The following is a 144179-nucleotide window of genomic DNA, read 5'->3' on the forward strand; positions in this document are numbered from 1 at the left end:
AAATCTGTGGTTTCTGTATCTTCATTTTTCCTTGCAAAGTCTGTAGTGAGGTGGTGCACTGGTAGCATTGTTGCCTGACAGCTACAGGTTCTCTGCTTTGATTCTTGGCTGGGGTGCCTTCTGTGTGGAGTCTGCATGTCCTCCCATCGTACAAAGATGTGTGTGGAGTGTTTCCCCCTGCACAAAACCTTTTATTCTAGCAATTGTCTAAGTTTATAACATGGATATTTGAAATTTGTCCCTATTTTTGGGACTGTATTCCCTCATTATTGGCTACATCCAGGTATTTTGTGATAAGGTTGAGAGCTATGGTGAATATTGAATTCACTGAATGTTTGGGGGCTGTATTACCCCCATTATTGGCTTTGTCCTCATGTTTTTTGCTAAAAGGTTGAGAGCTACTGTGAGAACTGAATTCACTGAATATGTTTGGGGGCTGTATTCCCCATTATTGGTTTTGTTCAGGTATTTTGTGCTAAGAGGTTGACAGCTATGGTGAGAACCAAATTCACTAAATGGTAGCCATTTAAGTTTCAGTCTTCCTCTCTTTCACAAAACAGCTGATCTGGCATAGTGGTATGTTTCTCTGACAGTTTTGCACAGGGTCCCCTGGGTTCAAGATGTGACAGTGAAATGTATGGTGGTAACACAGCATTTTATTCCAGCAACTTTCCAACATTATACAAGCAATGTTTAAAATGTGTCCCTGGTTTTTGGGCTTTTGCCCCCCCCCCCAATAAATTTTGGCTTTTTCCAGATTTCTTGAGCTGCAAAGTTCAGAGATACAGCTGAGTGTCGAGTAGATTTTACAAGGAGCCGAGAGCTGCAGGGGAACAAAAGTTTAGTGCTGCTTATGCTTAGTCTGCTTGCATTGTTAATAGCACAACAGGAAGTGTACATGATTTTTATGCAGAAGGCTGTGTGTTCTACTCCCACAGTAGGTAGATGCATTGCTGATACTGTGTACTGTGTTGCAAAGGAGGTGGATGTTACAGTCCTTTTTGATGAAGATACCTAGTAACTATGAACCTATTATCAATTCGCCATACATCCCCTATAGTTATATTACTAGCTTATCTTTTTTTTGTTAATGCATTCTACATAGGCAATTTATTCTTCAAGGGCAACAAGCACTTTATTTGTAGATGAAACAATGACATAAAGTTGTTTGCTAGCAGCAACCTCTTCATTAGTTACAGATTTATTTCATGTAGAATTATTTAGATGACTTTTACTACTTCAGAGATTGAGCATATTTACTGATATTGGTGGACTGTAGAAGTTTGAGTAGACTTTTATGATGGAAATGTAAGTTTGAGTAGACTTTTATGATGGAAATGTTCTGAATTGGGCAGGTTTATCATTGGTGCATGCATTTTGTTTCATTGTTTACTGGAAAAACATTCAAAACAATAAATTTTAAAATGCCCTCTAACAACTGTACTGCATTGGACAAGGAATATAATTGAATACAATCAGGAAGGTGTATCAAAGAGCATGTGTATGTTTCATGTTCAAGGGGCCTATGATTTGAAAACAGCCCACAGTTAATCTTTATCTGCTACTGGCAAAATGTATTTTCTTTGAATGTGGGTTTCAATGCTGTTTCAATGCATATGAGTTTCAAGGGCAGAGAAGTTTTAATGCTAAGTCTATTTTCATTGTGAGACTGCATTGCTTTGTTTAGCAGATATCTATTAGGGTTTGTGCTGTAAAATGCAAAATAAAACTTTCAAATGAAATCCAAATCTTCACAGAAGTAAAGCAGTATGCACATTACAGTGTTTATGGTAAATGGGGTGAAATAACCAAGGAATGGGACATTGTAATTGCTGCAGGGGGAGGCTACATTCTACCATGATTTTGAGGGGGGAAGGGCAGCAAACTCAGACAGCCCCGGTTGAACTATACCTCTCAGATGCCCATATTTTTGCAGAATGAATAGATATTTGCTTCTTATTTTTGGTTTGTTCCTCATACAATGTGTGGTTTTCTGGCAAATCATTTAGGAATTAAGTCACTAAATGACAGACATTGAGTTTCAGATGTCATAACCTCCAGAATAATGCATGCTAAATCAAGACCTGTTATTCTATCAACTGTCTTAAGTTTATACAAGAGCAATTTTTAGTAGTGTTTGTATGTTCCCCCAATAAAGTTGTCTTTGTCCAGATTTCCTGCATTAAGAGGTTGAGAGGTACGTGCAAATCACTTTATAGAATAAGGAATATTCAAATCTCTCAACTGTCCCCAATTTTGGCTCAAAATGTTGCTCTCCCCTAATAATCCCTCCTTAAAATGATAATTTTGGAAGAAAACGTAGTGGGTTTACAATTATATACAACTGTAATGATCAGGGTTATAGATTACTTTTATTTCAGAAATGCATGTAGATGCTCTTATTTTGTTAACTGTTCAAGTTAACAGTGTTAATATTAAAAAGGTGTCCCTTCTTTGACAGGTTCCAAGCTGTATTGTGTGGCAATTTTATATTTTTGCATCACATTTTTGATTTGCTTTTCATAAAATTGTGGGTTTCTGGCAAATTAGTGGCAAGTCATTAAAGATTGAAGTTAGAAAATAATGGCAGACATTTGAGTTTCAGAGTTCCTACCCTTCAGAAAATTCATACTAATGCAAGACCTACTACTGTTCTATTATCTTTCTAAGTTTATAAGAGCAATATTTAAAAATTGTCCTTATTTTTGGGCCTGTGTCCCACTTCTATGTATGGCTTTGTCCAGATTTCTTGCTCTGAGGTTGAGAGGTATGAGTGTCAGAGCCATCACCATCAGCCAGAGACATTTCAAATTGTGACATACTTGTTGCACCCCACTCCCCAGTGTAGTGGCTCTGGATGTGTCCAAGGAAGGTAAGGAGCAGTTATGCAGTGTAATTGTGCAGAGTATTCCCCCATCCAAGGTAGACCACAAGTACGACCATGGCTTTTCTTCTGTCCTTGATTTTGCAGAATGTTCTGGTTTTCTGTCATATTTTTTATACTGTTGATTTATGCTTCTTATTATTCAGAAAATGCATGCTGTTGCAGTGCCCTGTTGCTCTATGTTTAAGTTGCAATGATTTAATGACCATCAGGTAAGCTTGTCGGAGATTGTAAGGTGCAAGTAAGCTTTAATAAGCATACTGTTAAAGAATTACCAGCATTGAAAGCCTTTTTGTTGTTGCCATGCAGAGAATATTTGCATAACTAGATAATGTATAAGCCTTGGATATTAAAATGCATATGACAGTATTTGTAATAAAGGACAGGATTACAGTATTTTCAGAAGCTCATTACATTTCTTGGAGACTTGCAGTCATCTTTGCAGGCTTTACCCATAAACTAAACAGAATGCCAATTTGTCCCGGTCCCCTTCAATAACACACATCACACCAAATGACATTTGATGACCTTTATTAAATTTCCATAACATAGCTTTAATCACCAACTTTATTAATTACAACTATTCATTATATAATTGATTCTAAATACAGCATAACATCCTTGTAATGTTAATCAGGGCAGTGTACCTACTCACCCTGCCCCAGTAAGCAGTGTCAATACCTCTACTAACTTACTTTACTTATGAAGCAGCATCCCATCTCACTTCATACACCATTCAATGTAATGTTAATCAGGGCAGAGTACCTACTCACCCTGCCCAACAAGCAGGGTACCTCTGCTCGCTTACTTTAATTATGAAGCAGCATCCCAACTCACTTCATACACCATCCATTGAATTACCTTCCACCAAATAAGCACCATCCTTACCTCAGCTTGCTTATCTATTCAGCAAGCTTCCTCCAACTACTCATTTCCTTTCCCCAGATCCTTGAAATGAACATCCAGACATCGGAGGGGGAACAGAAGAGGGCAAGCCTATCCCTCATCTCCACCAACCAGCCTGACCAGGCTGTTCCCCCTCCCTTCTACCCAAAATCATTCAATCCACTTCACCTAAAGGGAAGGGTCAAGCCAAACATTATTTGGTGTACCCATCTTCAGTAAAGCACCTTAGAATCCCGTCATAAACCCCTTTTCCATGCCATCACTGAAACACACCCTAATGAAACTAAATAAAGTAGGATTACCATGACCCCGTTGTAACACCGGAACATCCACACCAAGAGAACACATACCCTTTTAGCCCGCTGCCTTCAAAGCTGAGATCATGGCTCAACCTGAATGTATTAACAGCCTATAACAACAACAAAACCACAAACTATAACCTGTTGAACTCAAGACGGCACCCAGTCAAACAACTAGTAGCAAGTCTCACACCCAAGACCCTGCTAACCATAGCATATCACCTTAGCCCCCCCCCCCCATACCCAGTTCTATATGTGCAACAACTCCATTACCGTAGGGAACAGCCTAACTCCAAAACTTTAATGTCCTAACCTTAGATGGCAAAATCCAGCATCCCTTGACCTAGTTCCTGAAAACTCAGCTATGCTCAGCAATGAAATACTCTACATGCCAAGCCATAAACACTCCCCAATTCACTCATTACCAAATCATTCTTAACCCCTGTTTGTCCCTAGTCTTTCCCCTAAAAAGCTCATTCCTTATGTTACCTATACCACTATTATCCTAACGCTGCCTTATCCTGCAACCAGGCTTCCTTATACATTCTAACTCACCTGTAACAACTCACCTAGTTTCTAAAACTACCCCAAGACAGCCACCTACCTACCATGCTTCCTAAAACCTTATCTACAAAATTCACCCAAACCCCAGGTGAAATGATCCTTGTGCTACTCTGTAAAACCTTAACCTGGTATGTAATATTAACACTACCTACTCAAGAGACAAATTTGTCACCACAAAATGCCACCCGTTAGAAACAAACTCCAGCATCATGTCAAAAACCTCCTTGGCCCTTCCCCCACATATGGTTCAAACAACTGGATGAATGAATACGACCACCCAAGGTTCCAAGAAAGCAAGGCTTGAACTTCACTGGCTTGCAGTAGCCTTAGAGCTGTAGCCTAATAAGTTCCTGTGCTCCTATGAACATCGTGACCCTAGGCATCCTGTGAGATCCCCGCACTCCCCATAAACCATCCCTGACAGTTTTCCTCTTTTGCCCCCTTTTCCCAACTCTTCCTTACTTGCCCCCTATTACCAATGCAATAATCAGCTCCCACTAATTAAACACAGAGCTCAAACATGCCTTACTAAGATGATTACACAGAGCCTCCTTGTGCCCCATTCAAGTGGCAAGAATGTCCATCCTATCAAAAACATCACCTTTCAAATCCCCTTTTCAAGCCACCGCATAATGCCTTCTGCACTCCAGCAATATGCAAAGAAAGAAACAATGATAAATTCTATGTGCACACATATCATGATTACTTCCTATGGAGGCACTGACCAGGACCCCTGCCACCCCATGAAACCCTTACCTATGGCCAATGGCCATGCTCCCTTTTACTATTGAATGCAAATGCCCAAAAGCAGGAACAACTTTCAAGGTTAATCTAACATACTATCAATTAATAGAACAAATTGTACAACTCATTTACCCTGATATATAACCTCAGAATGCCCGTCCTTCTCTAGCAGTGTAAAATCCTCTACCAAAACTCAACAACTTTGAAATTCACTTACTTCCATCAGTAACTGTTGCCCACTTTTGTTCCCCTTGTGTAACCTCCTCACTCACCACTGCTTCCATCATCTGCAAATTCACTGTATCGCCACAACTGGTACTCGGCACACCACCATTTCCATCAGTAATTGTTGCCCACTTGTGTGTAACCTCCTTGCTCACCACTGCTTCCATCATGTCAAATTCCCTGTGTATCAGCACAACTGGTCCTCACATCTACAAAGAAAAGGACAAAAGTAAACCCTCTAATATTTAAAATAAGGCTCCACCTTATACCCACCTATTCCAAATTACAGCCGCAACGTTCCAAGACCCTATCTGCAAGAAAGAAAAGACATGTAAATCATACCAAAATACATAACACACATTCTAAGACATCTTCATGGACAACCTATCCTGTCAACCTGGAAGGAATGTACCACCGCCACTCATCTATGACAAAGGTGCCATAACTGAAACTATGCTTCCCATGACCCTAGCAAATACCCAAGATAAATTTCACTACCAGTTGAGCATGTTAAAACTAAACCCCACCCATGAAAGGACCCCTAATATCCATTAAAGTTATAAGTGTTAGCTCATCTTGACTAATCTCCAAGGTAGTTCATCCTTCAGAGAAAACTGTATAAATACATAACCACTTCCACCTCCCAGTCCTCTCCCTACATTTCTGCAGGTGGAAAGTAATGCAGGCTGCCCCAGTAGTAATTTATGTGTCATCTCCCATGTTATTAATCCTTAACTCCTGCCTCCCCCAATTATCCATGTAGTAATTCCAGAAAGGCATACATGAGTTCATTGTTGGATCACTATTTACTTCTGAAATAGTCTTACATTAGCCTACAACAATGTATCGGTGGTGTGGTCATTAACTTCTGCTATGCTTACTGGGTATAAAATTTCCCCATGCTATCAGGAGATAAAATATGCTAAATAAAATATTTAAATTGATAACCATCTAATATTTAAATCATACTATTCCTAACAAGTGAAAGGATTTGTTGATTTGTGGGGAATCATGTTGATATACCTGCTCATACTAAAACACAAGAGTAGCTACAGACTTCATGAACAATGGCCCTCTGAGAACGAATATTGCTCAGCAGCCAGTAGCAGAAATATGCTAGGTGCAGCAAATCCAAACATTGTAAGCAACTGATTTCATTTGAAAAGGAAACGATTGTTTTCTTGACAGTCATATGTAATTGCTTGCCAGAAATATACACATTAGTAATTTGCCAGTGCCTACATATACAAAGCAAGAAGAGGAAAGAGAAGCTAGAACAAATGTCCTACATCTTTTTTGTTTTATGTCCTGAAATTAACCTGGATCAGTTCTTTGCCTTCTAAAAGTTATTTTCAGCATCTTTAACGATATATCATATTTCACATTGTCATATTAGGATGATTGCAAAGACATGTGTCTGGAGCATGTCTTCCCAGGCCTCCTCTGAAAATTGGCTTGTTCTGAGTTAGACTTTCCCAGTAAACAAATAAATATGGCCAATGACCCTGTTTGCTATAATTAGGAAAATGTCATTGGATGAAACATCAATCAATAAGGAGCAGAATTAAGTTGATTTACTCTGATTCTAATTGTGAATATTGTATAACTAAATCCATGCTGCAGCGAAACACTACGGCTTGATTACTATTAAATATATTCATTTTATTTCTTCACATATGGCATATTGAATTAACCATAAGGAAAACAAATGTACTCTCCATCACAAGAAACAACTCTACAAACATAGCGAACAGACCTCATTAATTTAGTCACGCTTCCCAATAAACCACTAGTTGAAAGACACTTGATTAACTAAGCAGTCAAGTGGAACATGCAAACACCATCAATTACTGGCAGCCTAAGCATTTGCATTTTGTTAAGAACCATGGCCTCGAACAATCTTCTGATTAAATACTTGTACCACATCAATAAAACTCCGCTATACCAATCAAAAGCAATCACCGTAACTGTTATTGCTCCAACTCATCTATCTCATACCCACAAAAATGGACATCTGCTCCATTCCGCAGTATGCACAACTGACTGCACAGCAGCTGACAATCCATAAAATGCCCAAGGCATGGGGCTCCTAAATACTCGCGCTTTGCTAAAACCAAGATTTTCTGCATTTGCAGTGTCTGGCAACAAACTTAGTTTTCCTGGGACATCTTCATGGTGGGGGGCAGTTAAGTTAATATTAAGGGGATTTAAGTGGGTTGGGGAGGAGAAAGGGTTAAGTGGAGGCAGGGATCGTTGGGAGGAAATGAGATAATGATGGGGAGGGGCTTACGAGGTTAAGTCTAGTGTAGGTGCAAGTTCACGCCAAAATGTGATTGCTTAACCCCAACTACACTAGACTAAACCTCTTAAGCCCCTCCCCATCATTATCTCATTTCCTCCCAACAATCCCTTCCTCCACTTAAGCCTTTCACCTCCCCAACCCACTTAAATCCCCTTAATATTAACTTAACCCCCCCCCACCATGAAGATATCCCGGGACAACTTAGTTTGTTGCCAAACTTCATTTATCATGTGTGGTCCATAACTTGTGCAGGAATCCTTTAAGCAATTTATCTTGAGCTTGTTTCTTGTTTATTGTTCATTTTTTACTTTGATCATGTTTTCCCCATGAAACAAGTAGATAGTTGTCAGGTGATTTTTGGATAAGAAACATTTTTACAAGTGGGGGTATCACAGAGATTGCTTCTTTCAGCATGTTACTTTGTAATTTTACAAAGCTGAATATAAATTATAATTAGAACGGCAGTACAAGGAGTAGTGGTTTGAGTTGAGTGCTGCTTGTTTTTTTTTATACTTGATTTTGACTGACATTCCAGTAATGTATTTAAAAAGTAGTTTATTTTTTCATGCCTCACAACCTGTGTTTCCATCTAGATATAAAGTAAGTTGTCATGCAGCCAATGCATTGAAATATTTTTTTCTTCTACACTTCATTTTGTCTTGATTGGACTCTTGTAATGACTGACAACCAAGGCAGGGTGTTTAATTAAAGTTCCAGTTGTTGTGGTTTTGAACATAGCTCCACCCCTTTCTGGTTGGCCACACCCCTTCCCATTGGCTCCACCCGTTCAGCTGTCTCCTGCAGCCCCACCCTTTAGTTTGAAGTCACCAGCTGCCACTGGTTTCAAGGCCAGAGAAGTCTGTGTTAATGTTAAGTCTGTTTTCATTGTGAGACTGTATTGCTTTGTTTAGCAAATATCTATCTGTGCTTGTGCTATAAAATTTAAAATAAAAGTTTTAAATTAAATCCAAATATCGGTAATCATTGTAGAAGTAAAGAAGAAATTAGCATGCATACTGATAGGTCAGAACAGTGTTTATAGTAACTGGGGAGAAATAGCCAAGTAATGGAACACTGCAATGGCTGCAGGGGTAGGGGGTAGGAGCTGCTGTGTGTGCAGGAGGGTCCCGATCAATTACCCTTCCTAGGTTCCCATTTCACCTTGATCCAGCTCTGGATACTACAATAAAACTAGTAGATGGCATTATACTACACTTCTTCACTTTTAATTAACAGTTATATATCCAAGCAGCATTACCAACACATATACATTCTACTAAGAAACCTGCCAATTACAGCTATAATATTTTTTTCTTATCTTATGCTCCTAGCAGTGAAAATTTATTTTCTTTGGGATTCATTAACAATCATGTAGACTTCACGCTAAGCCTACATGATTTAAGCATGTTAGTGCAACGAGCAGCAACGCTTTTCAAATATGCATGCTGCTCATTTCACCTACACATTTACAAGCACCTTTTCTTGTAGCCAGCAATAGTGTTCATTGCCTTGGAAAGGTGCTTGCAAGCATGAGCACAGAATATAAACAAAACAGCTTGCCCATAGGCAAATCTAAGATATGAGTATGTGTTGTACCTCTGAAATATTAAGGGCATGTACAGTGAAAGAATTCTGAATGAGGGGAAGTAGAATGGGGGAAATGTACAAAAATAATAATGATCTGTACTGTATAATTATTTAATAGGGAAGGGGAAATGGGTAAAGTGTACTCATATACTCCTGGCAAATGTGCTGAAGTGTCAAAAAAGCATTTCTAACATAAATCCGCTATATTGATATAATGATAAATGTCAATGACAATACCTGAGTTATGCACATAAATAAGACAGATATGCTAACAAAGGATGTAATATGGATATAAAGATAGACTGTAACAAAAGGGAGTTTTAATGTGATATATATATATTAATAAAAGACTGAGATGAGATTACAACAAGGGCAGAAAATACATTACATGATTAATGCATAGAGTGCAGTGACAGTATTTGAATTGTATATATAGGGAATTTATATATACAAGCTGCCATCACTGCTTTATCCACATCATCAACATGTATTCACAAGAACAAATTTACCTTGCAGTTGTAATACCATGCATATCAAAAATGGACATGTTTAATGTCAGTGGCACAAATAGAAAAGGGGTGTATTCCCTATAAACATGTAATAGAGAAGAAAGTGCTGTACAGTCATGAAAATGCTAATGAGTAAGGTAAGAACACTCAACTTAAATAATTTTCAAGTGACAAAACAGATTGGATGACATTTCATAGGATCATAGGATCACAGAAAGTTACTAGGCTATTGGCCCTGAGGCCCTTACAAGCCTAGCCAAGAATGTAGCCCATGTTCCAACAAGTCAGCACTCTAAGCCATTGTCCAGCAGGGACATAGGTCGAATCCCAGGGGTGTATTTTCTGTTCCCCATCCAGTTATCCAGGTTGCACTTAAAAAGGGTTAATGAGGGACTCTGCTTTATGTAGAGAAGGAGTCTATTCCACAAAAGAGGGGGCCTCTGGGACACAAGTCTGTCTTGCCAACAAGTCCTGTTGATGTCACAGACCAGACTGAGGTCACGCATGCTGGTTGTTCGAGTGGACCTTAACTTGCGGATATGCAGCATCCCATCAGGGTGGGTTCTGAGATTGCTTTGTATGCCTGGCAGAGGCACCTCTGAGGAGTCTGTAGGAGACTGAGCAGACTGACAGGGCTTTTATTTCTTCATGATTTCAAGTTTTCCTTTGCTTATTAGCAAACATCTCAGACATTGTTATACTGGATATGCTCACATTGAATTACATGGAACAGTAAGATAACAGCAATTTAACACCACTAACACATACAAGGAAGTGTCGTAAAAGATGACCAATCACAGTTTCTGTTGGTATTACAGCAGGCAATGAATTAGGAAATGTTTATAGAATCATAGATTCATAGAAGCTCTGATCTGTCATTAAGCATTGCAGTCTGCCAAAAATATCTGCAGTAATAAACAAATTTCTGGATGATGGCATGCAATACAGAGTATAATTATGTAGGAACTATGTAATGAGTGACATAATGAACATTTGCATCATGTTATTTTTGAACAAGTGCCAGGACAGACATCAGATTGATGCATACCAATCATGGATGCCACAGAAATACGTATATCAGTTATGTCATGAAGAACACCCTTGTAAGACAAGCATATGAATCATATTAATATTCACAAATGACATATGCTTATTTACAAAATTCCAGATATCTGGGCTGGCCATGTCACATTTCTCCCCTCCCCGAAAACTCAAGTTAGTTTTTCAAGTGACCATTGAGAAACATTGCTTGAGAGGGTTGAGTCTATTTGGGAATACATCACCCCATTCCCTGTCTTGAGAGCCCATCTGCATTTGCATTGCTAACCCCACTGCTGTGCTGCACTGTCATATCATATGCTTGCAACCCTAGGCTCCAACTTAGCAACTTGGCATTTTGATGGCTGGCTCAATGTAGCCAAGTTAAGGGACTGTGGTCTGTAACTACAGTAAATTTCCTTCTTAAGGCTGAAGTTTCTGCAGTGCCCACATTATGGCTAGGAATTCCTTTTCTACAGCTGCATAGCATTCCTCCCTGGGCTGGAGCCTAGACTGAAATATACCACTGGGTGCTCATCTCTCTCTGAGGAAACCTGGCTAAGTACAGCCCCCACCCCATGGTTTGAAGCATCCACCTGCACAACAGATTCTTTGGTGTAATCTGGACTGGCTAATATGGGGAGTCCTCCCAAAGCTCCTTAAAGCTTCTAAAATGCATGCTCACGTGCTGGGGTCCACACTACCTTATCTGGCCTGTTTTTCCTTGTCAGGTCTGTGAGCAATGCAGCTATGGTACTACAACTGGGGATGAACTTTCTGTAGTACCTTGCTGTCCCTAAGAATGCCCTCACCTGCTTTTTGGTAACAAGGGCAGGCCATACCTGAATGGCTTCCACTTTGGCAGGTTCTGGCCTGATCTTACCAATCCCCACTCCATTTCCCAGGTAGGAGACCTCTGCCATTCCCACCTGATATTTGCTGGGCTTAATGGTCAGCCCTGCCCTTTGCAGTCTGCCTAGCACCTCCCTGACATGATGAAGGTGTTCTTGCCAGGAGTAGCTGTAGACGGCAATTTTGTCTAGGTAAGCAAGGGCAAACTCTCCTGCTCCTGCTATGACACAATCTACCAGCTTGTAGAAAGTCAATGGAGCATTTTTCATCCCAAAGGGCATCTTTGTGAACTCATGCAAGCCAAAAGCAGTCACAAAAGCTGACTTCTCTCTAGCACTGGGAATCAAGGGCAACTGCCAGTAACCCTTGGTAAGATCAATGGTGGTAAGATACTTACCCCCACCCAGCTGCTCTAGGGCTTCATCTGTCCTAGGCATGGGACAATCATCTGACTCTGTGTGACTATTTAATTTCCTGTAGTCCACACAGAACCTGGTGCTGCCATCCTTTTTTGGTATCAGCACCACTGGGGAGGCCCGGGGACTGCTGGACTCTTGAATTACCTCTACTTCCAACATTTCCTGTATATCCTCCCTCAGAGTCTGTTTGACTCTCTCTCAGGCACCCTATAAGGGGCCTGCTTAATAGGCCTCTGGGGTCCTGTATCCACATGGTGCTGCACCAGGTGGATGTACCCTGGATTTCCAGAGAACATGCCCCACAACTCCTGTAACACTGCTTGGATTTCTCAAACTTGGATAGGGAACAGCTGCTGGGACATTGCTACCCCTTCCACTGAGGTGTCAGTCCGAGCATCACTGAGGAGATCAGTCTCCAGATTCCCCAAAGACTCCTCTTGCCATCCTCTGCAAATACTCAGCGCAAGGGCCTCCCTATCATGGTAAGGTTTCATCATGTTAACATAGTACAATTTGTGCCCCTGCCTCCTGCCTAGCAGCTCTACCATGTAGTTAACATCACTGGCCTTCCTTACAACATTGTAGGGTCACTCCCTGCCTGCAGCTTGTTGTGTCTGACAGAAATGAGAACCATTACCTACTCCCCTACAGCATACTCTACAGTTCAAGCATTTCTGTCATCCAGACCTTTTTCTGCTGTGGGCTTCTGCCATGTTCTCTTAGGCTAAGCCCATGAGTTCCCTGAGCCTTGTCCTGAGGTTTAGGACTTATGCCACAAGAGACTCCTTGCAGGATTCACAGTCACCCTCCCACTCATCTCAAATCAAATCTAGAGGCCCCCTCACCTTATAGCCATACAGCAACTCAAAAGGTGGAAAACCTGTGGATTCCTGGGGTACCTCTCTGTAAGCAAACAACAGATGGGGAAAATATTTGTCCCACTACCTCTTAAACTAGTCTGCAAATGCCTGTAGCATCATCTTGAGTGTAGAGTTTAACCTCTCAGCAAGACTATTAGTCTGGGGATGGTAGGGGTGGTCTTTAGGTGCTTCACCCTACAGTACTTCCAGAGACAAGCCAGCAGGTCTGACATGAAATTGCACCTCTGTCAGTCAGTATTTCTTTTGGGAAACCTAGCCTGCTGAAAATCTCTAACAAAGCATTTGCCACCTTTTCTGCCTCAATGGAGGATACAGCCACTGACTCAGGCTATCATGCAGCATAATCTACTACTGCTAGGATATACTTTTTCTCTGTGGAACTTGGAGTACTCAGAGGCCCCACAATATCCATAGCTACCCTCTGAAATGGCTCCTCAATCACAGACATAGGCATCAAAGGAGATTTCACCTTGTGTCCTGTCTCGCATACCTTTTGCCACTGCTCACAGGTCCTGCAGTACCCTGTTACATCTCTGGAAATCCAAGGACAAGAAAAGTTCTGCATAACATGTCTCTTTGTACATTTTATGCCCATATGACCTGCACAGGGAATATCATGGGCTATGGCTAGAGGTCCCAGATGGTAGGCGTTGGGCACTACCAACTGCTGTATTCTCTCACCCTCTAGCCCTACCTTAGGGGTCCACTGTCTATACAGTAACCCTTTATACAAGTATACAGATTCCCTTTTCCCTTGAGAATCAGGTGCCTCACTAGCCACCTCCCTCAGACCTTGTAATGTAGTGTCTGATAGCTTAGCCTGTCTCAACTTTCTCTTTGTAACCCTTCCCAGCTCACCTTCCACAGAAAGTTTGGCATCCTCTGACAGTGGTGCCTTACTGTCAGCTTGGGTACTACTACTACTCACCACTGTCCTTGCAGTACCTCTGTCTATGGGAACATCAGTACCCAAAAGGAGCTGTTGCACCTTCAGTCTCATGGCTACAGAGTAGCTCCCTCCCTGAAGTAACCACCTCACCAGTCCTGGATGCAAGTGTATGGTCTGCCTGTGTCTCCCCCAGGCTACCAGACCCACATGCTTGTCTTCAAGCCTGACTGCATGTAACTGCATGCACACAAGCCTGACTGCATGTAACTGCATGCACACAGGGTACTGCATTATCAAAATCATTCCCCATCAGTACATCTGCAGGGATATCCTCAAACACACCTACCTGCTTGCTTCCTTTTCCCCCTCCCAGTCAAGGTGACCCCTAGCCAAAGGTATTTGGAATGGGGTTCCTCCTAAAGCTCTGACTGGAGTAGACTGCCCAAGCAAGTAGTGCTGCTCTGAAACCATTGCAGGCTTCACAATGGTTAGGTCAGAGGCCATGTCTCTCTTAATCATGGCTACTTTCCCATTCACTAAGTTAGGATATTACCTGTTGTGGTAGTTTGGTACCCTTTTTGTCTTGAGACACCTTACTGCTGGCAGTTTTTCATTCCCACTTACTGGCTCCCCCATCTTTTGTTCCCCACCTTGCCTCTGTGGACATCTATATGCTACATGGCCCCATTGGGTGCATTTATAACATTTAACCTTTGGTCCTGGATGTGTACCTGGACTAATGACATCCCCTGCTACTGGTTGACTCTGTCAGGGCAGTCTGGGCTGCCCAGCAAGGGTTCCCATAGACACATGAGCAGCACTCAGTGTCCCTTTCCTGTGCAGTGATGTCCTGCTTGTTAGGTACAGGTCTCCCTTCTTCCCCAACTCATCTGCAGTAGTGCATTGTCCATCAGCTAACCAGATTCTCATGTCCTCAGTTAAAGTGCTAAATGCTTGTTCCCTCAGCAAAAGGTCTGCCTGCCCTTCCAAAGTGGTGACCTGACATCTACTCATGCACCTATGAAAATAAGTGCTTAGTTCAGCAACATATTCACACACATGGTTTACTATCATATGTCTAAATCGAACTCCATCGACTATACTTTTTTCGAACATGGAAATTCGAAAACAGTAATGTTGAACACCAAAAGCCAACCTAGGAATGGTTTTAACATGGGTCGAGATAGGGGAAAGGTTTGTAGTTCAGCAATAACAGTGAACCCCTATCTCAACCCATGTTAAAACCATTCCTAGGTTGGCTTTTGGTGTTCGATATTACCGTTTTCGAATTTCCTTGTTCGACAAAAGTGTAGTCGACGGAGTTCGATTCAGACATATGATAGCAAACCACACACACTTTCATCTGCCTTGTATCTATGCTCATAAAACTTTTTCATATAAGCTTCAGGTGTTAACTTAAAACATTCTAGCAAATTGTTTTTTTTACAATATTATAATTTAAGCAATCAGTATCAGACAGTTTAGAAATTACAGTTACAGCTTTACCATGGAGTAAGATGGTCAGGAACCGTACCCAGAGCCCTTGGTCAACATTATAAACATATGAATGAAACTATCAAAATTATCCCCCCCTCTGTAAATTGTGGAAGAAATTTACTGACTTTTGTTGCTTCTGGGGTTCAGTTACTCCTTGCCCCATTACCTCCATGATTCTGGTGAAGAGTCAGCATCTCCTTTTCATGTTGCCTCTGCCTCTCCTTCTCCTCAGTCTCTAGCCATTGCAGTTTCTTATTTTCCTCAGCCTTCAGACAATTCAGTTTCTCATTTTCCTCAGTCTCTAGACCTCTCATTCTCTCTGCTACCTCTATTTCCAAACACTTGGCCTTCGGCTCAAGTCTCTTTAACACCAGATGGATTTTTAAGTCCTCTGTGGAAAAGTTGAGCTGTCCATTTTTTGAGAGTTGTACATTTCCACAGCCAGTCTGCTCATCCTCCTGGTTGCTATTCTGTGATGCAGCTGTGACTAAAGCTGCAATCATGCCTGCTTTAGTCAGGATAGCATGCACCAGTCCTTTAGCCTGGCGCATCTCAGCCAACTGGCTCCTTGTCATCTTGCCATACTCCTCTGCTGACATGCTTGATTGCTCTTCCTGACTAACTAAGCTTACAAAAAACAATAAACAATTGTGATATGAACTCTGAATGTTCACTATGTGACTGACTGAGAGTGTAAACACCTTCAGTGACCACTGTACACAGGCTACAGGAATTCAATATCCTCACCACTACAAGCCAGTTAATATGTGATGTGGCTATCATGCCACTATCAGCCAATTAATATGTGATGTGGATATCCCACTACTGCCAACCAATTAATATATGACACCCCACCACTGGCCCAGTAATCAAGGAGTATCAATCCTCACCACTGACAACAGTGAGGCCATACACAATGGGAGGATGACAAGTACACACACAGTAAAGTACAATTTCCCTTAAGAACACACAGAGATCAAAGTCAGTCTGGGTCTGGTTTCTCCCTCGTTCTCCAGATCCCCAGTAAGATTCCCCACTGGTACAGATATAAGGTTAAGATCTCAGCTGAGGGGTCAAGCCAATACCTCCAGTGCCCTCTCTGTCCAACCAGTGCTTTGTGTCCCTGCCCAAGTAGCTGACACTCACACACTTCTGCAGCAGTAGTTTAATATACACATAACATATAGTTCTCTTACATTTGTAAGACAAGCATATGAATCATATTAATATTCACAAATGACATATAATTATTTACAAAATGCCAGATAGCTGGGCTGGTTGAGTCACAATACGAAATGTTGTCTCATCTTGTAGTGTGAGAGGATTACTCTTACTACATGTTATGTCATGTAAGCAACATGTAATCACATATCATCATTACTCTGAATAAAAGCATAGCTGTGTGAGAAATTATCATAGCTTTTTGTAAGAAGAATCAACATCTATACATGTACACAGCAGATGTGATTGACAGCAGTGTTATTGACATGTACAGTAACAATACAATGACACAACATAGTCTAAAGAGTACTGACTGGATTTGAAATAACTACCTAAGATCACAATCTATAGATTAGTACCTGAATTGCAAGGATCACGTGGCATGCTGCAGTGCAACTGGGAAAGTGCACAGTTGAGTGGATGACATCACTATTTTTTACCTGGATGTTTATGCTTAAAAGTGGTTGTTGAAGTGCACAGTAACACTGTACAGCTACACATCATATAGGTAAAAGACACAGTCACAGCTGGCCTAAAACATCATACATATGTAGTTACACAATGTACAAAGCACAGTGTCAAAGTCATGTACAACAGAATTTACACTACAGCCAGTAATAGCAGCATTAAGTAATCATTGTGTGGTCAAAAAGTTATTTTCCATGGGGATGCTAAGATTTGCTAGTGTAACACCATGCCACTGAAAATCCATCTCATAAGTGGAAATGTATATGAAGGTCATTATTAGGTGGCCAACTGTATATAGCAGCAATCACAGTCACACTAATTAAGCAAGGGTGGGCTTGAACCACCTGCTTATCTAATTACACAACTTATACAGCAGGTTATCAGTAGCCAGCACCACAACAGGATACTGAGTACAGGTGAGGCATATGGTACCTAAGAAGGGATAACATCAGCAGTGTATTGCCAAGGAGATGCGTGTGGTAAAATGACTTGTACAACCTTCTGGGCTGTAAAATTTGTCACTGCAAGTGTGTATAAACAAATCCTGAATACATTTACAGTCACAGAAACAGTTGTAGAGATTAATCACTGTTGCATTAGAACCTCCTACCAATCTTTTTACAAAGTTTAGAGAGTGGCGTAAGAAAGAGAGGCACCAGAGGAGAAGTCTGACTTCTAAAGTGTGACAGTGGACTTTAGAAAAAAAATACCTCATAAGTGTGCTGTACAGAAGATGTGGTTAGGAAAGGTGGGATAAGCGGATGGTGAAGTCATCTAGCAGTTTAAAACATTTTTACAGAGTAAAAGTTGACTGAGCACAGCTGTATTGGAGGACATGCACACCTGACTCTATATCCACACCTCACACACAGGTTCCCCAGATAGAACATCAAAACTCTTACGTATCTACTTACACAATCTAGAGAGTGCAGTATTAGTTGCAAGTGCCACAGGAAAAGTCTGAGTGCTAAGGGGAGAGAATGTACTTTTGATTGGGTGATCTTATCCATGTGTTGCAGAGAAGATGTTTTGTAAAAAAAGTGGGATGATGGATCTGTTTGCAAAGTTAAGTGAATTCTCCTCAGGGGAAATGGATACAACAAGTGTCATACGCACACACACACACACACACACACACACACACACACACACACACACACACACACACACACACACACACACACACACACACACAAGTTTCCCATGATGATCATTGAACCTCCTGCTGATCTAGTTACACAATCTAAAGAGCACAGCATTAGTCTCAAGAACCACAGGAGAAGTCTGACTCTTAAGGGGAGAAAGTGCATTTCTGACAGAATGACTGTTTTATGGGGCCCAACTTACTGACCTCCTTAAGAAAAAAAAATAGAAAGCTGCTATAACAAAATTGTCAAATGTGCCATAAGTTCATCACCTCTAACTCATCACTGTAAAACCCTACATTCCCAAAGATGGATTGAACTCCCCCACCATCTCCAATACATACAACTTACTATGTTATACAAAATCATCCACAACCCACTAGCTTGTCCTGCTCTTAGCCCATTAATCGGCTTTTATATCACAAATAGACATCTCAGATCTGATGACAAACATCTCACAGCTTATAAACCTAACAAATCTTCAGGCCTAAGCCTTTACTCCTGCTCTGTGGCAAAACTATAGAACTCCCTTCCTTTAACTAATTGACTTTAACTGCTACTAATCTGCACTCCTTCAGAACCTCTATAAATGAATACTTCAACAAAGCTTGGATTTGATGCAGTATGAGACCAGGCTGAGGTACTCTTATACCTTTTTTTACCTCTACTCTCTCTATCCCCACTACTAACTTTCCACACCCTCCCTTCCTTCGCACATACTCCCCTGAGGTTACACTCATACCTTTTCCACATCGATTCCTACTGTCACCTCTATCGTACCCATGGCTGGCCTTAGGCCAACGCTGGCAGGGGCGCTTTTCCAGCATTTATTTGGTGTAGGTAGACCAGGATGGGGGCACCAGCTGGTGTGAGGGAGGCACCATGGAGCCCTTTTGCCTAGGGCACCAGTTGACCTAAGGCTGCTCCTGATCATACCCCATCCTTCTCTACTTGTACTGTCCTATGTTTTCACCAATATAATTGGTTACCATATTTCATGACTTCTAGAATATTAACAATTGTTATGATAATCATGCGCATCTGTTATGTAAATAATGCTGCATCTTCCTTTTATAAGGCTTTCCATATAGTTTATGCATGAACACTATGACTTTATTATGTCTGTTGAGTTTTTATTCTGACAAACTAATGTGTAGTTTTTCAAATTTTGTGCTTGAATGTTATGACTTTATTAAGTCTGTCTAGTTTTTCATTCTCTTAATCATATCTATATGGAGCTTTTCTCCCAGGCCTCTGCTGAAAATTGGTATCTCATGACCCAGTCAGACTTTCTCAGTAAACAAATGCCAAATAAATAAACAACCTTATCAGCTTGTTGTAGAGATGTTTCTGTAAAAAGTAGGATAAGGGAGCTGTGTGCAAGTTTAGATGTATTCTCCTCACAGGAAGTGGATATTGCCAGGCATTACACATACATACACACACACACACACACACACACACACACACACACACCCAAGTAGACATATGCACAATGCACACACGTACACACATACACACACACACACACACACACACACCCAAGTAGACATATGCACAATGCACACACGTACACACATACACACACACACACACACACACACACACACACACACACACACACACACACACGCACACACGCACACACACACACACACACACACACACACACACACACACACACACACACACACACGTTTCATATGTTAAGCATCAAAACTCCGACCTGTCTAGATACACAATCTAGACAACACAGTATTAGTTGCAAGTGCCACTAGAGAAGTCTGAATTTGAGGATGTAAAAAGTATATTTGTGCTTGTTCAAAATTCACTGTTTGTAACAGATGGTGCTGTGTATCACAGGTTTGAAACAAATACATACATATGCACAGGACAATATAACAGCACTATGATTGTCCCATGTAAATACATACTTGTTTACTAAGATTTAGATATTGCCCTTCATGTGCATTGCATTACTATGAAGGACATCAGGCAGTTTCACAGTGTGGAATACAAAAGAAAATCACTGTTGTATACCAAAGGATTATCATTCAAACGTTCCTGCTACTTAATGCTGGGGTGATTCTACACTTGTCTCATACTTGCACAATGTGTATTGATAGGATGAACAGACAACTCTTACACAGAACAGTGTACTGCAGCATAACATTGATGGATTACATATGACTAGGTTAATGAAAACTCTAACAGTTGCAAGCATAACAATTTGAGAGCAGACATGCATTAACTGAAATAATTAATTGATTCAACATCTCTCTGAAATCAACATATTTAGTTGATAAAATTAATACAGACATACAAATGTTGTGCAACCTAACCCAATCATTAATAGTTTTTCTTTTCTTTTACTTTAGTCTGTGCCTGAATAGCAACACTGCCACGCTAAATTGCGCTGCTGATAGCAAATGGATGTGTAATCATATCTTGAAATGCTGAACAGAGAATATGAATTAGCAATACTATGTGCTGCTCTGTGCCAACATTCATGTGAAGACCTGTAAAAAACAGGCTTCACAATATGGAGCAGACACATTAATATAGCACCATAATTATGCGTTAAGGAAATCTGTAACCAACATTTAAAGTCACAGGAATCAGACAGAATATTCTGAAACTTTTCATCCTCCTGGACTCAAAGCTATAGAGAATTCTAAGAAAAGCATTAACAACTGAGTGTTATCTAAGCACACAACATAGAAAGTCATACTTCTGATATATTAACACTTGACAGTAGATTTCAGCAAAAACATGAATGCATGCATTCATTACATTACCCCATTGAAAACTGTGATTGACCACTTCTTGTTGAAAACTAGATTAAACTGACTAAACATAGCTAAGCACAGTGGTGTGGTAAGATACAGAATAATGTGACCAAAGATTATAAAATCTCAAGGTATTGTCATAAGCTGGTACTTCCATTTAGCCTTAATTGCATTTGTCATCCAGCACCAGACATTGTGCAAATGCAGAGGTGGAAGAAAAATGATACTGAAGGAAGAAGATAGATCAACAAGGTGAGATGAAGGCATGGACAAAGTAGCTTATGGCAAAAGAGGGATAATGGTTGCTTATAACAATATGTAGCCAAAAGTTACACAAAAAATAGTGCACCAAAAGAGTCAGTAACACTTAGCTAATGGCTAGATTAGGACCTTGCAAGTATTTACTTATTATTTATTTATTTATTTTACGTTTGTTGACCGGGTTAGTCTGACTGAGCTAAGTAGCCCTTTTTCAGCGGAGGCCCGGGGAGAAAAGCTCCGTAATTTTACAATTTTAGTGTTAACACTGTCAGCGGGTTACAATGTATACATACAATGAAATACATTTTATCAGAAAAATAATAGTGGAAAAAACATAATAAGCATACATAAGAGAAATTATTCGATACAAACATTTTCAATAAAGAGTGAAAGGAGTTCACAATGTACGAGTCATTCCATGAGACATGTGACATTAGAAATGGAGATAAGAGATGGGGAAGAAGAGTGATACGAGCTAAAAAGGTTTGAAGTTTTAGTGATTTACATATGAATTAATGGGCTAGATCAGGGAGGATGAGTGCAGGGCAGGACCAGTGAGTTTGGAGGTACTCTCTAGTGGCAGTTTTGAATTGATTTGGATGTTTGAGTGACCTGATTTCTAGTGACAATTTATTCCATGATATAGTAGGATTGTAGCTGTAGAGGTTGCAGCAGAGTTCAGTCCTAGGTTTGTATATTTGTAGTAGGTTAAGGTCAGAGCTGCATAGGGACCTAATGGGGGAATATTGAGAGATTAGGGTAAATAGGCTAGGGCAGAAGGATTTCAGGTATAGTATATATTGAATTATTTGTAGCTGAGAGAGTAGAAGCTGGTGAAGTAATTACAAACAGTATAGATATCTTAGTGAAAGACAATGATGCGATTTATGTTTGGTGAGCAGCGAATCTGTCAACCTTGTTGTAGGTAGACTCTAGTTCAGTTAATAGTGTGGAGTTAGGACAAGCAACAGTTTGACAGCTGTATAGAAGCCTAGGTAGGAGGTATGCATCAGAGAGGATTATTTTTACTTTGTTAGAAACTTTTTGTTTCGATAAAGAAGGCCAAGTGTTTGGTGTGTCTTTTTGATGCAGTTGTTTACATGTAGATCAAACTTGAGTTGATCATCTATCATTACTCCTACAAGTTTTGTACTAGGTTCAACATTAATGGGGATGTTATTGAGGGACATTAAAGAAAGTGTACACTTAACGTGGGTGAAGTTCTTTGGGAGAAATAGTAAGAGTTTTGTCTTTTTAGGGTTAAGAATTAGCTGGTTGTCACAGATCCAGGATTCCATTGAGTTAAAAGATGCTTGAGTTGCAGAGATAAGGTAAGAGGGAGTATCCACAATGGTGATGACAGTGGAATCATCTGTGTATTGTGCAAGGGATGACTGTGGACAGGAAGTGAACAGTACATTAGTGAATATATTGAATAGTAATGGGCCAAGGATAGATCCTTGGGCAACTTCCATTTTGATAGGAAGAGGACAGGAAAGAGCTGAGAGCCATCTCACTGATTGTAGATGGTCAGTGAGATAGCTGGAAACCCAGGTAGTAGTAGAAGCAAAGAAGTTTAGGTTAGCCAGTTTGTTCAGCAGAAGAGGGTGAGAGACCACATCAAAGGCTTTTAAAAGGTTGAGGAATAGGCAACAGACAAACTTATTATCGTCTCTGGCTAGAGAAATACTATTAATGAAGGATATAAGGGCAGTTGCATTGCTATGTTTTGGGGAAAAGCCATGCTGTGTAGAAGTGAGCAAGTTTTCCTGTTGAAGGTATTTTGTGATTTGCTTGTGTATGCATTTTTCCAGTATTTTTGACAGTGGTGAGAGGACCGCAATGGGTTTGAAGTTTATAATGTCAGCAGAGTTACCTCTTTTGTGAAAGGGTATGTGTAGAATTATTTCCAGATAGAAGGTACCTTAGATTCTGAGATGGAGCAATTTATTAGACTGATACAGGGAGGACAAGGGGGATTCAGAAGCAATTTGTAGGAAATAGGGAGGCAGGTTGTCAGCAGAAGCAGAGCAAGGTTTAAGTTTAGAGAGCAAGGATTTTCTATAGTTAGTGGGTACAGTTGTAAGAGAGAAAGTAGTAGAGGAGTTGAGAGTAAGAGTAGATTTGGAAACGTTAGGTGAGCTGGTAGTAGAGGGGAAGGAATTTATCAACTTAGATATGGATTCAATGAAATAGGAATTGGATGAGGTAGCTGTTTCTTCTGGTGAGTTGTTTGGGCAGGGGTTGGGAGAGGAAGAGTTACCAGGGTTTACAGAGTTCCAAAATTTCTTGGGATCTGTTTTTGGGCAATTGGGAGGTTAAAGTAGAAATTCTTTTTTTGTCTTTGTGGATGTATTTTTTGCTTGATTTCTTAGTTCTTTATAAGTTTTTACCCACCTTTTCCATGCCCTGTCTCTAGTTTTTATTAGGATGCAGGTAGCATTGGTAAGCCAAGGGAATGTATTAGATTTGATACAAACAGTGTGAGGTGGAGCAAGAGAGTTAAGAATGTTAAGGAAAGTAGAGTTGAAAGAGTGGACAGCTTCATCAAGGGGGAGATAGGTTAGATGTGTTCAGTTTATCCTGGAGAGGAGGGCATTAAAAGTCTCAGGACAGAAAGTGGATAGTTTGTGACATGTTATGAATCTGTGAGGCCAAGTGAAATGAGGAGCTATCTAAGAACATTCACAGGGGAGTGATCACTTAGGCAGTCGGGTAGGGTCTCAGGGTTATGGTATTTGTGGAGATCTGTGACTAAAATCCAATCAGTGAGGTAGCTGGGGGGATGTGATCTGCTTGTATAGTTGAGGATTGAGATAAGTTGTACAAAGCCATGTAATTTGATGGATGAAGTAGTGTTTGGGGACTGAAGAGTTAGCCAGTTAATATTTATATCCCCAAGAAGAATAGTTTCATTGTAGATGTTTTGAGAAATTTAAGAGAGAATGTTTTCTAGAAAGGTAATGTTATCTCCAGGGGGAATGTAGATAGCTACAACTGTGATAGTGGTGTAATTCATTTATTTGTTTAACATTTGTTTACCAGGAAAGTCCAACTTGGAACAAAGCCGATTTTCAGCAGAGGCCCGGGGAGTAACTCTCCAGATGCATGTCTTTGTAATGTGGGAGGAAACTGGAGTATCTGGAGAAAATCCACACGAATACAGGGAGGACATGCAGACTCTGCACTGAAGGCACTCCAGCCGAGAATCAAACTGGAGAACCTCATGCTGTGAGGTGGCAATGCTACTGCTCCACCACTGCACTGTCCAATTGTTAAGTTTAATGCTAGCTGTTAGGAGTTCAGCAGGTGAGAAGAAGGATGAGGGTTGGATTAAACTTGAAGGAGTAAGATGGTTTGAATATACAATAGCCACTCCACACCCTTTTTTCTTTTGTCTATCTAGTCTAAGAATATTATATCCATTCAAATATCTCTCTACATTTGAGCATTATTGTATCATGCCACAAAAGAATTACTTCACAGCATTTAAATTACACAATTGAAGCACACTGACAACTTACTGAAGCAGAAGGGGTGGACAGTCAGAGACAGAGACAAATGCAGAGAGGAATGCCAATGTGAGGGATGCAGGAATATCTTTATGATGTGTCACTCTTAATCTGTCATGCTCTGTACAGTAACATACTTGCTATAGAGAGACATAAAGGGTAAGAGAGTGCAACAAACATAAACACCTAAGCAGGATAAGATTAGCTTAATAACTGTCCCTGATGGTGCTGCAGTGTTTTGAAAATGATGTTTTGCTGCACTATTCAAGTGGTATGTTAATGAAATGTTGTATATGGAGAGAAATACAGACATTTGTAGGTAAGTATATGATAACAATATGAAATGTATGGCATGCATTAAAAAATTGGCCACAAACTGTAATTGAACCTATGACGCAATGCAAAAACATACATCTACTAACTAGGTAATTATCTCAACATACCACATAGGAACTCCTACTTTATTACACCCAGCATCATAAGAACTGTTACATTAACTGTTTCACTGCACTGCCTTTAGTCTGGCTTTACTCCATATTCATAGAGTGCATCAGATTTAAGCACATTTGCACAGAAGTAATCAGATCACTGCAGATTAAATCAACATTATCAACTTTTGTGATAAGAAGTTAACCAGCATTCACCATCAGTCGCCATTGCTGCACTATGCCAACCTCCATGCAAATGCTGAGGACATAAAGTGGCACCTTTTCTATGGGCCATTTCTGGCCATGTGCACTGTATGTGAATCAGTTTTTGACCATCTTAAACATGTGAAAAAGGTATGGATAGAACAGTGGTGAAAATGAGCTGGCTTGTAAATGGTAGGACACAGAGGAAATAATACAGAAATTTGCAAAAAGGTGGTGAGAGAGCACCATAGCTATCCACTTCTTCACAGCATAGATCTACAATTGTACACGCTATTTCATTACTTTGGAGTGTCACTACTGCAGTGATGGGTGACAACAAGAGAATAATGTCGCAAGGCTAATTGGACCAAATCAAACATGTCAAGATGACACACAGGCGGAGTGGAGAGCGCTATATTGGGTGCAATTTTTGGGGAGAGAACAGGTGCCCATTATTTGGGGGGACAGAGAAGAATGTTGTGGAAAGTGCTTAGGAATGAGAGGAGTATGTAGTTAGGGTAGGTTAGTAAGCATAGGCAGATCTACAGAACATACAGGACATGCAGGGATGGTGATGGAGACGTGTGTTATCTGACCATCTCAAGGATTACTTGCATAAAATTAGACCCTCTTAGTAAAAGTCTGCATATCATTGCTGGAGCCTTCCTGTGTCCTGACAGAGTGCTGATATACAGAGCTGAGTATATTTTTCTGGCACTTCAGAGTTGTGTACTGGTAATAGTTGTTTGACTAATTTTATATCATTGCTGGCTGACTTCAGAGTTGTGCACTGTTATTTTTGCTTCACTGTATAGTTTTTCAGATCTCTGCTGAAGGTGTTGGTTTTCCTGTGTTGTTGTTTAAATTTGGAGGCTTTTGCAGTTGCCCACCCCCACTGTAGATTTGATCTGAGACACTCCCCTCAGTCCCATCTCTTTACCTCATTCTACCTAATAGACTCCTTCTGCACTTATTTTTAGTCATTTTTAATTTAATTGCATTTTTTAAACTGTTTGGTCTAACATTGCTACATATTCAAGTGTGCTAGCTTGCACTGCATTTGAATTGTTTTGACTGCTGTTTTAGCTACTTTTCTGTATATATATATATATATATATATATATATATATATATATATATATAAACTTTCCTGTAACTAGTGTAGTCCAGATTCAGTTTTGCTGTATCCAAGACTGTATGTAAGCTTCTGAGCCACCCAAGCTTTCTGAGTTGGAGGGAAGCCTTCTAACTTATCAGTGGGAGTGGTAAGCACTAGGCAACCTATCTACCACACAAGGAGTGGCTCTGGCCCAGAAATTGTAGTTATTGGCCATTTGGGCAGTTTTTCCATCTCTCTCAACTTTCGGATTTAAAAGCCCGCATTTGCACTTGTTTCCCCCCTTTTCTGTAACTAGTTTAGTCCAGATACAGATTCTTAGTTTTAGCACTTGAATTTGCTTATTCGTGATCAGCACTTGTTCAGAACTTGTAAGCACTAAATAACCTACTAATTACTACAGCACTCAACCTTCCTCATTACCTAGAGGGAAACAGTTTTGGTACTTACTTTCCATACTTGCTTAGAGATAAACAGTTCTTGTACTCACTTTCCTCACTTATCTAGAGGAAAATAGTTTTTTATTCAGGCATGTCCAACGGTCAGCTCCCAGTGTTCACTCCTGTCTATCTGATGAATCTGGGCATCTTGGGGCAATGTAGAAATTGCCTCATGTACACAGACAACCCTCTCCCCCTACCACTCAACACTACAACTTGTGAGAGATGAACTTATCTAGCCAAACTGGAGGTAAAGCTTTCTCCAATCAAGACTGAACTTGACAGTCAGGAGGAGAAGGTAAACACTTGCACCACACCACACTCATCACATAGTCTCACTAAATCTACACCACCAAAATCCACACATAGAAACACAAAAACATTAGCAGAGGCTCTCAATAATAATCTGCTCAAGCAACAGAGACCTCCAAAGCAGAAATGCAAGCAACCTCCACTCCCCAACACAACCAAAATGACACATATGCCGCAGACTCAGTGTGCCACTCAGCCACATCCAATAAGGCAAAACAACGTACCCAACACACTAGTCATAGGTGATGCTATAGTCAGGCACAGTGATGTCCCACTCACTAGGCTAAACAAGGAGAAGGTTACTGTCAGCTGCCTGTCGGGTGCCAGGATCTGCCACATAACCCACGTACTCAGGTCACCCTACCTGAGACGTACCTCCCTGGACTACATGTAAAGAGACATGCAAGAGCTCTCCGATCTTGTAGCCCAGGCAGGTTTGACCCTAGCTCTTAGTAGCATTCTGCCATCACCCAGAATGATGCCGCAGTACAAGGACAAAATGATTGACTTCAACAATTGGCTAAGCTTCTGGTGCCATTTTAAAGGGATCCAGTATCTGTCTGCCTGGGATGATATGGTTGACAGACCACAATGCTTTGCCAGAGATGGCCTGCACCTGTCACCCCTGGGATTCCGGATACTGGCTATGATTCTTGCCACCCATATAGTGCCTTTTTTAGGCAAGGTTCAAATGACAAATTCACCACCATAACAGGAACAGGCAAGCAAAAACTGAGGGTGATGCTACTCAATGCTAGAAGTCTAAATCTCAAAATGCATTCACTCGAGACACTCCTTAAAATGGAGAACATAGATATCTGTGCGGTGACTAAGACCTGGTTCAAAGCTCCAGAGAGCACCCCTGCACTACCAGGTTATAACTCATACCACACTTTTCGGCCGTGTAACCTGGACCGGAACACCAAAGGCAGAAGTGTGTCCATATTCATTAAGGATATCCACACCTCCAGGCTAGTTGCTCAGCATAATGCAGCCGAGGTTATTCAAGTGCAACTGACTCTGAGCAAAACTGTAATCCAAATTGTAGCTTGCTACAGATCTCCCACCATGCCCCAGGATTCCCTCTCCTCTTTTCTTGATGTACTGGAAAATATTAGGGTTCAACCAAACACCCTAATAATGGGCAATTTCAACTACCCCACCATTAACTGGGAAAACTACTCATGTACCAACTCCTTTGCTCAAAGCTTTCTGGAATTCATAAACTCCAATGCCCTGGATCAACTTATCCACACCCCCACCAGGGGCAACAATATCCTAGATCTAGTCATTACCAACATGAGTGACCGGTATTCCACACCTGAAGTCAACGCCTCATTGGTCCGATCCGACCATAAGCTAATTACCCTAGATATTCACATCCTGTCCCCATCCCCCATTAAGGAAACCATGGTAAAAAATTTCTCCAAAGCCAACTTCATGCTTCGTAAGACAGAAGTGGTGAACTTCATGACACCCATGCAGATGGACAGTGCAGTTATGACTACTGAATCCTACACAATTGCACTTTATAAGCACTTACATGAGTGCATGGATCGTGCTATCCCAAACAGAACCAAGACGCTATCCTCCAAAAAAAAAGGAAGCCAATCTAGTGGTCCCCTGCCATAAACAAACTGTACAACAGGAGGAAGAAACTGTTGCAAAAGAGAGTAAATTCCCATGAGTGGAGGAACTCCCTGGTCAGCCTCAGTAAGAAGCTGCAATCCCTGATAAAATCCTCTAAAGCTAGTTATGAAAACAAAATTGCCACTGATTCTAAAGGCAACTGCAAAGCATTCTATAGCTATGTCAAGAATCTCAATGGCAACCCTCAGATCTGCTCTGAGTTACAGCACAATGACAGTAAATATACAGACCCAACTGATATTGCCAACATCCTGGCAGATAGGTTAATTGTTAACTTTACCCCCTTCTCACGCCCTAAAGAGCCCATCTCTATACCGGAAGAATGCAAAGTTCCTGTAATCACGGCTGCACAGGTAAAAACCACACTCTCCAAAGCAAAGAACACAGCATCCATGGGACCAGACAACATCCCAGGCTGCGGTCTACATGAACTACAGAACGAACTGGCACCCTACCTAAGTACCATGTTCAATCATAGCTTCACCTCAGGCTTTGTGCCTGCTGAATGGCATATGGTGATGGTTATCCCACTCCACAAGGGGGGAGCCACCGCGGACCCTGGGAACTACCGCTCCATTAGCCTGACGAGCCTGGTCTGCAAGGCCATGGAACATATCATTATGGAACTTATAAACAAAGACATTGGTAATCTCCAAACTCTGGACCCCACCCAGTTCGGGTTTGTAAAAGGCAGATCATGTCTCCTAAACCTGATAGACCTTTTTGAAGCAGTCACCAAAGCCGTAGACAAGAGTAAGGTGGTTCACACAGCCTATCTAGATCTGGCCAAGGCTTTCGACACCATCCCCCACTCTGGAATTATAGATAAACTCACTAAGCTAGGTATAAATCCCTATGTCACAAGATGACTCACTGACCGAACCCACACTGTGAAAGTAGCAGACTCCAAATCCGACTTCAGACCACTGACAAGTGGAGTACCACAGGGTTCAGTCCTGGGTCCTCTCCTGTTTGGTATATACTTCTCTGAAGTACAGGCTAACACAGAAGGTCTTTGGCTAATGAAGTTCGCAGATGACTGCAAACTAGGAGCCATAATCGAAACTCCTAACGATGTGGACATCCTACAAAAGGGCCTCACTGAGACAGATGCCTGGTGTCAAAGCCATGGCCTCAAGCTCAATGCTAAAAAGTGCATTGTCATCCCCTTTGGTAAAAGCTCTGTACCCATGAACTACAACATAGGCAGTAGTATAGTAAACACCGAAAGTGTGATAAGAGACCTTGGGACACAGGTGGACAGTAGTCTCTCCTTTGATAATCACATTGCAACAGTAGTCAGGAAATCCTTCTACGTGGCACACCTCATCACAAAAGGTTTCTCATCCAGAAAAAAAAGGTCATTGTTCCCTTCTACTCATCACTCATTAGACCCATTATAGAGTACAATGCCCCTTTTGGTATGTACCTCACAAGACATCTACAACAACTGGAAAGGCTGCAGAAATACCTCACAAAGAGGATTACCGGCCTCAAACAGATGCCCTATGCAAACCACCTCAAAAAACTCCAGCTTTACTCTGTCGCATATCGACTACTCAGAAGTGGTCTCTGCCTAACATAGAAAGCTAAGCCAAACCTAGAGCTGTTGGACATGCTCCACTTAAAGAAATCCCAATTCCTCTGAGCTACACATTCTAGGGACCTAACCCTTGTCACCACAATAAACAGAACATGCCTGAGGGATATATTCCTGTCCCAGAGACTTCCCATACTCTGGAATAAACTACCTATCTGTATCAAACAAAGCTCCTCATTAGCACTCTTCAAGAAAAATCTTGATGGCTGGATGGGAAATAGGAAATTCACCCCAGGGATCACCTCTGTGGCTCTGCTCAACAGTGGCACAGGAAAATAATTTTCTTGGGTGGCAAAAGCCAGGGTACCTTTTTGGCTGGGCTTGTATAGGCCCCTGGGCCAATAGCCTAGTACCTACCTATGAACCTATGAACCTATGAAATGATTGGGGGACACCATAACTCAGTATAGATAGTAGATATTGGGGGGAACACCTATGTTCAGCTTGAGAACAATGAGAATCTAGTCCTCATTCTTACAACTGTCATTGCTGTCTCTTTGCCAGTGCAGTATGGTGCATTGTTTTAGCAATCCGATGTAGAACAATTTAAACCCTCCTGATACAGGCACTGAGGCCCTCTCCAAGACATCCTCCACCAGCTCCATCAGCTCCTGCCAGGTAACAAAATCAACACCTCAAATAGTACTGTTCCAGGAGGGTAACACTGCACCAGTAAAGCTACCTAAAGCAGGGCAGGGAGGACAGGGGTTTGTGGTGGCAATGCTGGCAAGTTGTGAACTTGAAGTACTGGGTGCCTGTGCTGCCATCTGTGGAGGTATGACAAGCGGATCCATAGTGATCAGTCTACCTCTCTGCTCTGTTGGTCATTTTGTTTACAGAAGCAAGCTATGCCGACAGGACTATCTTAAAATTATAAAACCCAAAAAATAAATTTAAAAAAGAAAGAGTTAGGGTTAGGGGAGATAGAAAGAAAAAAAAGATAATTAGATCCATAGTTTGTCACATTAATCTATTTATTCAATACAATTTTGGGGGTAATATGTATAAACAATTATAATTTAGTATTGCAGACTTTTTACACATCCATATATGATGTTAAGGTTTGAATATGTCATAAAGTAGAGAAATCACACTGCTAGGATATAAGTAAGAGCAGCCTTTATTTACTTATGATGGATAGAATAGATGCATTCAGATGTAATATTTGCAATTACCAAATCTGAGTTCTTTGTCACATATTATTGCTGCTAATATTTTAGAAATACTATCCTGTACTAAAAACTAATTGCTGCTTCTGAGTATTGAACCTACACACATTTAAGCTGGTGTTCTCATTACCTAATGGAAGCATCAAGAGTTATTGGTAAAGGGATGTATGCTTTTTGATATCAATGCTGAAGTATGCCTGCTCAAGATTCTATTGATGGAGTGAATGAAAATAATTTTCTAGTTTGATTTTGGACCTGAGTCATACCTACCCTATGCCTCTCTGAGACAAGTTAATCTCTCCTGGTGTTCCTCATGGTTTGCAGCTATTTCCTCTGCAGCTGTACTGTACAAAAAAAAAGAGAAATTTGTATGAAAACATAATGAGTAACTGCATTGGCTGGTTAGATGATTAATGCTATATCGTAAGCAGGGTATAGGTCAGTATACTTCTACAACTGAGGGGTGTTTTCAGTCCTGAATTCAGCCTTCCATCAACTTATGAGGTCCTGCTTATGCTTTTTAAGGTAACTTTAGTGGGGACAACATTTTCCCCAGTGTTTGTAATTCCAGTTGCACTAGAGACAGCCTTGGCTAAGCTATTCCAAGCCTCAACCTTATACTGAGATCCGGTATAATCCTCCTGCAGCAGTCTGTTGTTGTAAATCTTCACAAATGCCACAAATATCCTGGACTCCTTAACATTATGTCTTTGTGGTCTAAATTTAGCACCATTCTCTCCCATCACCAGACATGTCTGTCAATAAGATGTGTCTGAATTGATGCCCAAATCAGATCTCGTATGTAACTGCTTAAGCACAAAGACACACATCCTTTCCAACTGCATTTGTGTAATTGAAAGTAGATGGATTTCTTGGCAGACAAATTAACATTGCTTACTTCATATAGCAATAAATATGTGAAACTCGACATTCAGCTTTCCCATGTGTGATGCTTAACCTATTGACACAGGTTGCGGTGTTCAACAATGGAATGCTTAAATGCATGACAGCTAATTCTTGCAGTCTGGAAGAAGAAAGAGTATGGATTGTGACATATTGTGTTGTTGGGGCTTATACAATGTCAAAATATTATTCTACCAGCTGGGAATCAAACAATGGGATAAAGCATGCAAAACATTGAAAGCTAGTTTATTAATTGACATTGCCAAAGGAAAACTAACTTTTAAGTATGGCAATTCAGAATGAATAGAAATACACTTCAAACAGGACTGTATGTGTGTGCTTTTAATTAGTCCTATTAATGCATTCCTATGTAAAAGGCAGTATATTTGTTTGTAAATATATTTCAGATGGATGCAATTGAATGAACTAAGTATTACAAACCGGGGTGTGTTACACACATACATACATACATACATACATACATACATCATAAGACATAACTGTTCAAAAAACATAGGAAATGTGATGAGTCATGATGATTATAACAAATGTTTTGTGCCCATCATACATGTGCAAGGGAATTTTAAATAAAAAAACATCTCATTGCCATGTTTAAGACATTGTACACACATTAGCTTGATGTTATATGTCAAGCATTAATGATACATGCTAAAGAGAAAACTTTAGTCATGTAAGCATTGCTGATACACTGACAGGAAGGACACTAGGTCAAGAGAAGGTATAGCAGCAGGTTATGGATGACATCAATGCTGCTGTAGGGCGTGCAAGCATACCTCTCAACCTCTTAGAGAAAGAAATCTGGACAAAGCCATAAATAAAAGTGGGACAAAGGCCCAAAATAGGGACAATTTTTAAATATTGCTCTTGCAAACTTAGAAAGTTGTTAGAATAACAGGTTTTGCATTAGCATAAATTTTCTTAAGGCTATGAAGTCTGAAACTCAAATATCTGCCATTATGTTCTAACTTCAGTTGTTAATGATGTACAACTATTTGCCAGAAAAACACAATTTAAAGAAAAATGAACCAAAAATATGAGGCCAAAATCTGGACATTCTGTGAAAATCTTTACAGTTGAGAACTATTCATGGAAGAAGTTACTCCCAGATACGACACAGGACAAGTGATATGATACTTCTACCCGTCATATGGTGGCTGTAGAACAGGTGGCTGTGGGTGGAGGTCCTGCTACTGAGCCACCACTGACTGAAACACAGGGGTATCTCTCCATTGTCAGAGAATCAGATAGCTCAACAAAGGGTTAATACAGAATTCTTTATATTAGCGCTGATGTGGATGACAGACCCAGAATGTCTCAAGCAAAACTTCAAAGAATTCAAAATACAAGTGTCATTGGTGGCACTGTTACATCTTTATATGCATATATCGTATATATATGATACATTCAGAGTCAGCGATAATTGTTACAGTTAGATGATATAGCAATGCAGAGATAGTGGAGGATGTTATTCAACAATTTAGTAGATTTTTGTATGAGAATATTTTAAATCTGCACATGGAAAGGGGATTGTTCTCTGTTTCTTGTTTCATTTGCATTATGATACTCATTAGCCTTCTTTCCTTTCTGTTCCCTTCTTTAGATACAGGGACATCTGGTTTGCAGGCTGCAAGATGACCTGCATATGGTAAGTACACATTTGGTTATTTTCATTACTGTATATAAGGTAGGTTAAAGATTAAATGAAAGTAAAATTGGTGTACCTTTAGCATCTATCATAGTTTAACATCTTTCACATAAAAAATGACTGATCAATTTTGTTCTTTTTTTCTCTGTTTGTTGTGTTTATTGCTTTTTCTCATAGGTTATCCTGACAGAGCCACTGTGGAGCTCCTACCACCTGATGTCAGAGTCTCTGTAACCTCTGATGATGATGATGGTGGTGATGAATAGGCACAGTTTGGAGTTGCAGAAGGTCCGTCTAACATTGTGGTTGTGGATCCTCTCAACCCCAGTAATTTGGATACAGTCAGTATGCCAATACATACCCATGACATGGAGATGTCAGTATGCCAATGCATACCCATGATATGGAGACATCAGTATGCCAATGCATACCAATGACATGGAGACATCAGTATGCCAATGCATACCCATGACATGGAGACCTCTGATATAGGACAGGATGAGGGTGACAGATTTGATTAGGGTAGTGGGGTTACACCGACTGCAAAGCTGGTTACTTCTCCTTGTAGCCATCAAGAGGGTAAGGTGCCACACAGGAAGGCAGGTAAAGGTGCTTGGAGGAGGCCTGATTTCTACCCTGCCCCTGATGCTGGTGTGTCATTAGGTGACACCAGATGTATGTACAGGGCCATATTGGAACCACAGGAATGTTCCACCAGGGCCTCAGAAGAGATAATGCAAGTCCTAAACATTGTGCATTCTGATCTTCATGACTCCATGAAATGTGTGGATGACTCCTTGGAGTCCAGTAGCACCCCAACTTCTAGCCATGGCTGTGGAAGTAGCAGTGCAACTCCTGACAGTGGTAGTTCTCATAGTCAAGGGATACAACCCTGAAGCTCTCACCTGTACGAGATACTAGGATGTAGTGCTTAATTGTGTTCATGCAAACACACACGCACACACACACACACACACACACACACACACACACACACACGCACACACGCACACACGCACACACATGCACACACACGCACACACGTTGAAAAATAAATCTTGCCCGTACCACCTCCCACTCATGCAAAGTATCTAAATGGTACTTTTGAGTGCTATACAAATGTTATTACTGCCCATGATCAGTGTATACTCTGACAAATACATGTGTTTTTTACTCACACACACACACTCACTTCTTTGGTGTCAGCCTTGCCCATCTATCTCTCCCCACTGGGTGCAAACAATGATGCCTGTGCCCTGCTCTTTGCACATGCCTTTGAGACTAAGGGGTTTGTGTATAAGTCTGATGCACACAGTGAATAGCTAATGCTTGCTTACTTACAACTTTGTATTTATCAATATGTATTGCAGTAGCACTGATTTCTTGTTAGTACTCATTTGTGAATGATTCCTTATATAATTATTGAACCTCATTGTATTTCAGTTAGCATTATAAGTAAAGCAGTGGAAGCAGTAGGTACTTTTGTTTTGCTTCCTTATATAGCTGCACAAATCAGGGTATAAGTGACCTCTTCCATGTTTTATAGACAGTGGTCAGTTGAAATGATTGATGCCCAGTATTGGTTAAAATATGTAAATGTATATTGCAAAAATCAGACACAGGAGATGTTGCTGGCATAAAAGTACAACTAAGACAGATGCTGTACTTAGGGTTCTACACATATTTTAGTGACAGAATACTTTCATATTTCCAAATGACAATTCTCTTTTAAGTAACCTTCTTATTTTTTGTAACAGGTTCCATGCTTGCCTTTTTATTGCTGCAGGTAATAATTGTGTCCTCACGGTTGGCCCTGTCTGATGCTATCAGAATACAGCCATTATATGATTAAAGTAAAGGTTGTGAAGTTTGGCAGGCAACAGCTTCCCTGCATGTATGTGTGTAGGATGCTAGGCTTTGACCTAGGTAGTGATTGTGTGCGCTATCCTTTGCATCTTACGCCTTCATCTGCCAGCACCACCTACAGCTGTTCTCCCTCAGACTCTGCATCTGTGTCTGCTGCTACTGCTGGCCCTGCCTGTGGTCCTTGAAACTGTGTTCCTGCCCCTTGTTGTTCTTGCTAAAGCTGTTTCCTGAGAATTATATTGTGTACATGGCATAGACTGCAATTATTTCAGCAGAGGTGATTGGGTCATACTGCATTGCACCTCCTGATGTGTCTAGAAACCGGAACGTTAATTTGTGCAATCCAAACAAATGTTCTACGATATTACTAGTTTGAGTTTGGGACTCATTGTATCCTTCTTTGGTGGGATTGGGTGGGTGTCATAATCCAGGACTTCACTAGATAACCTTGAGAAATGTCACCCTTAACAAACCTGGTGCACAGCTTACAGGTGTCCCATAGGTATAAGTCATGGAAAATGTCTGGGTACCTGCACAGACATTGTAGTTGATCACTTGGGAATTACAGACAACATGATGAGTTTAATAGAGTATGAACCTTTTCTGTTGATGTACCTTCTTCGCTGTTCACTAGGTGGGGCTTTTATTTTTATGTTTGTGTAACCTATGGCCTGCAGCACTTCAAGAAGGTATGCTACTGCACAGAATTCTTGAATGTTTCTGGTTCTCTGCTGTGAGGTGCATAGGAGACAGATGTGATCCCTTGCATGTGGTAGCATTGCATTTAAAAAGTGATGTTATATTCTACAGGTTGATCCCCTGTGGGTCTCTGGAAATTACCAATAGCTCGTATACATAACGCTACTCATACCTTTGATTCCACTATGATGGGTTCTCTACAATTTCCCTGGGGCCTAACGTGGGGACAGCAAAGGTTGCATATTTCATCCAGTGCCATCCGCCCTGTATCTCTCCGGAATTTCTGTGCCATGCCATCTATGATAAGTTAAATAGTGTCTAAACACCCTTCTTGTCAAAGTTCTGGCAGCAGCAGCACCCTGATTTAAAGCCTGTTGCAGATACAGTATAATAATAATAGCAGCAGCAGTAGCCCCTATCATATTGTTTTTCTAAGTGTAATTGTTCCAGTATCCCAAAGAGTTTTGGTGTTCAGGGCAAATGGCTACAGTGAGTGTATACAACTGCTTTATAGCTTCATGAATAGCTCCACTATGTTGATCTGGTTAATTAGCATGTACATCAAATCTTTATGCTGTCATTAGCATATTCTGCTATTTGCTTTTATTTCACAGTGCTACACATCATGTAGAGCTGTTTAATGAATACTAAACAGTGTGCTGCCAAGCTGCCAATATTTATTGCAGCACTTCAGGTAGCTCTTAATAAATTTGGCCCTTTGTCTTAATTAAGTCATTTTATAACACTATTCAACCCATATATTGCTGTTGAGTGTACTTTGTAACTGATGAGCAGGAGACAGATGCACACTAGATAATTACAGCACCATACATGTTACATTTTCTAATGTGCAGGTGACAAATGTACACTGGAAAACTAAACCTGCTCCAGTAGGCTTCATTGTACTGCTAATCAATTACTATATATTTAAACAGCTCTACTAACACATATATTTTTTCAAACACCTTACTGCTACATCCTTAAGAGTTCTAATCTTAACTTGTACTCCATGTGCTGACAATACCCTTTGTCTTCATTAAATAAGCCCACAACACTCTGCAACCCATATACTACTGAGGGACATACTTTACATGTATTGAAGAGAAGACAGATGTCTGCTACTTAATTGCAGCAACTTCTTCTACCAAACTTTCTACTGAATATGTAGCAGATGTAGACTGGGATAACTTTCACTGATTGGTATAAAGACAGCGGCCAGGATTCACTAATCCTCCATGTAAGACTAACTAAGTCTTACTCGGAAACTGCAGTCTAAGAGTATGACATCAGCGCGTCATGCATATTCATGAGGGCACTCTGACTCATCACTAAGGCTAACACGAAGCGTACACGAGTGCAGGGGGCATGTCAGACTGCCGAGCAGCCCAAATATCCACGCATCTGCAAGTGCCTAAACTGCAAATGTCAACTGAAATGAGCGAGTCCGCTCAAATGTCTACATACCCAACCCAACACTCCCCCACATTCTAAATCCCTGTACAAGTTTAAAATGTAAAGCTATCCTTTTTTTTTTATTATTCCCGATATAGCTGCCCGTATTTGCGTGTGTATGCATGAGTTTGCCCATTGCTTAGCTACGGTTAGCAGTGTAGACATCGAAGAGGATAATAAACTACTTATATGCAAATTAAGCCAAATAGCAATAGCGTAGTGGTGAGCCCTCTCACAAAGAGGAGGCATTCCCGGTTCGAGACCCACCACTCCCCTTCCTATTTTCTGTAGGAAATGTGTCATAAAAAGAATTCCTGACATTTACCTTTTAAATTTTAGTAAAATGTATTGAAATGGCCTATGTGGTAGTGAACGATATTTTATATATATATAAGAAGGTGGACTGTTCATGCATACTGATAAATGCATAAGTAACGTATCTTAAGCAATGTGAAGCACTGCTAAGCAAAGTTTACTAGTATTAAGCACAGTTAAGTATAATTGCTCATAGCTTAGCACTGCTTTAACTAGCGCAATAGCTTTGCGCGGAGCTGCGCATCGTGCCAACTAGCACAAACAAAACATGTTCACATGGAGCTGCGCACCGCGCTAACTAGCGCAACATTGGGCAAAGTCGGGCAACATTGGGCAACGTAGAGCAACGTCGAGCAACGTCGGGCAAAGTTGATCAAAGTCGGCTAAACACAGCCACACCTCCTAGCCAGACTAACCAGTAGTAAAATAAAAAGCAATGACAGGCCTCGAACCCGGGATACTGTGTACCATAATCACAGTACTAAACCACTAAGCCATGACAGCTTTACATATGGATGCATTTCCAACACACTCATATATATCAATGGAAGTTTACCCATTGCTAAGCAGGTTTGCTTTTAACTGAGATTTTTCAAAACCGGCCGATCACAAATAAGTGCGGGGAATGAGACATATTTAAGCTCCATAGGCAGGAATAATTGCCATAACTGGTTGTAGCTCCCATCTGCAGACAGTATGGCTGGTGTTGGAGAGGGCTCTCATTTTTGAATGCAATGGTGGGGCATTGAGGAGTCAAAAGTAATGGTTTGGCTCCTCATCCATCATCATGATGCAAGACTCCTGCAGGGCCAGTTTCAGGGCACTGAGTACAAAGCTTTAGCCTGGAACCATCTAGCACATGATCTCACCAGTGCTACAGGCATCCCTCGAACTGGTGAGCAGGTCAGACACCACTAATCAGACCTGAAGATATGCAAGGAGGACCAACTGAACCAGTGGATACAGGAGGCCCGTGAAATGGAAAATGCCCCACTACTGAGTATGTAGCCATGGAATGAAGTATGTAAGAATTGCTATTGTAGTCTATATTATGGAAAGGTATGTCTCAATATCCATTCATTTACTTCACAGCTGCAGGTGTCTGTGCTGCGAATCAGCAGGCCTATGCAGATAGGCTGCTAAGGCTGCGCCACCAGGCAGGTTAGTAATTATTCTGCATGTGTTGTCATATAAAAGAAGTGAGAGAGCCTGAAAAAGAGTGTTGTAACCCATTAATAAAGGTATAATAAGTGTTAAATAACTTCTTTGCACATACTGTTATATAAAGTAAGTGAGACAGCATGAAAAGGTGTTGTAACCCATTAAGAAAGGTATAATATGTCTTGAATAAAAGACCTCTGCATGCACTGATATATCAAATAAATGAGAGAGCCACTAGAAAAGTGTGTAATGTAATTAATAAAGGTATAATTCCTGGAGTGTGTCCGTGTCACTTTCTTCGATATGTTGTTGTACCCTTCCATTATAGAAATAGTACTGTTGTATTAAGCACAGTCAACCCACACATGGGTAGGCCCATATAAAGTGGATAAAGGGAGTGCCAGTAGCTGTTAAGCATATATACAGTCCTCAACTGTCGGTTCATGGCCGGCATGTACAGGTTAATCTGGCACATGAGTAGCTTGTTATTGTGTTCCCCAGAAATGTCAGTGTGCTGCTAGAAATGTAGGGGGCTGTTAACATATACCTGATAATGTCACCTGAAAACATCCAGATATGTAGATATATAAATATGAATGAAATATATAAATATGTAGCAGTAACATCTGCATCCAGGGCAGTTTGTATGTCAGATACATGTCAGGTATATCAAGAACTAGCAAAACCCATTTCACAATTTAACGGACATTGCCTAGTGTAATAATACATGTAGGGGATATATAACTGCAGTCAATAGGAATGTAGTGTAAACTATAAGTATATATAAGTTGTTAATGGAGGTATCTTTTTACACCCTACTGTATGTGCATAAACAATGCAATTCCACACCTCAATGGGTAAGTCTAATCTCATAACATTTGTTGGGACACATGTCCTTTTGGTTTATAAATATCTGCATTTACTTTGATGCCTGTGCCCTGTTCACATACCACAATCTTGGTGGCCTGTTGCCACCAATCAATCCTGCATGCTGTTGGAATGTCCACTGTTGTTCTATATATGCATGTGTTATGCTTGCTGTTCAACTGTTGGAACTCTGGTGTGTTGGGTTAATGGGAATACTACTGTATGCTGTTACAACTAAATTGGAATGCTGTTGGCTATTACTAACCCATATTGTAATTAAATCCTCCTAAACATAGAACGTATGGGAAGGCCAGTCCCAGCGGACCCACCTGTCCCATTTCAGCTGGCGATGACACCTGGCACCAGCAGGTCCGGTGCCCAGCCTGGGACATCCTCATCCATTGGTCCTGTGCCACCTTCAGGTGGAAGCACTGCAGGGGATGGGGGTCATCACCCCCATGCAAGCGTGGCCGGAGGAGGGCCACCTATCACCCTCCAAATGGTCCGGGCTGTGGTGCATAGGGAGATCGAGAGTTCAGTCACTGATCCTCTATGCCAGCTCGAGGCAAGAGTGGCGTGACTCACGGGTGAGCCTGCCCCTCCTACGCAGCCCCCAGCACAGCCACCCTCTGGGCTGTGAAGGTGCAGTGGTGACTGACCATGGGTGGGGATCTTAGTTCCACTGTTGCCATCTGTGGGCTTGTGGGCTTGTGATTTCCAAACATCCTTCCCCGTCAATGGTGTTCACCCACCCCATGTGTCATATTCTGCCGCTGTATGCATCTTGTTTGTCTTGTCTGTTTACCTCCCCAACCTACCTCCCAAAATATACCTACTTCCCCTACCCCACATTCCACTCTCACCTGAAAAAAAAAAGGGGGCAATCTGCTCCCACAAAAAAAATACGCCCCATACATAGCTGCCCATTTTGCACACATGTCTGCTGGACCCATAAACGGAAATTTAATTGGCAGTACAACATACTTCATTGTCCTCACCCCTCTCTCAGGGGTGGAAGGTTTCAAATTTTCATCCAAGTTACTAGTATATGCACAGCTGTTGCTGTTAAAGAAATGGGCAGCTATGGACCTTCCCTATACTCATCCTGCACATCCCGAGCTGTTTTCCTTACTGTCTTTCCCTCTTTGTGCCTCTTTTTCGCCACTTTCCTATCTCCCCATTTTCTTTTCTTTCAAAGAAATGAGCGTGAGGGTTAGCGGGAGTAAGCACTTTTAAGCAGTAGTTAGCAGGTTTGTGTGAGTGTGCGCTTCTGTGCGCTTAGCGTAGTATTGCTAAGCGTCACGCAAACCCGCACAAACCTGCTTACAACTGCTTAAAAGTGCCTTAGTCACCCTGCATGTGAGGGGCCTTGTTCTGCTCAGCAGCAAAATAAAACACCAATGTCAGTCTCGAACCTTGGACACACTAGACTGCATGAAGTACCACTAAGCCACAGTAGATATACAGCAGGTTGTTGCTGAAATATATATATATATATATATATATATATATATATATATATATATATATATATATATATATATATATATATATATATATATATATATATATATATATATATATATATATCATGCATCAGAATGAGTGAATGTAAAGGTACGATAGGAATGCCATAACACAAAACCTGTTCTGTAGAACTTTACCAGCAGTTGTTGTGGAATTTAGTTACATGACTGTGATAACAGAACCAGCCATTTTAGCAGTAAATAATGTTACAGCAGCACTTTACAACCCCCACACAGTATCATAGCAGGACAATCCCCACCCAAGCGTACAAAATACCTGTGTGTTCAAGGTCCAGCAAGGATGTAGGTAGGCATACTCAGTACTGGAATTGTCCAGTTTTCATGAGCATCCTGTGCTAATGTCAACAAAAAAAAAAAACACAAACTGTGCAGAAGTGAGTACATTAATATCCACAGTATAGCAGTTCACAAATAGTTCATGTGCCAAATGGAAACATCTCAATAACTACGTATGTATGGCAGCTAATTGCAAAAGTAGAAAAGAAACTACATACTCCCATGTATCTTGTGTTAGCATTTGTAGGGGTGAGTACAATTCTACACTGACAACTGTGTACTGGAAGTGGCAACATTCAGGTCTGAGTACAAAATTCAAATCACTGGCTACACCCCTAGCATCAAATACAAGAAGTACACCAACCTTCTGACTTACACAACGGTGTCCACAGCAAACAAGCATGGTCCCCACTTTGGAAAGCTGAAAGGGCTATGCCTACCTGACCTAGCAATTTATAGCATTTGGTTGCTATGACAGTGAGTACTGCAAGTACCACACAGCAGGCCGCATGCAATTGCCAAATGGTGGCCAACAATTGGTACAGAGGCCATGACATGCACATGTGCAGATACCTATAAAAGCAGGCTGTACTAGCTGTCCACGCATGCAATCATTTTATTGCAGGTACGGAGAGAGAGGGAGAGAGAGAGAGCATTACAGAGCGACACAGAGAGACACAGAGAGACACAGACCACAGCAACAGGAAACAAAAAAGATATAAAAGAAAATATATTGGAAAAAAATATATATTGAAAAAAAATATCTTGAAAACAAAAATATATTGAAAAAATATATATTGAAAAAAAGAAAATATATTGAAAAAAATATATTGAAAAAAAGAAAATATATTGAAAAAATATATTGAAAAAAACAATATATTGAAAAAATATATATATTGAAAAAAATATATAGAAAAAATAATATATTGAAAAATATAATATATTGAAAAAAATATTTTGAAAAAAATAAGATATAAACAAAACAAAGTGTACAAAACACGCGGAACTGACTACTACAAACACATACAAAGGAAAGGTATGTAACAGATATGTATTTACTGGCATGTAGTAGATGTTTTTGAAGAGTACTCTGCATAGTTTGAATCATCCATATGTGGCAGCAGTACACATCTTTGCACAGATGCCCTGTATAACTACTGCCATGGAGAAATCAGTGTGTAGCTGTGTGCAGTGGGATATGACTGTGGCATATGTAGTTCAGCATTAAATGTCAAACATCTGATCCATGTTATCTGTGTTCTGTACAGTAGTGTGTACAATGTCTGTTTGGGGGAGTAGTGCATACAGTTATGTAAACATGGATGTGACAGAGTAACAAATGCATGATAGTCATATTAACGTGTAGCTTAGCACTGGCAACAGCTGTACCAGGCTAGTATGCTAATTTAGCATTTGCAGCTATATATACACCCTCTAATATTTCTGTGTGCTCACATGTGACACCTGTTCATGTTGCAGCAAGCCCAACAGGTCAGCCGTGAGGTACATGGACTTACAACAGTGTGGTCCTTGTGTGTGTATGGCACACACATATGGAGAGATCTGTCTGTGTCAGATATATTAGCATCTGTACAGGTGCATAGAGCAAGGGACATACTGCAACTGGTTGTGAATGGTGGATATATATATGTTGTTTAAGGTTGTTATGTGCATAGTTCTATGTAGGTTGTAGTGTGTGGCAAACCAGACAGCATACAGTGCTGGTATATGACATGTGGTGGTTAAACGCTGTGGGTATGATTCATTAGGTTTGCAGTGTTGCAGCCAGTGAGGCCTGCTAAAGCTACATGGGCTGAGAACACCTTCAATGCATTCCGCACAACACTGTGCAATATTATGACATAATTGTATACCTCACAAACTTCCCATACTTGATATTCCCACCATGAAAGGTGGACTGTAAATGTGCCTATATGTATATCTATATGTACACCAATGGATGTTTATATGTATGTGTGTGTGTATATATATATATATATATATATATATATATATATATATATATATATATATTTAGAGAGAGAGAGCCAGGGTCATATTTACTGCAACAGATGCCTGGTGACAAAGCCATGGACTCAAGCTCAATGTTGACACTACATTGGCATCCCTCCTTGCAAAAACTCAGTACCCATTAACTACCACATAGGTGGTAGTGTACTTAACACCGAAGGTGTGATAAGATACCATGGGACACAGGTGGACAGTAGTCTCCCCTTTGATAGTCACAGTGCCACACTAGTCATGTAATCTGTCTATGTGGCACACGTCATCACAGAAGGTGTGTCATCCAGGGAAATATAGGACAGTGTTCCCCTCTACTCCACACACATAAAACCCATTATAGAGTACAATGCCCCATGTGGTATGTACCTCACAAGACATCTACAGCAACTGGAAAGGACACAGACATACCTCACAAAGAGTAATACCAGCCTCAAACAGATGCCCTATGCAGACCGTCTCACAAAACCACAGCTAGACTGTGTTGCATGCCATCTACCCAGAGGTGACCTCTGCCTAACATGCAAAGCTATGTGAAACCCAGAGCTGTTGGACATGCTCCACGTAAACAGATCACAATCCCTACCAGCTACACACTCTAGCTACCTAAACCTTGTCACCTCAATAAACAGCACATGCTGGAGGGATAGATACCTATCTCAGTGACATCCCATACTCTGGAACAAGCCACCTATCAATAGCAAACACAGCTCCTAATTAGCAGTCGTCATATATAATCCTGATGATTGTATGGGAGATAGGAAATACACCCTGGGAATCACCTCTGTGGCTCTGCTTGACAGGGCCACATGAAATGAAATTACCTGTGTGTCAAAGTCCAGGGTAGCGTATGGCTAGACATCTATAGGTCCTAGGGCCAATAGCCTATAACCTACCTATGAACCAATACACACCCACATGTACTTGTTGCAATAATTGCTATGTGAGGTTGACTGAGTGTGATGGTGAATGTGTTGGTGAATGTGTCAGAGTTCTGTATATGTGTGATAGCTAAGTGGGAAACTGTTTCTGTCATGGTATTACGTGTCCTAGCTGTGATGCCAGAAAAAGATGTGTATGCTATTGCTAGGCAGAAAAAGCAGTATGCCAGACAGTCTGACGTAGTCTGTTGGTGTCGACTGGGGTGCCCCATTGTAGGCTACAGCAGTACATGCATGCTTATTGAGTGTTACTGCTGGTGAATCCAACCCCTAAATGAACTGTAGTACTACCTGAAGCTGTATGCCTAAGCAGCACAGTATGGTGTATGTCCACATGTCTTGGAACCACTGTTTGGTTTGTTCCCCATAGTTCTCACAGATGACATACCTCAGGCATAAGGTCTTGTAACTACTGACACACAGTACTGTATGGTACACAGGTAAAGGTCATGTGGGATGCCATACCTTTGTGTCTGGTATGTATGTCTGATGTGTGTGTGTGCATGCCTGTACCATGGCCTCGGTCATATGTGTGCTACAGGATATAGGTGCGTATCTAGCAACATGTATAGTCTAGTACAGCAGTATGCCACCTATATTAACAAATGAGCACATATATTATGCAGGGGGTTGCCATCAATGACTAGTGTGGTATACTAGTAATACTGTAACTGGACTTTACAATCATTGCAATGGATTACATGTTACGTTATGCATTAGGTTAATATATACACCCTGTGGCTAGGTGGTGCATTGTGTTGCATACAGTGTGCCATGTACTGTTGTATAGTCTTACATACTGGTTTATCTTTGTTGCTGTGCAAAACATGGTTTGATATATAGAGTGTGCCAGGCACTGTCAGGCAGTTGTAGGTTGAGCACTGATATGTGGTATTGAAAGTGTATATCCTTTGCCAGCCAATAGGATTGCTATATATGGCAGTTAATTAATATCTGTACTTTAGAATATTAAGTGTGCCACTTGACTTGCTCATACATATTGTTTCATTGTCTTCCAGGGTCATGGCCCACCATCATAATCCCTCATATAGCCCAGCAGAGGAGGAAGTGATTACAGCCACCATGGTTCAGCACTATGCCCTGCTGTTCTCAAGAACCAGCCAGGACCAGCATGAGCGGACTGCACTGTGGCAAGATCTTGTCTGCAGGGTAAATGGCATAGGCATGCATAACTGGACATATGAGCAGGTACACCATCACTGCAGTGATTTAATTAGACATGTCCGGCAGCATGTGTCTGATATCCGTAGACAACCTACAACTGCCTGACAGTGCCTGGCACACTCTATATATCAAACCATGTTTTTCACAGCAACAAAGATAAACCAGTATGTAAGACTATACAACAGTACATGGCACACTGTATGCAACACTATGCACCACCTAGCTTGCCACAGGTGGTGGGGTAGCCATCCACCCCCCCCCCTTACCAGAGTGGAGGAGCTGCTCCTGAGCCAGGTGGCTCCTGGCCAACAACAACAACAACAACAAACATGCATCATCATGGAGACTGGAGCCACCCAGCAAGTTGACATGGAGCATGCAGGTAACATGGCATAGCTGTACACTACTGTTACCTCTATTGGTAGATCATGCTTATGTGAGATGTGTACTGTGTAGATGCAAGATGTGGTGCCTAGTGTTGTGCAATAATAATAATTAGGAATATAATCTGCAGGCCTGTGACTGTCAACAGTCGTACTACTGTGAGATTGCAAACACAGTAGCAATGCCACAGTTGTTGCCACTGACAAACTGTCTCATATCCTTGTAGGTCCCTCTGGTGTGACAGCAAGGCAGCAGACCCATGCTGGTGAGTGTGTTCTACATTTAATATTGCTAATTAAATGTGCATGTCATAGGTGAGGTGTAGGCCATGTACACATCACACACCAGCGCATAATGCATGCTGTGCATGTTTGCTGTGAGACTATGCACATCTCAGTAACATGAGTAGCTGCCTCAAATACATGCAATACACAGAGCATCCCACACAATAGTGGCAACACTGTAGTGGATGTTGGATAGGCAGAGTCCATACACATGCACACAACATACACAACTGTGTCATACGCAGTACACGTTAACATGCTACACATGGTGTATTCAGACACCCGCTGTAAGGTCACACTCCAGTATCCCAAATGATATCCACACAGCACACATAATATACTTGAGGGGTAGAGGTCTCTCATGTGGCTGTGCGACACTGTTCAACACATAAAACATTCATGTTAGGCAATGCCCCCTATTGGGCACCTTACAAACCCATGTAACAACGGGCCATGAAATGGTGAATGTAGCCATGGTACTGCAGTTCAGGTACAGCATGCTATGTGCCGGTCTGGCACACATTAGTAGCCTTGAGTGACCACATGATGCTGCATGATGATGCCTCATGGTACTACACCCCATCCAGTTACAGTGGCCACAGTACTACACATATCATTAATTGCTATGCACCTCAATGTTGTGTGTGAGCAAACTTATGCACCTATACACAATATGCATAGCAATCACCATTTGTACAAAGTGACACACATATGTCTTGTAATGCTATTGAGTGTATAGGTTACATGACACACATTGAGTATGCGTGATGTTTAATGTTGCAGTTGTGTGATAGCATGCCATGTCATGGCTGGCACTGGCATGTCCACAATATGTTCTACACTCACCATAACCACTGTACAGTGGCTATGTTGAGCAATGGTATTCCATCAGGTATACATGCACCACTCATCCTGTGTGTATACATAGCATGCATGTGCTAAACCTGTGTCCACAATTATCTGCTAAAGACACAAATGCTCTAATCAGAAATGGATATCTTTGTGATACACTGATACACATCCAGCCATGGTATGTATACCTGTGAGTGATGATGCACAGGACATTGCCGATCTTTTAATACTTGTACAGCAATGTTGTGTCCATGTATACATTGCGTTCCAGGGTGAGGCCAATCACTGAACAAAACACACATGCATCAAAGACATGTATACTGTTATTAGCAAGGGCTGTCTACACTCACACTGCATGCTGTTGAGCAACACACATCCTGCATGCTGTCATGTTTGATATAAATGTTTGGCTTGTGATACTGTACCCCACCATCACACTCCATTGAGTATGTTCTGGATTGCTGGTGGTGTGTGTGTGTGTGTGTGTGTGTGTGTGTGTGTGTGTGTGTGTGTGTGTGTGTGTGTGTGTGTGTCTGTTTTAGTGAGGAGTGTATTTGTGTGCATGTGTTCATGTGTTCATGTGTTCATGTGTGCATGTGTGCATGTGAACATGTGTGCATGTGTTCATGTGTGCATGTGTTCATGTGTGCATGTGTTCATGTGCACATGTCTGCATGCGTGCATGTGTGCAGACATCATGTACAGGTCGTAAAGTGTGTTTCTTGTCTTCCTCTCACAGGTGCTGATTTTGGGCTGGTTCACTGCAGCAGGGAAACTGATGTCACTAAGCATAATAGTGATAATGATGATAGGTGTGTTGAGGCACAGGCATGTTTGCCAGGGTCTGTCATTGGGCCAACAATCGACAGTACACAAGTGTCCACCCCATCCATGCACACAGTCATACTGCCAATACATCCATCACCAATGCCCTTAGCTGAGGGACAGCATACAGCCAGCATTGGCCAGGACAGTGTGGTATTTATGGCACATGCTTTCTGACACAGCAGCCATACCCAGATGTCTGGAAGGGTACCACATAGGCAGATGTCCAGGGGTTCTCATCGGAGCACTGCTGCTCTTCATACCACTGGCAGATGTGCCACAGGTCTTGCAACCTCACGCATGTTCCAGGCTGTCATGGAGGCACATGCATGTATGGAACGGTACACCAGACAGGGACTAAGGGCACAGAGGGCACATAACACTGCCGTAATTGACAGTATCCATGTCCTAGCAGGTGCCATCCTTCATTACACTGAGGTCACTGATAGACGTTGGTGTGAGACATTAGATGTCCTCCGCAATGTCATGTCCATGTGTCAGGACAGTGCGGGATGGTTGAGTTGTCAACTTGGACATATGCCAGCAACATCAGCAGCTGGCAGTCGCCGTGGACATCCCTCAAGTCACAGCCGCTCCCGTAGTGCCAGTATCAGCCCAAGCAATGTTGGGGGTGGTCTGTCCATAGACGGTCCAAGAAGACCATGTGCATGTGGCTCTGGACAGTCCCAGCAGGGACCTGGGTCCAGTGTACATCCATCTACCTCTGGGGATAGTACCCAGTCAGGCTTAGTACCTGATAGTGTTAGTAGCACCCTTGCCAGGCACAGGTACCGTATCCATGGCCAGAGATGGTGATCTGTAAAGCCTGGCAGGTACAGTCTGTGGCTGTCCCACAAATACCCGTATATGGCAGCCACATGGAGGAACTGTGTGCATGCAGACACACACACACACACACACATAAACAAGACACCTAGGGCTACCACATACCTGCACACATTACATCAACATTGGCCCATAGCAGTACTCTTAGCCCTCACACACACACACACACACACACACACACACACACACACACACACACACACACACACACACACACACACACACACACACATGTCAATTGTATGGCTCACTGTAGGCTTCTGGCAAACCAACAACACACCCTGTGCATATGATGAAACCTGTGCCACCTCCTGTCATCTGTAACATCGATGCAGGAACAGGCTACCATGGTGCTGATGCACAGGGTAACTTTATAGCAGTATAGCAATGTTAGCATGTTGTCAGCAGTAGAGTGTAATGATATGCTTGAAGGTGTAGCTGAGCAGGCATGATGCATTTAAGCTATGATTGTCAATGTAGTAATGTTTACACCAGGGTTAGTTCCAATAGTGTATTGTCCACCCACGTGCCACTTGGCTGATGTGTGTAGCATTGGCAGCATGTGTTAGAGAGTGGACAGTATGTGTGGGATGTGTGTGGCACAGATTTGCAGGTGTATATTTGTGAACATGGTGGAGGTGAGGTGCACTGTCTGCATGTACGTGCATAGTGGATACATGGGCAGGATGACATGCCCTGTATTACACGGTAACACTCCATAGTCTCGATTGGTGGCCAGTATGCATTGTACTACAAACATTTCGGAACTTGACTACACGTGTGTATGACATGGTTTGACACTGTGCTGTGGGTGATACTGTTACTATCTGTCATTGTTTTGCATTCTGGTAGTATACATAACTTCAACAGCCTGACCATAACCAATTGTTAGATGATGTCTTGACAACTGACACACAGATGTAGGACACAGAGTAACATTTGGATCCTTCAGGTACTATACTATGCCAGCAACCAATGGTATTCACCTGCACCCATTACTGAGACCACTCCTGTTTGGCATATAGCTCTCTTAGGTACAAGCAATCACAGTAGGGATATGTCCGTCCATGTCTGGTAATGTATACTGTGGCCTATAATGCATTCTCCAGATGACACACACATCCTCCATAAGGATATCACACAGACAGATCCCTGTTGTCAAACCCATGCTGTAAAGCTATAAGCCAACCAAAGCATAGTCATCCACCTTTACGGAACATAGTATCCCCATAGTACCACATAGGTAGTAGCCACCAACATGAAGAACAGGTACCGATGTGTACATGCAACCAAGTGGTACGTCATCTCTCCTTTGATAATCACATTTCCAAAGGTACGTTTAAATCCCTCGGTGGATCACATAAGCAATAAGGGGTCTGCATGCATATCCACAAAGGTTGTTGTACACCTATAATGAATAGCTATCATTGATAGACCTTGCTGCGTTTGAACAGGTCTGATATATACCTCGGCCATAAACCCTCACTCACACAATTCTATAGAAACCGTAATGAGTGTGTGTGACACAGCTGACCTAGGCCAGGAATCACTGCAGTGGCTGGCCTTGTCACAAGCATACAAATGTGACCTAAGGTCTGGAAAGCAGCAGCACACTCTTGAAAAGATGACAGATGTGTTCTTGGAGAAAGCAGGGTTCCCACACATGCAATTATTGAGGTCACATGTATGTATATGTATTTGCCACACAGCTACCTCACATGTGCAATGCACATGCTGGTGTCATACTGAGATGTCATACAGTAGTAAAAGCAAAACCCACAACCCATTGACCAACAGTGTCATACACATAGAGGACACACACACACACACACTCATCAAGTGCAGGATTCAAACCCCTACCTAACTACTTCATGATACTAGAGGAGTATGTATTAACACTACACGCTATACACATTACTGTGCGTTCTCTTTTCCACAGGTATATTTGTAGGATGGTGACATCATCAGACCTGACAAAGATTAGTATACCCCTTTTAAGGTGTTTGAGTATTCTCCAAAAAGGTTGCTCCTCTCCAAGGAGATTACACGCAAACAGACACACACACACACACACACACACACACACACACACACACACACACACACACACACACATGACAAGTGCAGGATTCAAACCCCTACCTAACTGGTTTATGATATTATAGGAGTACGCATTTACACGACACGCTATACACATTACTGTGAGTTTTCTTTTCCACAGGTATATTTGTAGGATGGTGACATCATCAGACCTGACAAGGATTAGTATACCACTTTTAAGGTGTTTGAGTACTCTCCAAAAAGGTTACTCCTCTCCAAAGAAATCACACACAAACAGACACACACTTGTCAAATGCAGGATTCAAACCCCTACCTAACTGGTTTATGATACTACAGGAGTATGCATTTACATGATGCGCTATACACATTACTGTGAGTTCTTTTTTCCACAGGTATATTTGTAGGATGGTGACATCATCAGACCTGACAAGGATTAGTATACCACTTTTAAGTTGTATGAGTACTCTCCAAAGAGATCACACACAAACAGACACACACACTACTCAAATGCAGGATTCAATCCCCTACCTAACTAGTTTATGATACTACAGGAGTACGCATTTACACGACGCACTATACCCATTAATGTGAGTTCTCTTTTCCACAGGTATATTTGTAGGATGGTGACATCATCAGACTAGACAAAGTGGGTTACATTAGGTGACATTGGGTGGGCTACATAGAAGGAATGTCTAAACACCTTGGCCATGTGATCATCAAAGGAGAGTTTACTATCTAACTGTGTCCCCAGGGCCTTCATGACTTTCTCCATACATACTGGAGTACCACCTATGTGGTAATTTGTTTGCACTTTATTTTAGCCAAAGGGGATGACTATGCTTTCTTTGGCATTCTTCTTGGGGGATTGTTTTGACACCAGGTATCTGTCTCTGTAAGCCCCTTCTGGAGGATGTGTGTGTCAGCCATAGAGTCAATTATGGACAAAAGTTAGCAGTCATCTGCAAACCTGTTCAGCCATACTCCTCCTGTGCTTGCCTCTACCTCTGAGCAGTGTCTACTGGACAGGTGGGGTCCCAGGACCAAGACCTGTGGGATGCCATTTGTGACTGTCTTAGAGTCAGACATGGCACCCGCAACTCTGAACATGTGTGTTTGATCTGTGAGACACTTGGCCACACATCCTGTGACATAGCTGTTAATGTTCAGGCTGGTAAGCGTGTCCATGATGACAGAGTGGGGAATAGTGTAAAAAGTCCTTAGTGAGTTCCAGGTGGGCTGTGTGGACTACTTTCACCTCCATCCATGTCCTTGGTAACTGTTTGAAGTAAGTCAACTATGTTTAGGAGGCAGGATCTGCCTTTAACAAGGCGAGGTTGTGTAGAGTCCAGTGTCTGGAGGTCCCCAATGTCTTTGTTTATGGGTTCCATGACAATTTGCTCAATAGGTTTGTAGACCAGGCTGTGGAGACATATAGGACAATGGTTTCCAGGTTCTGTTGTGGCACCCCCTTTGTGGAGCTGGATGACTGTTAGTGTATGCTATTCTTTGGGTAAATACCCTGTGGTACGATTGAGTCTGGGCAGTGAATGTAGGTGAGGTTGTAGTTCCTTTTGGGCCTAGTGTAAGACGCAGCCTGGGACACCATCCAGTCCCATTGATGCCGTGTTCTTGGCTTTGGAGAGGGCTGTCTTTACCTGCATGTCCATGATGTCTGGGGCTCTGCATCCTTCTGTGATGGACACAGGCCCTTTTGGGGGTGATGGGGGGAAGTTTACACTGAACTTGTCCCCCAGCATGTGGGCAATGAAAGTTGGTTCAGAGTGTATTCCTTGCCATTTGTCAGTAGCTGACAGCATATTTGGAAGTTGACACCTACATGTCTGGTATAGGTACCACAGGCTTTGTGGTTGTTATTCTTACAGTCCTTGGCAATTTGTCTTTTGAAAGTGTCCTTGAATTATTTTATGAGCAATCATTGCTTCTACCTAATAATGATCAGTGATGCCTTTCCTTTAGTGAAGTTGGCTCTATCAGGTGTTAGTTTCCTCCTTCTGTTGTCTAGCTTATTTATGGACAGCGACCACCAGATTGTTTTCTTATTTTTGGAGGAGTGCATCTTGGTTTTATTTGTGATTTCTCGATCCATGCATCCCTGTAGACGCTCATAGGATGCACTTGTAACTGATTCGGCAGATTGTATACCATTATCCTATAGCAAGAGGGCTTTGGAACTTTCCACTTTTGTCTTGGGACGTGTGAAGTTTGCTTTTGAAAATGTCTTCATGGTGGTTTCATTGACTGGGTGGGGGGGTGGCAGGATGTGGATGTCCAGTGTGATTACTTTATGATCTGATATTACCAGCGAGGGTTTTATCTCTGTTGTGGAACATTGGTACCCCATGTTGGTGATGATCATGTCCAGTATGGTGTCACCTCTAGTGGGCATGTTGACCAGCTGTTCCAGGGTGTTAGAGCTTTTAAACTCTAGGAAACATTCGGCAAAGGACGTTGTACACAAGTAATTCTCCCACTCAATGTTTGGGTAGTTGTAATCACGTCATATAATGGTGTTTGATAGGACCTTTATATTTTCCACTGTTCTCAGGAATACTGAGTGAGGTTCCTGTGACAAGGTAGGTGATCTGTAGCAGGCTACATTCTGATGAGCAGCTCTGCGTAATGTTAGTTGCACTTGCATGGTCTCCAAGGCCCCATGCTGTGTCACTAACCTGAAGGTGTGGGTATCCATAAGATAAATGGGTACACCCCTTCCTTTTGTATTTCACTCATGGTTTTGGGTCCGAAGGTCAGAGGGATTGTGAGTGTTTTAAGTGGAGCATGTCCAACAGCTCTGCATTTGACATAGCTTTGTATGTTAGGCAGTGAACACATTTGAGTAGGTGATATGCAAGGGAGTACAGATGGAGCATTTTGAGATGATCTGTGTATGGCATGTATTTCAGGCCGCTAATGCTCTTTGTGAGGTATTGCTGCAGACTTTCCAGTTGTAGTTGTCTTGTGAGGTACATAGCAAAAATGGCGTTGTACTCTATTATAGTTCTAGTGAGTGATGAGTAGTGGGGAACAATGTCCTCTTCTATTCTGCATGAGACACATTTTGTGATGAGGTGTGCCACATAGCAGGGTTTCTTGACTACTGTGGGGATGTGATTATCACAGTTGTGTCCAGTGTCCACCTGTGACCCAAGGTCTCTTGTCACACTTTCAGTGTTAAGTATACTACCGCCTATGTTGTAGTTCTTGGCTACAGAGTTTTTAACAAAGGGGATGACAATGCACCTTTTGGCATTGAGCTAGAGCCCATGGCTTTGACAACAGCCATCTGTCTCAGTGAGGCCCTTTTGTAGGATGTCCATATCTTTAGTGTTTGCAATTATGGCTCCTAGTTTGCAGTCCTCTGGAAAATTCAGTAGCCACAGACCTTCCATGTTAAAGTTTACTTCAGGGAAGTAGATACTAAACAGGACAAGACACAGGACTGGACCTTGTGGTACTGCACACATCACTGGTCCAAAGTCATACTTGGAGTCTGCTACTTTCACAGTGTGTGTTCTGTCAGTAAGCCTGTTGGCAACCCATCTTGTGTCATAGCAATTTATACCTAGTTTAGTGGGTTTATCTATATTTCCAGAGTGTGGGGTGGTGTTGTAAGCCATGGCAGGATGAACATAGGCTGTGTGAACCACCTTACCCTTGTTGATGGTTCTGTTGACTGCTTCAATGTCATCTATCAGGTTTAGGTGACATGATCTGCATTTTACAAACCCAACATTGTTGTGGTCCAGGGTTTGAGGATTACAAATGTAATTTTTTATATGTTGTATGATGATACATTCCATGGCCTTGAAGAGTGGGCTCATCAGGCTAATGGGGCGCTAGTTCCTGGGGTCCGTGGTGTCTCCACCCTTGTGTAGTGGGATAACCATCACTGTGCACCATTCAACAGGCACAAAGCATGAGGTGAGGCTATGACTGCACATGGTACGTCAGTGTGGTGCCTGTTCATTCTGTGGTTTGTGTGGAACACAGCCTGTGAAGTTCCCATGGCTGCTGTGATACTGGCTTTGGAGAGTGTGTTTTACCTGTGCAGCCGTGATGACAGCAACTTTGCAGTCTTCCATTATAGAGATGTGCTCTTTCATGGGTGAGAGGGGGGTACAGTTAACACTGATCCTATCTGCCAGGATGTTGGCAATATCAGTTGGGTCTGTATATTTAGTGCCATTGAGCTGTAACTCATTACAGATCTGAGTGTAGCCATGACATTGACCTGTCTGTTGGGCAGAGATCTCCTGTGTAGTCAGTATGCAACAGAGTACAGATTGGGTTACATTAAGTCTTGTTGCATGGGCAACTGTTTGAGGCCAGTAATCCTCTTGTTAGCGTGCATCAGTGGTCTTTCTGGCTGCTGAACGTGCCTAGTAGATTCATCGCAAGTGTGTTGTGGTACTCTCTGACGAGTCTGATGACTGATGAGTACTGGGAACCTCTTTTGACCTACATGCACAGACCTTCGCAGTTTGTGTGAACACATAGCATGATTTTCTGACAACTTTGTGAATGTGTTTCTGGAAGTAGAGATGTCTATCCACATTTGTCCATAGATCCCTTATTATCACCGCCGTATTTGGCATGTGTGTGAGCATGCCCAGTATGACCTTTCAGTATGTTGTTGCCTGACATTTGCTTCATTTTTTAAGTGTGTGAGCATGCCCAGTATGACCTTTCAGTGGGATGCTGAATGAAATCCACTACATTTGTTGGGAGTGTGTGAGTACGCCCAGTATAGACATTTATACTATATGTATATGGAAAATCAAGTTGTATTTTTACAGCAGGCCTCACCTTTGTGTCATAGATCAACAGGGATCATGCTGTGCCTGCAGGGCTTCCATGAGACACTTTGCATAGACTTATCAACATTTCTACATACACGGGGGACAGCTATTCTTTGTACATTTCTACCCAGGGGCACACTTGATTGTTACTGTGGGTGTACATACAATGAGGGGTTCACCTGACACTTGTACACATTTGCTATGCCTGCACTGCTATGTACGGTACACCATTTTAGTCTGTACTGTTGCCTATCGTACTGGCTTGAGGCATACTACTGTACTACACTTCTTAGCATCCAATGCCACATATATTAGATTGTAACTTCATAGCTTACACAACCCATATCACACCACCTGGCCTGATGTTCTCTGTCTGCATAGGCCTGTGGGGGAGGTTACCCATATGCATCTTTAGGGGCATGTTACAGCATTTCTTTGTGTTTGCATTACTGTACTATTGTCCTGCTGTGTCTGTGCTACTGAAATGCTATCATGGCTTAGTAGTTCAGTACTGTGACTATAGTGCACAGTATCCTGGGTTCAAGCCCTGTCACTGCTTTTTATTTTTATGCTGGGCAGACCAGACTGCTTAAGGGACAGTAAAGCTAATATGAGCATGTTTACCTGTCTTTGCTCAACTTTGCCCGACCTTGCCCAACATTGCTCAACATTGCCTGACAATGCGCTAGTTAGCACGGGCAATTTTGTTTACATATACTAAATATTGGTAAAAGCTGCTTAGCACTGCTTTATATTGCTTAAAACATGGCAATCATGCCTGAGGTGGTGCTGCAGGGCTGATTATGTTGGATGCACATGCTACACTCCCCATACATGTTTGGAAACAGATAGTGTCAAGTTAGGCAACCCTTTTATTTTATATGCGAGTCAGAGAGAGGTATCATTTCCAGGGTTCCTACTGAGCCAGTGTATGTGCTATGCTTTGCCTCTTTGCCAAGGCTAAGGCATACTGGGCATGCCTCCTTCTGCCTAATGGGGCAGGCTCAGTTTGTTCCTCCTCCGAGTCACGCTGTGCCTGTGCAGGCTTTGGCAATGGTGGGGGGCTGTTTGGCCCTGCCCCATGCTGTTCCTGCTGCAGCTCTTTTCGCAGGATCATATTGTGTAGCATGTCACATACCATGACAATTTGGGTACATGTAGTTGGTGAGTACTGCAAGGCTCCACCAGATGTGTCCAGGCACTGGAACCGTGACTTGAGCATCCCAAACACATGCTCGATTGCATTTCATGTTTGTGCGTGTGCCTCATTATGGAGTTCTTGTTCAGGTGTGTGTGCATTTCTGATGGGTGTCATCAGCCACGGCTCCAGTGCGTATCCAGCATCCCCCACTAGGTGACCGTCAGGGATGTCCCCATTGGCAAATGTCTGGTACAGCTGCATCAGATGCCAGATATGAGAATTGTGGTAGCTTCCAGGGCAGCCAGCACACACATTCAGTATTATGCCCTGGGCATCGCACATGACCTGGCAGTTGATGGAGTGGAAGCCCTTGTGGTTGATGTAGGGCCTACTCCACTCACCGACTGGTGCTTTGATGTGTATGTGTGTGCAGTCAATTGCACCCACTACCTCAGGGTATTATGCTATTTGCTGGAAGAGATGCATATTGCTGGCCAATACCTCACAGGAATTGGGGAAATATACATGATCACTGACATGTGCTGACATGGCATTCAGGAACTGGTGCAGTACCCTGGATGCTGATGCCTGTGAAATCCCCATCATATCACCAGTTGGTCTCTGGAAGGTACCTGTTGCTAGTATTCTTAGGCCAACACATACCTTGGTTTCCACTGGGATGGGTTCCCCTGTGTTGGTTCTGTGTGTGAGGCGTGGCCTGCACAGCTCAACAATTTTCTGCAGGAGCTCTCTGTCCACTCTATAATGCTCCACTATCTCCAGCTCATGTAGCCCCTGGTAGGTTACCCTGGGTCTGTACACTCTTCTCCATCTCCTCACTGTGGGTTGCTCATCAACATTCGCAATGGCACCACCCTCAGCATCTTGCACATGTTGCCTTATAATAGCAATGGCAGCCCCTAACATTTTTTGTCTCAGTTAAGCTTTTTAAGTTTTCACTTCTCTTTGTATACTGCAGTGTTGCAGTGTTTCTGAGTAAAACATGGGGGAATGTTGTTTGCAGAGTTTTAAGTGCTGTGCTGGGCTGGGCTAGTGTACTGCCTGTGTAATTGGCTGATTCTGATTGATTTCACCTGGCAGCTCTGCTAGTTCTTCATGGTTAACTTCCTACTACTACTTTTCCTTCCTGTTCCCTTTTTGTTTCCACAGGGGGCAGCGCCGCACAATCAAGTGCAAACACGTGCACACAAGCGCACACAGCCTTACACAGGCTTACACAGACTTAGGCATGTTCACATCCGTGCACACAGGCTTACATGGGTGCACACACATGCACACAGGCTTAGACGGGTTTACAGGCACACACAAGAGCGCGCACACAGTGTAAGCATCTTTGCAAGAAACTTTGGTGGTAGCCACAGCGTGCACTTTCGGTTTCTGGGTTTCAGTTCAGACAACTGTAGATACGCCTCTTCCAGTCCTGAGTAACTCACAGCAAACACATGCCACTCTGCTCCAATAAGCTTACAGTCTTTGATACATACCCCCTCATGATGTCACCTATCTTCTACTCTGTTACTCCCCTAATCCTACTCTTACACTCTAGGGACATGGTTCACATTGCAGGAAAAATTGGGATTCACTGTCCTTATACTCATATGCATAGGATTGCCTTCTAATGCTTGGTTACATCTCTCAGACTGAGCTTCCCCCTTAGCAACCACTACTCAATAGCCATGTTGTCTTCAGCCTGCCATTCACCTGCATAGCAGATGGATATTTTTAATAAAATGCCTATTTTTGGCTTTTATTTAATTTTTTCTGGTTTTTAGAGCGCCGCACGTTTGCACGGCACTGCGCTACACTTAAACATCAGAGATCGGAGGAAAAAAAAATATTTTTTATTGTTTTGCAACACATATAAATGCCAATAGCCTTATATTTGGCCATTGGCATGCTTCCTCAACTGGATGCATCCTTTATATGGAGCTGTCATTGCTCCGTTTTGCTATTTGCAGAACGATACTCAGTTACCAACGGAGTACATTTCTGCAAATAACACTACTCTTACTCAGACAGGTTAGTGTTTCCTGGATAGCAAATTTACCTCATTTGCATAGCTTTCAGCAGCAAATGAGGTAATTTGCATAACCTAACACTGTCCGTGTAAGAGTCGTTTTAGGAGCTCTCATGCACGCCCCTGCCAGCTGTTCCTGGATCGCTCGGCAGACATATTGGCTGTCTGGAGTCTTACTCTACTCTTAGACTCCATGCAAGCCTTCGTGAATCTGGCCCAGCATTCATGCAATGGAATTCTCTACTACCCCACAGTTCTTCACTGCTAATTAACATCTGTACATCTAAACAGTTTAAGCAAGACATATGCAGTCTTAAGCTACTTACAATTACCACCATAATTGTACTTATCTTACCTTAATCACCTAGCATTGTCAACACAATCTCCTTTCATTACATCATCATTCACACCACAGGTGCCTTTTCCTGCATTTTGTCTGTCATATTTAGCCTGTATGCTTGCTTTACTGTTTTTATCGATTTAAAGATGCGTCACTATATAAGATACTGCAAGTAGTGTTACTTAAGTATTATATTACTCTACCTAAATGGTCATTAACTGTCTGTCAGTCATTTATTTTTGGGTTGCATAATTGGCTACAATCCTAAAGCACTTACCATTACCTCTCTGCATGTACCTGTCTTATCTTATATACTCAGCGTTATCACTACCATCTACTGTCATTAAAGCTTCCTATTTTTAATCACTTAGATATCAGTGCACACCAAATTAACTACTAAGTTATGTAAAGGGACTTGTTCTCGTATCTATCCTCTTATTTACTTTTTCTATTTACTCTTCTTCAAAGGATCACCCTCAACAAAAATAATTCAAATAATATTAGTATAATAGCTATAGTAACTACATACACTGATTGCTTCCTAATAACTACAAATTCTTATTTAACTATTTAACTGGCTGCCCTACCTACTGGGTGGCATTTGCACATTTAAATCAGCATGTATGCTCATGGCATGCATGCATGTGACCTGCATCACAATGAAAAATAAAGGTTTATTATGACTGGATCCTTTGTCATTCAGTAATTCTAGCATTTGTAATAACTGGCTTTCTAGAGCATTAATAGAGGGAATGTTCTTCAGACAAAAGAAAGTGTGCAACTTTTATAAAATAAAACAAATTCAGTGTTATTAACCCTTGATGTCAAATTGAATTCACTTTTGAACACTTTTGCTAAACACTGAAAGTCTTTGAAAGTCTGTTAATCAAGATCTTTAATGATTCAGGTAAAGTTAAATTCTTTACTTAAAAGTAATTTGTATGAACGATCTTTGTGTAATGTCTTATATGTATTTTTATACATGTATATGTATTTTTATACATGTTGTATATGTATTTTTATGCATGTTGTATATGTATTTTTATACATGTTGTATATGTATTTTTATGCATGTTGTATATGTATTTTTATACATGTTGTATATGTATTTTTATACATGTTGTATATGTATTTTTATGCATGTTGTATATGTATTTTATACATGTTGTATATGTATTTTTATACATGTTGTATATGTATTTTTATACATGTATATGTATTTTTATACATGTTGTATATGCATTTTTATACATGTATATGTATTTTTATGCATGTTGTATATGTATTTTTATACATGTATATGTATTTTTATTCATGTTGTATATGTATTTTTATACATGTTGTATATGTACATTTATGCAAGTAGCTGTAGGTCTAGCTGTATTATTTTTACCATTTTCTTTTAGGGAACTTTAATTGCTCAGTTAAAGCTGAGGTTTTAATTTATTTAATTTAATAGTTCCTACCTCTGTGTAGTATATTGAGCAGTTTTACATAAATAGCTGTAAGCACAGTTATATAATTTTGTAGTGTATGGTGATTGCTATCAGATATTGATTCTTTGAGCTTAACACTTGCTTAGAACTCATTGTAAGCACTTGATAGTCTATAAATTGCTACAATCCTCAACCTTTCCTTGCTAAGTAAAGAGGGAAAACACTTTTAGTACTTAAATAAGCACCTATTCAGGCATGTTCAAGTGTCAGCTCCCGGTGTTTTCTCCTCTCCACCTGATGAATCTGGGTGTCTTGGGGCAATGTAGCAATTTCCTCATGTACACAGTAACACACACCATATAGTCCTTCAAAATCTACACCACCAATACCCACACATAGTAACACAAAACACACATCTACATACTTGAAGGCTCTTAATATAAATCTGCCCAAGTAACAGAGACCTCCAAAGCTGAAACGCAAACAACCACCACCCCCCAACACAACCCAAGTGACACATAGCTCACAATACCAGTGTGCCACTCAACCTCAGCCCCTAAGGCAAAACAACCTACCCAAGTCACTAGTCATAGGTGACTCTATAGTCAGGCACACTGATGTCCCACTCACCAGGCTAAACAAGGAGAAAATTACAGTCAGCTGCCTGTCAGGAGCCAGGATCTGCCACATAATGCACGCACTCAGGTCACTCCACAACAAGTACAAATATGACTCTGTCATTGTCCATGTTGGAGTGAATGACCTGAGATGTACCTCCTTGGACTACATGAAAAGAAACATGGAGGAGCTCTTGGATCTTGTAGTATGTCCTTAGCCCTGAGTAGCATCCTGCCATCACCCAGAATAATACCACAGTACAAGGACAAAATGATTGACTTCAACAATTGGCTAAGCTTCTGGTGTCATTGTAAGGGGATCCAGTATCTGTTGGCCTGGGATGACATGATTAACAGACCATGATGCTTTGCCACAAATGGCCTGCACCTGTTGTCCCTGGGATTTTGAATACTGGCTAAGGCTCTTGCCACCCCTATAGTGCCTTTTTTAGGCAAGGTTCAAATGACAAAATTACCATTATAACATGTACAAGCAAGCAAAATCTGAGGGTAATGCTACTCAATGCTAGAAGTCTAAACCTCAGATTGCGCTCACTAGGGGCACTCCTTAAATTGGAGAACATTGACATCTATGCAGTAACAGAGACCTGGTTCAAAGCTCCAGAGAGCACCCCTGCAATACCAGGCTACAATTCACACCACACCTTTCGGCACCTAACCTGGACTGAAACACTAAAGGCAGAGGCACGTCCATATTCACCAAGGATATCCACACCTCCAGGCTAGTTGCCCAACATAATGCATCTGAAATTCTCCAGATGGAACTAACATTAGGCAAGACTGCAATCCAAACTGTAGCTTGCTACAGATCCCCCACCATACCCCAATATTCGCACTACACTTTTCTTAACATACTGGAAAATATTAAAGTATAAACAAGTGCCCAAATACTGGGTGACTTCAACTACCCCGCCATTAACTGGGAAAACTACTCATGTAACAACATATTTGCTCAACATTTTTTGGAATTCATAAATTCCAAAGCCTTGGATTAACTTATCCATGTCCCCAGCAGGGGCACCAATATCCTAGACCTGGTCATTACCAACATGGGCAACCGATGCTCCAAACAAGAGGTCAGCTACTCATTAGTCAGATCTGACCATAAGCTAATCATCCTAGACATCCACATCCCCCCCACCCCACCCCCATTAAGGTAACCACCATAAAAATTTCTCCAAAGCCAACTTCATGCTTCTCTAGACAGAAGTGGCAAACTTCACAACACCCATACAGGCGGAAAGTAGAAGTACGACTGCTGCGTCTTACACCAACACACTGTATGAGCACATACCTGTGTGCATGGACCATGCCATCCCAAATAGAACCAAGACACTCTCCTCCAAAATAAGGAAGCCAATCTGGTGGTCTCCTGCCATAAACAAACTCTATAACAGAAGAAACTGTTACAAAAAATAGAGTAAAATCCCATGATTGGAAAAACTCCCTTGTCAGCCTCAGTAAGAAGCTGAGATCCCTCATAAAATCCTCCAAAGCTAATTACAAAAACAAAATCGCCAAAGATTCCAAAGACAACCTCAAGGCATTCTATAGTTTTGTCAATAATCTCAATGGCAACAATCAGATCTGCTCTGAGTTACAGCACAATGGCATTAAATATACAGAACCAACTGATGTTGCCAACATTCTGGCAGATAGGTTCAGTGCTAATTTTACCCCCTCTCATGCCCTAAAGGGCCCATCTCAATACCAGAAGAATGCCAAGTCCCAGTAATCACGGCCACATAGGTAAAAACTGCACTCTCCAAAGCCAAGAATACAGCATCCATAGGACCAGACAACATCCTGGGCTGTGTTCTACACAAACTACAAAATGAACTGGCACCCCACCTAAGTACCATATTCAGTCATAGCCTCACTTCAGGCTTTGTGCCTACTGAATGGCGTACAGCTATGGTTATTCCACTCCACAAGGAGGGATCCACCACAGACCCAGGGAACTACCACCCCATTAGCTTGACGAGCCTGATCTGCAAGACCATGGAATATATCATCATGGAACTTACAAACAAAGACATAGGGAACCTTCAAACTCTGGACCCTACCAGTTTGGGTTCGTGAAATGTAGATCATGTCTCCTAAACCTGCTTGACTTCTTTGAAGCAGTCACCAGAGCCGTGGATGAGGGCAAGGTGGTTCACACAGCCTATTAAGATGTCACCAAGGCCTTTGACACCATCCCCCATTCTGGAATTATAGATAAACTCACTAAACTGAGCATAAATCCCTATATCAGGTGATGGGTTGCCAACTGGCTCACTGACAGAACCCACAATGACTCCAAATCTGACTCCAGACCAATGACAAGTGGAGTACCAGAGGTTTCAGTCCTGGGTCCCCTCTTGTTTGGCATCTACTTCTCTGAAGTTCAGTCCAACACTGAGGGTCTATGGCTAACAAAATTTGCAGATGACTGCAAACTAGGAGCCATTAGTGAAGCCCCAAATGATTTGGACATTTTACAAAATGGCCTCACTGAGACAGATGCCTGGTGTCAAAGCCATGGCCTCAAGCTCAATGCCAAAAAATGCATAGTCATCCCCTTTGGGAAAAACCCTGTGCCCATAAACTACCACATAGGCGGTAGTCCACTTAACATGAAAGTGTGATAAGAGACCTAAGGACACAGGTGGACAGTAGTCTCTCCTTTGATAACCACAATCGGCACAGTAGTCAGGAAATCCTTCTATGTGGCACACCTCATCATAAAAGGTTTCTCATCCAGAAAAAAGGAGGTCATTGTTCCTCTCTACTCATCCCTCATTAGACCTATTATAGAGTACAACGCCCCATTTGGTATGTACCTCACAAGACATTTACAACAACAAGAAAGGCCGCAGAAATACCTCACAAAGAGGATCACTGGCTTCAAACAGTTGCCCTACGCAGACCGCCTCAAAAAACTCCAGCTCTACTCCTTCACATATCGACTACTCAGAGATGATCTCTGCCCAACATACAAGGCCATGTCAAACCCAGAGCTGTTGGACATGCTACACCTAAAGAAATCCAAATCTTTCTGAGCCACATACTCCAGGGACCTAAACCTTGTCACCACAATAAATAAAACATGGTTTAGGGATAGGTTCATGTCCCAGAGACTTCCCATACTCTGGAACAGACTACCCATTCATGTCAAGCAGAGCACCTCATTAGCCCTCTTTAAGAAAAATCTTGACGATTGAATGGGCAATAGGAAATTCACCCCAGGGATCACTTCTGTGGCTCTGCTCAACAGGGGCACAGGAAAATATTTTTTTGTAGGTGGCAAAAGCCAGAGAATCTTTATGGCTAGGCATATATAGGCCCCAGGGCCAATAGCCTAGTACCTACCTATGAACCTATATCTAGAAAAATTAGTTAAGCACTATTATAGTGTGATGCCCGATTTCAACAAATGTTAAGAACCCCATGCTTAACTTGTTAAGATTAGGTTTCACTCTAGGCAGTCAAATCTGCCAGTACTAACCAGCAGACAACAGCAATAATTTCCTTCTCTCCGCTGTCTGTGTTGCTAATGGGTCACTGGCTTCCTCTTATAAACTATGAATATTGTTAGAACAACAGGATGTGTGCTGTCTTGCATGTTCTAAAGAATGCAATATCTAAAACTCAAATGTATGTCATTATTTAATGGGATCAGTCCTCAATGATTTGTCAGAAAACCACAAATTTTATGAGAAAAAGACTAAATACATAAAGCAAAAATCTGGACATTCTGCAAAAAGCAGGACAGTTTAGAGGCATAGAAGGTGAGTGTAAACATAAAAGGCTGCATTTCACTGCAGCCCTTTTGATTCTGTCTTTAACCTCCTCATTCAGACTTCTCCTTTCCTCATCCATTCCTCCCAGATACTTGAAGTTGATAACATGTTCCACTATTTTCCCTACTACCTAAATTATCAACTTCTTCAGATTTCCCCATTTGCTGCCATTCCAGATTTCTTATCTGTACTCAGTTTCATTCCATGTGCCTTCAGTTTTGCATTCCGTTCTCCATATCCTTTGCTGAAGTTCTTGCTCAGTGTATGTCTGTAATGTCACATTGTCTTCATAAAGCAGATGTGTTGATCTATCCCTTATGACCTTTATGCTAATGTAGTCCTAGCATGCCTGCCATTGCCACAGCCTACCACACTCCCCTTTCACCCCATCACTATTTTCTCCATCTCTATACTCCTAGTCAACAAATGCCCACCTATCATCTTTAATTACAGCTATATCAAAGAGAATGACCAGACCCATATATCAGTATCAGACCTAAGAGATAAATACAAAAAATTGTACAACTTCTCTCACCACACTTCCACTCTCCCACTCTGTGGAAAGATTCCTGCAAACCCTAAATGATCCCTTCAAACAAACCAAACCCCATCTAGCCCATCAGATCCCTCAATTACCAGCACACAATCCACTAATTCTATCCACACCCTACTATTGTTCTTCTTCCAGCTTTTCCCGGTTAGGGGTTGCCACAGTGGATCACCTGTCCACTAATGATTGGCAGTGGAGTTTTTATAGTGTCGAGTTGCCAGCCCAGCACCCAACCTTCCACAGAAGGCACACACATGCAAACACTCACACCTAGGGCCAATTTAGAGTGCCCAATCCACCTACAGCATGTCTTTGGGATGTGGGAGGAAACCGGAGCACCCGGAGGAAACCCACATGACCACAGGGAGGACATGCAGACTCCGCATAGAAGGCACCCCAGCCAAGGATCGAACTGGAGAACCTCTGACTGTGAGGCGGAAACACTAATCGCTGCACCACTGTGGCCGTCCACATCCACACCCTACTATTACTAAACATAAATCTCACAAGCATCTCCATCAAAATTCCAGATCTCCACAGATGCCTTGTAGCACACAACCCAGACATTCTAGTCATCACAGAATTTTGACTAAAACCAAATGTTAAAGATAAAGAAATCCTTCCTCCAAGATAGGATGTAATGAGAAATGATAGCATACACAAAAAATCTGGAGGGGTTGCAATACTTTTTAAAAACACACTGAAGATCACCAGATACCACTGAGTCACCCCACATATCCCAACACTGAAATATTTATTACTCTCCTCCACCTGAACAAGTGCAAAACTATTTTCACTGTTGCCTTATATACTCCCACAGGCAAAAGCATTTCCTAATCTCAAAGACCTCCTAGAGTAGTTTTCCACTAATGTAAATAATTAAATTATTATACTTGGGGATGTAAATATAGATTACGTACTTGTAAACACTGACTCCCCTCCTCTCTCTATTAACCTGTTCAGTTTCACTCAAGTAATCACTTCACCCACTAGAATCAACAAACTTAGCAACAGGCACTCACTACTGGACTGGATCCGTATAACCTCACCCTCAAATATTAACACCTTTGACTGTTTTCCAGACAACATCCGTGACCATCTCTCCTCATTTATTATGAGACAAACTAATCATACCTCCAGAATACAGTATTAAAACAAGTACATAGACCTCCTCTTTTAACAAAGATGACTTTTTAAGCTTCCTCTCCCAATACAACTGGAATACTCTAAAAAGCCTACTGCTAAAAGCTGCTGTTACCTATTTCAATAAAACATTTCGTAACATATTAAATAAGATAGCTAAAGTCATGGTATAAAGAAAGGACAAAACAAAATTGTCATATTTTTAGACAACTTAGAAAACAATGAAAACAACAGGTCAACCTAGACAAACTCCCATCTTTCAATCACTTCAAGACAAGCATCACCTCAGTCCCAAGCAATTCTGGGTAATCATAAAAACCCTAAAATATCCCAATCAACCTACCATCTAATCTCCCACCACAAACAATGACACAGACATATAGCCACTCATTTCAGCACACACATCATTCAATCAGTTCTCACTCTATTAGAATCAAATTTACCCTCTCATCTCTCTATCCCACCCAACAGTGCTCAAAATATCCCTCCCGCTCTTTTCTTTCCATCAAATACCTACCTCAACTATCACAAATTGCCTTCAAAACTGAAAACCACTGCACCAGCTGCTGACAAACACCCACCCAATTACCTTAAGTTAGTTGGCGATGCCCTGGCATACCCCATCTCAATACACATAAATAGCTCTATCACAGAAAACTATGTACCCACGATCTGGAAAAATCACATAGTATACCATTTCACAAAAGTTGATCAGTCCCAGACCTCTCTAACTACTGCCCAGTTGTAATTCTCTCCCCTCTGTCCAAAGTCTTAGGAAGATGCATACAATCCCAACTCCTAATCCATCTCATCAACGACAAACTACACTCCCCCACACAACATTGCTTTTGATTACACCACAGCACAACAGGTCTGTTTAGTTTTTCAGAAACTATAAATATGAACAGAAACATTGGTAACCTAATATCCTCCCTCTTCTTGGATCTGTTAAAAGCATTTTACACAGTATCCCACTAATTACTAATCAGTGAACTGTCTTCTCTATTAGTCTCATTCAACTTTTTTTGGTTCTGTAGCTATCTTTCTAACAGACTACAAGTCATAAAATGAAATCAGGACATACCCCCCTTCCTCCCTGTTTCCATTGATGCACTACAAAGGTCAATTCTAGGCCCAGTAATTTTCAATATTTTCACAAACAAACTATACAAAGCCAGCAAATCTGCCACCTTAGTATGATATGCTGACAATACCACCATCATCTACTCAGTCTTTTTTTTTTCTCAATTTTTTTTTTTATTTTTCAAATATATTTGAAAGAATTCCATAGTATTTATATATAACATCTTAAATAACTTTGTACACTATTTACATTAGCCTGACACTATAACAGATCTTAATGTATACAGTTACTTTATAAGTATGTCCAATCCATTATCAGTGTCTGATCAATTATTGTACAGTGTCAATAAACAATAAGACTTTTCCCCAAGGGTTGTTGATAAATGGCTTTGGATAAATTCTTAGTTCTTTAATTTTAATTTCCAATAATGCTGTGGTCTTCAGTAGGCTGTAGAAGTCTTCCAAAGTTGGTATTGTGTTTGTATTCCATTTTCTTAGGTTCATAGGTTCATTGGTAGGTAATAGGCTATCTGCCTGAAGGCATTTATGAGCCTAGCTGGAATGTATTGGCTTTTGCCGCCTCCTTAGATTAGTTTCCTGTGCCTCTGTCTAGCAGAGCCATTGAAGTGATCCCCGGGGTAAACTTTCTGTTTCACATCCACACATCAAGGTTTCTCTTGAAGAGTGTTAGCGAGGAGCTCTGCCTAATTTAGATTGGAATCTTGTTTCAGAGCATGGGAAGTCTCTGGGACAGGAATCTATCCCTCCAGCACGTCCTATTTATTGTTGTTGTGAGGTTTAGATCCCAAGAGCATGTGGCTCGAGAGGACATGGTTTTCTTTAGGTGGAGCATGTCCATCAATTCTGGGTTGGACATGGCCTTGTATGTCAGGCAGAGATCACCTCTGAGTAGGTGGTATGGAACCGAGTACAGCTGGAGTTTCTTCAGTCGAGCTGCATAGGGCATCTGTTTGAGGCCAGTGATCCTCTTGGTGAGGTACTTCTGTGGTCTTTCCAGCTGTTGCAGGTGTCTTGTAAGGTACATCCCAAATGGGGCGTTGTACTCTATGATGGGTCTGATGAGTGATGCGTAGAGGGGCACAATGACCTCTTTTGATCTGGATGCAGACCCTTTTGTGATTAGGTGGGCCACATAGAAGGATTATCTAACCACTTTGGCACTGTGATTTTCAAAGGAGAGATTACTATCTACTTGGGTCCTCAGATCCTTTATTACGTCTTCCGTATTTAGGGGGCTACCACCTATGTGGTAGTTTATGGTTACTTTGTTTTTTACAAAGGGGATAACTATGCACTTTTTGGCATTTAGCTTGAGGCCATGGTTTTGACACCAGGTATCTGTCTCAGTGAGACCCTTCTGGGGGATGTCTGTGTCAGCCAGAGAGTCAGTTATAGCCCCTAGTTTGCAGTCGTCTGTGAACTTGGTCAGCCATAGTCCTTCTGTGCTTGCCTGTACCTCTGAGAAGTATATGTTGAACAGGAGGGGTCCTAGGACTGAGCCCTGGGGAATGCCACTTGTAACCGGTTTAGAGTCAAACCTAGCTCCTGCAACTCTTACCATGTGGGTTCTGTCCATGAGCCAGTTGGCAACTCATGTCATGACATAGGGGTTTATGTTCAGGCTGGTGAGCTTGTCTATAATACAAGAATGGGGAATGGTGTCATAGGACTTTGTGAGGTCTAGGTAGGCTGTGTGGACCACCTTTCCCTCATCTATAGCCTTGGTAACTGTCCCAAAGAAGTCCACCAGGTTTAGGAGGCATGATCTGCCCTTAGCAAAGCTGAACTGGGTAGGGTCCAGTGTTTGGAGATTCCCAATGTCTCTGTTAATGAGATCCATGATGATGCACTCCATAGCCTTGAGACCAAGCTAGTCAGGCTTATAGGGCAATAGTTCCTGGGGTCTGTTGTGGCTCCACCTTTGTGGAATGGAATAACCATTGCTGCGCACCTCTCTGTGGGCATGTAGCCTGTGGAGAGGCTGAGTTTGAACAATGTGTTTATGTGAGGGGTTAGTTCATCTTTGAGCTTGTGTAGGATGCAGCCTGGGACACCATCAGGTCCCACTGATGCTGTGTTTTTGGCTTTGGAGAGGGCTGTTTTAATCTGGGTGTCTGTGATTTCAGGGGCACTACATTCTTCTGGTATGATTATGGGCCCTTTTGGGGGTGAGAGGGGGTGAAGTTTGCACTGAACCTATCTGCCAGGATGTTCGCGATATCGGTCGGTTCAGTGTTTTTTGTGTCATTCTGCACTAACTCTGAGCAGATCCAAGAATTGCCACTTAGATTATTGACATAACTAAAGAATGCCTTTTTATACACTACCTTGAAATTGCAAGTATAGTCCACACTAGACACATGTTTGACCTACTCATATGAGGACCTTCTTTCACATTTAATAATACATGAACTTTATTTAAATAAAATGATTCATTAAATAAAGTTGTAGAGAGTTATTAATACAATTCCAAAATGGCTTAATTTTAACACAATCAAAGAAAATGTGGTTCCAATCTACATTTTGTACTTGCTCACATCTCCAACATATCCCTTTTATGGAAGAACTAATTTTACTGATTCTATCTGGGGTTAAGAATGCTCTGAGCAAGCATTTCCAATTAAAAACTTTCCTGTATTGTGCAAAAGATGTATATTTTATCGATAATAAGATATTTGTTTTAATATCTTCACTTAACTGTATTGAGTGTCCTTTTGTTATATATTTCCAGTATGGGGTTTTGGGTGTTCTTTTATAGTTTATCAATATTTTGTAAAATTTTGAAATACTGTTTCCCATGTCAAAGTCATTATATATGATTTCATATATGTATTTCATAAATTTAGGTATTTCTTTAAATGAAGAATTGCTAATTATTCTACTTAACTCTTACGAATATGGCAGAATACTCTGTAAAGTTAGCCAGCCCTGTTGTGGAATTTTGTATGTTGTTTTTATTACTTGGTGCTTTGATACATTGGAGCCAACAGACAAATTCTTTCTGTTCCCAGGAATTAATAATTTCGCTATATATTTTATGTGGAAAGTACTTTATGACTATAAATGGTGTTAAAAGATAAAACCAGATTTTTAAATCTATATTTGCATTAATAATTTTTCTAAATGAGTCAATGTAATAATTAATCATACGAGTTTTAGTGGGTTTAGTTATGTTATATTGCATACTAATGCATAATATGTGCAATGGCAAATTGTTTTTATCTGTTATTTGAAAATTTTTTGTAAATCAAATTCATTTATTGATATTACAATTAGTAATTCTTTCCAATTTACAGAGTAATTTGGATTTATCCAATTTGAGATTGTTTTAGATATTGATGCTTTTATATATGTTTCTATATCAGGAAAGTTTAATCCTCCCTGTTTCCATGGTCTGATATGATTTATTAAAGTATTCTGTTTCTTTTGGGAAACCATAAAATATTTATTAGGCATAACTTTATTTCTTCATCTGTTCAGTCTTAACCCTTCCACTATTTCAACAGATGATTCAAGACTCCTACAGTTCCATAGAATTAGGGCTAAAGGCTCAGCAGCTTATCCTTAATGCCCAAAAAACCCCCAAAATTAATACTTTCCATACCCAGATCTCTTTCAACAACATGTCTTTAATGTTACTTCAGCAAACAACACCACCATAGAAACTGTAACAAGTACCAAACAACTAAGAGTCATAATAGACAATAACCTGAAATATGAACTGCATATCACCCAGTATAACAAGAATACTCATCAAAAGTGGGCTTCAGCTACCGAAGCAAACCCTGCCTCACAGACTTAACAATAAAATCCTTAGTATCATCCAACCTTCTCCCCTCCCTTCCTTCTGCATCTCCCATAATAACTGTTAAATAAAAACAAAGATAACAACACAGGAGGCTCAGATGCAAAAGTTTACTAGTGTACACCAGGAGGCAAGAAAACATACAAGTACAGAGTTTTGTCTGACATGATGCAGGAAGTACAGAATATTTTATAGTATTTTCATTCAGGTTTTGCCCACCTTACTGACGTGGTTAGTCACAGGGCATCTACATCACTTTTACTAACAGTATTCTATTCATAAAGATTGTTGATGTTATATTTAAAAAAAAAGCTTTCCCTTGGGAATAATACAGCCTTGCAAAGCACCTGGTCAGTTATAATGTCTTTCTGTAAATGTTACTCCTTCAAGGTTTCAGGCCTGCTTGAATACAACAGTTGGTTCAGTCTTGTAATACACTTCTTTGTTCTTCTTACAACATTTCCTCAGCAGCTGTGTCTTATCTTGGTAACATTCACAAGGCCAATTGTCCCAGAGGAAGGAGAAGAAGATTTTCAGTGCTTTATACATTTAATTTCCTGACCCAGCAGATAATCATTAGTGAAAAACATAAACTTGCTGAGCTAGCTACTGCCGGGGTCAGAGTTCAAATACACTGCAATTCCAAAGCTTCAAGCAATTACATGTAAAATCATTCTTATTGCCATATTGTTAATAGAATAAAATGCATTATATACTATTTGCTTTTAAACTAGCACTTTATATATGTTCAAATACATATTTTTCTAACATTTTCCTCCCTTTTAATACTTTTATTCTATTCAGAAATAGAAACAATGTAATTTCGTCCCCTGGCCTTCTCCTTTAAGGACTTTGAACCAGGTAAGTCATTTAGTTTATACTTCGGAAAGAATTTCATCTGAAATTAATTTTTCTAACTCAATGTCTTGGTACAAAGTTTCAGTTACAGATACATCAATAAAAATCTTTGATCAATCTTTTCATGCAGGGAATCCCACAACAGACACATGCTCCTAGTAGGAGCAGACCAACACAAATATCAAGATGTTCATTAGGATAGAACCCCACCCACCAAACAGACTCTGGAAAAAGTTCGTCAGTGGGTTTGCGCCTGGTTCAGTCATGGCCGATACCTGCTGTATTACCTCTAGGTGGTCATTAATTTCATGTCGATTGTCTGGAATAAATGCACAGCATTCTTCTTTGATAAGCGTGCACGTACCACCTCTCGCCGCTAGGGTGAAGTCAAGAGCCATTCGATTTTGTAGCACAACAGTTCTCATTGCATTCAGTTCATCAGTCACTAGTTCGAGAGCAGAAAAAGTTGCATTACTCATTACTTCGAGAAGTTTCGACAGCTTTCTCAACTCCCAGATCGATTTGACTGCTCCATATGCTGGAAGTATTCCAGCCCAGGATATTACACTGTCACTCAAGTCCATATGAGTCAATTTTTCTTTGTTTTTTATGGAATGATGGTCTTTCCAACCAGCTTCGATTTGTCCCACTGGATTTACAGGTTTTCCGATTGGACCTTCAGGTTTGCGGGCTACATCTCTAACATTTCGTATCTTACCTAGAGGTAATTCTGCAGTATGCCTTATGGCCGGAACCAGATAACCCAAAAAACAACTGCCGGACCAATTCTTAGGTAGCCATTTGTATGCCTTTTTCCCACAAACAAAATAACAGTTTTCTACTTTAGTACTGATGCGGGTTAATTCTGAATGAAACATTTTCCTGTCTATAATAGACAGTTGTTTATGTAAAACAGGATTTCTCTGTACATCACTTAATGTTGTTTTCATTAAACACAAATATGAATCATAATTTGTATTACAAACAGTGCCTCTATCTTTAACTTTAATGTAGCATTTATAAGATATGGTTATATTACAATTACTCCAACCCACTTGAAGTGTATCATTCTTATAAAAACATACAATTCCCTTCTGTGTAATAGGCAAATACAATGCAATTTTGTCTTGTGATCTTACAGATCCTGTATCAAAAAGTAAATTCTCCCAAGTCTCATTTATCCCCAAAGGGACAGCGGACATTAACAGTCCTCCATATGCTGTTGGTATAGCAGTACAAACCCAGCAATTTGAAATGTTCATAGTCTCTACATATACACGCTTCATAGCTAGGTATGTGTTAAAGTTTGGATGCCAGTCTATCATCACGTCTCTCCAGTTTCACTTGTGTGGTTACATGTAGGAAAAACCACAACAAAAGGAAGGTCATCACAATCATAGTCAATAAATGCATAGTCAACAAGATGATTAAACAACATCTTTGGGGTTGATCTGTATTTTTACTCATTTTGCTCTTGGCCGTCCTGCCCTTGTTGCGTATCAGTCACAAAATGTTTATCAAGTTGAAAATTCTTTACCGGTTTACAGTGTGTCAGATGGACCCAGGACGTCCTCTCAGCAACTTTGACTGCAGTAGGCATTGCCAACAGTACCTGGTACGGTCCTTCCCACTTTGGACTCACCCAATTCTTCCTCTTCGTAACCTTCAACCACACCCAGGTCCCCGGAGTCAGAACTGCTTCTAGCGGTCCGGTCTGTCTTTTATCTGAAAAAGAGTTCAACTGCAAAACAGTTTTATTTGTTAACAGTTTTCTCATATAGCTAGCTAATGAGCTGTCAGCCTCTAGTTCTGCAGGCATGAGAGCTTTCCACTGTGGCACATAATATGCCCTTCCAAATATCATTTCAAAGGGAGTCAAACCCTACATTTGGAACTGTTCTCATGCTCAGCAGTGCCAAAGGCAAACAGCAAATCCAGTTTTTCTGTGTCTTACTCACTAGCTTCCTCAATTTGTTTTTTTAGAATTCCATTGTACCTTTCCACCAGTCCTGCAGACTGTGGGTGGTAAGCACAATGATTCTTCAAGGAGATTCCAAAGACTCTCCCAAGCTGGTGAATCGTCTGATTAACAAAATGTGTCCCATTGTCACTATAAATCCTTTCTGGTATGCCAAATCTAGGAATTATTTCTTTTACTAGGGCTTTTGCCACGGTTGCTGCATCTGGATTTTTAGTTGGAAACGCTTCTACCCATTTGGAAAACATATCTATAATTACTAAACAGTATTTTTTCCCTTCACATTTATTCAATTCTATGAAATCCATACAAATAGTGTGGAACAGATATCGTGGTGTAGGAAAACTCCCTTGCTTTGGTTTGAATGCCCCTTGTGCATGATGTTTGTTACAAATATGACATGCTGCACAAATTTTTTTTGTGTAATTTATGAATCCATATGTTTGGAATACTCGATTTACTAACTGTACAATCCCCCCTGTTGAGACATGGCACTGCCCATGGCTCAACAAAGCTGCATATCTAAATAAATTAGACGGTAATATTGTTTTTTTCTCTTTGGAGACATACAGTCCATTTTCGAGGATTGCACCTCGTTTCTCCCATTTTTGTTTCTCTGCTTTCGTAGTTAGTGTCTGCATTGTTTTTAACATTTCTAGACCTAAAATCTCAGAGGGTTGTAATTCATCGGTTAAAAGTAAAGTTTCTGAGTCTGAGGCAGCTTGCTTTGCAGCTGCATCAGCTTTTGCATTTCCTTTTGAAATTCTATCCTGTTGTTTTGTATGAGCTAAACATTTACAAATAGCTACTTTAGTAGGTAACTGAATGGAATCTAATAAGTTCAAAATAAGTTGCGCATGATTAATCGGTTTGCCATTAGATGTTATCATTCCCCTATTTTTCCATTGTTGCGCAAAAACATGCACTGTAGAGAAAGCATACTGACTGTCAGTATATATGTTCACATATTTATCTTTCGCTAGAGTGCAAGCCCGTGTTAAGGCTATCAGTTCTGCTGCTTGTGCAGACAGGTTGTGCTGTAAAGGTTTGGCTGCTAAGATCTCTGTATCTGTAACCACTGCATACCCCACTAGATTTTTCCCTGTAGGACCCCTTCTGCATGAGCCATCCACATAAAATGTCACCTCGGCATCATCCAAGGGCATGTCAGTGAGATCTTGTCTGGGCAAAGTTGTTTGCTCAATTTCCTGCAGGCAGCTGTGCGGCGTGCCATCCACAGGAGTTGGAAGTAACGTTGACGGGTTTAATGTTGTACAACGTTCAATTACCATATGAGGTTGGCTCAGCAATATGGTCATACATGAAAGAAGTCTAGCAGGAGAAAGATATGCTATTTTTTCTTGCAGTACAATTATTGCGACTGCATGAGGCACTCTCAATGTGAGAGGGTGGAATAACACCATTGAGGCTGAAGCCTGTACTGCCATTGCAGCTGCGACCACTGCTTGCACACAGTGAGGCAACGATCGTGTCACTGGGTCTAACTGTGATGAATAGTAAGATATGGGGCGTTGCTTATCCCCATGCTGTTGCGTCAAAACTGACATCATATATCCCTGTTTACAATCTACAGTCTGAAAGAATCTTTTGTGGTAATTCGGAAGTCCTAAAACTAATGAAGAAGCTATCAATTGTTTTAGTCTGCAGAAAGCTGTTTCTGCTTCGGGTGTCCATTGTAATATATCTTGTGCTGCCATTGGTGTTTTATATATTAAATCAGCCAGTGGGGCAGATTCTAAAGCATAGTTTGATATCCAGCTTCGACAAAAATTAGTCGTTCCCAAGAAGGACATCATTTCCTTCTTGGTTGCTGGTTTAGGTGCTTGTAAAATTGCTGTTTTTCTATCCTCATCTAATATTCTACCTTCATTGGATATTACATATCCTAGGTATCTCACCTGTTTTTTCCAAAGTTGTAACTTACTTTTGTTTACTTTATGTCCTTGTGCTGCTAAAAATTTCAATAATGCTATTGTATCTTCCCTGCATTGATGCTGGGTGGGGGCTGCTAGCAAGATGTCATCTACATAAAGTAGAATCTGACTACCTCCTGGTGGGGTAAACCCTGCCAGGTTGCTTGCCATTTCTTGTGCAAGTATCGTTGGACTTTCACAATATCCCTGTGGTAGCCGAGTATAGGTATATCTTTTACCCTGAAATGTAAATGCAAACCAATACTGGCTATCAGGATGCATAGGTATTGAAAAGAAAGCATTGCTTATGTCTACTACAGTAAAATATTTTTGTTGCGGCTTTAAATCATTCAACAAGGTGTGTGGGTCTGGCACCGTAGGTGCTCTAGGTATTATTGCATTGTCTACAGCTTGTAAATCCTGTACCATCCGCCATTCCCCGTTTGCTTACAGCCGAGTGCTCCTCCAGGCGTCTCCTGCAGTTAACGCCTACTGCTCCTCTAGGCGTCAAATATGGATTGTTCATATTTGCATTAATAATTCCAGAACCATGTTACTTACAAGGTACCAGGATATTTTGTGTCTGAAACCATATGTATGCAAAACACAACTCTATTGATATTTTGACTCTTTCAATGAGAGTTTTCTAAAACTCTAAGGTGATAACTTAGTTTTAAAAGCTTAAGCCACCACCCAGGTTAAAAAAGGCACACTCAAAAGAGCTGCTTTAACAGGAAACAGAGGGGTATTACATGGTGAATCAAGAGATTCTACCAGTACTCCTTCCTTGAGTAATGCTGCTATTATAGGCTTGATTCCTTGCTCTGCATCTTTCCTCAAGGGGTATTGTCTTTTTTGTGGTCTAAATGCTGATTTTGGCATAATAGTAACTGGTCCTGCTGTTTGAATAAGTCCTACATCTGATTTGCCTGTTGACCAAAGAATCTTTGGTATATCACATAAGGCTTTTTCTTCTTCTTCTTATAAGAATGCTAATCAGCTGTCTTCACTAGTTTGTAAGTGTACAGCTGGATGTGTCTGTGTTAACCAGTTCAATTTCTGTTTTTGCATTCCCTGCTCTGATAATTCTAAATCAGTTTGTTTTTCCCACCTTGTTACTTTTTCTCCTAAGTCTGCCCATTTCATATTCTTACTTTTTGTCAAGCTGACGTGTGGTAGTTGATTAGATTTGTACAGTGTCATGAATTCCTGAGGTAATGAACAGCTTACCACACTGTTTCCCTCAGTTTCCCAATACAAGGTTCGTAATACTAATCTGTTAGCAGGATTTTTGAATAATTCTTGCTTATATTCTTTATCAGGTCCTGGCATGCTACAGTAGTATAGAGTACAGTGTAACAAATGCTGTTGGCCAGTGTCAAGGGAGGGGGCCTTACTGATGGCTACATTCATCAGTTCCTCGGTTACTGCCCCTGGACCAGTCATAACTAGGTCCTGGCTGTACCAGTAAAAAGTCTCACCCTCCGGTCGCACCACAAAAGTATCCATTTGTCTTTGTGCCTCCATACCCTGCATAGTGGGAACTACCGCTATGCCAAATATCTGCATAAGATCTCTTCCCAGTAAGTTTACTGGACATTTTGCAGAAACTACAATTTTACTTTTCTGAGTCATACCTGAAACAGGGTCAGTGATTACTATATCATGGGAAAGTGGCTCCCTATATAGCTGTCCGTTTGCTGCTTTTACTAATATATAATCAGGTGATTCGGAATATTCTGGTAACTTGGAGGGGTGTATCAAAGTTCGTGACGCTCCTGAGTCACACAGGAATTTTACTTCCCTTCCCTCCACCAGAAGTGTAACTTCTGGTTTTGTGTCTGCCAGATAGAGCTCCAAGCTCAGTAATGCCAAATCTAAAATTTCACTTTCTTCATCCTCTGCATCTGCTTGCACTTCCTGTGTTCCTTCCACTACATTTACATTTGTCCTTTGTTTGTTAGCCTTTCCTGATGATTTCTGAGTTTCATCACTATCATATAGTCAGTCCTCATCACCCTTACTTTCTGTAGTCACCTTTTTATTTAGCCTGCAATCCCTTGCTAAATGTCCTTTCTTTCCGCACTTAAAGCACTCACCTTTCTTTTTTCTCTCTTCAAAATCTTCTGACCATTTGTCAGATTGTCTGTTTCCCTGGGCATTTTTCTTACCCTTTTTACCGGACTGTACTACAAAAACCTCAGCTCCGTCTTCAGCAGTGAAGACTTGTGTCTTCTTTTTCTTTTTACTATTAAAGTGTCTTTCAGCATGTCTAGCATATTCAAGTAAGGCTTGTAACCTACTTGTTCGATGATCTATCATATGCTTCGTAATGAAGCTATTGATAGGTGCAATGCAACCTTTCAAAAACGCATTTTTCAGTTGCTGTTCATACGAGGTATCATGTGTCTGATTTTCAGGAATAGCCATACCACTATGGTTATTGAAACATTCCAATAGTCTACCATAATACCCATCTACAGTTTCATCCTCGCATTGGTTAATGCAAGTCCAATCTGCTCTAGGTTTCCATTTTTCAGAAATTCGGTCTGTAAGACCTTTTACTCTGTTGTCTAGTTCTTTGTCAATATGTGGGAGTGGTTTAAGCTCTGCATTATGAGGATTCCAGGTGCCACAAATCATGTGCCAGTCTGGACCCACAATCTGTCTAACCACCTTTTCTACTTCTTCCCCATTCAAGTGGTAACTTAGTCTCATACCTTGTAAATCTTGTAAAAACTTTGTGTAATTGATTTTTGGATGGGGGATTCCCTCTGTAGCTTTCCGAATATCTTCCGGTGTCCATGGTCTGTATACTAGAAGAGTTGGGTCCTGCCCTTCCTGTCCTGCCTGAGGATTTGGTACCTCAATTAGTGGACAGATTTCTTCTTCATCTTCCTCTAGTGTGCTTTTCCCTATTTGATACAAGTCTGTGTCCCCGAGTGTTTTACGTGTCCGGGACCTAGTTTCAATAGGATCTCTAACAAATGGTTTTAGTGTTCTTGTGACATCAGGATAACGTGGAGGTGGTCCAGCTTGTCCACCTGCTTCATATCCTGAAAAAGGCATCAGAGGGGGTGGGGGAGGAGGAGCTGTCGCTATTACTGTATTATTATCCTCTTTATCTAAAAATAACGTCTTAGCATTTTTAGTTTTTTGTTCCCTTCGGTTTACTTCCTCAATCCACCTGTGTGCCTGAGGAATGCCTAATCGTTGTTGTTTTTTTTGCCTGACCTTCTGCGTCAGATTTAAGTTGTTTTAAGAGTTTAATTAATGAAATTTTATCCAATTTACCATCGAATCCGTATTTATTAACCCATTTTGTATAATACCTAACATTATCAGCCCGTTGTAATTGCATATATTTTGCGTCTTCAGTTAGGGCTGGATCTCGCGAGTTTTTAGTGCACTGATTTCCCATACTAAAAGTAAATGTTATGTAACCCTTTTCACCACGTGGTATTTCAGTTCCTTACACAGTTTATCTAGAATGACTGCCTACCTTATTCTGTTTCCCGGATCTCTGACAAAATATACAGTAATTTCCTTTTGTCCCTGATCTGTATAACAAATCTTCTGACAATAGTATTTACTGTAACCTAGTCCCTGATCTAAAACAGAAAAAAGGCAAATATCTTCCTACCTGAGCCTCCTGAGTCGACCAGTTCGAGACCGCTCTTCAGCCGCAGATCAGAAAGTGGCCAGCCTCTCAAAACGACAATTCAATCGGAGGTCTTTGTATTTCAAGAAGAACCATTTCGGTAGCTTCTCCTGCGCAGTGTTCGACCACCGGTACACTCTGATCTGTAGCTGTCTGAGGGTTTCCGATTCAAGAAGGACCAAACTGTTAAATAAAAACAAAGACAACAACACAGGAGGCTCAGATGCAAAAGTTTACTAGTGTACACCAGGAGGCAAAAAAACATACAAGTACAGAGTTTTGTCTGACATGATGCAGGAAGTACAGAATATTTTATAGTATTTTCATTCAGGTTTTGCCCACCTTACTGACGTGGTTAGTCACAGGGCATCTACATCACTTTTACTAACAGTATTCTATTCATAAAGATTGTTGATGTTATATTTAAAAAAAAAGCTTTCCCTTGGGAATAATACAGCCTTGCAAAGCACCTGGTCAGTTATAATGTCTTTCTGTAAATGTTACTCCTTCAAGGTTTCAGGCCTGCTCGAATACAATAGTTGGTTCAGTCTTGTAATACACTTCTTTGTTCTTCTTGCAACATTTCCTCAGCAGCTGTGTCTTATCTTGGTAACATTCACAAGGCCAATTGTCCCAGAGGAAGGAGAAGAAGATTTTCAATGCTTTATACATTTAATTTCCTGACCCAGCAGATAATCATTAGTGAAAAACATAAGCTTGCTGAGCTAGCTACTGCCAGGGTCAGAGTTCAAATACACTGCAGTTCCAAAGCTTCAAGCAATTACATGTAAAATCATTCTTATTGCCATATTGTTAATAGAAAAAAATGCATTATATACTATTTGCTTTTAAACTAGCACTTTATATATGTTCAAATACATATTTTTCTAACAATAACCAACATTCAGACCACCCTGCTAAATAAATTAGAAGCAGCTTTAAAAAAAGGTCCAGGTGTGTAGCTAATGCATCCTATTGTACACACCACTTCTTAACTCTAAAGAAGCTCATCTAGCTAGAGCTACCTAATCACCTTACATTCACTCACCTTCAAACTAGCCACAAAATAATACAGAAACGACACACACACACACACACACAAATACACACACACACACACACACACACACACACACACACACACACACACATACACAAAGAGTGAAGCACTACTCCCCATACTGTTGCCTTCAAGCAGGTAATCAGAGCCCACTAATAACTTCCAAATCATGTAATTCGCTACAGACTCACTATACTCATCGTAAGTCACAGTGGAACTTTGTGCCCATCCCAGTAAAACAGGACAGCAATGCATCTAGCTTTAAACACAACCAAAAAAATAGCAACCAGATTCCTCCTGGCTCTGTTCTTGTCTACACGATGACTAACACACATACTTTCTCTCTCTGTGATATCTAGACTATCACCAGCCCCTAACTTTCCACTTCTACCTTATTCTGTATATGTAAATAAATCCTATTTATATTTGTAATTGTATACTGCTTTTCATTGCTCCTTTGTAAATCAACTTTGTAGATTGCTATATATGTAAATACAACCTGTTTATTATTATATAACCTTCTTACAGAAATCAAATTGTATTAACCTCTGTATTGATTATATTACCCATCGGATGACTCTAAAACCCAATTTCTACTGTTAAGAAACTGTTTTTTTTTCTGTAAATTCTTTTTAATCTTTTGTAAATATCATGGAGCTTTTTTTCCCCGGGCCTCTGCTGAAAATGGGCTGGATTGCCAAGTTGGATCATCCAGTAAACAAAAGACAATAAATAAATAAATACATACATACATAGTATATATACAGCAGTGGTCTCAGAACTGAACTTTTACGCACATCCACTTCCACTGGAATCCCATCTGTGAGACTGTACACTGCTTGTACTTGAATCATTGGATCTTTCTATATAGCTTGCATTAATTCTACCAATGTTTCTGGCACTTTCAACCACACAGGGCTGCCTGAATCAGCTTTCTTACCTTGACATATGCTTTATCCATGTCTAGCAATGCACAGTTGGGCTATTTTCTTGTCTATAGCTTCTACTCAGCTATCTGTCTCACTGCAAATATCGGGTCAGTTGAGCTGCATCCTAGTCTTAATCTAGACTTCTCATCTCCCATCTTACTTTCTATTAGTCTGTGCATTCAGTTATCAATCACCCTGTCCAGAACTTTCATGCTGTGTGACAGGAGTTTCATACCTCTGTGCTGCCCACAGTAGTGAATGTCCCCATTGCTCTTGGACACTGGAACTAGTATGCATATTCTTCAGTCATTTGGGATATGCCTTTCAGTCCACACTGCTATGAGTACCCACAGGAGTCATTTCTCCCTTATCTCTCCCAGTATCTTTATCATATCTGCTGTGACCTCATCTGAACCTGATGCATTCCCTGATTTCATTTTCCTTAGTGCTGTTCTTACTTCTTCTGTTGTGGGCTCCTCCTCTTCTTTCATTGTAGGATGTGTCTGGAGCAGTATAGCTTCTGTGGTGTTTTCTTCATTCAGAAGCTGCTGGAAGTACTCCTTACATCTGTCTTTGATGTCCTGTAGACTTGTGAGCAGGTTGTTGCTGGCATCCCTTATGAAGGGTGGGTGGTTATCTTCTTTATCTTTCTGCCTTTGCCATACAACCTAATATAGCTTCTTTATGCAGTCTACTAACTCACTTTCCAGAAGCTGGCAGAGTGCCTCTGATGCCTTGTTCTTTGTTACTGCATCTCCTTTCTTAGTCATAATTATGAGATAAATAAAACATACACAAATCTTCATTTATTACTTAACAGTTATATGGAAATATTTCTCCATACTCACGAACACCCTTGGCCGGCCTGTGCAGTCTCCCGTACTCCGTTATAAGAAATCTCCTCTAATGCTGCATAGATAACACATAGTGGATGGGTGCTTAACTATCTTATATGCCTATTCTTTAATATTTTTGACATTCAGAAAGACACTGAAGATATTCTTGCACTTGCTTAATATGTGTGCTTATATCTGTTCACATTAAATTTTACTATAGGCTTTCATTAAGTACACATTATCAAAAATTAATTGTATGTAACTCATCTGTGCTAATAAGTATTTCTTCTTTAATGTAACTTGTAGAAGGACTGTATGACTTTTTTTCAATTGGTAAACTTTTGTCTCTTTTCAGCTTGGCTTTTTGAGGCATGGATATCTTCTGCAACCTGGATATACATTTCCATGGTAGTTTCTACTTTCCACTATGACTTACATAATCTACTTACAATTTTAAACAATCCTGCAGATTTAATAAAATCTGTGTAGGCATAGTTTGCAGCCTACATGGAAGGTATCGTGGCCATGAACATGTGTTTTTGTCGGTAGCGTGCCATGCATATTAATGTAGGTGCATTACTGAGGGAGAGCCATGTAACAGTTACTGAATCCCTGTAAGGAGTGTGTTACTGTGTACAAGGATGAGTAACACACTGCCTGCACTGTCAAGGTGCAGTAAAGCCATGTATGGATATGTATTTAAACATTTTTTTTCAATGTTTGCACAGCGCGGCACACCGTGCAGCAAAGAACATGTACCAGACATCTAAAAATAGAAACCGGATACATTTAATTATAAATTCAAAGGTCAAGTTTAAGCATAGCTGAGTGGGTTTGCATGGCACAGAGTGGTACTTACTGTTACTTTAACTTGGCTGAGGTATATGTAAAAGTATAGCAGCATTCCCCATATCCATGTAGCCAAGTGGTTCGAGTCAAGGCCTTATGTACAGTAAATGCGGAGTTTGAATACAGGGAAGGGAAATTAAGCAATTATTTTCTAAATATAAATGATGCCAATTATTTTTAAATCATAACAAGCTGCACTCAGCTAAGCTCTGCTAAGCCGTGCTAAGCCAAGATAAGCACTACTAAAACAATCTCCGTTTCAGCACTACTTGACTGCTCTTACCTGGTTTGTGCACTGCTAAGCAATGCTAAGCAGTGGCAGTTTAAGCAATGCTCAGCTCAGCTGGTTTGCATGGTGCTAAACTATGTGCCACAGTTTTAAAAATGGTTCAATGGTGCATAAGGGCAGGAAAACAGGCTACATTAATTGCACTAGGCAGGAATACAGCATATTCTGTTGGAATTTGAACTGTGCAGGAAATATAGCAGGTGTTGGCAAAGGTGCGAGCATCTGGGCACAGCAGAAGGTCATTCTGGAGTCCAGGGTCATGGTTAAACTCCTCGTTAAAGACCATGAACACCAGCTGCTGCAGGGCCAGTTCTAGGGATCAGAGCACAAGTCATAGGCATGAGACTGGCTGTCATGCAATCTCACCAGTGCAACAGGTATGCCCCGCACAAGTGAGTAGGTCAGTCACCATTATGACAATCTGAAGCAGTGCAAGAGGAGACTTCTGGACACCTGGGTCCAGGATTCTCAGGATGGCAATGCCCCACATGTTTGTAAGTACTGTTAGCATTGTTTTACCAATACCTAATCTGAATGTGTGATAGATAAGCAGACATAATGGTGTGCTTCTCTCCCTACAGCTGCAGAGAAGAAAGCCCACAACCTAGACATCCATGCAGGATACCTGGCCAGGTTGTGGCATGAGTGTGGTGAGTACAGATTAATTTGCAATCTATAGTAACATACAAAAGATATTGTAATTCATTCACTGCCAATAGGTACATAAAGTACAGATTTGTGTATTGGAATGAATCTGGACATAGGCCTGTACTACAGTACAGATTTGTGTATTGTAATGAATGTGGACGTAGGCCTGTACTGCAATAACCAACTACTGCCAACTATAGTGTAATAAAGATTAAATCATGAAAACTGATAATGTTAATGACTAATAGTTTCTACTGCAATAATTGTGGAATTACAGCTATATTGCAACACCTGCATTATATATACTGTTGTGCAATAAAGAATGAAAATATACCAATAACTGCATGAAGGCACCCCTAATAAAGCTGTGTTGTACAATAGTACAAAGACAAGTAGGGCTGTTGTTCATGAAATCCAGTATGACATCTGCTCTGAAATACAAACACAAAGAATACCACTAAGTGACTCAAGGTTAGCTAAGGAAAACTGTTATGCTTAACTGTAGATTTACAGCTGTACTACAATATATATGCATAATGACATTTGATCTGCACTAACATCTGTAGCAATACCAGGAACAGCCAAACTAGTTTGTGTATATCAGGATTGTCTTGTGCTAACCATTGCATTTCAGCTATATGCATCCCTGCTCTGAGGTACAGTGCTGCAGTCAAATATGAAACTGTATTAACTGTAGACTGCAAATATACTATCTGCAACTGTATATGGGTCAGGTAGCTAATCCAATACTCCAACATGGTTTCTACATGTCATAGATATTTCCATCCACTAAGAGTTCATTGTGTACACCTGCATTCTATGTCTTAATGTACAGTTTACCTACTATCTCTGTCATGCATGAATCTCATGCATGTGTGTTCAAGGGTCACTGCTGTCTTGTATAAAACTGTACTACCAATACCAGGTTACATTTTGTTTCCAGGTGAGCTCTAGGCAAATATTAGTCAGTCACTAGTCAGCAGTAGCTCTGTTTGTTAAATGCTGTGTGTGATGTACACTTTGTCACACACAGACCAGGGTTCGAATCCAGTGTCAGGTACAAGCAAATTTTACTGAATCAGTTATGTATTGTTAAATGCTCTCCCCACTAGAATTACAGGTAACTAGGTGCAGTTGCCTTTAATATGGGTTAATAATTTGTGTGCTCAGATGTAACAGAGTGTTAACAGCATTGATCAGGAATGTGATAAGACCTGATAAAATAAAGGCAACAAGCACAATACTAATAAAAGTTAATATATTAAATACAATTTGTAATCTTGGTATGGCTGTATGCCTGGTGTGTCTGTGAATGTTTGCTGATGGTCTAACCCCATGCCTGACAAAAATGGCATGATAGTCATATACTCTCTGTATTGTACATGATACATGTCTCTCAAATTTCACCCTGTCACAGACTGTAATCACTGTTGCCTAATCCCACTGTCATAGAGCTATGATCGACATGATAATGTCAATAGCAAAGTCACACTACATCAGTGTGCAGTACACTGTGGTAGTTATATAGGTCCACCTGACATGTAATAGTCCTCTGTAGTCGTGTACTTGCAGGTGTTACAGCTTAGTCTATACTGTCTCATGTGGGAAGCTTGAGAGGTATGTACATGCTACAGCTGCTATAGGTCACTGTTATACATAAAGGAAGGGCAGACCTGTAGAGTATATTACAGTACTGTTGCAATCTATATAGCCTATACTGGTATTAATGTACTGTATTTCTCTCTCCCCCACCCCTTATCTTCGCCATCATTAATTATTGTTATACATTGGTTATGGTCTACTATTGAAATATGTCATTCCCTAAACATTATGTTGGACCTTGTTTTTTTTTTATTGTTACCTATTTCAATGGTTGCATACTAACATATCTTGTTGAATTACTGATGTTGTTGGCCTTATGCTGTACCTGTTACTGCCATGCTGTTACTATACTGACTGTTATCTTACTTATTGTTGTGTTCCATATACTATGCAATGTTATGTTACTGGGTTATTTGCAATGTTCTGACATGCTGGTATAAGCAACTAAATGGTTTTATCATTACTAACTTTGCAAATTGAAATACCTCAATACTACAGCTTGACTGATTAGGCCAGTTCCTGGCAATCCATCTACCCTACTTCAGCATGTCTGGAACCCAAGCCGGTGGTGCCCCTCCACTAGCCCTGCACCACCTATGGGCGGAACCACCCAGGGGATGGGGCCTATCCCCACCTGGGAGTATGGGTGGAAGGGTGGTTGTCACACAGGATCAGCTTCTAGTGATGGTGGGCAGGATAGTTCATTTTGGGTATGAGCAATGCCTGCATCAGATTGAGGGATGATTGCCAACCTGGAGGGACCTGGTGGCCCTGGCACCCAGCCACCAGCACAGCCACCTCTGGGGCAGTGAAAGAGCAGTGCTGACTGCTCATGGGTGGGGAGCTCAGTCACACTGCTGCTGTCTGGGGACACGTGGACCTCTGATTCAACAACACTCTCCCCGTCCCAGCTGTTTACCCACTCATGTTACACACATCTCTGCATGCTGTCTTGTCTGTTTTATCTGTCTGCAGATGCAACCTCTCCTACCCAACCACCTCCCCACACTTACTTATATCCCTTCCCCAACATTCCACTCTCTCCTTAAAAAAAAAAAAAAAAAAAAAGAGCACTTGTACCACAAAAAGTATCACCCCATACATACATCTCCATTTCACATGTGTCCACTGGACATGACTATTCAATAGACTAATTAAACAACACATTTATATTGCCATTAGCCCTCTCTCTGGGGTGTGATGCTCCAAATTCCAAATTCTTGTAAAACCTGCACAGCTGTTGCTGTAGAAGAAATGGAGAGCTATGGTCCTTTACTACACCTGTCCTGACATCCCTACCTGCCTTTCAGTATGTTTTCCCCCTGCTTGTCTCCATTTCACCACTTTCCTATCACCCCTTTCTTCTTTTTTTTTCTTTTAAGTGCGGGTTTAAGCAAAGCTAAGAGGTGTTGCATGCTGCCCAAACCCATGCAGTCCTGCTTAAAAGTGTCTTTATCATCTTATGTGTTTCTGACAGCATTAGGCACATATGCAACATAATCACCACTGCTGTGTCTCAAACCCAGGCTCCTGTCAACTACAGTACAGTGCTTTATTTATTTATATTTATTTATTTGCAGTTTGTTGCCAGGATGGTCCATTGGGCCAATAGGAGCTCATTTTCAATGGAGTCCTGTGGAGAAAAGCTCCAGTACATTAATCAAAACAATTAGAATTTAATTACAAAGCAATTATAACAATAGATAATGTAGTAATACCCAAAATGGGAAAAATACAAAAAACATGCATACATTAAGAAGAAAATACAGTGATTAAACAATTTCATTTAGGTACAAAGTTTGTTGGTTGCAATTGGTGCTTATTACAGTGTTATGCAATTATATTTATATACAAGTGTATGGATATAATAAATGCTTATTGGAGTAAAGCAATAATAGTAGGATGTTTGGATGCTTATTACTGTGTTATACAATTTTGTTTATATACAGGTGTATGAGTACAATAGATGCTTATTGCTGTTAAGTAATAATAGTAGGATGTTTGGAGGTCTGCTGAAGGTAGGAGAGTAGCTTGGGTTGGGAATTTTATGCAGGATGGGTACAGGAGCATTCCCAATTGGAAGTTAGATGGGAGTGGAGTAAGGGTTTGAAGACAGATAGGTTGCTAGTTGTGCGGATTAGTGGAGAAAGAGAATTCCACATGCGAGCTATGGAGAAGGACAGAAGATTTTTCCCAGGGGGACGGGTGGGTTTGTGTAGCTGAATGAGATTTTGGGAGTTAGAGCTTAGGGATCTTTTGGGCTGGTGCATCTTAAAGGTGGAGGCCAGGGAGAGGCAGAGAGAAGGGTTAAAGATGAGTTTATGGGCTTGAGTGAGTTGAATATAAGTGAGGTAGTTAGGTAGTTCTAGCCAGTTGAGTTTGTGAAGGGCAGTGCAGTGATGTGTTAGGAATCTGTGGCCTGTTGCAAATTTTGAAATTTTATAGTAACAGGAGGATAGTTTAGCTTTTAGGGAGGATTGTTGGTTGGTGAGGAGTGGGGCTAGGGATGGGATAAGGTATGTTGTAGTGAGTGCTAGTTTGGTCGGGGGGGGGGGTGTACCGATTGTGGTGATAGAGCATGCGAAGTTTCTTGTGTGATTTCTTGATGTTTGCTTGTAAGTGAGTGTTGAACTTGAGTTGGTCATCGATTAGGACACCTAACAGTTTTGTATTAGATACTATATCAAGGGGTGTATTATTCTGACTGGTGATGATGAAGGTATTTTTGTCTAGGATGATGGTTTTTGAAGGAGTAAATATCATTAGTTTAGTTTTTGCGGCATTGAGTGCTAGGTGGTTGTCCATTGCTCAGTTAAGGAGAAGACGTTTTGGGTTAGTTTAGTCAGAATGGGGATGGAAGTAGCAGAACAGATTATGGTGAAGTCATCGGCATATTGGATGATGTGCGTTTCAGGGATGGTCCGGTAGAAGTCATTTGTGAAAATGTTAAATAGTAGGGGCCCAAGAATAGAACCTTGGGGTACTCCAGTGGGAGTATTGAGGAATGGTGAGGTAGCTTTTTTCCATTTGACTGCTTGTTGTCTATCAGATAGGTAACTGGTAAACCATTTGATAGTGGTGGGGGATAGGTTTAGGTTATAGAGTTTGGTGAGGAGAAGGTTGTGAGAGATGGTGTCGAAGGCTTTGGATAGGCCTAATAAGAGGGAGGACACAATAAGGCCGGAGTCGCAGGCTTCACTGATAGTTTTACGGAAGGTAAGGAGAGAGATGCTGGTGCTGTGGCCGGGCCTGAAACCTTGTTGTGTGGTGAGGAGTTGGTTATTTATGAGATAGGGTAATAGTTGTAGGTGGATGCATTTTTCTAGCAGTTTGGAAATAGGGGGTAGGATGGCAACTGGGTGCAAATTTTGGATATTATTATTTCTCCCACCTTTGTGAAATGGAATAATGAAGGCCTTTTTCCATGGTTGAGGTACCAGACCTTCTGTAATTGACCTGTTTATTAGGATACAGATGGGAAAGGCTATGGCATCTGCGGATATTTTTAAGAAGTAAGGGGGAATTTGGTCTTGGGCATTTGAATCTGGTTTCAGCTTTTGTAAGAAGTTTTTAGTAGTAGATATTGGTATGGGCTGTATGGAGAAGGGAGGGGTTATGGAGGAGGGGGTAGTTGAGTGGGAAGAGGTATTAGAGGAGGGGGTAGTTGAGTGAGAAGAGGTACTAGAGGAGGAATAAGTAGGTGGCTGTAGGGGTGTAGAACTAGGATGGTTGGTGAAGGAGGAAGTTAGTTTGGCAATGGAGTCGATAAAGAAAGAGTTGAATTGGGTAGTTAGGTCTATGTCAGTGGCATTTGGGTCAGGGCATGGGTTTTTTTTTCTCCTGGAGTAAGCAGAGAGGAGATACCCTGCCAGAATGTTCTAGGGTTTATGCTGTGATTAGTCTGTAGTGTGGAAAAATGTTTTTTAACTTTGTTACGCAGTAGTTTGTATTCATTAAGGGTGGTGATTGTTTCGTTTTTCTGGTAGCATTTCCAAGCTTTGTCTTTGAGAGTCATTATGATTAAGATGTCTTTAGTTAACCATGGTACAGATTTACTTTTAATTCATTTTGTTCTTTGGGGGGCCAGGGTGTTAAGCAAGTGTAGAAAGGTTGTGTTGAAATAGGTAACAGCTCTATCTAGAGGTAGAGTCCTTAGTGGATTCCAATCTGTTTGATTGAGCAGGTATGAGAATATTTTGAGGTCGAAGTTTGCTAATGACCAGGTAGAGATATAAGTATGGGATAGTTGTAAGGGGACTAAAAATGGTGGGTAAAGGTAGGGAAGTGGTCACTGAGTGGGTCGGGAAGAGTACTGCTTTCAGAGATGTGAGGATGGGATACAAGAATCCAGTCAAGGTTACTTCCAGTGGAAAAATCCTTGGATGGTCTAGTTGTGGTGTGGGTGAGCTGGAAGAAATTCTAGAGGTTTATATTTAGGGGGTTTGTGGGGGAATGAATAGCATCCCAATTGATATTAACATCACTCAGGATGATGGCTTCGTTAGTTACATTGGTAGAAAACCAAGAGAGAATATGTTCTAGTGTTGTGATATTATCACCTGGAGGGATGTAGAGGGACATGATACAGATTGATTTTTGTTTGTTTATCTCAAGTAGGGTTGAAACTAGTTCTGCATTATTAAATTGTGGAATGGGTTTGGTGAAGAGAGTAACTGAGAGAAAGGAAGAGTAGAGCAGTGCTACTCCCCCACCTTTCTTGTTTGTTCTATCTTTTCGAATAATGTAGTAGTTGGGTGGAATTAGTTCAGAGTCATTTATGTGGGGTTTCAACCAGGTTTCTGAGATGGATAGTATATCTGGTTGATTATGAAGGAGCTAGGCATGGAGGTTGGGGATTTTATTGCATGTGCTTTGGACATTTAAAGCTGTGAAGTGGAGGGACTTTCTGGATATATGGGGGAAGTGTGAAGGGAAGTTGTATTCTGTGGGGAAGGGGGGCCTGGGTTTGGGTGGATATCGCCAGATAGAAACATAGTGATGAAGTGACACATATGTAATAGAAGGTGTTTGAGCATTTTAGTTTCTTGTTTGTGGGTTACTAGTTTTATTTGAGTGATGTTGATGAGGGGAGTGTAGTTTTGTTGGAGATGGGTTTGAGTTTGTAGGGGAATAGTGTAGTATTGTTATTGTTGAACAGAGAGGGGGAGATGGGGAATGAGGGAAGTGTATGGGGTTTGAGGAATGTGTTAGTTATATGGAAGGGGGGAGTGATTAATGTTAGGTGAGGTGGTAAGATAGTTTAGATAAGACAAAGTAAGAAGAAGTGCTACATGGATTATGGTGGAGGGAGATAGGATAGACATGGTGGTAGACTGGAATGAGGTATGAGAGAGCCAGTTAGTTAATGGGGTGGGTTGCAGTAATAGAATTTGTTTAGAGTCTGTAATTAGGGGTGTGGTTAGTAATTTGTGTGAGATGATGTGATTGGTTGATAAAGAGGATGGGAGGGGTTATGGCTCTATAAGTGTAGAGGTGCTGGGAGCGGGTGGGAAATGGGGGCAGGGTAGGGGAAGGGAGTGAGCCCACAGGGTGAACAGAGCAGGTAGAGCCCAGGATAAGGAAGAAGGCAAGACTGCAAGAAACAATCAGTGGTTGGATAGGTAGGTTAAGAGATAGAAAAGGTGTGGAGAATGCAGCAAAAGGTAAGAGAGGTATGGAGAATGGAGCACCAGTTTACAAAAGGTGATGGGTAAGAGCAAGGAGGGTCCCAGAGGTTAAAGGCTTGGGCAGGGTATTAGTGGATCTCTTAAAAGTGATTCAGTACCTGCTTAGCATGGGAGATAAAGTGAATAGTGTGGGATGGGTATATGCTGCCACCTAGTGGACAGACAGCAAATAACAGGAGCACTTAGGGTAGGGAAGGTTAATGGCCTGCTAGCTATCATACGCCGGGTTATATACAATAGTAATAGGTAGCAATTACATTCCCATTAGATAACATACATTTTTCTGGGCAGTTCTAGCACAGGCCGAGATAGTAAAGAGACCAGTGGAGGATCTCTGTTTGGAGGTCCTTTCCTCAGTCTGGAGCCTGGTATGATGTAGAAATGATGGGAGTCTTCAGGTTAGGAAATATATTGAAGGCAAACTGTAAGAGAGGGGGATATAAAAAGTATTAGAGGTTTGGAAAGTTAAATGAATTGGTTTAAATTGATAGACAGCTAGTGGAATAGCCTAGAGAGTGGTTTGAGATGTGGGTATGTGGGACGACTAGGATGAGGAAAAGGAGATGATGGTGTGTGAGAATACTAGGATAGGAAGCTAGGGAGGCTAGGGACGATAAACTATATATGCAACAGTACACAGAATTTAACACATTACAATATTCATGCAGCAGTAAGCAACATTGATACACTATAACAGCAAATAGGTAAATGCACAGAGCGATTAAAACATTTTAAATGTAGTTCTGTTACAGCTGTGCTATGACTGAACAGCAGGCAGATATTACACACTATAATAGAGCATAGGTCTTAATTAGCAATAGGACAATTAATGCAGTTCTTAGCAGTACAGCAGTTTAAGGCAAGATACATAGCACCAAATGTGAAACTAAGCATGTAGAACATACAATAGAGCACTACGCTGCAGTCTGTACATAAGGGCAGTATAATCAGTTTTAAGAATGAGCTTGGTAAGCAGGGGAGTGGGGTAGTGAATACTGCATAGGATATACTATTTGTATAAATTAGCAAACTGTTGAGCTGTAATCCACTAGGCCACTCAGCTCTAAATTACAGCAGGTGTTTCCACCAACATATCCTGATTACCACTGACACACTGTAAGTACATATAATGGGGAAACTGACAGTGTACTTGGGAATGTGATGCAGACACTGCACCAGTACACACCCAAATAAATATTAATTGTTTTATGTGAGGCTTGGGATAGGAGGTACAGCTGTCAACTGTACAGACTGTTGCAGAATGTCCACAGTTGTGCCCCCTAGTTTTGACATGGTTTCACAAAAACATATCTGCCTGCTAAAGTACTGACAGGTTATTAAAGACTGAGGTTAGAAAATCACGACAGACATTTGAGTGTCACACCTCATACCCATCAAAAAGCACATTCTAATGCAATTCCTGTGTCACAGACTGTATGTATGACCATATATATTTCAAATACACCTGCTGCAGTTGTGACTCAGTAGCTCAGTCTGTTAAATGCCATGCATGCAATACATTTTGCCACCCACAGTCCTGGGTTCTAATCCAACCTGTTGCACTTCAATTTCATTCTTGTGAATACAGCAAATAATGATTGAGTCATGCAATTTTAACCAAAGCAGGTTGCTGCTGCTACTGAATTAACTGCTACACATTTTAGCAAGTCAAAAGCCTGTAGGTAGGGACATACTGCACATATTCGTATAGCTTACCTATATGTCACCTACTACTGTCTGATTGGCACTGTTACATAACAGATGTACCTCTCGACTAGACTGTTATGGGTATCCTCACCCTGGATCTGCTGTGATGACAGACCTGACACTGCTCCTTCAGTGACACATAGAGCTTGCTGTCCTCCAATGTGTTCATACTCCCCACTATGAGTCATAGGCAAAAAGCACAGCTATATGTTACACTACCTGCAACAGACATACCCATACCTCACAACCCCCTAGAACAAGGGATCCACACAACACCCATACATAAAGGGGTGGGGCAAAGGTCAAGTGACAGGGACATGTGTCACAGTCTGCCCCTACAAACATACAGAGTTGACAGACCAGCAGCTACTGCAACAGCATGCATATTTTGAAGGCTATGATGTCTGATACCCATGTCTCTTCCCCCTTACTGACCTCAATCCACAATGTATAACACTGAACTGCAAGAAAATCATAAAGTCATTTGACAATGACCAAACATAGCATGGAAAATTGTGGACATACCTCATAAACGTCAACCGTGGACAGTATTAGTACCTACTCTGTGCAATGCTGTAGACTCCACACCTCATCAATGTACATCTCACAGACTAAGAAAGGGGCTAAGGTCTACACGAAAGCATTAAATATTGCACTGGTGTGCCATGCCATTGGCTAATGAAAGTGCAACCCAGCTGTTCTGGATGCAATTAGAAAGTCTGAGCCACAAATTGATGCATAGGCAATTACCTGTTAATGTGCATTCACAAAGTCTCCCAAGAAGGCAAAGCAAGACAGTCTGTAGATAAAATATCAAAGAACCCAAAAGCAGAGTAACACTGTAAAAAGGCACAACATCCAAACATGTAAATCCAAGTATAAAACTCCTTTATTGTACAATGGTAAGTGCTTTCACGGTTCATCAGACAAGGAATGATGAAACTAAACACCTTATATACATACACCGTAAAATCAATTAAAATTCCCTCCAAAACTCTTAAAGGGACATGAACAAAAATCAGCCCTTAACTAGCTTCTTTATTTTCAATATGGGCTTGACAAATACAAGTTCATTCAAGCCATATTGTTTATGTGCTGCAAGTCTAAAATTCCACTGTAGTTGAATACTTTCAGTATTAGACACAATGGGGCCTAATCTATTAGATTTATGCATGGCATGAAGGATTTGTAAAAGGAATCTATGGTCAGATCCATATTCTAATGTGTGTTTGGCCAATGCAATATAAGTAAAAGATTTCCTAGTGCAATAGTCATGGTCCCTTACCCTTATTCTCACAGACTAAGAAAGGTGCTAAGGTCTACACGAAGGCATTACATATTGCAATGTTGTGCCATGCCATTGGCTAATGAAAGTGCAACCCAGCTGTTCTGGATCCAATTAGCAAGTTTGAGCCACAAATTGATGCACAGGCAATTACCTGTTAATGTTAATGAGCATTACCTACAAAAGACAAGCAACTGCCTATAGGAAACAGGCCTGTAACTTTCTCTACCAAGATAGACTGCACTTTACCAAGCACTGTTCTTCAGGATTTCTTCACAAAAAGGATTACATTACTCTACCAGGTAAGTAATATATGTCTCCATGTAATGGGACACAGGTGGGAGGATGCAGTTATGGGGGATAGGGATTGCAACAGTAGGCCCTGTAGTACATCTCTGTGAATGGCATGTAGTTGATACTCTGCCAACCAAGAGCTACAGGCATGCCTTTCAACTGTGCCTGCTGTGAATTACCTCACAGCTGTGGCCCTCTTGCTCCCTCCTACAATGGTTGGCTCCTGTACGAATTCTACTGGATTATGTGTTAAACATATTGACAGTAAGTAAGGGTGAACACAGCTGTCATATCACATGATTCATTGTCATTCAACACCTCTCAGTCTGTGAATGTCACACAGGAATAGTTCAGACATTGTAAAGGTATTCAAGACTGTCCCTGATGTAGTCTGGCTAGGTCACAGTTTAGTCAGTATTCATATGTCATTGCTTGAGGGCTATGGCTCACATATCTGGCAACCCCCTACAGCAGAAAATCAGGTCATAGCCAGTATTACTGGGGGGACACAGGCCAAACCTCAGCAACAGAGTGCACATATTGGTCATACAAAGTAAGAGTATTAATAGAGTAACAGATATTACTGTAGCATAACTTTTTTCTGAGGGTTCTGGTGTGTGGCAGCCAGATTCTCCATATACTGAGAACACCCATCAAGTACTGACCATCTGCTTGCCAGACATCCACACGTTTGTGCTAAAAGAACCACATATATCAGGCACACATACACATTCGGCAAACCTCTGTGTACTAGAGAAGTATGACGCCTACAGGAAAGCTAGACAACAGCAAGTTCGCATTGCTGTCTGTCATTGTCTCACAGTGATGTTGCTGAACTGTCCCCATATAATTGTAATAACACACACCTATCTGTCTGACAGTGGTTGTATGAAATAGTAGTGGGACTTTGCCCTCAGGGGACACACCACAGTAGACAGCATTGATGGGACTGGAGAAATACAGCACACTCTGTCACAGCACACAGGAATACAACCAGTATTGCCACTATGTTGGTGACAGCGACATACATCATGTGTTGATAGATTGCAGGATATGCCGTAGGAGGTGGCAGTGGATAGTGCAAGGCAATTTTGATGTGCAGGGTCAATACATAGTGGATATCAGGATATCTGGCCTGTGATGTGTTCACCTCTTGTGATCTTTCAGAAAATATGTATCAAAAGAGGCACCTGCCATTTTCAGAGGCTGAAAATAATGTCATCCTGGATGGCTTCAGACTGCATCACAACATTCTGCTGTCCAAGACTCACCACAATAGTGACCAATGTGCAGCACTGTGGGCTGACCTCATCACAGCAATTAAACATGTAAAGCTACAGGACAGAACCTACTAACAGGTCCAACACTGAGCCATAGATATGGTCAATGCTGCATGGCAAAGGGCTGCTGCTGTAGCCAGGAACTGTGCTGCCACTGGTCAAGGGCCTGCAGCAGCACAACCACTCTCATCCACAGAGGAATTCCTGGCAAACCTGGGAACAACCACCAGGTCCCAAGCATCCATCACCCCACACATCATGGAAGTGGGTGTTACAGAATCCACAGAAGAGGAGCATCCAGGTACACTTCCTGTGTTCATCAGTGTAATACTGTATCAGTCATTGTGGCAGCCACTGCATTGCAGTACACAGGTGTCAGATCTATATGAATTGGGAGGGAGGGGTTGGTTTTAATGCACAGTTCTGCACACATACTTACAATGTCAGCAATGTAGGCAGTATCTAATTAGCTACTGTGCATGTTGATATATGCACATATTATCTTGTAACAATGCCACATCTGATATTGGTAACAATACGTCTCCCTCACATTTCCATAGGTACATCAGTTGTAGCCAGAGTACAAGGTTCTGTACCTGGTAAGTGTGCTAGTTTTGTTGTATGGATCATATATCCCATAAAAATGTTAAGATCTGACATTTTGCCCTAGGCACAACTGTTATGCTTAGCCAGAGTACAATACTTGTATGTTCAATTTCAGAGGGGTTAACTGATGTGCATTGAATGGGTAATCACAGTTGTGTGTTTGCAAGAGCAGTAACACATTTGCACTTCTTTTTGAGAAGGTCTATGTAGTCTGCTATACAGGAGGCAATCACTCATAGATGCCTGTTAACACACGCTATGGAGATGGTACATACCTGAGGCAGTGACATTAGAACTGTCATAGTATGTTCAGGACGGGTGCACTGTGTTTTGGGTGTAGGTCTATCACATACATTGACATATTGCTTATCATACAGGTGTATAGTACCGTCAACGTTAACTAGACATAGCTGGAGTCCATGTTATAAAGGGTCAGTCTCATTTGTGTATGTTGTAGTCAGCTTGTGTGTTGTGCATGGCATCAGAAATAAGATGTGGTATGTCTAATGCAGTTGTGGTCCCTCACCTGTAGGTGTTTGTGTGTGTGGATTACCATACATAATAATGCAGATAGTAATGTACTTATTTTGTCTTCCTCCTCACAGGTGAACGTGGGAGTTGGAGTGTGTCCTCCTCACAACCTGATGTCAGTATCACAATGGACTCTGATGATGGTGGCCATAGTGAGGCACAGGTGGGTTTGTTGGGACTCAGTCTGTCCCATAGGTTGACATCCCACTTCCTCCTCCTTTGTCCCCACACACAGTCAGTATGCCCACATATACCCAGTCCCCTGCAACCACAGATATCAGACAGAGTATGGTGACATCGAACAGGAGTGTGTGGCAACTATGGCATCAGTGAGTATAGACACTAGCCATAGCCAGGAATCTGGCAAGGTCCCACACATGCAGATTGACAGGGGTGCTCCAAGGAGGACTGCTGCCCATCCACCACCAGTTACAAATGTCACATCATGTGTCAATCGAGACATATTTCTGTCCATCATGGATGCATAGGCATTTTCCGAACACAACACCAGATGGATGCACACTTTGACATCCTTGACTCCCTCCACCACATTGGTGACTCCATGGATCATTTCACTGATGTAGTGGAAGTTTGACATCCTTGACTCCCTCCACCACATTGGTGACTCCATGGATCTTTAGACACATGTAGTGGATAGATGGTGGGTTGAGACATTGTCAGTCCTTGACCTCACATTGTCTGTGCTGGAACATCTGGTAGGATTAGGGCATTGGACACATGGACAGGTCAGCAACACTGGTTAGAGTCCATGTGGCCATGCACACACACTTTCCTGTAGTGGCAGTACCTCCAGCACTACAAAAGGCCCAGAAGACACCAATCACCATCAGCAACTAGCACCACATCTGACCCTGGGCATGGTGATGCCAGTGCCACTCCTGGCAGAGCCAGTTCCTGTGTTCATGACCGGAGACAGTGAACTGTCCTCTCTGCCATGTATGGTCCACAGCTGTCCAACATACGCATGTGTACGGCTAGCACTTGGCTTGTCTGTGTACACGCACACACTCAAATATTACTGTCACATGCAGGTCACCAATAGACACACATGGCACCTCTTCATGGCCCAGCTAAGCAGCACCCCCTCCTGACTCATACACATGCTGTCAATTGTTTGGCACAGCCTAGGCCTCTGGCACCCCCACACCACACCCTGTGCATGTGATGATACCTGTGCCACATCTCTGCCATCCATACCATCAATGCAGAGGCATGCAAATATGCGTCTGATGCACAGGGTGACTATATTACATTACCTGTGTTTTTTAGTGCAGCAGTGTTATGTCATGACAAGTGCTGTATGGTGGCATGTGGCATGAGTACAGATCAAAGTTTCAAGGAAACCCAAAAGCAGCGAGTGCGTTCCAGCAGCAAACCAAAGCAGAATTCCAAGCAAAACCACAGCTGGTAATAGGCAGAAAGGCAAGGTGCAACAGTTGTAAAATCCACAAGTTTTATTAAAATTAGCGCTTTCACAGTGTTCATCACCCCTTCATTAGACAAAAAAGTAAAGCAGATTAACTTCTTTGCTGGGTCACTGGCAACAGATCAACTTAAACACCAGTCGGGCTTTTTTGAAATTATTAATAGATTTTTTTCAGCCACTAGAACTTGAGCTGTATGATAAAATATCTTAACAGCAGCAAGAATTAACTAGTGCAGTGGGTGAAGCAGCAGCAGATATTTATTCCAGTGATCTAATTGAAAAGGTCCTGGGATATGAAAAACGGTTGTTACAACAAAAACGGAAGAAATTGACTAGGGACATTAATGATTTTTCCAAACAAGTTTTTACTTGGCCCAGGGTACAAACTCACCTTGAACTTAATGCAAAACATTCTTGCAGTTCCGCAGCTGAAAGGCCGAATAATCAGTATGTAATGAGCAGAACACTGAATCAGGAAATACCACTGTCCAGTCACAGCAGTCAGCAAGTGGTGACAGATGAAGTGACCAATCCAGGTGATGGAGATAAGGTGACGTCGCCAGAGCCACAAACTTCTACATACTCCACTCCGGTAGGTAAGTGTCAAGGTTTAAGTAATGCAATATTGACATCAAAGACAGAATCAAGAAATCCCAATCCCTCCGAGCTACATGCTCTAGGGACCTAAACCTTGTCACCACATTAAACAGAACTTGCCGGAGGGATAAATTCCTGTCCCAGAGACTTCCCATACTCTGGAATAAACTACCTATCTATATCAAACAAATCTCCTCATTAGCACTCTTCAAGAAAAATCTTGATGATTGGATGGGAAATAGGAAATTCACCCCGGGGATTACCTCTGTGGCTCTGCTCGACAGTGACACAGGGAAATAATTTTCTTGGGTGGCAAAAGCCAGGGTACCTTTTTGGCTGGGCTTGTATAGGCCCCAGGGCTGATAGCCTAGTACCTACCTATGAACCTATGAGTGTAAATGGGCTCAGTTGTGAGGGGTAAAATATTCCAGGACTACCCCTGCCATATCACAGTATCACAAGGAAGTCCAACAATTTAGACAACTACAGAGGGGGCCAGAAGAGGAAGTAGCTGCTGCCATCCAACCAAACCAGAACAATCAAGAAAATATGGGGGTTGGAACAAGGAGTTTAGTTTGAAACATTTCCAGCTGCAGTTTAACAGCAGCATAAGAGTCACTGCTGACTAAAGGTTTGACTTTTGTCCCCACTGCTGGGGCTGATATTACAGAACTGCTTGTTGAGTTTCGTCTGTTTGCACGTAATTTAGCATTAAAATTAATGTTTGGCAATGATGGTGAAAATAATGAAGTCAAATTATTTAAAAAGCCTAGTATATTTGTACCAGCACTGCCTCCTGCTGTTGATGTTTTTTTATCAGCCTGTGAAAATTACTTGTATGAGATTTTTAGTCACAAGGAAATGAACAGGCACAATAGCTCAGATAATTTAACTAAAAGTGAACGACAAGCTTTGTTAGAAATGCAACGTAATACAAATATTTTTATTCATCCAGCAGATAAGGGGGGACCGGCGGTTGTTCTTGATTCACCTTACTATCATGATAGTATGTTTACTATGCTTAGTGATTTTAACACTTCTGTTGGTATTGATGCAGTAATGGTGCATGACTTGAAATGTAGACTTGACAACTGTTTACTAGAATGTTTGGATTTAAGGCTTGTTACTAAGGAACTGTATGATTATTTTATAGTGCAGAATCCACTTATACCTCAAATGCATGGACTACCAAAAATACACAAGCACCCCTCGAAGCCTCCATTTAGACCCACTGTAGTGGGTGGGGGCTGGTTGACAGAGCCTATCTCTAGGTTTCTGGACAAACAACTTAGAAAGGTTCTGGATGAATCTGATGTAGTGTAGGACACAGAACATTTTCTAAGGGATCTATATAATGCAACCAATGGGGAGAACAGTAAAAGCATTGAGGTCTTGGCAACCGTAGATGTGATTTCATTATTTACATGTATTCCCAATCAGGAGGGGATATTGATGGTGAAAAGTGCCTTAGATAGATATGGAAAAGTTCAATCAAAACAGGTGGATCTATTCTGTTTACTCTTGGAATTAGTTCTAGAGAATAACATATTCTTCTTCAAAGACAAGTGCTATTGACAAAAAACAGGAGTTGCCATCGGCATTAGCTGTGCGAACCCCTATGCCAACTTGGTCATGATGGAATGGGAACACCAACAGATTCTAAATAATATGGATCCACATATAATAATATATCGATGTTTTGTGGATGATCTTTTTATAGGTTGGCAGAGAGATGAAGAGAATTTAGAACTTTATACCAGATATTTGAACACCAGTAGTAATTTTCTTAAACTTACCTTAAATAAATCCATGAGTATAATTGATTTTTTGGATGTAACTAGAGCCAAGCAAGGAACTGGTCTAACTACCAGTATTCATAGGAGAGAATGTCATCACCCACATATTTGCATAGGGATAGTATGCATCCACAATATATTTTTAGTAATATCATTAAGTGACAGGCTATGGAAACCTCACGTCTATCTTGTAATGACAAGGATTTTCAGGATGGACTATGCCATCTACAGGATGACTTTAAGGGTAGAGGGTATGGGCCTGTGGAAATTGACAAGGCATATAATGTAGTAAATAAGGAAGGACGAGAGAAGGCCAAGCCCTATTTCTCACAACGAAATGATACAGCTAAGTATGCTCAAAGTAGATCTGTGAAAATGCCCATGGTTATTACCTATACAACAGAGGTGCATAGGGTTAGAGAAGTGGTCAGAAGTAACTGGCACATTTTACACACACAGGAGAAGGTTAAAGAGCTGGTAGGCCAGCAACCTATTTCCGTGTATAAAAATAAGAAGAATCTTAAACAGCGTTTATGTTATTCTAGATTATATCATAATCTAGGGGAAAGGCAATGGGGTACATGTAAATGTCAGGAGTGTGCATATTGTGACTATATTGATCAGTCTATGTACTTTAAGCATCCAGAGACAGGCCATTTATGGAAACTTAGGGTTTCAGCAGACTGCAACACACAGAATGTTATTTATGCAGCACAGTGTGTTTCATGTTTCAAATTTTATAAAGGCAAAACCAACCGAAAACTGAAAGAGAGAGTGAGGGATCATTTGTATTGCACGAGAAGAGGGAATGATTGTAGTGCTTTAGCAAAACACACACTAACAAATGGCAACAGATACACATTTTCATTCTAAGTTTTACAAGCTGTGAATGTGAGTATGGGGGGGATTTAGTAAATATTACTGAAAATGCAGAATTACAGTGGATTTTAAGGTTAGGAGCGCACAGGGGAATGGGTCTGAATGACCATGTATCCCTAAAACCAGTATTAAATGCAAATAAAAGTAGATAAATGTACTATTCTGCATCTTGGCATTTTTACTGTTATTTGTTATGTGTAGTTTTTAGACACTGTTGCTTTAAAAGCAGATGGATCAATTACAATTCTGTACTGTTGTGTTACTTGATACTGAAATCTAGTAAAAAATAAGTTAATTTACTTTACTTTTCTGTTTGAAGAAGCGGTGGTGAAAACTGCAAAAGTGCTAACTTTTAATAAAATTTGTGGATTTTACAACTGTTGAGCCTTGCCTTTCTGCCTACCAGCTGTGGTTTTGCTTGGAACACACCAAAGTCTGTGTACCTTTGTTGCATGATGTTAGATTGGTGGTAGTGTTGCATAATGACAGGTGTCTCACAGAACTGTGCATGTTTCTGTTCCAGGGTTCTGAGTGGCTAAGCTATGGAGACTTGACAGCAATACAGCAGCACAGGACAGGATGGCATCACACCAGAAACATGACATCAACAAGGTACAGCTGTATATGTGCATGGTTATCCTGGTGCATATGTGTAGAACAGTGTGTCGGGGACAATGGGGGAAGTCAGCATAATCTCGCATGCATACCCTGTGACAAGGCCTACTACCCTTGAAACATGTCACCTGGGTGTTCTGTACATACAAATGTATGTGGTGGCATGTATGACTTGGTAGATGTGGACTATTTAGGGCAGGCAGCTAGTGACAAGGCAGTAAAATGCGTGACAATTGCACATATTTGTACTGATGTATGGGAATACATTTGCATACTCCCACACACAAAGTTGCCTTTAGTGATATTAGAACCCCTACTGATCTATTAGTATACACTACAGCACTAAGAAGTTATTGCATGCACCAATGAGCTTTCCTGTTTTGAGATTGCCAGCCACTGCTGTTAAGGTGGATGACATCAGCAAGCCTTGTAAAGGAGGCCACTGGGGAGGCTGGCAGGTAGTCACAGGGCTTTAACATGTATATGCACAGAGACAGACACGTTGCTGCAAGGGGATATATTTACACACACACAGTTGCCTTTTGGTAGATTAGAACATCTACATATCTATTAGTATAAACTACATTGTTATCACATGCACCACAGAGCTTATCTGTTTTGATATTGTCAGCCACTGCTGTTAAGGTGGATGACATCAGCAGGTGTTGACAGGGAGGCCAGTACTAGGGAAGATGCTAGGGAGGCCAGTGTTGGGGAGGATGCTAGTCACAGGCACATAAAATGATTGACCATTGCTCTGAGATAGGCATGGCTGTAATACTGTAAGGGAAATATTTACACACAAACATGCACACACACAAGGTGGCTGCTGTGAGATTCGAACCCCTGCCTACTTACTATTACATACTACAGCTCACAGTATGAATTACACATACCAGTTGTTACATGTAGTGCACATGTGGCTGTAGCCAAAGTAGCTATTGGCTGTGCAAACTTGCCTTGCCTTACCCAAGTGTCTTACTCTGTGGCCTGCAGAGGGAACCTGCTTTATGCTGTTATTGTATCTCTTGCTGTTAATACTCCTGCTATGTGTGTATGGTTACTAGTATTGCATTTCTGGCCAGTTGCACTTTGCTAGGTGGACAATTGGCCAGTAACAATATGGCCTGTCCAAGTCCTGCGTTGATGTCATAGCACATTACATCACCTGCTCACCACTGTCTGTCTGAGTGTCATTCCACAGGGTTCTGTGGTTGGATGGATTATGTCATTATGTGGCCTTGGTCTTTCACCATCAGACAACTGTTATGTGTTTAGGTGCAGATAACCCCAGCATTCTGCATGTAGGTGTCCACATTTATGCATCCCCTCACATATATACACACGTGTGTGTGTGTGTGTGTGTGTGTGTGTGTGTGTGTGTGTGTGTGTGTGTGTGTGTGTGTGTGTGTGTGTGTGTTAGGGGTTAGGGGTCGCCACAGTGGAACTCCAGTCCACTAATGATTGGCAGTAGATTTTTGCATGCCGAGTTGCCGGCACTGACACACAACCTTCAATGAAGGTACGCCCATTCACGCATGTCTCCACACAGAAGATGCTCTAGCTGAGAATTGAACAGGACAACGTCTTACTGTGAGGCTGATACCTATCGACTGTACAGATTGGAATAAACTGTACATAGTTTTGCATCATATGTATGGTACATTTTACATAGCATTGTGATTTTCTGGTTCATCAATGGCAAATCATTATAGACTGACATTAGGAAATGATGACAGACATTTGAGTTACTGACTCCATGCACACCAGGGAACCCATGCTACTGCACAACCTGTTATTCTCTGAAGTTTCTACATTTCTCTGGCCACTAGTTAAACCCTCTCCTTATATTTGGGGCTTTGACCTACTACTGTTGATGGGTTTGTCCATATTTCCTGCTCTGTGTGGGTGTAGGTATGCTGTGACTGGGGTAGATGAAGTAATACATCACACCACACACAGGTTGACAGTCTTCACACCTCTGACTGTACATGTTTTGTTGAATATCCAGCATTCTGCCCATATGTCTGCTCTGCTCCTCATATGGTTGTGTTTTTCTGGTAATGTACTACTACATGGAGCCCATTGAATCATTGTCCATACTGACACAGTGAAGTGATGGCCTTTAAATCCTGCTCCTACTCTGACTTGTTGCAACCTGTTGTTATACTAGCCACCTTCTTGGTTACGGTTTGGCCTTCTGTCCCACTGGCTTTGTCCAGCTTTCTAGAAGTAACAGATTGTGACATGTTGACAGTGTGTGGGTCTCGTACCATAGGAGTGCCTCACATGCAAAAGTTGCAGGGGCAGCCAGCTTCGAACCATGAGCCACATCAACCATGCTAATGTACTTAGCCCCTTGAGCCACAACAGCCACCAGAAAGTGAGATTTAATTCCTCACATTATCAACAGCAGACAGATATATATACACTTTGGCCCTTGCATATTGTGGAAAATAGGACATGTAGCCAGGTTGTTTAGGACATCCCTGGGATTGTGTGGTCTGCTGATATATCCTTGCAAACATACTCTAACTGCAGTTGTATGTGAACACTGATGTGTTGGGGGCAGGGGACTGTAGCATTGAGAGTCATGCGTCTGTCAAATGACCCCACTGTTTGGCAATTCCCTAACATACTGCTGTGTGTTTTCCTGCCTTGTGGCCTACTACATATTATGGGGCAGTCACTATTGGACAGAATACTCGTTGTCCCACACAGCTGTTTGTTCTCTGCAAGGAGCCCAGTTGCCCACTCTATTCCCTACATAAATGCAACTGGACCATACATATGCTACCATAGTCTAATACCATGTATATTTGTTGTAAAGGAGAATGACTTACCTTGTGCATGCAGCAGTTGAGATACCTGTTTCTCAGGGCTGACTCTGTCTGATGCACACAGTACACAGCCAATACATGGTAAGGTACAGGTTGTGTGGTGTGGCTGGCATCTTTTTACTATGTATGTGAGTTGAAGTAAGGTGCCAATCCCTAGGACCCTAGGTTGTCAGTGCATGTGCTATGCATTGCCTCTTTTCCAAGGCCAGGGCTTACTGGGCATGCTTACGTCTGCCTACAGGGACAACCTCAGGGGGTTCCTCCTTTGAGTCCCACTGTGGGTGTGGCTGTGGGAACCTTGGCACTGGTGAGAGGCTGTGTTTCCCTTCCAGGTGATAATCCTGCTGCAGCTGTTTCTGCAGGATCATATTGTGTAGCATGGCACATACTGTGAACATCTGTGCACATTTGGCTGAAGAGTACTGCAGGGCTCCACAAGATATATGGAGGAACTGGAACTGTGACTTGAACAGCCCAAACACATGCTCTATGATGTTCTTAGTTTGTGCGTGTGCCTCATTATGGCATTATTTGTTATGTGTCTGTGTATTTCTGATGGCTGTCATCATCCACGGTTTCAGTGCATAGCCAGCAACCCCCAGTAGATGGCCATTTGTGATGTCCCCCCTGGCGACCATCTGGTACAGCTGTGATGCATGGCAGATATGAGAGTCATGATAAAACTGCAAGGGCTGCCAGCACACACATTCATGATGATGCCCTGGACATTGCACACAACCTTGCAGTTGATTGGGTGATACCCCTTGTGGTTGATGTAGACTCTACCCTCCTCAATGGGTGGTGCTTTAATGTGTACATGAGAACAGTCTATGGTGCCCAGTACCTCAAGGTAGTGTGCTACAAGGTAGAAGAGACACATACTGCTGACCCTCTCCTCAGGGGCACAGGGTAAATAAATGTGCTCACTGACATGTGTTTTCATGGCAGCTAGGAAATGGTGGAGTACCCTGGATGCAGATGTCTGTGAGATCCCAATCATGTCCCCAGTTGGTCTTTGAAAAGTACCTGTAGCTTGTATTCTAAGGGTTATACATACCTTTGTTTCCACTGGGATGGGTTCCCCTCTGTTAGCTCTGGGTCTGAGTTGAGGGTGGCAGAGTTCAGTGAGTTCTTGTAGTATGTCCCTGTCCACACTGTAGTGCTCTACATTCTCCAGCATATGTAGTTCCTGGAAGCTTACCTGGGGCCTGAATGCTCTTCTCCTTCTCAGTCTGGGCCTATTGTCAGTGGCAGCATGAGCACTGACCTCAGCCTCTAACACATACAGATGTAGCAGAGCAGCAGCAGCCCCTAGCATTCTGTCTGTTAAAATTCCCAAGTCTCTTCTCCAATGGTGCAGAGTGTGGGGGAAAAAAATCAGATTATAGGGTATATGCATACTTTACAGTGCTCTGCTGCAGATGTAGCCTGTGGAATTGGATAACTATATGTATTCCACCTGCCAGATATATCATTGAGGGGTTTGAATGGCCCAATGTAAGTGGAACAGGGATTATCAATATTTTATACATGATTGGTTTTCCCAGGCAATTTCCCTTTTTTTTTAACTGCCTTCCCAGCTAAACACTATGGAACACCATGCAAACCAGCAGCGCTGGTATAGGTTCATAGGTTCATAGGTTCATACTAGGCTATCTGCCCTAGGGCATTTATAAGCCTAGCCAGAATGTGTTTGGCCTTCGCCACCCATTTTAAATTTATTTTGCTATGCCCTTTTTTGAGGTTAGTATACTGTGCCTTTGTCTAACAGTGACACAGAAGTGATACCCGGGGTAAACCTACGATCTCCCATCCACTCATCAAGATTCCTCTTGAAGAGAGTCAATGAGGGACTCTGCCTAACCTGGACTGGGATTTTATTCCAGAGTGAAGGGAGCCTCTGGGTTATGAATCTGTCCCTCCAGCATGTCCTATTTATTTCAGTGCTGAGGTTCAAGTCTCTCGAGCGCGTAGCTCAACGGGATTTGGATTTTCTGAGGTGCAGCATGTCCATTAATTCCGGGTTGGACATGGCTTTATACATCAGGCACAGATCGCCTCTGAACAGGCGGTATGCCACTGAGTAGAGCTGGAGTTTCTTTAACCAGGCAGCATATGGCATCTGTTTGAGCCCTTTGATCCTCTTGGTGAGGTACTTTTGGGGGTTTTCCAGTTACTGCAGGTGTCTGGTAAGGTACATCCCAAAATGGGCATTGTACTCAATTATGGGCCTGATGAGGGATGAGTAAAGAGGCACGATGACCTCCCCTGATCTAGATGTGAATCCCTTCATGATTAGGTGGGCTATATAAAATGTTTTTCTAACCACTTTGGCCATGTGGTTGTCAAATGAGAGATTGCTATCAACTTGGGTCCCCAGGTCCCTAATTACTTCTTCTGTACTTAATGGATTACCACCTATGTGGTAATTAGTGGGCACTTTGTTTTTGCCAAAGAGGATGACTATACACTTTTTGGCATTTAGCTTGAGGCCATGGCTCTGGCACCAGTTGTCTGTTTCTATGAGGCCATTTTGGAGGATGCTTGTGTCAGCTGGAGACTCGATTATGGTGCCCTGTTTGCAGTCATCTGCGAACTTGGTCAGCCACAGTCCTTCCGTGTTGGCCTGTACCTCCGAGAAATTTATACCAGACAAGAGAGGTCCCAGGACTGAACCTTGTTGGACACCACTTGTATCTGGTTTGGAGTCTGACATGGCTCCAGCAATTCTAACCATGTGGGTTCTGTCCTTGAGCCAGTTTGCAATACATCTAGTGACATAGGGGTTTATATTTAAGCTGGTGAGCTTATCTATAATGCCCTAGTGTGGTATTGTATCGAAGGCTTTTGCGAGGTCCAGGTAGGCTGTGTGGACCACCTTCCCCTCGTCAATGGCCTTGGTGACTGTTTCAAAGAAATCAACCAGGTTTAAGAGGCAGGATCTGCCCTTAACAAAGCCGAACTGGGTAGGATCGAGTGATTGTAGGTCCCCAATATCTTTATTTATGAGGTCCATGATGATCCTTTCCATAGCTTTGCAGACCAAGCTAGTCAGGCTTATGGGGCGATAGTTTCCAGGATCCGTTGAGGCACCACCTTTATATAGAGGGACCACTGTTGCTGTACGCCACTCTTTGGGCACATATCCTGTAGTAAGGCTGAGATTGAACAGTAGTTTTATGTTTGGGTTTAGCTCTTCTTGGAGTTCATGTAGGACGCAGCCCGGGACACCATCTGGTCCCATTGATGCTGTGTTTTTTGCTTTGGAGAGGGCAGCTCTTACCTGAGCATCTGAGATGTCAGGGGGGAGCACTCTGCTGGGATAGATATTTGCCCTTTTGGTGGGGAGGGGGGGGGTTTGTGCTGAACCTGTCAGCTAGGATGTTGGCAATGTCTGTGGTTTCGGTGTATTTTTTGTCATTTTGGACTAATTCTGAGCATATCTGGGAATTACCACCCAGGTTCCTAACATAACTAAAGAAAGCCTTGTGATTATCCTTAGTGTCCTGTGCAATTTTTCTCTCGAAGCTGGCCTTAGACAATTTTATGTGTGCCCATAGTTTTTTACTAATACTGATCAGTGATGCCTTCCCTTTTTGGGATTTTGCTCTATCATTTAGTAGCATCCTCCTTCTATTGTATAGTTTGTTTATGGCTGGGGTCCACCAGACAGGACGTCTGCCTTTGGAGGATTGGGTCTTGGTTTTATTTGGGATTGCATGATCCATGCATTCCTGAAGGTGGTCATAGAATGCGTTTATAAAGGATTCTGCGGTCTGGGCCGTATTTTCCACAGGCCTGGGGGCTTTGAAGGATTCCACCTCAGTTTTGAGGAGTGTGAAATTTGCTTTAGAAAAGTTTTTCACTGTGGTTTTCTGGGCAGGGGGTGGAGTCAGGATGTGAATATCCAGTGAGATTAGTTTATGGTCTGATCTTACCAGTGAGGGATACACTTCTGGTCTGGAGCATAGAGTCCCCATGTTGGTGATGATCAGGTCCAGTATGTTTTCCCCTCTTGTGGGAGTGGTAACAAGTTGTTCCATAGCATTTGAGTTTATAAATTCTAGGAACCTTTGGGCTAGGGTATTGGAGCTAGAGTCATGCTCCCAGTCTATGTTTGGGTAGTTGAAGTCGCCCAATATAATGGTGTTTGGAGAGACCTTCATATTTTCCAGTGTTCTCAGGAAGGCCGAGTGGGGTTCCTGGGTTTGGGAGGGTGGTCTGTAGCAGGCTATAAACTGGAAGGCAGTTTTACCCACTGTTAGTTGCACATGGATAGTCTCTGATGCTTTGTGCTTTGCTACCAACCTGGAGGTGTGGGTATCTTTGATGAATATCGATACTCCCCCTCCTTTTGTGGTTCGGTCCAAGTTTTGGGGCCGAAAAGCATGGTATGAGGTATAACCTGGTAGTGCTGGGGTGCTCTCGGGAGCCCTGAACCAGGTTTCTGTTACTGCACAGATATCGATGTTCTCCATGCTAAGGAGAGTTTCGAGTGCATGCATCTTGAGGTTTAGACTTCTGGCATTGAGTAGCATTACTCTTAGTTTCTTATCCCTTGTGATACCTATGGAGGTGGGTTTGTCTTTTGAGCCTTGCCTAAAGGCACTATGAGGGTAGCAAGAGCCTTTGCCAATATCCGAAAGCCCAGGGGTGACAGGTGCAAGCTGTCCCTAGCGAAGCATCGTGGCTTGTCGAGCATATCATCCCAAGCTGACAGGCATTGGATCCCCTTTGAATGACACCAGTACTTAAGCCAATTGTTGAAATTGATCATCTTGTCTTCATATTGTGGCATCATTCTTGGTGAGGCTAAGATGCTACTCAAGGTCAGGGTCATACCGGCCTGGGCTACATGCTCAGAGAGCTCCTTTATGTCTCTTTTCATGTAGTCCAGGGAGGTACGTCTCAGGTCATTCACACCAGCATGGACAATGACTGAGTCATATTTGTACTTGCCTTGGAGTGACCTGAGTGCTTGTGTTATGTGGCGGATCCTAGCGCCCGACAGGCTGCTCACCGTGACCCTCTGCTTGTTCAGCCTGGTGAGCGGGACGTCAGTGTGCCTGACGATAGAGTCACCTATTACAAGTGTATCAGGTGTGTTGTTTAGTCTTAAGGGCTGTGACTGTTTGGCACACTGGCTTTGTGAGATATGTGTTGCACGTGTTTTGTTTTGGGGTAGCGGCTGCTTGGGTGTCTGCTTTGGAGGTCTCTGCTGCTTCGGCAGATCTTTATTTAGAGCCTCTGAGTATGTTTTTGTGTGATTATGTGTTTGGTTTGCTGTCGTGGTAGGTCTATGTGAGACTGGAATTGTAGTGAGTGTGGTTTCCTTCTCCTCCTGACTGGTTATGCCAGTACTGAGTTGAGAGAGCTTATCCTCCAGTTAGGCTATATGGTTGCATCTCTCACATGTGTTGGAATTTGTTGGGAGGAGAGGGTTGTCTGTGTACATGAGGCAGTTGTAACATTGCCTCAAGATTCCCAGATTCACCAGCTGGACCGGAGAGGAGATTGACAACTGACCTTTGGACATGCTAGAATAATATTGGGAATTCCTTAATAATTGAAAACCAGGACCAGTGGGGAGTGAGGGTGTAGTGCTTTTAATTTTTAGTGCTGACTTATATAATTGCTTTAGTGAGCAAGTGCTAGGTAACTTAAATGCAATGTGTTACAGGTAACTTAAATGCAAAAACGACAAACAGTAACTTTCTTTCAAGTGAAACAAGGAAATAAGTACAGTAAGCAATGCAGATATCACTAGTGATCCACAGAAGCGCTGAGTAACCGCGTATTAGGTGGAATTAGCGTTCCAGGGAAATAACAAGCAAACAAACAACAAGCATATAAACAAAGCTAGATTCAGCAGGCCTGGATCTAGTCTTTGCTACAGCAAACAAGGTGTACCATTTTCAATAAGATACAGTTCAAATATTCAGGCACTATAAACCTTTAACCAGAAATTCCCAGCTCAGAAGGGCAGAGTCCAGCCTCTTCTCCCACAAGAGTGCAGACCACAAACCTTCTTAATGTAAAATAACTGGCCTGAAGCCCAAGTGCTTAAACCAGAACTAATACACTTTAAGAATAACAGATGCTGGGCTCTCAATCAGCAGTTCCCAACTTAGAAGGATGAAAGCTACCTGTCCTGCCACCACAGTGCATGCCACAAACCTTCCTAATGTAAAACAACTGGTCTGAAGCCCAAGTGCTTAATCCAAAAGACTTAGAATGATAGCTACACTTTAATCAAGTTACTACCAAGCAGTAATAAATACAACTGAATACTTTAGAGAATGCCTGGATTAGTGCTCAAGTTACACAAACAAAGCAAGATCCAGCAGGCCCGAATCCAGTCTATGCCACAGCAAACAAGGCGCACCAACTTCAGTAAGAAACAGTTCAGATATGCATGCACTATAAGCCTTCAACCAGAAATTCCCAGCTCAGAAGGGCAGAGTCCAGCCTCTCCTCCCACAAGAGTGCAGACCACGAACCCTCTTAATGTAAAATAACTGGCCTGAAAGCATGAGTGCTTAAACCAGAATTAATACACTTTCAGAATAACAGACACTGAGCCCTCAATCAGCAGTTCCCAACCTAGAAGGATGTAAGCTACCTGTTCTGCCACTACAGTGCAGACCACTAACCCTCTCAGTGCAAAACAACTGGTCCGAAGCCCAAGTGTTTAAACCAAAAGGCTTAGAATGAGTTACACCAAGCAGTAATAAATACAATTGAGTACTTGTAAGATGATGCAAAAGTAAAAAAGTAGGTAGAAACACAAGTACAGTAAAAGCAGATGAATTTTTTTTTTTCTGAACAAGTGCTGAGATCAAAGAAACAGATTTGAGTGCTGAAACTAGAAAACTGGCTAGTTATAAGAAAAAAAACTAAGCTAGAAGGCTTCCCTCCAACACAGAAGGGCTTGGGGGCTCAGAAGCCTACAAATAGTCTATACCACTTAACAGGAAAGGCAGGAAACAAGCTTAAATTTTTTTTTCTGTTTCCCAGATGCTCTCTTTGTACACAGTAGGAGTGCCTGAAATCAGGATATGATCTCACTGCACTCAGTTGAGTGAGAAAATGAGATGGGCCCAGAAGGAGTATCCAAACACAAATTTACAAGAGGGGCGGGCAGTTGCAAGGCCACTAAGATTAACACCAAAACAAAAACAGGGAGGGTGGGCGGGACTAACTGAAGAGCAGAGTGAACACTTCCAGTTCAGTTAATATTCCTTCCACACAGTTAAAATCAATTTAAATACTGTATTTTTTTGAAAAAAAAAAAAAGAGCAGATAAAGGTACTTAAATTCTCTTATACGTTCAGTTGAATATAGCAAGTTCTTAGCCGGCCAAAGCTGAGGTTTTTAAGCAGAAAATATTTCACACTGTACCACTTAAATAGGCAAGGACAGGAAATCAAAGAATGTGACTACCCCCACACCTGTAATTACTAGCAAATAACAAAATTCAGCAAACACTGACTAACTTCCAGTTCAGCTAATATTCCTTCCACACCGTTAAAATCAATTTAAATACTGTATTTGTTTGAAAAAAAGAGCAGATAAAGGTACTTAAATTCTCTTATACATCCAGTTGAATATAGCAAGTTCTTAGCCTGCCAAAGCTGAGGGTTTAAGCAGAAAATATTTCACACTGTACCACTTAAATAGGCAAGGACAGGAAATCAAAGAATGTGACTACCCCCACACCTGTAATTACTAGCAAATAACAAAATTCAGCAAACACTGACTAACTTCCAGTTCAGCTAATATTCCTTCCACACCGTTAAAATCAATTTAAATACTGTATTTTTTAAAAAAAGAGCAGATAAAGGTACTTAAATTCTCTTATACGTCCAGTTGAATATAGTAAGTTCTTAGCCGGCCAAAGCTGAGGTTTTTAAGCAGAAAATATTTCAGACTGTACCACTTAAATAGGCAAGGACAGGAAATCAAAGAATGTGACTACCCCCACACCTGTAATTACTAGCAAATAACAAAATTCAGCAAACACTGACTAACTTCCAGTTCGGCTAATATTCCTTCCACACAGTTAAAATCAATTTAAATACTGTATTTTTTTGAAAAAAAAAAAAAGAGCAGATAAAGGTACTTAAATTCTCTTATACGTCCAGTATATATATTGTTCAGCAGTCTGGACACACCCCCATGCATGGGCATGCTTAGCATAGCTTAAACTAGCTAAAATATGTGCCCCGCAGCTAAACAAAGCTCAGCAGCACCGGACACACCCTCCTGCTTAGTTGAGTGGTGTGCTGCATGCTCGTGTGATGCTGAGCTCCAATCAGATTAAACATATACTGACATACCCCCTTTTGATGTCAGCTACCTCTTCTGTGAACACCAACATGGTTCTGCTGCTATAAGGATTTTATCTGCGAACACAGTAGCCCATTTTTGCTATTCAGTAACCCCAGCTCATTTGCATACACATCCATGCACACAACCTGGATACTTCACCATTTAAGGGCCTGCTCCTTAACAACCATTGACATCTACCATTGTACATACTCCATGCTGGGCCCTATAATGCATTATTCTTGCATATTTCTTATTTTTAGTTTTTATACTTTTTAATATATTTTTTGCATAATGGTACATTTGCATGCTGCTACGTGCCATGCAAATATAATATGGGTATTAAAAAAATGTATTTATTACATTATTTTGCATGCTTTTGTGGACACACAATGCATAATTTTGCATATAGCTATGTCTACTATGCAATTTCTGAACTTCTAAATGGACTTTTACAGCCCCTGTTCCATTTTTATTTTGTTGTACATGGAACTTTTCCGTGTACACTTCGGACACAAACACTGGGTCTGCAGGACTGCCTATCTGCTTGCTGGATCACTCCAGCACCCTCATTTGCATGCAATTCACCTGCTTATGAGGTGATTTGCATGCCACGGGCACTTCCGTGTTCTCAAGCTTTTGCACACCCTTCTGCTATGTTTACTGGATTGCATGGCTGCTTACTTCTGTGTAAGCTCATTGCTACTATGCCTACATGGAACATCAGTCAAATTTATTGAATTCCCCCCAATATTATGTGAATTTGCTTTAAAAAACACACTTTTTCCTTCCTCTCAAAGAAACAAGCTGTACACACACACACACACACACACACACATAAAATTATAACAATTGAAAAGAAGTTATGACATCCTTCCAATTCAACTTTCATTAAATGTAACATATTTACTGTTGCCGATGGATGCACAGCAAATATTTCATGGAAATGTGTGCTTTGATAATTTGCTGATTAATAAACATACACCTTTAAGTGGATTAAGTAAGACTCTATACATAAGTAATCAAACTGCGACGGTCATTCACTTGCTATTTTAAACCCCACCCCACCCCCATCTCCACTCTGCCAAGAGTATGGTGGCTTACTTCAGCAATCATGTAGATGCAGTTAATATTTTGGAAGTAATGACTATCTTATACCATTATGGCATTAATAAATGTTTTGTAGCCTACACAAACCAAAGCATGTCTTTGTAAAAACTGTCTGACTGTAGTACAATTAATTACCAAGGTAATATCTACAAAACTCTCATGTGAATGAACATTCTTTTATATGGTATTTTTGCTGGTGGCCATTGTATAAGATCAGGTTGCAGGAGGGTAAGGGAATTTGCCCTTGCTCCTGCTGTTGTGCAATGCTGGACTTAGTATATATAATTACCACAGGGTGTGCATGCCCCCCACAAAAACAAATATTTTTACTTTTTTATGTTTTTGATCACTTTAAATTTACTCAAGATCTTTCTCTTTGAATGTTCAGTATTTAATGACATATATACAAATGCTTTGGTTGTGAAAATATTTGTAAGTACATTTCTGCAGGTTTTCTTTTACACTTTTATACACGAATACTTACATACACATCTCTACTCATGCATATTCATTTTTATTTAAACACAAAAGCATGTCAACAGATAAACATGCCTCATGCATTTCTGTTTACAGATATTTTTATAGGTACACATACCTTTGCTTTAGATACAGATACTGAATTGCACTTACACATACATTTCATATTATATTAAAGTAATATTTGCATGGTATGTTTTTAAACATATTTTTGATAAGATTTTAAATAAATGTAAAAGTATTTATTAAAGAAATCTGGCCTCCTTGTCATCTCCTGGTCTACCATCTCAGCCAGCTAGTCAGGCCTATGTTCCTACAGGTCATCATTCCTGTAGCAATAGTGGGGGCTAGAATGGATGATCTGTTTCAGTGATGAAAGGCCTCTTGCTAGATGTCAATTTTCCCACTTTGTACTGAGTACAAATGACTCAGTTCTCTCTAGTTATGGCTTCCTCAGAAAGCAGGCCATGATTTCGGTCTCCTTATCAGACTAGCTTGGAGGTTAGTTTTGAGCATTCACAACTCCTGCCATCCATCGCACTGCCAGTACCAAAACAAAGAATCTAAGTGCAGGAATGTGGTCCACAAGGTTGAGCCACGCCTTTAGGGATGTGAAATTACCATAATCAAACCCCGCTACCATACATAGGCATTAAGCATGCGACTGATATTATTAACAAGTTTGGTATTAACAAACTGCTATATCGCATAGCCATATATATTTATTTTTAAAGGAGTAGGTTTACATTTCTTTGGCATACTAAATAAAATTCAGTTATGAAATTACTTTTTATGTTGCTTATATCTTTTTGCTTTTGTGTTGCAATATTATCTTTATTTGAAGAATAAACCTGAAGGTCATGCTTTAAGCATATCTTTACACATGCCTTTTTCAGTAGTGCATCAGTAAAAATCTTTCTTTTTTTTCTTCATTTTTTTTACTTTACTGTATAAATAAATCTTCCTGTTGATGTAATTATCTTTATACATATATATATATATATATATATATATATATATATATATATATATATATATATATATATCATAATGAGGTGTGCACTTTATGCAGGAAGGACATGGATTATACATCAGTATTATGCAGACTCAACTGTTTCTCACTCCATTTTCTATTTTCTAATCATATGGATATTTAAGATTTATTAGACTTCTATGCAGGTTAATGAGGATAGTTTGGCCCAACACTGCTGTGATTCATAGCTATAATCATAACTAAGCCAAACGTGTATGCAGTACAAATAAATTAACTTGAATTTATGTGAATGATCCTAAGACTGCTATATTAAGTTGTGATCACACAAAATAAGCAAATGTTTTAGGAAGCCAAAAACATAATCAAGTAAGAAAACAATACCAAAAGTGTTAACAATTTTTGGGAAGCAGTTAATATTGATGTTAGACTACAACAGGCTGGATTCATAAAGGTTACCACAAAGTGTACATTGTGCTGTCTATTCACTTAGAAAGATTGCACTAAGTGCACTCATGTTGTACACTTTGTGGTAACTTTTATTCATTTGGCACCAATGAGTGTCATTCCCTAAATAGGAGTTCATGTCATTAGCACTGGAAATCCTTGGGGAAGTGGTCATAATGATAATGTGAAAGGTATTTTTGAAATTCATTTTTGTGGCATTTATTAATTATGTTACAGGACAGAAGTACATAATTTGAAGTGACGTGTGATGTACTACATTTTCACTAATATATTGTTTTGTCAGGATACTTGCTGCTTTACTGGGAGATTTTGAAGTGGCACTCATAATGAAAAATGGCAGTATACATACAGGAAAGTGGTAGGGGAGGGACACAAGTCTGTTAGCAATGGCATATGATGAAGGTGTAATGTTAAGTGTATTAGACACTACTATGCATCCATTGATGATGCTGTACAGGTTAATACAGCACAACCTTAACTGGATGAATTTGGACTTGCAGTATGTGTGTATGAATATGAGTGTTGTGTCACCATGGATGTTTTTATATGGAGATCTTTGATTTATTGGTGTTTTATGCAGGCATGCTTTCATTGCTGTGTTCTTTGGCTAAAAAGCGAATGAAAATTTTCAGTATATGGCTTTAGCATGTTGTTTTAGGTAAATGAATGATGCAGTAGCAGGGATCCAGACAGAGAAATAACAATTGCAGCCATGAGGAGATCTGCATCATCATGGCAACCCTTAGAACATACAGCACACACCTTTTGGGAAAAGGGGACCTAAACAAGCAGAGAGGGCAAAGACCTGGAATCAAGGGGTTATGGATATAAATGCTGTTGGTGGAAGGAGCTACACATAAACGCAATGCAAGAAGAGAGCCATTGATATGGTAGTACATGCAAAAGCAAAGGCAATGCAGAATGATATGACTTATAGACTACTGGGAGGGCACCAAAATACTTATTTCTTTAACACCTGACAAGGAATACCTCATCTCTCTTTGAGGGATGATTATGAAACAATTGTTGAGGTCACTGGCATAATCAGAGGTGATGTGGACAATGATAATTACCTACATCTATAGCATCAACAGACATCTGCTCAGGAAGGTTGGCTTGACCAATATAACATATTTTCATAGATAAATGACTGCTCAAACAGAATGACTATACGTGACACATGAAAACTACTGTTAACAGATAGACCATTCACTTCTGCACATAACAGCAATGAACATAGTGCCTTACATGGTAAGGGTCTTCCACACCTCACTGCACATCATACAAACATGTAGTCCAGTATCTGAGTAATAATGTTTTTAATTAATTTTTTCAGGGTCAGCAGCAGGAACAAACAGTTCTACCATAGTGATAAATTTAGACGATGTCAGCAGCAGAATGGATGATGATGATGATGCCGACAATGATGATAACATAGTTATACTTATGAGACAGCCTAAGGAAAGTGAACAGAATTCATGAAGTCCATGTTAGCATCATGCCTCTCAATTTCTTAGAGGAAGAAATCTGGACAAAGCCACAAATAAAAGTGGGACAAAGGCCCAAAAATAGGGAAAATTTTTAAATATTCCTCCTGCAAACTTAGAAATTTGATAGAATAAAGAGTTTTTCATTACTGTGAATTTTCTGAAGGTTATGAAGTCTGAAATCAAATGTCTGTAATTATTTTCTAACTTCATTTATGAAAAACAGAACCAAAACATGACTCAAAAATCTGGACATTCTGTGAACATCTGCACAGTTGTGAGATATTGTTAGTATTCATCTACATGTAGCAGAACATCTCATTCAAGGTCTTGCTACTGCAGCACTGTGAGATCAGTGCCTGTAAGAATACCTGCATCGAGTAAATCATGGCATCGCTTATAGCACTGTGAGATCAGTGTCTGTAAGGATTCCTGCATTGAGTAAATCATGGCATTGCCTACAGCACTGTGAGATCAGTGTCTATAACAATACCTGCATAGTGTAAATCATAGCATTGCCTGCAGCACTGTGAAATCAGTGTCTGTAAGAATGCCTGCATTGAGTAAATCATGGCGTTGCCTGCAGCACTGTGAGATCAGTGTCTGTAAGAATACCTGCATCATGTAAATCCTGGCATTGCCTGCAGCACTGTGAGATCAGTGTCTGTAAGGATACCTGCATCGAGTAAATCCTAGCATTGCTTGCAGCACTGTGAGATCAGTGTCTGTAAGGATTCCTGCATCGAGTAAATCATGGCATTGCCTGCAGCACTGTGAGATCAGTGTCTGTAAGGATACCTGCGAGTAAATCATGGCATTGCCTGCAGCACTGTGAGATCAGTGTCTGTAAGGATATCTGCATCGAGTAAATCCTGGCATTGCTTGCAGCACTGTGAGATCAGTGTCTGTAAGGATTCCTGCATCGAGTAAATCCTGGCATTGCTTGCAGCACTGTGAGATCAGTGTCTGTAAGGATTCCTGCATCGAGTAAATCCTGGCATTGCCTACAGCACTGTGAAATCAGTGTCTGTAAGAATGCCTGCATTGAGTAAATCCTGGCATTGCTTGCAGCACTGTGAGATCAGTGTCTGTAAGGATATCTGCATCGAGTAAATCATGGCATTGCCTGCAGCACTGTGAGATCAGTGTCTGTAAGGATACCTGCGAGTAAATCATGGCATTGCCTGCAGCACTGTGAGATCAGTGTCTGTAAGGATACCTGCATCGAGTAAATCATGGCATTGCCTGCAGCACTGTCAGATTAGTGTCTGTAAGAATACCTGCATCGAGTAAATCATAGTATTACCTGCAGCACTGTGAGATCAGTGTCTGTAAAAATACCTTTATCAAGTAAATCATGGCATTGCCTGCAGCACTGTGAGATCAACGTTGTAAATCATGGCATTGCCTGCAGCACTGTGAGATCAGTTTATGTATGAATACCTGCATCAAGTAAATCATGGCATTGCCTGCAGCACTATGAGATCAGTGTCTGTAAAAATACCTGCATCGAGTAAATTATGGCATTGCCTACAGCACTGTGAGATCAGTGTCTGTAAGTATACCTGCATCGAGTAAATCATAGCATTGCAGCAAGTCACAATCCTTCTCACATGACAGTCTCTTCACAAGATCACATGCACGTCTGTCTTTAAGGGATATTATGTGTGACACATTTACTGTGATTCAGGCTAGATACTTCAGGTATTTATAATTTGAAGTTCTTCACAGAGATGTCACTGATTAATCTAAAGGCAATGAGCTACTAAGAAAAAAATATTGCAGAATGTGTGAGTGCAGAATTTAACCCAGTACTATGACACTTTGTATCAGCATGCATTTCATTTCAATAAGGACGGTGTTTACAATTAAATGAAATATTTGGAAAGAAATCTATACATTGCAACATTATATTTGAGACCGGTTCTGTCATTGAAAGCTTTTTGCAAGAGTATGGAAAGAAAAATAACTGCAATCCCTGGAAGTCATATATGGTCAAAGCATTTCACAGGGAAACAGGAAAGAAAATGCATGTTCATTTTGAAACTGAAGTCGAAAAAGAGACTTTGAAGAGACATTTATGTAAACTATGAAAAGAAGTTATAGACATTAGTAAAGTTTATGAGCATAGACATTTATGGACTGGTGAATTGGACTGTCATATTGTACTGAAAATGAAAAAAGAGAAAATTGTTCATATTCCTATATATATAGATGGAAAAAGTGTGTTGTAAAATACTGGGGTCAACCAGTGCCTCCCACATCCCCCCTACTTATATATACCAACTCTGAGATCACACTACAGTGGGGAAAAGGGCTAATTCATGATGCTGGCCACCTAGATACTTTCCCAAGGAAAAACTTTGATGTAGAGATCATTCTCTGAATGCAGCATTCGATGTAGTTGTGTCAATGAATAGGGATTCAATGGAGACATCTTTCAAAGAAATAATATAGACCCAGAAAAATATAAGGAGAATGTTTGTGGAAACAATGGTAATGCTTGATAACGATTGGAACTCATTTTTGTTATACAATGAGATTAGCCATTTCTTGTCATGGATATATGAGTATCAAGTGTGCTTTCCGTGATATCTTATGCACCATGTGACCACAAAAAATAATTGTTTAATAAGTCCTTTTGAGGCATGTACATCATGTGTTTATCATTTTTGACCAGATTAAAGGAAATGGGAGTATAGACAGAGATGGAAATGGGAAGCAACTACAGGGTTAAACAGAAGGTGATCAAATGAGGAATGACCAGGATGAAAGTGGAGTGGGACGCATAAACTTTTTTGAGGGACCATTGTCCATTTGATTTTTAAGAGAAGGGAAAGTTGATGAAGGAATTAAAAGAAGTAAATGAAGTAAGAGGAACTTAAGAGGGTTAGGTTAGGTAGCAAGGAAAGGCACACAAGACTAACTGGTTGTGGGATAACACAAATAGGGAGGGGAGAACACAATGTTTGAGGTGACATTAGACAAACAGAAACAATGATGAAGGTGAGGATTGTAAAACCAACAGATGTGGGCATTGACACAAAAGGGAAGGAACACTGGATTAAAAGATAGACTTGGGAATTCACAAATGCAGTCTCTGCCAGCTGAGATACAGTAAGAAATTATATGTTACCCTGGGTACTGTCATCTGGATGCTGGCTCAGAAGGTGGAGTTATTGTTGAGAGGGATGTGACTCAATTAGTCTCAGGAGCATGGTCTCCATGTGGCAAATGCAGGCATCCAATATCCCATCAATTATATAATTTATAGTGTCTGCCAGCTGCCAATGGGATACAAAGATGTTACCTCCACTCCCACTGCTATCAGTAGATACCCATGTAATAACCACCAGTGCAGGACTGCCTGAAGCAGGTAATGCAAATAAGGTAAAAGGCATGCTTGCAAGTGGGGTAGGCTTGGTCCCAGATGTGCTGAATGCTCAGCTGGCTGTGGTGGTGTTGCTGCTGTGGGCTGGGGAGGAAAACTACAAACACAAAGAAAACTGCAGTCCAATTATTGTTGATAATGATACCATTAAAGAATATATGTTTTGTAAAGTATTAAATAATCATGGATGTCAAAAGCATATGTATCTATATGGGTCTACTTCACATGACTGAAATCTCATTTGACTGACTTCCATTTGACCGAGACCACAATACCTAATTTTCAAAATGCTGAAAACTCACTTGACTGAAACTCATTATATTGAAAACTTACAATGCTGATTTCAAAATACTAACTTGTAAATCATAGACATGCACACTTACAACACCAATGACTAACTCTTTCCAGAACTTAAAAACTACTTATGTATCCTTATAACAGAAACCAGACGATATAAAACCAAACCAGGTGGGGGCCTACGTGCCCCAACCCCCCCCCCAACTAAATATATACTAACTCCAGGATCAGACTACAGTGAGGAAAAGGACATATACCTTTTACTTACCTTACAGTAGTCTACACACTGCCACTACTGCTGGGAATGCACAAAATATCCGGAGTATTACTTTAGATACTTCCCATAAAAATCTAAATAGACATACCCACATTTAGAAACACGACAACACTACTTTCTATATGACTATTGGTATTCTGAAAATCAGCACTATAACTTACAAGTAATTCTTTTTATCACAAGCAAGTCGCAGGAGAAGAGAAACCCACATCATGTCTATGGCTTACAATTCAGTATAATGAGATTCAGTGAAATGAGTTTTCAGTATTTTGAACATTCAGTATTATAGTCTTGGTCAAATGAAATTCAGTCAAATGAGATTTCTTTCATGTGAAGTAGACCTATATATATATATATATATATATATATATATATATATATATATATATATACACATATACATATATATACACAGAGAGAGAGAAAGAGATGCAGAAAGACTCATTAAAATACAATAATATCAAATGCATTTAAAGCTGTGGAAAGTCTTACTGCAATGCACGTATCTTTGAAGACAGGGTTTCTGCATCACATTAAGCTCTTGTCAATCTAAGGGATAATTTATTATTTGCCTTTGTAGGGTTATCAGCTAACTGTAATAGAATTGCACTGTTGTAGGATCTAAGAGCTCAAACTCAAAATGAAATATACAGGAAAGGCTTGCCAATTGATTTTTGAATAGTTTGAGAAGTCTCATCAGTGATACATAATGTCAGGCACTCACATCTCTGATAAGCTTCACTGTCTGTATCAGACATTCTATAACATACAGTAACATGAAACATTGAAGATTTAAATAAAGCTACTAGTTCAACAACTAGAATCTCATCCCTTGATGTTTGTGAAGCATTCTGCCCAAAATAGATGAATGTGGGAGATTACCACAAATCATTCTCTCCTATGCAGTCACTATGAACTTACTATAGTTTTCTAACTTAACATGTTCAGTACCCCATACTTAAATTATGACAACTCCCTTATGACCATCTCTGATAATAAAAACTTCAAGTTCATAATACCTGTCAACAAGAGTATGTAAATTGGCAGAGTAAAGGTTCACTGACTTATCCTCTGACATATCATCACATCACATTTTCCAAAGTGTGAGGATTTAACAGACCTGAGGATTGCCTCTCAAGAAAGCCACTAGAGTAGCTTTCACCTTAGTCTCAGAAAATTTTCCTCACTTAATAACTGAAATGAAAAACATTATTTCCAAACAAGCCTTGGTCCATATGTGTTTCTTCCTGGTAGAAAGTCCTTTACTTAAACTAAACTGGCAACGGCTGGTATTAATATACTCTTTCCTTGGTGTGTATATAGTTTAAAGGGCTGGCTGATGGAAAAGTTTCAGTCCATGTGACTTTCACAATATATTAATTGTATGACTCCATTACTCATAGACAATGGATATTCTTAAGAAGAATGAATCCCAAGTCATTAACCCTAGCATTGATTATTAAATATTTACAATTAGTACTGTCTTTTAGCAGATGGAAACTGATAGTTGTTAAGCATCTGGTTGGGTTTGTTTGTTCTGATTTCCTGCTAAGGAGAGTATCATATAACTTGTTTGCAGTTAAAAGCATTCTCTAGAGTCTCCTTGATCCTTTATCTGTTTAAACATTTCTGCAGTTTTTTTTCTACCTAAGTAGTGTGGGTAGTGCAGCATTGTCCATATTCAGGCTTGTATTTTGGGCCTAGTTGTTTGTTAGTAGAGGCTGTGTGTCTGAGCACATGCTCCAGGCCATTGTAGTTTAACCAAAGCCAGTATAGCATTTCAGTGAGAGTGAATTGTTTATGGTCATTGGCTGATTGGGGTTACCTGGACTACGGCTTGGAGTAAGCACCTCATTGGTTCTTTCAAGCTTTTTTTTAAGTTTTTTCAGGTTTCAACTTTGTTACTTAAGAAGTTAACTTGTGAGTGATTTTGCCATTTCACACTGAGCTAATCGGAGGAAGTCGGAGGAAGGGCTCAGAGCCAACTAATCTGTGATATATAACATTAAGTATCCTGTTTTTTGCTTATGTTTGAGTTATTTATGGCACTTTTATTGTCTGCATATACTTTTCTAGCTAGTTTCACTGTGTATGTGAGGTAGTAACAAGAAATTTTCTACAATTGTTAAGCATCTGGTTGGGTTTGTTTGTTCTGATTTCCTGCTAAGGAGTGTATCATATAACTTGTTTGCAGTTAAAAGCATTCTCTAGAGTCTCCTTGATCCTTTATATGTTTAAACATTCCTGCAGTTTTTTTTCTACCTAAGTAGTGTGGATAGTGTAGCATTGTCAATATTCAGGCTTGTATTTTGGGCCTAGTTGTTTGTTAGTAGAGGCTGTGTGTCTGAGCACATGTTCCAGGCCATAGTAGTTTAACCAAAGCCAGTATAGCATTTCAGTGAGAGTGAATTGCTTATGGTCATTGGCTGATTGGGGTTACTTGGAGTACAGCTTGGAGTAAGCACCTCAATGGTTTTTTCAAGCTTTTTTTTTTAAGTTCTTTCAGATTTCAACTTTGTTACTTAAGAAGTTAACTTGTGAGTGTTTCTACCATTTCACACTGAGCTAGTCGGAGGAAGGACTCTAAGCCAACTAATCGGTGCTATATAACATTAAGTATGCTGTTTTTTTGCTTATTTTTGAGTTAATTATAGCACTTTATTGTCTGCATATACATTTCTCGCTAGTTTCACTGTGTTTGTGTGAGGTATTAACTAGAAATTTTCTACAATTGCTAAGCATCTGGTTGGGTTTGTTTGTTCTGATTTCCTGCTAAAGAGTGTATCATAAAACTTGTTTGCAGTTAAAAGCATTCTCTCAAGTCTCCTTGATCCTTTATCTGTTTAAACATTTCTGCAGTTTTTTTTTCTACCCAAGTAGTGTGGGTAGTGTAGCATTGTCCATATTCAGGCTTGTGTTTTAGGCCTACTTGTTTGTTAGTAGAGGCTGTGTGTCTGAGCACATGTTCCAGGCCATCGTAGTTTAATCAAAGCCAGTATAGCATTTCAGTGAGAATGAATTGTTTCTGGTCATTGGCTGATTGGGGTTACATTGACTATGGCTTGGAGTAAGCACCTCATTGGTTCTTTCAAGCTTTTTTTTTAAAGTTGTTTCAGGTTTCGACTTTGTTACTTAAGAAGTTAACTTGTGAGTGTTTCTGCCATTTCACACTGAGCTAATCGGAAGAAGTCAGAAGAAGGGATCTGAGCAAACTAATCTGTGATATATAACATTAAGTATCCTGTTTTTTGCTTACTTTTGAGTTATTTATAGCACTTTTATTGTCAGCAAATACTTTTCTAGCTAGTTTCACTGTGTGTGTGAGGTATTAACTAGAAATTTTCTACAATTGTTAACCATCTGGTTGGGTTTGTTTGTTCTGATTTTTGTTTCCCCACCAACCCTTCCTATTGGTATCCTGTTTTTATACTCGGTGGCTTTGCAGTTGTCTGCCCCTACTGTAAATTTGATCTGGGGCACTCCTCCCAGTCTAGTGTCATTACCTCATTCTACTTAATCCAGGGAGAACATTTGAGAAGGCCAACCCAGTTAGTTTCTGCTACTTGTTTCCCCTTTCTACTTTATAAAAAAAAAAAAAAAAAAAAATCTAAGCTTGTTTCCTGCCTTTCCTGTAAGCCGTCTAGTCCAGATACAGATTTGCTATATCCAGGACTGTTTGTAAGCTTCTGAGCCCCAAGCTTTTCTGTGTTGGAGGGAAGCCTTCTAGCTTAATTTTGTTTATTAGAACTAGCCAGTTTAAAAGTTTCAGCACTCAAATCTGTTTCTTTGAGCTCAGCACTTGTTCAGAACTCATTGTAAGCACTAAATAAGCTACAAATTACTACAGCACTCAACTTTCCTCACTTGTCTAGAGGAAAACAGTTTTTAGTACTTAATAAATAAGCACTTATCCAGCCATGTCTAAGAGTCAGCTCCCAGTGTTTTCTCTTGTCTACCTGATGAATCTGGGCATCTTGGGGCAATGCAGTAATTGCCTCATGTACACAGACAACCCTCTCATCCTACCATCCAACACTACAACCTGTGAGAGATACACATATATAGCCAAAGTGGAAGCAAAGCCCTCTTAACCCAAGACTGGACAAGACAGTCAAGAGGAGAAGGTAAACACTTGCACCACACCACATTCATCACATAGTCCCTCAAAACCTACACCAATAAAACACACACATAGAAACACAAAACACACACCTACATTCATGGAGGCTCTCAAAAAAAAATCTGCCCAAGCAACAGGGACCTCCAAAGCAGAAACGCAAGTATCCTCCACCCCCCAACACAACCCAAATGACACATAGCCCACAAAGTCAGTGTGCCACTCAACCACAGCCCATAAGGCATAACAACGTACCCAACACTCTAGTCATAGGTGACTCTATAGTCAGGCACACTGATGTTCCACTCATCAGGCTAAACAAGGAGAAAATTACTGTTAGCTGTTTGTCAGGTGCCAGGATCCACCACATAATGCATGCACTCAGATCACTACACAACAAGTACAAATATGACTCTGTCATTGTTCATGCTGGTGTGAATGACCTGAGACATACCTCTCTGGACTACATGAAAAGAGACATAGAAGAGCTGTCCGATCTTGTAGCCCAGGCAGGTATGACCCTAGCCTTGAGTAGCATCCTGCCATCACCCAGAATGAAACCACAGTACAAGGACAACATGATTGACTTCAACAATTGGCTAAGCTTCTGGTGGCATTCAAAGGGGATCCAGTATCTGCCTGCCTGGGATGACATGATCGACAAACCACGATGCTTTGCCAGAGGTGGCCTGCACCTGTCGCTCTTGGGATTCCGGATACTGGCTAAGGCTCTTGCCACCCCTACACTGCCTTTTTTTAGGCAAGGTTCAAATGACAAATTCAGCACTGTAACAGGTACAAGCAAGCAAAATCTGAGGGTAATGCTACTTAATGTTAGAAGTCTAAACCTCAAAATGCACTCACTCGAGGCACTCCTTAAAATGGAGAACATCAACATCTGTGCAGTGACAGAGACCTGGTTCAAGGCTCCAGAGAGCACCCCTGCATTACCAGGCTATAATTTATACCATACCTTTCGGCCACCTAACCTAGACCGAAACAATAAAGGTGGAGGCGTGTCCATATTCATTAATGATATCCACACCTCCAGGCTATTTGCTCAGCATAATGTATCCGAGATTATCCAAGTGCAACTAACTTTGGGCAAGACCGCAATCCAAATTGTAGCTTGCTACAGATCCCCCACCATGCGCCAGGATTCCCACTCCTCATTTCTTGATACACTGGAAAATATTAGGATACAACCTAACACCCTAATAATAGGCGATTTCAACTACCCCACCATTAACTGGGAAAATTACTCATGTACCAATTCGTGCTCAACATTTTCTGGAATTCATAAATTCCATCTCCTTGGATCAACTTATCCACACCCCCACCAGGGGTAGCAATATCCTAGAATTGGTCATTAACAAATGAGCAACCGGTGTTCCCTACCAGAGATCAGTTCCTTGTTGGTCAGATCCGATCACAAGCTAATCACCCTAGACAGCCACATCCTACCCCACCCCATTAGGGAAACCACTGTAAAAAATTTCTCCAAAGCCAACTTCACGCTTCTTAAGACAGAAGTGGCAAATTCATGACACCCATGCTGATGGACAATGTACAACTGCTGAATCCTATACAAACGCACTTTATAAGCACTTACATGAGTGCATGGATCATGCACTCTCTAAAATAACCAAGATGCTATCCTCCAAAAAAAGGAAGCCAATCTGGTGGTACCCTGCCATAAACAAACTCTACAACAGAAGTAAGAAACTTTTGCAAAAAAGAGTAAAATCCCATGATTCAAGGAACTCTTGTGGACAGCCTCAGTAAGAAGCTGAGATCCCTCATAAAATCCTCCAAAGCTAGTAACGAAAACAAAATCGCCACTGATTCTAAAGACAACCACAAAGCATTCTAAAGCTATGCCAAGAATCTAAATGGCAACATTCAGATCTTCTCTGAGTTATAGCACAATGGCACTAAATAATCAGAACCAACTGATATTGCCAACATCCTAGCAGATAGGTTCAGTGCTAACTTTACCCCTCTCTCACCCCCTAAAGGGCCCATCTTTATACCAGAAGAATGCAAAGTTCCTGCAATCATGGCTGCACAGGTAAAAAAACACACTCTCCAAAGCCAGTGGTGGCTGGTGACTTCAAATTAAAGGGAGATGGCTGCAGATGACAGCTGAATGGGTGGGGCCAATGGGAAAGGGTGCGGCCAACTAGAAAGAGGAAGAGCTATACTCAAAACCACAAAAATTGGAACTTTAATTAAATACGCTGACGTGAGTACCAAACCGTCATTATGAGAGTTCAATCAAGACAAAACGAAGTGTAGAAGAAAAAAAAATATTTCAATTCATTGGCTGCATGACAGCTTACTTAATATCTAGATGGAAACAAAAAGTTTGCAAGGCATAAAAAAAATAAATTACTTTTTAAATACATTACTGGAATGCCAGTCAAAGTCAAGTATATGAAAAACAAGTGGCACTCAACTCAAACCACTTCTCCTTGCACTGCAGTTCTAATTATAATTTATATTCAGCTTTATAAAAGTACCAAGTAACATTCTGAAAGTAGCAATCTCTGTGATATCCCCACTTGTAAAAATGTTTCTTATCCAAAAATAGACCTGCTGCCTAACAACAACTATCTACTTCTTTCATGGGGAAAACATGATCAAAGTAAAAAATGAACAGCAAACAAGAAACATGCTCAAGATAAGTTGCTTAAAGGATTACTGCACAGGTTATGGACCACACATGATAGATTGGCATTCTGTTTAGTTTACGGGTAAAGCCTGCAAAGATGACTGCAAGTCTTCAACAAAGGTAATGAACTTCTTAAAATACTGTAATCCTGCCCTTTATTACAAATACTGTCATATGCATTTCAGTACCCAAGGCTTATACGTTATCTAGTTATGTAAGTATTCTCTGCATGGCAACAAAAAAAAAGGCTTTCAATGTTGACAGTTCTTTAACAGTATGCTTATTAAAGCTTACTTGCATCTTATAATCTCAGACAAGCTTACCTGATGGTCATTAAAGCATTGCTACTTAAACACAGAGCAATGGGCACTTTCTAAATAATAAGAAGCATAAATCAACAGTATAAAAGTATGACAGAAAGCCTGAACATTCTGCAAAATCAAGCAAGGACAGATGAAAAGCCAATGTAGTACTTGTCTACCTTGGATGGAGGGATACTCTGCACACTTACACTGCATAACTGCTCCTTGCCTTGCTTGGACACATCCAGAGTCACTACATGGGGGGAGTGGGGTGCAACAAGTATGTCACAATTTGAAATGTCTCTGGCTGACTGTGATACCAGGCCCTGACACATTTGTCATATCTCTCAACCTCAGAGCAAGAAATCTGGACAAAGCCATACACAGAAGTGGGACAAAGGCCCAAAAATAAGGACAATATTTAAATATTGCTCTTATTAACTTTCTAATAGAATAGTAGGTCTTACATTAGTATGAATTTTCTGAAGGGTATGAAATCTGAAACTCAAATGTCTGTCATTCTTTTCTAACTTCAATCTTTAATGATTTGCCTCTAATTTGCAAAATCGCAATTTTATGAAAAATAGACCAAAAATGTGATGCAAAAATATAAAGTAGCCACACAATACAGCTGGGAACCTGTCAAACAAAGGACACTTTTTTCAATATTAGTGCTGTTAATTCGAGCAGCTGACAAAATAAGAGCATCTACATGCATTTCTGAAATAAAAGTAATCTATAACTCTGATTATTACAGTTATTTATTAATTGTAAACCCTCCATGTTTTCTTCCAAAATTGCCATTTTGTGGAGGGATTATTAGAGGGAGAGCAACATTTTGAGCCAAAATCGGGGACAGTTGAGAGGTTTGGATATGCCTAATTCTATAAAGCAATTTATTTGTACGTACCTCTCAACCTGTTAATGCAGGAAATCTGGCCAAGGCCAAACATATTGGGGAACATACAAACAGTACTAAATATTGCTCTTGTATAAACTTAGTTGATAGAATAACAAGTCTTGCTTTAGCATGCATTTTTCTAAAGGTTATGAAGTATGAAACTCAATGTCTGTCATTATTTAGTGACTTAATTCCTAAATGATTTGCTAGAAAACCACACATTTCATGAGGAACAAACCAAAAATAAGAAGCAAAAATCTATTCATTCTGCAAAACTCTGGACAGTTGAGAGGTATAGTTCAGCCAGAGCTGTCTTTGAGTTTGCTGCCCTTCCCCCTCACAAAATCATGGTTGAATGGAGCCTCCCCCTGCAGCCATTCCAATGTCCCATTACTTGGCTGTTTCACCCCATTTACCATAAATACTGTAATGTGTATACTGCTTTACTTCTACAATGATTTGTATTTTATTTGAAAGTTTTATTTTGCATTTTACAGCACAGACACTAAGGCATCTGCTAAATAATGCAATGCAGTCTTACAATGAAAACAGATTTAGCATTAAAAGTTCCCTGCCCTTGAAACTCACATACATTGAAACAGCATTGAAATCCACATTCAAAGAAAATACATTTGGCTAGTATAAAGACTAACTTTGGTCTGTTTTCAAATGATAAGCCCCCTTGCACACAAGACATACATGTGTTGTGTGATACACCTTCCTGATTATATTAAATTATATTCCTTGTGTAATACAGTGCAGTTGTCAGAGGGTGTTTTAAATTTATTATTTTGAACATTTTTTCCAGTAAACAATGAAACAAAATGCATGCACCAATAATGACAAAACTGGCCAGTTGAGAACATTTCCATCACAAAAGTCTACTCAAACTTCTACAATCCACCAGTATCAGTAAATATGCACAATCCCTGCAGAAGTAAAACTCATCTATAAAATTCCATATTAAAGAGATCTGTAACTAATGAAGAGGTTGCTGCTAGCAAACAACTTTTTATTTCATTGTTTCATCTACAAATAAAGTGCATGTATCTTCGCCAACGAGGACATTCTCAGTATGGCAGCACCCACCCCCCTGTGGGAGTAGAACCCACAACCTTCTGCATCAAAAGCAAATACACTACCTGTTGTGCTATTAACAATACAAACAAACTTAGCATAAGCAGCACTAAACTTCTGTTCCCTGGCAGCTCTCAGCTCCTCGTAAAATCTACTCGACAATCAACTGTATCTCTCAATTTTGCAGCACAAGAAATATGGAAAAAGCCAAAATTTACTGGAGAGGGACAAAAGCCCAAAAACCTGGGACACATTTTAAACATTGCTTGTATAATTTTGGAAAATTGCTAATATAAAATCACTGCCAAGTCTTGAAGCCAGGACCATGTGTAAAACAGTCAGAGCAACATACCACTATGCCATATCAGCTGTTTTATGAAAGAGAGGAAGACTGAATTTTAAATGGCTACCCTTTAGTGAATTCAGTTCTCACCATAGCTGTCAACCACTTAGCACAAAACACCTGGATGATGCCAATAATGTGGGAATACAGTCCCAAATATAGGGAGAAATTTCAAATATTCATCTGATAAACTTAGAAAATTGCTAGAATAAAAGGTTTTGTGTTACTATGTATTTTCTAAAGGATATGAAGTTTGAAATGCAAATGCCTGTCAATTTTATTTAACATTTGTTGACCAGGAAAGTCTGACTTGGAACAAAACCCAATTTTCAGCAGAGGCCCAGGGAGAAATACTGCAGACACATGTCTTTGCAACATGGGAGGACACCAGAGCAAGCCCACACACAAGGAGGACATGCAGACTCCACACAGAAAGCACCCCAGTCAAGAATCAAACCAGAGAACCTCTAGCTGTAAGACAACAATGCTACAACTGCACCATCAAATCTCTAATGAATTACAAATTCAGAAACCACAGATTTTATGATGAACAGAACAGAACAAAATATGAGGAAAAAATCTGCAGAAGTTTCACAGATGGTGATGGGTAGGGAATTCAAGCTCTTGTTACCTGAACCCAGGGTACAAGGTTCAAGCCTGAGGTATTCTCTAACCAGCAGGTATCCTTTCCTGAGTTCTCCCTATAGCCACCAGTATAACTCAACTGGAGCATTTTACACACACACACCAGTCCCTACCTGCCGTAAACTACCCTCAGTCCCTACCTGGAATATAACACACACTCACACACCAGTCCCTACCTACAATGTAATACACACTCACACACCAGTCCCTACCTGCAATATAACACACGCTCACACATCAGTCCCTACCTGCAATATAACACACACTCACACACCAGTCCCTTCCTGCAATATAACACACACTCACACACCAGTCTCTACCTGCAATATAGCACACACTCACACACCAGTCGCTACCTGCAATATAACACACACTGCAATTGGCAGCTTTCTTTGCAGCTGCAAACTACACTTCAAATGTCTTTCTCAGTCTCTACCTGCCGCAAACTACCCTCAGTCCCTACCTACAATATAACACACACTGCAATCAGAGGCTTTCTCGGCAGCCGCAAGCTACAATCCAAATGGCTTTCTCAGTCCCTACCTGCAATATCCACAGCAGCAAAAGAAACTAACAACTTACATCCCACACTTGGTAGAGCAGCAAAATAAACTAACAGCTTTCTCGGCAGCCACAAACTACACTCCAAATGGCTTTCTCAGTTCCTACCTGCAATATAACATCCAAGCTGCAAACTTTCTCTGCAGGAAAATAAAATCCAAAGCTTGGCTCTGCAAAACAAATCCAATGGTTTTGTCAGAAATTACTCAGAATAAACTCCAAATGGTTTTGCTGGCAGCAAAAGAAATCCAAAGCTGGCTCTTCTCATCTGTGCACATTGGAATGCACATTTCTGGTTTCCTGTTTGTGAATGTTCCATTCCAAGACTGCTGACCTTGCAGTCCGATCCCCTTCCAGTCTATGCAGTTTGCACTGCATGCACTTCTGGGGCATCAACAGTCAGCTGCCTTCTTCCTGAATCCAGACTGGTAAGCAGCAGTCCGGATTCACTTTCTATGTGAAGTTACTGAAGTTATTGGATTGTACCATTGTGATACACAGCTGGGGAGGGCTGCAGTCCTGCAGTCCAAAATCATGAGCCACCCCTGTCAAAAGCCAACAACGCAGCATCCATGGGGACCTGAGAACACCCCAGGCTGTGTTCTACATAAACTACAGAACGGACTGGCACCCCACCTAAGTACCATGTTTACTCATAGCCTCACCTCAGGCTTTGTGCCCATTGAATGGCACACAGCAACAGTTATCCCATTCCACAAAGGGGGAGCCACCACGGACCCCGGGAACTACCACCCCATTAACCTAATGAGCCTGGTCTGCAAGGCCATGGAACATATCATTATGGAACTTATAAACAATGACATTGGTAATCTCCAAACTCTGGACCCTACCCAGTTTGGGTTTGTAAAAGGCAGATCATGTCTCCTAAACCTGACAGACGTCTTTGAAGCGGTCACCAAAGCCATAGGTGAGGGTAAGGTGGCTCACACAGCCTATCTAGATCTCGCCAAGGCTTTCAACACCATCGCCCACTCTAGAATTATAGATAATCTCACTAAACTAGGTATAAATCCCTATGTCACAAGATGGGTTGCCAACTGGCTCTCTGACAGAACCCACACTGTAAAAGTAGTAGACTCTAAATCCAACTTCAGACCAGTGACAAGTGGAGTACCACAGGGTTCAGTCCTAGGTCCTCTCCTGTTTGGTATCTACTTCTCTGAAGTACAAGTTAACACAGAAGGTCTTTGGCTAACAAATTTCGCAGATGACTGCAAACTAGAAGCCATAATCAAAACTCCTAATGATGTGGACATCCTACAAAAGAGCCTCACTGAGACAGATGCCTGGTGTCAAAGCCATGGCCTCAATCTCAATGCCAAAAAGTGCATTGTCATCCCTTTTGGTAATAACTCTGTACCCATGAAATACCACATAGGCGGTAGTCTACTTAACACTCAAAGTGTGATAACAGACCAAGTATTCTCTCCTTTGATAATCACATCGCCACAGTAGTCAGAAAATCTTTCTACGTGGCACACCTCATCACAAAAGGTTTCTCATCCAGGAAAAATGAGGTCATTGTTCCCCTCTACTCATCCCTCATTAGACCCATTATAGAGTACAATGCCCCTTTTGGTATGTACCTCACAAGACATCTACAACTGGAAAGGCCGCAGAAATATCTCACAAAGAGGATTACTGGCCTCAAACATATGCCCTATGCAGACCATCTGAAAAAACTCCAGCTTTACTCTGTCACATTTCGCCTACTCAGATGCGATCTCTGCCTAACATACAAAGCTATGTAAAACCCAGAGCTGTTGGACATGCTCCACTTAAAGAAATCCCAATCCCTCTGAGCTACACACTCTAGGGACCTAAATCTTGTCACCACAATAAACAGAACATGCTGGAGGGATAGATTCCTGTCCCAGAGACTACCCATACTCTGGAACAAACTACCTATCTATATCAAACAAAGCTCCTCATTAGCACTCTTCATAGGGTTGCCACCATTTCAAATGGCCAAAGTGGGACATTTTCAGGACAAACATCAGATTTTACAGGCTGACACATACCCACAGTCAGTAGAAAGGATAGAACTTAACTTTTTTACCTAAATAAAAGCTTATTATTGTAGCATTTTAGTTGCTTATTCTGCTTCTTATAACATTAGGTATTTTAGATACAGAATAACTGTTTTATGCAACTATTACATAAAATATAAGAAATAACTTTGTCCTAAAATCTCAGGACATTTGCCATTTTTAAATTTTTTTGTCAGGGCACAGCTGCCCAAAGAGGGACTGTCCCTTGCAAAGTGGGACAGGTGGTAACCCTAACTCTTCAAGAAAAATCTTGATGATTGGATGGGAGATAAGAAATTCACCCCGGTGATCACTTCTGTGGCTCTGTTTGACAGGGGCACAGGAAAATAATTTTCTTGGGTGGAAAAGCCAGGGTACCATTTGGCTAGGCTTATATAGGTTTTGGCTAGGCTCATATAGGCCCTAGGGCCAGTAGCCTAGTACCTACCTATGAACCTATGAAACAGTTGACCATTGAATTTCGTGTGATCTTTACTTTGTCAGCATTACTTTGATAGTAAGTGTGTGCTGGAAAAAACTTAAAATATCGGAGAGCAGGTTACTGTTGAATGGTGCTGGAGTACTCCTGTTTCTAAGAGAGCTCTTCTTTTGTTTCTTATTATCTAGATGTTGCTGAAGTGGCACAACATTCTTCCTTAATAATTTCACTTATATTTCACTGTCTGGTGAATTCCTATCATTTTTATTAGGTATATCAGAGCTCATCAGGTGCTATGCATGCTCTGACTGATTATGTATTTTTCTTGGTTTCATTTCTCAAAGAGTATGGAGTTTTTTATTTCATGGCAGGAAATTACCCCAGTCCTAAGTCAGGCTATGATTAGAGTTCATGAAATAAGTTTTTTTTTTTTTTTTTTAATATTAGTTAAAAGTGATCTTCTCAGCACCCTCAATGTACTCAGAATATCTCCTTCTGCAGTTCATATGTCATTATATGTCCTGGTAACATATTTAAGTTTGATTGAAAATTCTATTTTATTAGTCACGCCACTCCTACTACTATTGGAATTTTCTGAGTATCTTTCTTCAGCATTACTCTCATTTCTGTTGTCATATCCTGGTATTTTATTACTTTTAGTCTATCTGTACATATGACACTGTAATTGCTGAATACAGGAATTTCAGTGACCATTGCTACTTTTTTTTTTTTGAACAACTACATGTGGGGTTTCTTACATCTATTTTTTAACTGATGATGCATAATCTCATTTAATATAAACTTCGTCTTTCTCTGTAATACTTTGTGGATCATATTTCCAGTGCTTTTCTGCGTCTTTTATATTGTAGTGTTGCACAATCCGCAGTGCAACAGTCTTGCCACATTACGTTTTTCAGTATACAGACCCTAAGCCGTTGGCCTTGCCATGTATTTGTTCTAGGTAAGAATGCTGATGTTTCCATAAGCTGTGACTGCTGGCAATGTCAGTCTTTATATCTGAGCTGACGGCTATATCACCAGTTGATACTGATTGAGTAGTTGTGAACGTATTCCTTCCTTTTCTTGCATAAAAACACTGTATTAATAATGGATATACAACAAACGACATCTTGACTTCCCTTACTTGTTTGAGCTACAATTCCATTTACTATATTATTTTTATGAACAGTTGGAAAACAGATAAGCTGAAAGACAAACAACAACAACTTTATTTATTTATTTGAAATTGTTGATCAGGATAGTCCGACTGAGCTTGTACCCTTTTTTAGCAGAGACCCGGGGAGGAAAGCTCCACAGTACAATTATGCAAGTAAAGCAATCACAGGATTATAGCAAAATACAATAAACACAATACAAATTTATACACTAAAATGTTTAAGCAGATGTCCATTACAGTACAAGTAGGGGATTTCAGCAAAAGAGACATTTCAGCTAAGTAGCAAGTATTGAGGTAGGGGGCAACAACAACAGTGTCAGAAAATGCATAAGAATTGCATTGGTGGTCTATAATGAAATTCACAGAAGTTTGTTTGACATGTTACAGCGTATGTGCTGTACATGCTTCATTTCTCAGCAGTTGCTACAGTCATTTCCTTCTCTCTCATTCTGTAGTCCAGTTTCCACGATGAACAAGTTTTCCTATTTTATAAAATATGTTGACTGTTTGACTAGCTGCATTCACTGTTGGTACATCATTGTTATAAAAATTAGAGCCAATCAAGGGTTAGTGTCAGCTTGTGGGTTGATTTGTACTTCTTCATTTGAAAGTACTTCAAAGTTGTTTGAGATTAATCATGATCTGGGCCTCACCACATCCCTTCACTTCAATTGTCTCATATTCATCACATTGCTGTTCAGGTTACCCATTCTGAGCTCAGTCTCACCACACCTGAATACAATTGTTTAAGTGGCACTAAGCTGCTCATTTTACTACTTTCTTTCTGCTATATAAGAGCTGTATGTTGAGCTTCAAGGTCTTTAGTACAATCGCACTGAGAATGCAGTGTGCATTCTTCATTAACAAATCCATGTCTGCTATTGTTAACCGTTTTGTGTTTGTAGCATTTAAACAGGACATCTTCCTTCACAAATGAATCAAGGCAGATGGATGCAAAGCAGTCCATCATTGTTATTTTAGATTTTAATTAATGCATAACGAATAGTGCATTATGGAAAAAAAAGCCGACATTTTGTTATGATTAGATAAAATGCACCCATGTTAGAAATATATGTAAGTGCCACTTGTAAACAGAAATATGAACTATGACCTGAATATTGTATATTTATATTTAATGGTAATAAATAAAACAAAGTAATTCAGGGGTAGAATAAAGCTATGTTAGAAAAGACTAGCCACTTGATAGCAAGTTAAAACAAACTTTTTAAACTGCACATGGCATGGGGATGCAAAAAGGATGACAAGATGTACAAATATTAACACACAAGTGCTTTCCAGAGAGACTCAATGGCCTGGTAAGGCCGATGACATTCCTAAAATGAACCTGAACAAATGCCAGACTTCAAGTGACTCAAGCAATCAATGCAATACTATATACAACAATGTTGTTCAAAAGAGCCAGTAAATAAAAACAGCTGCATATTTTCTTAGCAGTAGATGCTAAAGTAATATGAATAATTGCAGTTTAACTGAATTAAGTTGCCAGACGGATGATAGATAAATAATGCTTCTTAGCATGCAAAACAAGCTACATATAGTTATGTTACTAGATTAATTTGTGTATTATTGTCCTGCTTATCTTACAAATATACTCTATGAAGCACACAGTTTAGTTGTATGTGTTAATTATACTTATTTTAAAAACAAAGTGTTCTTGTAATTTTAAAAGTAGTTAGACTAAACAGGTTACCACCTCCAGCCCTACAAGTCTCTGCTGGTCAATCTAGGTGAGCAAAGATGTAACAAAATGCCTCTTAACAGGCTTGATTCAAGCTCAAAATATTAAGCTGCTCAAACGCTCATTAATCACTCACTATGATTGTCACTTAATCACGCAAGGGTCCACAGAGAAGCAGCAGAAAACTATACCATCGATGTATGCAGCAATGGTGCAACAACTGAACAACAACTATAAAATACTGATGTGCAGGTAATATGAGAGCTCTGGATCAAAAAGCTATACAAAGGCATAGAAAAAAAAAAGGTAATACCACCAATTAACTCTCCATATGCCAGTCATATATGAATCTAAAATACAGGTACCTCTAGTGACATGGGTTGTCAAGTTTATTAGCATTTACAAAGTCCAGATATTCTGGTCACATTTGTTTTGTTTTGTTGTTTGTTTTTTTTTGTTTTTTTTTGTAGGTTATGTTTATCAGTATATGTATTCATAATACAAGTAACCCATAAACAGGCATTTGACTCTGTTTAACTCTTCTTACTGGCAAAATATGTGGTTTGTAATTATAATATAACAATGAGTTTTATCAACTGTTATTAGGACTTGAACCAGTTACAGACTTTCATCATATGGGATGAGGCTGTGAACAAATACTACTCCTCCTACACAGCTGTGGATCTAAACATCTCATACACTTAACCCTGGGAATGAGGGAGTGCTATGATCAGAAGCGTAGCTAGTGTGGGAGCAAACAGGTCTGCTGCCACAGTTGCAAGGTTTCAGAGGGCACAATTTTAGGGTCCTCACATAAATGTGAGAGCATGCAGTAGAGGGTGAGCACGTTAGGACCTGACACTCCTCCTTAGACACACCAGACTGTGAAACTGACAATTTTTTTCTTTCATGCAGAGGATGAGGGTGTATGGTGAACCTAGCTTTGTGGGGTTCCATACTGAAGAACTACACCATGTGTCAGATGAGCCAACTACGTCTCTGGCTAACAGTATACCGGAACCTGGTAAAAAGGTTTTCTTAATTGTACAAATTCTGGTATTCATAAGGACAGTGAAGATTTCATGTTCAGGCATTTATTATTTACACTTCTGGCGTCCACCTTGATTATATTCTAAATGACATGCTGGGATGTTTGCTAGGTGCCATTCACCTAAAATGCTACTATAGAGTAGCAAAAGTTTTAACCAGTAAGCAAAAACTGAGGGGTGAAATATGCACACCATCTGTGGAAAAGCAATGTAATCTGTTGACCATTTGCTCCATGCTTGCACACTCTTTATCCCCTAGAAGAGCATCAATTTACTAGCCAGTAGCTGAAGCCAATTGTTTTATCCATATATTTAGGCGTTATTCTTGGAGAAAAATGAAAATTAAATTATATATAATTCATGTTCAATGAGAAGTGCTATTAAGAAGCAGCAGAATTACTTTGCAGTTTAACCTTATCTTATCAAACGTTGCTCTATTGAGAACCCCTTTATCCCTGTTTTAAAATTAATGTCAGCAGACTGATATAGTTCTGTAGAGGTGGTAAAGCCCCAAAAGAGCCCAGGCTGGTAATATATTACAATGTGATTACCTTGAATGCAATCTAGTACCTGTTTATTTAAAACCTTTGGTAGCATTGTGTTAAAAGCAGCAAGGTTAGATGTTAAGTAGCATTTTAAAGCCATGGGTTTTTGGACTATGAAAAAGGGATAATAAAGGCAGTGTCAGTCATTTGGAATGAAACTGATGCATATTGGCAGGATGCGGAGGATAGTAAGCCACTCTGCGCCCAAAGTTGAGAGTGAAGTATTTTTTTTAATGAGATTGAGGGGGGAGAAGAAGGCTGAGAAGGGAAACAAAACAAATGAAAGGTTTAGAAGGGGATATATGAAACACAGCCTTTATGTATGTGTCAGAATATTCCTTGTGGCCTGATTATTTACTGCAGAAGCATTAAAGCACAGAAAGAACCCATGCCTATATGGTATCAGAATGTAATTATTCAGAATGCATTTTAGGATTTAATATTATAAAATTGTTTCTAGTATTTTGCCTTCAGGGAAAGGTTAACATCTTGTTGACAGCTGTGGGGAGAGTGTGGTTGAGAAGTTTGTAGAATTCAGGAATTAAAGCAGTGCATACATATATATATATATATATAGAGAGAGAGAGAGAGACAGATTAAATATATCAGTGACAAAATGGGCTATGAAGACAGAGCTTTTAAATAAACTGGGGTGAAATATAAGACTGGGAAATAAAAGTCTTTTCTCAGGTCAATGCATGTTGCTACATTATGGAGAGGGAAGCAGTTCTGAGCAAGATATCAGCTAAACATATTTCTTACCCAAAAGATCAGTAAGGGAAACCATGCATAATAAAAATACAACACAGAAAATGGAAAAAAAAAAACAGAAGTGTGTATAATGCTCACAGGTATGGTAAAATGGTAAATTATGTCACTCACAGTGACAGTTTGAAATATAGAGACCTGCTATATCGAGTACCGAAATACGGAGACGGAATGGCTAAAAGATGAGACTTACAGTGTATATAGGCCAAGTCTGAGATGCCATTTCTCATAATATTCCCTTTTCATGAGGTTTGGGGATTTGGAGTTGATATATATATATATATATAAGTTTGGGGGTGTGGAGGCTTGCCCACCACATGAGTGTTTCAGGGGAGGAAGTTGAGAAGAGCAACTGTCAAGTCTGCCATGCTTTCTTCCAATATTTTGTCTTGTATTGTAAGCAGCCTTAGAATTTTGCTTTGCATCTTTTCTCCTGGTCATCTCAGTTGTCATTAAGCTTGTGTATTTCCAAAGCCATCAGAAACAATATTGCTAGGCACTCTGTTAGTTATTTCCCAAAATCCCTTATTGACCCTTTTTTATTCCTTACTGTCATGTTGTTCGGTAGGGGTTGTTGGCCTGCCACCACAGACATCTGGTGGGAGAGGCTCCCTATTAAAATGTATAACCAACGGATGTAGCTATAGAAACAGGAGGGTGAGTGCCAAGCCACAGTCCCACCACAATCACAATTCCAACACGATCCCATATTAAAATAGTTTATAAAAAAAGATTCCAGCTTGCAGAACATGTCGCTGAACTTTATCAGAGTAAGAAATTAACATTAGGTCTCACATTTAAACTCAAAACTATGTTACTCTTTGTTACTGTCATGATGTCCCATGACATTTGGGGAAGAAAGCACTCAGTTTACCTTTGGATTGCTAATAAATTAGTTTCCCACAGCTAAGTATTCTATTGGTTATTTATGAATATGAATAATCAAATGTTTAAATGCCACTAGCATGAAAAACATTGTACATTCTTACTGTCAAAAACTAATAATATCAGACCAACAGAAAAGCTTAAAAGGAAAACAGTTTTCTTTTGCAAAATCTAAACCAAAACTGCATATAACTTCTTCTTCTTCTTTCGGCTTTTCCTGGTTAGGAGTCACCACAGTGGATCACCTGTCCACTCATGATTGGCAGTGGAGTTTTACGGTGTTGAGTTGCCAGCCCGGCACCCAACCTTCCACAGAAGGCACACACATGCACACACTCACACCAGGGTCAATTTTAGAGTGTCCAATCCACCTACAGCATGTCTTTGAGATGTGGGAGGAAACTGGAGCACCCGGAGGAAACCCACATGACCACAGGGAGGACATGCAGACTCCACACAGAAGGCACCCCAGCCGAGTATCGAACCGGAGAACCTCTTGCTGTGAGGTGGCAACACTAACCGCTGCACCACCATGGCCACCCTCAAAACTGTATATAACACTACTTCAAATTTATATGAATAGTTGTATTGTAGTAGTGTTATGGAAAGTGCTTTTCTAAAGGTAAGGTACAGGGTTAGGTTAGACAAAGGGATAGAGTTAGCATGCATTAGTAAGGTGGGCAGCCTTTTGCTAGAGAAGTAGCCAAAAGAAAGAGAAGCTCTGTAGTATGCAATCCGATCAACTGCATTAAAAAAAGGAACAATGCATGGAAATGATGAGTAATTAACAGGAACTCGAGGTTCAAATTAAGAAGGATAACATTGTGCAGATGTTGTGAGAGAAAGGCCAAAAAGGTATAACTGACCTGCAGACCATGGACCATGGTGAAATGAATGCAGTTCTCAGATGCTAAAATAAGAAAAGACAAATGCAACATACAGTATAAATGGTCATGGGGTACAGAGGGTGAAACAAAGGCAAAGGGGTTAGTGCAAGCAAAAGAATTCTATGAAGCCTGTGGGAAGGGACATCTAAGCACATACCAGG

This window comes from Protopterus annectens, chromosome 2.part2, assembly GCF_019279795.1.
Source record: "Protopterus annectens isolate FY-2018-M chromosome 2.part2, PAN1.0, whole genome shotgun sequence".
Lineage (NCBI taxonomy): Eukaryota > Metazoa > Chordata > Ceratodontiformes > Protopteridae > Protopterus > Protopterus annectens.